Consider the following 144,179-nt stretch of genomic DNA (forward strand, 5'->3'; position numbering starts at 1 on the left):
CACGGGGGCAAGATTTAGTATGCTCTGCAATTTTTAGGTCACAGGAAAGGGAGGGGTAATTCATCCTTATTATTCTCTCACCAGATCCTAATAATGTGGCTAGTGTCCCATGCTCCGGCTGGTATTTTTCTCTCTCTTTTTTTTTTTTTTGTTTTCATCCTGTCAGGAGGGTGGGTGGTGAAGAATTAGCAGGGTTATTGTGCCCGAACTCCTCTTTTAAGTGTCAGATTTCCAAGGCTCTCTCTCTCTCTCTCTCTCCGCGACAAGCTCGGAGCTCATTGAGGATCGGGGTTGGCTGAGGGGAGGGGCGGCGAGTGTTGACACTGGAATCATCACAATATAAGTCGCCCCGGAGCAAATTTGCTCCAAATCAATCCATTCATGGGGGCCGCGGAGGCCCTCGTCCCATTGAGGAAGGAAGGGCGCTGAATGGCTTCTTTGAGAGGTCGCCTTTTGAAGTTTGAGGGGCGTTTGAAAAGCAGTGTGTCCCTTGTGTCACTGGTGTCAGTGATTAAGTTGTGACTGGGTGACTGACTGTCTTTGAGTGGGGGTGAGTAATGCCTACACAATGTATATGCCCTTTGTACTGATTCGAGTGATACAGTGCCAGTGCTTGAGAGTGCTTGGGACTGCTCAGTCGTTTGAAGGCTGAATACAATTTCTAAAATAAAGTTAAATAAATAATAAAGCCGTAATAATTCAAATAGAAGATTCAGTAAAATAAAAAGTAAATAAAAACAGGGTCTGAATGTTGCAAAATCCTTGCATGTCGTTCCCACTGTTTGAAACAAACCTGGCTAGACTAAGAATCTTTGAGTAAATTTGTAAGTAATACATTTAATATTATATAAATGATCTGATTATGATGAATGATAAAATATGCATCCCATCCTCGCCATCCGTTTAGAACTTCCAGCCCCTTTTCTCGCGGTTTTCCCGCGGTGTCCCCACGGTTTCCCCTCCATGTGTTTACTATAAATGCCCCACAAATCTGCTGCTTAGACAAGTTCAGCTTATTAGTTGCCTCACCACAAGTTCATCGCAGAATTAATGTCAGTTTGATGCTTCTTATATGATTTTATAATCTCCGAAACCCGCCAAGTTTTTGACAACACGTAATGCCCCCGAATCACATTTTTATCGACATAAGGAGGAAAGGTTTTCAAGGCAGCCGGGACTTAAGGCTTAGGACACAGCACATTCACTGTGGCCCAGTTCAGACCTTACACTAACATCCGTCCTGACACACACACAAGAAAAAGGGCTGTTCAGACAGCGGTAGGGATCCATTAGAGGCTGCAGCTGTTAAACTATTCGGCTGCGCGCCAAACTATGCCAGTGATTTTTTACATACAAAGCTCAAAAGTGAGATCTGATCTGAAGAGCTGGCTGGGGACGCGTGTGGACAGGCGCATAAAGTTGACCGCTTCAGCAATCAGATTGCCCAAGATGGATGTTAGTGCAAGGTCAGAAGAAGGCCTTTGTTAACAAGTCATAAAAAAACACTGTTTTCTGTAATCCTGGTTCATTCATTCATCTTCTGTAACCGCTTGTCCTGTGACGGGTTGCGGGGAGGCTGGGGCCTATCCCAGCTGTCATCGACCGAGAGGTGGGGTACACCCTGGACAGGTCGTCAGTCCATCGCAGGGCTAACACAGAGAGACAGACAACCTCATTCATTCATTCATTTATTTATTTGTCCTAACTGCTTGTCCTCCAGAGGGTCAGGGGGGTCTGGAGCTTATTCCAGCTGTCATTGGGTGAGAGGCAGGATACAGCCTGGACAGGTCTATCACAGGGCTAACACAAAAGGACAAACAACCAATTACGCTCAAATTAACAACTACGGCCAATTTGGAATCACCCCAGTCGGCCGATGGGTTTCAACCCGGGACCTTCTCTCCAGGAGGCGTCAGTCCTCACCGCTGTGCCCAGACAGTTGCCTAAACCTAAACACATTTGGAACTCCATCCAAATGTCCATCATCTAACTCACTCACCTCCTATGACCCAGTACAACTGATGTAAAGAGTGTCACTTCAGTCCCATGAGAGGTTCAACTTGCTTTTGAAAGCAATACAGACGTTGTGTCTTCTTAGCTTGCGCGCTAACGTTAGCTATAGGCAAACCTACATTCAGAAAGCAGCTGCTGTGCGCAGTCACCAGGGTCAGCATTTTGCTAGCCACTGACGGTCAGTAAACACCCCCAAATGGAAGGCAGTTGGGTTGTTAAAACGCATCTGCTTTTCCTTTTCGACAAGCGGTGTGCGTTTGAGAAGATGCGATGCAGGTGTGGAGAGTCATTGGGTGGTAATTTCATACACTTAGTCTCCTCGTACTAAGAGCTAAGAATAAAGTTGATGGCCTGATGGAATGTGAGACATGTGCAACATCAAACTCTAACAGCTCCAGCAGGGCTGTGTGAGAGTGGGCCATTGCGAAGATTAAATTTTTCATTGCATCGGTTTAAAAAAGCTTTGCGTCTTTCCGTCGCTTCCATGACTTAGGTGTGTCCAAGTTCAGAGTACACACAGAGGTGCGCCGACGCAAACCGACAAGCTGTGTCGTGGTGTGAAATCAATGGCAAATTGATCGCAACAACATTCTCACTGGATTTTATTCTCATGAAGACACACTTCTTCCCTTTCATACGGAAGCATGCCGCCATTCACAATACCCCCCTTGTGACTACCTGAATGATGTGGCCAGCATTGAAACTTTCTGAACCAATTCTATTGTATTGTGATCTCTTCAACAGTTCTTGCAAAGCCCAGGGGGAGAAGGCAGAACAAGGCGTTGGGAGTCTCAAAATAGCAACTTGCCAGAGGGGAGTTGGAGAGAAAAAGGCTCGCTGAGCTCCACCGCCGTCGCGCTGGACTCTCCTCCTCCTCTGCGCTGTTGAGTCACTCCTTGTTGATGTTTCTCTCCGCCGTTCAAAGTGGAGGATGCCGTGACATATTACCTCTCGGGCAACACTACAAAGAGTCGCCTAAGCGTGGCCTGGCTGGCTGCCCGACCGCCATCCTCTCGACTTTTTTACACATTCTTGACGGATGGTTGTATTTCTCTCCCGAGGCCATGCAGTCTGAGAGCGCACTGCGATGAGGGGCTCTGCGCACGCTCGGCTCGGGACAATGACTGACACATCCACACAGCAGCATACAAGGGGAAAACCTACACATATGCAAAGGCAGTGTGAAGCGATGCCTGCACCCACACACGCAAAGACATATGGCACGGAAAGGCGGGCAGGGAGATAAGGACACACACATATGTACATAGATGCTGTGTTAAGGGTTAGGCTTATTCCTCTTACATCAGGGAGTGTCGGCAGAATGTTGATAAGACACTGAGTGGGTGCAAATTCAACACTAAACAAGCTCGGATAGGAGGGACTGTCATTCATCGAGAGGTATTGTCTAAAATCTTCCTAACCGGTTCGCATATTTTCATTTCTGTGTCTCAGCCTCTCTCCACGCTAAAACACACACGCTGGGAACTGGAATTTATGAGTTATGCCCACTGTATAGCTACAGCGCTCGAGTGTTAATCGTCACTAGTAATACAATCAGTCATTACAAACTTTAAATCCAATTTCCTAGTGTTTAATAGGGTCCACTTGTGCCGCCCAAGCACAAGACATGTATCCGGTAATCGGGCATTTGTCATGTTTCTCAAACCGTTCCTGAACAGTTTTTGCGGGTGGCATCAGTTGACGCAAAAGGGCGGATGTAGACTGCAGCAACGTATTCGTTACGAGGCACGCACCGACGTAGGACCTAGGGTTTTGCCTTAGCTCTCTCGCCTTCCTCCCAGTCCATCTCTTTACAGTCTTATTAAATACACAGATGTACGGTATACCATTTGTCACGCATGTACACACAAACCTTTATCTTGTATACAACAGTCCTGTCCACACCATCTGTACGCTGTATCTCCCCATCTTTGTTCCTTGTTATTACTTCTCTACCATCGAACTATACTCTGTTCAAGTACACCGACGGCAACATGTAGCCAGATTTGAATTCCTTGCATGTGTGTGCGTACACGGCCGAAAATAAAGGTGATTCAGATCCTTCTTCCATCTCTTCCTCAAGCTGAATGACATGCGTGTATGTGGCTCTCCACAAATACACGATTCTTCTGACTAGGCCATCTGCTTCCATTGCTCTGTGGTTTAATTCTGATGCTCATGACGCCTTTGACACCTTTCTGCCTGAACCAGCGTTAAGGTTTTCAGAAATTTGTGCTACACCAGATGCTCTGTGGGATTCTGAGGACTAGCCTTTGCTTCACACGGTCATCAATAAACTTTAAGGCTGTTACGTACTCTGCGAGAAGCGAGAAGTTTCTCGTATAGGGCTGCGATAACAAAATGGCGTCATTTTGTTGTCGCAGCCCTCGTTTGGGAGTTCTCTCAGCTTGTTCTCGACACATCAACATGGGAAGAACTTTTTTCTTGTGTGGTGTCTGGCAACTATTCTGTCACTGGTCAGAAATTAGAAGTGGGCGTGGTTAATGCGAAAAAGCAGTAATGCTAGCGGCCTCTCTGTGAGCTCCCAGATGCTAATATCCGCAGTGTGACCACTAATCTTTCCTGGGAAGAAATCAGCATACTTCCGGCGTACACGGTCGTCAAAACAACTGTCCGACATCCAAAAATAATAAGAAAAGTGCCTCTTGTCGTCCATCTCCCGCACGCTAGCATGTGTGACGTACGCTGCAGTAGGAGGGCCCAATGAGGACTTCGCCGGAGTTTGGCACCTGAGTTTCTTGTGAAGTATAAATGACCAGGCCAGAACAAATTTGTTCTCGTTCTTGCAGCCCCAGGAGCAAGAACAAATGTCGCTTTTTATGTAACAAGCTTTATTCACCCCGTCACTGGTTAAACAGTTTACCTTCCTCCGACCTCTTTTGGTCGACACTAGCCATTTTGGAGATGTTCTGACCCGGTCATTTAGCAAATCCTCCCTCCAAAAGAATTCACATGCATTTACTTTACCTACCTGTGGTTTTAATGAGGATGATCTACTGTATAACATGCGCGTTCCAATATTAACCAAATGTGTTTTTAAAAAGAATGCAGCTTTGCTCATTCGGCACTGTGCAATGTCGTAATTAATACAGGGTAAACAGTGGGGAGCTCAGTTCTAACAAAAAGACACCATGATGATCAGCCAAGCTCCCACTGTTAGTGTATTATTAGTGGCCCAACCAACTGCCCCAACAGAGAGAGCGCATAAGATGATATTTTTTTTTTTTTCATGTGTAAGGAATGGAAAGGAAAATAATCCAGCTTTCATGGCATACCATTAACGCCCAGATGACAATTACCGCATATACAAAAAGCTGAAATGTGAAAGCCAATTAAGTAGTTGCCGGCATCCTGAGTCCAATTGTTGTTATGAATCACAAGAAGAAAACGACACAAAGTATGGTTTTAAAATTAACTCTATTAACTTTTGTTTTTGTTTTTTTCACCAAGTCACAGCTCCTCCTGGATAGTGGACCTGTTATAACAGTTATGCTCACATTTTTCTCACATTTCTCGCAACTTACTTTTACACTTTCAAAGCAGTAAACATAGGAAACACAAATCTCTCCCTTCTTACTTTTCAGATATTGGCGGGACCAGGCCTTCTCTCGTGATACAGTGCTTGCAAAAGCGATGCTCCATGATCCGTTTTTAAGTACCTGCCTTTGTGGACTTACATATTTAAGTCCTTGTCCGTTTCAGTACAACAAGCAAAAGCTCTAGTCTAGATCTGGAAATGCTCGAACACAAGTATTTCAAAGCCGCACTCTTTCTAGTGCCACCAGATTTTTATTTATTTTTTTATTTATTTTTTTTTAACAGAGAGCGAACATTGTAGTAACTACATCACGGCGGCTGAATGCCAATTAGCAACATTTTTCGGCAACAGTGCAGGACTAGCATTTGCACAGTTTGAATGTGTGATTGTGGGAGTTGCCAAATCACCTGCATTCAAATATTTAGAGGTCAAGGCCAGCTTGAAAAGGTTGACAATAAATTTATTTAAGATTTTAAGCAAAAATCAACTGACAAAGAACAAACAAAAAAAATTAAGAATATTGTGGATGTGCCTTCAAATGTTGTCTCTTAAAAATGACCACTGACAGGAGAAGTAACTAACATTGACCGTTGTGTGACAACACAATGTTCTGCTGGGAAACGTTTGGACCTGGCATTCATGTGGATGTTACTTAGACATGTAGCACCTACCTAGAACAGACCAGACACCCCCACCCCATAGCAATGACACTCCTTGATGGCAGCAGCCATCCCCAGCAGGATGCAGCCTGACACAGGTACACACACACAAAAACGCTTTAGGAACAACTAAAAAAACAGCACAAGGTGTTGACCTGGCCTCCAAATTCACTAGATCCCAAACTGATCAAGTATCTGTGGGATGATCCACAGAGGCCCCTCCCCTCAACCCATAGGACCCAAAGGCCCCCACTAGCAACATCCTGTTGCCAGACACCACAGGACACCCTCAGAAGGCCCATGTCCATTCTCTGATGAGTCACAACTGTTTTGGGATCACAAGGGAGACCTACACAATATTGGGAAGGTGGTCATAGTGTTATACCTGAACACTACAATGTTATAATAAATTGTTTTATCTTTTTCATTTGAATATTATAATTCATCCTCAATGTTGGTATACATTCATACATACACCTGGTTTCAAGTGGACAGCGTGCATCCCCGACAAAGACGTACCGGGAGAAGATGTCTTCAGTGGAGGACATGGTGTTTGTTTGGGTCACAGTGCACCAATGCTCGGACTAGCCTAAACATATATTAGTCTTGTTTTAGGTAGGCACTGCAAAACAAATCTTGTCCTTGTCTAGCAATGTGCTAACGTATTAACCGCGCGTAAAGCCCTTTAACCTTCTAACGGAAGTGAGATCAGCAATAGGTCTCGGTCGTTCAGTTGCGTTCAGATCACTAAAAAAAACATTTCCTCAAAAAGCCTCCTTTGAAAAACACTTTGTAAATAGTAATCTCTGCGAGGTGCATGCAGTGCAGCTACACAGCGCTTTCTTCCTTCCAGTCTTCTTCATCTGCACTCCTCCATTTACATGCAACGGAGGAGAACCAGCAGATCTTCTGCTGTGAATCCAAATCTAGCTGTTTAGCAACTTGTGGGCAGAGCTTGCGTGATCACTTAGTATGCCCACGTAATTATTTTGAACTGCAACATTTGTCACCGGCGCATATTGAAGTTCTTACATGGCCTGTGATAAATGCAGAGGAACCAGGAGTGAATGTGAAGAAAATAGATATTCAGTACATGCTCCTCTGCCGCATATAAAAGATTAAACCCTACAATGGCTATTATGTGGTTAACAAGGCTTTGGTCGGCTCTTTCTACAAAAGCCTTAGTGGAAGAAAATGTGTCAAATCAATGGGGCAAAACTGTAATAACAAAAGGTGTATTTTTGGACTTGCAGCGATGTACGAGCAGCCATTCCGAATGCGCCGTCCTCACGTCACCGGACAACGGATTTCCCGTTGACAGCCAGCGTGATTGCAACTTTATTGCGCGCAGTGTCAGAGCTCCACAATAAAGCGTTAACCGCTGTAACATGTAAATAAGGACAGGCAGACATCTCGCCTCGTATTATGTTTATGAAATGGAACGCATTAATTCAGCAGACTGTGCAATCATCTCAGTTTTTCATTTTCTCTTCCCACATTTCATTAACGCTCCGAGACTGTCCACGGGGAGCGATCAAAATAAGCGGAAGTAAAGAAAGACGTACATCTTTTAAGATTAGTTTATTTATTTTTTCAAGCTGCAGCCATTCTGGAACTCTGCCATTACTTTATGTTTCTTTTAAATAATTTATATATAAAACATTAAATCAGAAAAGTATTTTATGGAGGGGAAGGATGGGGGTTGGGGGGGGGGGGCATGGAGAGATGTATCCTCTCTGATCAGAACTTGTTTTAATCTGTATCAGTCATAGCGTGGGAGTAGGAGTTTTTTTTTGAACATCTCGTTTGCAAAACACCTCGTTTTTCACTGATGAGGTCTCTGCAGCGGCGCTGAGTGCTTTCCCTCGCATCATTTTAGACCACTCATCCACCTGAGAGCAAGATCAATGTTACGCACAGCCATGATAATGATGCTCCGTGATGATTCGGAGCCTTGATCTTCACGGTTCTGACGGTAAACACTGTAACAGAATCACCTACATGCTCATTTCCACTTGGATATTGCAGCAGCCTTGGGGCAAAGATGTATTATATTTATTTTATGTGAGTTCTTGTTTGTGATTCAGTGGCGTCACACCGGTTACTGAAAAGAGAGATTCGCAAGAAGATGCGAGTTCTACACAAAAAATCAAACTAATTTTGGTCGGTGGCCAGCGCAGGTGTTTGGTTATCTGATGCATCAGTTGTTTGTGATTGGTGAACACTATATTTGTGTTAATTTGCACAATTTGGGAAGAATTTAAAGGGACATTACCGTTTTTTACAACCTTGACCTTATTTCTGGCATAAAATACGATTGTGTACTCACCCATATAACTCTGGTGTCATTTGGAGTTGTTCAGAAGATATTTAGATCCAGCGGAGCACCGCGTATATTCATATAGTGGGAGTGACTGGGGCACCGAAACCCAACCTCCAAATAACGCATTATCTGCCGCAAAACTCGTTCATTTCATCAATATTTTGTTATGATACGCTAGTGCTATTCCCCGTTGAGTCCGGAGTTACCTGTTATCTATTCGCGGACATGTAGGGGTTTGTTGTTCTTTGTCCAGCTGTTCCTCTCTCTGCCTCCGCATCCTCCTTTCAACAAGCTCCTCATCCATATACTCTGGCTCAAAACGGTAAGGACGTCCATCATAAACAGAGTCGTCGTCCACAACCTCAGAATCGGGAAAATATTCAGCTATGTTGCAAAAATCTAGAAGTAGCAAATTACAGGTAAACAAGCCGACCGTCGCAGGTGCATGCAGCGCTCAGAGATGATGTCACCCAGGTCAGAAGTTAATAGGTCAATCTACAGACCCCGGATGATGATAACAGGTAACTCAAGACTCAACGGGGAATAGCACTAGCATATCATAACAAAATATTGGTGAAATGAACGAGTTTCACTGCAGATAATGCGTAATTTAGAGGCTGCGTTTCGGTGCCCCAGTCACTCCCACTATATGGATATACGCGGCGCTCTGCTGGATCTAAATATCTTCCGAACGACTCCAAATGACCCCAAAGTTATATGGGTGAATAAAAAGATTTATGCCAGAAATAAGGTCCAGGTTGTAAGAAAATGGTAATTCCCCTTTAAGGCAAAACTTTAGCTTGTGTCAGACACTGCATCAAAGAAATCACTGGAGTTGGGTAAAGTGGCAATATTGATCTAAACTGGATCCATTTTAGCTATTTCATGTCTTATCTACTTTATGGAGTCATAAATCATGTCACATGATAATATCAGTTAGTACTTACCATATTTTGAGCATAACATATTCACAATTCTCATTCTGACTGACTTTCATATAATAAAAAAAATATACATATTTTAATTCCCTGTGAAATAAACTGACATACACCGATATGGCATTACATTATGACCACCTTCCTAATATTGTGTAGGTCACCCTTGTGCCTCCAAAACTGCTGTGACTCATCAGAGAATGGACATGGGCCTTCTGAGGGTGTCCTCTGGTGTCGGGGAACAGGATGTTGTTAGTGGGGGGCTTTGGGTCCTATAGTTTCAAGGGAGGGGCCTCTGTGGATCATCCCACAAATACTTGATCAGTCTGGGATCTAGTGAATGTGGAGGCCAGGTCAACACCTTGTGCTGTTCTTCATGTTTTTTAGTTGTTCCTAAACTGTTTTTGTGTGTGTGTCTGTGTCAGGCTGCATCCTGCTGGGGATGGCTGCTGCCATCAAGGAGTGTCATCGCTATGGGGTGGGGGTGTCTGGTCTGGTCTAGGTGGAGGGTGCATGTCTAAGTAACATCCACATGAATGCCAGGTCCAAAAGTTTCCCAGCAGAACACTGGATTGTCACAAGATGGTTAATGTTATTTACTTCGTCATAATGTTATGCCTGATCAGTGTATTTAAAACCTTATCTATCTATAGCCTTTAACTATTGTATATGCATTAGAGATATTGTTTCAGAGAAACCCTAGGACGGATTTAAAGCAATTAATTCCTGCGGTATATGTGCAACGTGAGTGATTTTACCCTCTCTGCTGCCCTCCTACTGCTGGAGCAGGTCTGGTTTTAATTTGGCGATAGAGGGCGCTAGTAAGCAAGGATAGCAAGCAAGCCACTGCTGGAATTTAGACAGTAGTCTGAGAAAGATGCAGCTGCTGAGACTGGCTGCTTTTTTTCCCCCCCTCCTCATCCCCTCCTCCTCATCATTCTCCTCCTTATCCCACCGTCCCTCACTCCTTCCTTCGCTCATTACGCGCTGTACAATGTCACATACAAGCACATTGCACGGTCCTTACGTTAAAACAGGAACGTGTTCTCAATTCAAAGTTGAGGTACATGTTAATGCATTAAAACACAAGTATTTGATTTTTTTATTATTTTTTTTGCACTTAACACGGCGGTGCCAATGCGCATATACGTGCAGCAGGAGAGATGGATCCACCTCAAGCGCCTCGAAATGCGCCAGTTTACCTACCCTATATATCGTGCGTCCGCTGGGTAATTTAAGCAAGCGGCTGGGCAGCGCGCCCACCAGCCAGACGCGGACGTCTCTTCAAAAATGTATCCATCACAAGCACTCGGAATAGCAACTGTGGTAGGACACACACGGCGCACACTAATCTTACACAAGAAGTGGGATTGCGCAGTGGCCGAGTAACGAACCCTCAAGATCGCCCGAGTGGCCGCGCAGGAGGGGAGATTTCAGCTTTTATTCATCTTTATGCAAATGCATTCACGGCCACTGTCTCCCGATTCCCTGGATGCTGAGTGGACTGAGCGGCACACGCAGCCGAAAGACACCGAGCCCGCTGCTCCGGAGAGCACAGCCGCCGGCGACCACACGCATTCGTATTAGTAACCACGGGGAGGGAGACCACAGCACTGCGCGCACACACACACACACATACACACACACACACACACACAGCCAGCTACCGTCCCGTCTCGCCCGTCCTGCTGCGGCTGCCGCGCCGCAGCCGGCTTGACGGGCACCCGGGACCGAGCGATCAAAAGCAGATAACTTGTGTCAACCCCGGGCGTGCGTAAAAGTTTGAATTCGAGTGGCCTTGCCGCACGAGGAATCGACTGCGGCGACGAGCACACGCGGCCGCACCGCACAGCCGTGAAAGAAGATCTAACAATGTCATTAATCAATAACAGTGATGCTGTGAAGGACTTGTTTTTAATCTGATATTGTGGCACGTCGCCCACAGATACAATTATTAAGCTTCCGACACGTCCTCATAAAGTGTCGGCGAGTCACGTCTCGAGAAAACACCAGTGAAAACGAGCATATTAATGCATATTCCCTCATTCCTTCTTTTTTTTTTTTGACAAATATAGTCTGCTGGCCTCTGGACCCGGCGATTGAGACCAAGTCCGACCCTGTTTACGTGCGCTGCTGGGGGAGAAGAAACCGGAGGGAGGTGGAGAGAAGGAGCGAGAGGGAGTGTGTGTGAGGGAGAGAGAGCGAGAGAGAGAGAGAGAGAGAGGGAGAGGGGAAGAGAGAGACTGCAATATCATTTGTGAATCCCTCTCACAGTGCTGCAGATAGGGGCTGCCAACACATGCGGCGCGTCTGCAGGTGAGGGAACAGGCTGAATACGCTGGGCAGAGAGAGGAATCCAACCAACGTTTCCTGAAAAAAGAAAAAGAAAAACTGCGTCGGATATATACTACATTTCTTTTTGCCTTTTTTAACACAACCCCTGTTTTTTCCTCTCTCTCTGCGGCGCATCGTGGAGTTTGCTCGCAAACGGGGAGAGAGAGAGAGAGAGAGCGAGAGTGGGAGAGAGAGAGAACTGTGCTGTTCTTGCCAGTTGCAAGTGACTTGGAGGAAGAGAGCAGAATAGGAAGCCGGACAGGTAATTTGCTTCCTACTCGCTTCCTCAAGGCAAGAGAGCAGCCGACGCTTCGCCGTGCGATGAGTTTGGAAACTACGCGGGCATTTAAATGATCCACTGACACCCGTGGACGTATGATTGGACAGAGGAATATTTCAGCCTCACCCCAGCTACAAAAAAAAAAAAAAGGAGATTCCATTCCACACAAACTGTGAGTAAAAACGGAGCGACATGGACTGAATTCACTTTCTGGTGATATGATGCTCGGACTATGAGATTCTGGCTTTTACGCGCATGACATTCAAATATTTGGGGCACCGTCCGGAGCGCACGGAGCCTCTCTGGGGTCTTTTTTTTGTTTTTTTATATATATACTGCTGCGGTTTTTTTATTTTTTTAAATTAAAACAAAGAAAGATCAACTAGCACCAGTGCCGAAGGAGGGAAAACAGGAGATAGAAGAAAGCCCGTGCACTTGCTGCTTTTCACTGCAGCAGGAGGAAAGGAAGTCATCCGGAGGATGAGGTCTTACGCATCCCGAAAGAGAGGGCTCTATTCTTCATGAAATCGATATTCATATTTCACCCTCGGACTTTCTATTAGTGACTCTTTTTTTTAATATAATTTACTTCTTTGAATTTTAAGTGGACGTTTTTTCTCCAGGGCTGAACAATGAGGACTACTGGTGCAGTGGACTATTTGTACTATTGCATGCTCATCCTGCAGTTTGTGCATCAGCCAGCTGCCAAGCAAGTGCTCCGGTACCGTTTGGCCGAGGAGGGACCCGCCGATGTCAGAGTGGGGAACGTAGCCGCCGACCTGGGCATCGTTGCCGGGTCCGGCGAGGTGACGTTCACTCTCGAGTCGGGCTCCGATTTTTTCAAAATAGACAACATCACAGGTGAGCTCACCACCAACGAGAGGCGGATAGACCGCGAAAAATTACAGCAGTGCCAAATGATATTTGATGAGAATGAGTGTTTTATAGATTTTGAAGTGTCCGTGATTGGGCCGGCCCAGAGCTGGGTCGACCTCTTCGAAGGAAAAGTCATCATATTAGACATAAACGATAACACTCCGTCTTTCCCTTCCCCTGTCCTGACTCTGTCTGTGGAGGAAAACAGACCCATTGGAACCCTTTATCTGCTGCCCACAGCCACAGACAGAGACTTCGGCAGGAATGGAATTGAGAGATACGAGCTTATTCAGGACAATGGGGAGAACTCGAGGCGCTTGGGGTCTGCTGGGGATTCATACTCGGGGAAGAGGAGATTTGATGAGGGAGCGAGCAGGAGCAGCGTCTTTGAACTGCAAGTTGCTGACACTACTGATGGAGAGAAGCAGCCTCAACTCATCATTAAAGGGGCCCTTGATAGGGAACAGAGAGACTCCTATGAGCTCACGCTGCGTGTTAGGGATGGAGGAGATCCCCCTCGCTCCTCTCAGGCCATTCTGAGGGTAATGATCACCGACGTGAACGACAACAACCCCCGGTTTGAGAAGAGCGTGTACGAAGCCGACCTCCCCGAAAACAGCTCCCCCGGCTCCCCCATACTGCAGCTCAAAGCGGCTGATGCAGACGTGGGGGTTAACGGTCAAATCGAGTACGTGTTTGGGGCGGCCACAGAGTCGGTGAGGAGGCTGCTGAGGTTGGACGAGAGCACGGGGTGGCTGAGTGTGCTGCACCGTATTGACCGGGAAGAAGTGAGCCAGCTGAGGTTTACAGTAATGGCCCGTGACCGAGGCCAGCCGCCCAAAATGGACAAGGCCACAGTGGTGCTAAACATCAAGGATGAGAACGATAACGTCCCCGCTATAGAGATACGCAAGATTGGACGCATCTTCTTGAAAGACGGGGTCGCGAACGTGGCTGAGGACGTCGTGGTGGACACACCCATTGCCTTAGTTCAGGTGTCCGACCGCGATCAGGGGGAAAACGGCATAGTGACCTGCACGGTTGTGGGAGACGTGCCCTTTCAGCTCAAGCCGGCCAGTGAGATGGAGGGGGAGCAGAATAAAAAGAAGTATTTCCTCCACACATCTGCGCCACTGGACTACGAGGCCACGCAGGAATACAATGTGGTCATAGTGGCCGTGGACTCTGGAAGCCCCAGCCTCGCCAGTAATAACTCTCTTATTGTCAAAGTGGGCGACACTAACGACAACCCTCCGATCTTCAGCCAGAACGTAGTCGAGGTGTCGTTTCCAGAAAACAATGCCCCCGGCGAGAGGGTGACAACAGTGGCAGCCATTGACGCAGATAGTGGCAAGAATGCTGAAATAGCCTATTCCCTAGACTCATCAGTAAATGGGATTTTCTCTATCGATGCAGACAGTGGAGATGTCCGAGTAAACACCATTCTGGATAGGGAGCAAACGGAGCGCTACGAATTCAAAGTGATAGCCAAAGATAAGGGCATAAACACTCTCCAGGGCTCTGCAACAGTGGTCATCCTCGTGTCCGACAAGAATGACAATGAACCAAAGTTCATGCAGGATGTATTCACCTTCTACGTCAAAGAGAACCTTGATCCAAACAGCCCGGTCGGTATGGTCACGGTCATTGACGCGGATAAAGGCCAAAATGCCGAGATGGGTCTCTTCATTGAGGAGGAGGAGGAAATCTTCTCCATCGAGAATGAAACTGGGACAATTTTCTCCACCCTCTCCTTCGACCGAGAGCAGAAAACAACATACACGTTCCGCGTCAAAGCCGTGGACGGCGGCGACCCTCCCAGATCCGCCACTGCCACCGTTTCGCTCTTCGTCATGGACGAGAACGACAACGCTCCGACGGTCACCTTCCCGATAAACAGCTCCTACACCCTCCTCCCCCCGTCCAGCAACACCAAAACGGTGGTCAGAACCGTCATAGCCACCGACACGGACACTGGCATCAACGCAGACCTGAACTACAGCATCATCGGGGGGAACCCCTTCAGGCTGTTTGAGATCGACGGGGGCACCGGGGTCATTTCGCTAGTGGCGAAGCTGGAGCAGAAGCACTACGGCCTCCACCGACTGGTGGTCCAGGTGAACGACAGCGGGCAGCCTTCACAGAGCACCACCACGCTGGTACATGTTTACGTCAACGAGACGCTCTCCAACTCCACGGTCGTGGAGGCCCAGGTGGCGAAGAGCCTGAGCACGTCTCTCAACACCAACATCGCCGGCGACCCCAACTACGACCTCAGCAAACAGCGCCTCAGCATCGTCATCGGAGTGGTGTCGGGCATCATGACAGTAATTCTCATCATTCTTGTCGTCGTCATGGCTCGTTACTGCCGCCCGAAGAACAAGAACGGCTACGAGGCCGGCAAGAAGGACCACGAAGATTTCTTCACGCCGCAGCAGCACGACAAATCAAAGAAGCCCAAGAAAGACAAGAAGAAGCAGAAGTCCAAGCAGCCGCTCTACAGCAGCATCGTCACCGTGGAGGCCTCCAAACCCAACGGGCAGCGCTACGACGGCGTCAACGAGAAGCTGTCGGACAGCCCCGGCATGGGCCGCTACCGTTCGGTCAACGGCGGGCCGGGGAGCCCGGACCTGGCCCGGCACTACAAGTCCAGCTCGCCGCTCCCCACCGTCCAGCTTCACCCGCAGTCGCCGACGGCTGGAAAAAAGCACCAGGCAGTTCAGGACCTGCCCCCTGCCAACACCTTTGTTGGCACCGGAGATAACATTTCCCTTGGATCTGACCACTGCTCTGAATACAGCAGCCAGACTATCAACAAGTACAACAAACAGGTAAGAAGACACACCTCAGTGTTCTTTTTGTCTCCCTCCACTACTCTTAAATGTCTCCTGCTTCTTCCTCTTAGTGTTCTCTCCACCATAATGCTTTCTGACAGGGCTAGTCTCAGTAGTCTTGTTGCCTTTATGGTGCTAATGTGTGTCAAGTTAGCGGTATTGATCTGTTTTGGTTTGGAGTGCCATTCACGTGTGATATTGAAAGGAAAGAGTCGGGTTTAGATTAGCATGGGAAGGGGGTGCTGTTACCACTCGGCCAAAACAACTTTTTCACTTTTATCCCAGCGTGGGCCGAGGCCGCCTTCTCCCGTCAGGGGTGTCGCGGCTGCTAACCTCGCCCGAAAGTGTTGTCTGAGGGTTGCAGACAGCTCACACAAGGGTTTCGGTTTGCAGTTATTCCATCCCAGAGGGGAGCGTGGCGGGGGCCGGCTACACTCCCCTTGGCCGTGTCAAGCCCTGCCCTGCCCTCTGTGTGTGACAAGGCAGCCTTTTCTTCTCCTGAAAGGGAGAACAAAAAAAAAGAAAAAGGGAGAGAAAGGTACACGTAGGTTGACTACAACACCACTGTGGCTTTTTTTGTGTGGTTTGCGAGTCGGTTTTACAGTCTCTGCATGAGTAGGAACATCTGGCCGGGAGGTCACACTAACATTCTTCTGCGCTTCGAGGTCTGCATCAATTCACTGACCTAGCAGTGAAAATGGACATTTTTATATCACCCGCCATGCCGAGCCGCAGTGTCTTCAGCTCCCTTATCTTTTTTTTTTCCCCCCCGTATATAAATGTCTGCCATCTTGTACCTGCTCCTCCTCTCTTTCTACTTCCTTTTTTTTTCCTTCTTCGCCTCGCTAACTCTTTTCAGCATTTATCGGCACGGGGGAGAAGTCGTAGGTGGCGCGGCCTGATATTTAATCTTCGGGAAATGTGTGCGCTCTCATTGATTCCGTCTTATTCGTTAGGTTTTTTTTTTTTTTTTGTTTGGTTGTTTTTGCTTTGTCTGGTGCCGCAACAGCGAGAAACAAAGTTAATACTTAATGAAGCAGGGTGATTTGCGTTTTCAGGAAGAGGGGAAGAAAAAAAAATTGTTGTATTTTTTTTTTTTTCTTTTCTTTTCATGGCAGTCTAATGAATTATTGATCTTTCTTTTTACTTGGTGTCAGCACCGGTACTTTAGAATTCTGGAGTGTTTTCTCTGCTTTCTTCTTCCCTTTTCTGTTTCCCTCCTCGGTTTCCTCTGGATATCTTTGTTTGTCTTTGCTCGCCTGTCGCCCCCCCCCCGCTCCTCATAACTCTCTTTTGGGCCCGTGTGGAGCATCCTTGCATGCCCCCTCTCCGTATTCCGCTGTTTTTGCAGCCTCTGCCACATCACGCCGCTTACAATGGTGCTCTCCGCCTTGCCTTTTTTTTTCTTCTCCTTCTTCTTGCAGCAGTCTCTTTTTTTTTTTTATCTCCGCTCTCATCTCTCTTATATCCCTCTCCTCTCCCTCTCTCCGCCGCTTCTCCTCTCTCTCAAATCATTTCGGCCCCCTTTTTTTTTTTTTTTCTCTTTACTCCTCTGCCTTCTCTTCCTTTGCTCTGTCTCTTAACAGCTTCTAATATGGTGTATTCGCTGAGCTGCTTCCCAGAGTGTGAGGAGTGCTGTTGCTTTCGGATGTCTCCTGCATAATTAAAAGGGCACTCTATTTGCTGCAGCAGCAGCAGCAGCAGCAGCATGTATTGTGTGTCACTATGCTCCACTTATATAATTATTTATTTACTCTCTACATTAAAGGCTGCTGTAACTTTTATGGGCCGTGCATATGTTTCGAGTGGAGCAGGCTCGACCTGACGGAGTGATTCCTCGTGATTCGTGTCTTAAACAGTCGAATTATGATCAGGGGGCAAAGGGCAGTAATCACCCATGTTTATTGAAGCTGTTTTGGGATTTAATATGCAGTAGCGGGGATTCGAATCGCCTTTCATAGACCCTATGGGCTCGGTAAATGCTTAACTGTTGGTGCATTCGCTTGGGGTGAATAGGGCGGAATTTAATAGCCGCTTAAGAGAGCTAACTGAAGGGAAGGTGTGTGCTCATGTGCTCCAATTATGGCATTTAACCGCCACCTTTGTATTAGATTAAGCAGTGAAGCGGTCATGCTCTTGGTTTTAGGGATGCTGCATCTAAAAATATTCCGTGCCGCTGCGGCTAAAGACGCAATAAAACACTCAAGGACACTCGTGTGCCTCGGTTACGGGACTCAGCTCGCGCAAACTTCCGGGTTCCCGACAGAGAACTATGACTTCAAAGAATAGCTTCAACATATTTTTGTATTGCATTGTGTAGTCTTTAAACATGCGCTCGTACTGCAGAGCAGATATTGTTAGATATACGACTTCTCATTGTGTTTGTGTCGCACACACCCTCGCCCACAAGAACCCCTGCTCTCTTACCGCTCTCTCTCTCTTTGTCCATCTGTGGGAAGAGATAGAAGACAGGCGCAAGAAAGACGGCCCTGTTAGCGGCGCGGAGAATGGCCCCTACTGTTTCACAGGGGACTTGGGGTTGGCTGGGAACACGGAGAGAAAGGCAGGCAGGGAGGGAGGGAGGGAGGGAGGGAGGGAGAGGATAGTGCTGACCATTGACTGTAATCTCCGAGGTATCGGGTTCCGTCTTTCTCCCTCCCCGCTCACCTAATCTTACAATGACTGCACAGGCAACCTGCTCGGGCAGGTAACCAGGCAACTGAGGGAGTTTATCAGCGAGGCGAACCTTTCCTTTTAGGCCGTCAGACATTTAAACAGTCATTAAGCTGAGCTAACTGGGAGGGAGAAGCCAGCGTGTCGCCCGGCAGCTGTTGAGGGCTCAAACAGGAGGGGCAACAGGCCTGACATTTCATCTCTCCCTCCACTGATTGCAGCTTGTGTTGTCCAGAATTTTACCTGCTTTTGTCTGTAGAACATAGCACCTGGTCCGTCTGCTCCTTACATGTCCAGTTGCGAGGCCTGCAAGTAGCGTTTTCACTTAACAGAAACGCTTGACTTTATTACTCTTGGCAGTGGCTTCTGCTCCGTCTGCTGCCAGAAAATAACGCAGTCCAGCCGTAGTGCGGCGGGGAACGAAACCGCTCAGCCGCCCGCATTAGCGCCAGCCATCAGCCTTTGTTTTATCATTGCACTTCAAAGCGCCACTCGTGCCCAGGTGGATCACTTTTAATCAGCGGTGAGCAACAGCAGCTTGTGTTCTGCGCTCTCGCGGTGCAGCCCCTCAGGGCAGGCGCGGGCCCCCGGTACCGCGCGCTTATCCCGGGTTATGTCGCCCCGGGGCTGATGCTGCAAACATAACCGGACGTTGCCCTTACGCCGGGCCCCGGCGCACGCCTCCCGCGCTCCGGCCAGCTGTTCCTCCAGACGCCCCCCCCCCGCTTGCGCGAGCATCTGATTTGCACAGGGCAAAGCCTCACCCGGACGTACTCACACAGGACGTCGGCATGCAAATGAAGGCCACGCTGGGTGGTGTTTGTAGACAAAACATAGGATGCGATTGCCCTTCAGGGTTCAAGCAGATCAGGAAACCAATATGGAAATGTAGCACTTTGCCTAAAGCCTCATTTGTGCTTGCCTACAAAATGTAGCTGCCTAAACACCTGCGAGAAGCCGCAACTGTACCAACCGAAGCTCACAAAGCCTCTAAGACCAGTTTTATCTGCTAAACTAGCATCGCAGCAGGCCGCTCATTGAGCTCAATTGAGCTGTAGCAAGTGTGGTCGCCCCTCAACCTCCATTTTCTCACTGATACAGGTCACCTTATTTTTAGAGAGGAAGCAGGAAGTAGCTCCTTTACAATTTAGGACAGCCGGTAGCGAGGTCTCGTGGAGCAATCAGCCGGCTATCGCTTCGGAAAATCCAAACTATCAGGACTCTAAGCGGCGACACGCTTAATAACTAGGAGGGAAAAAAAAAAGATCAGAAAGCAATCTGGAAATCTTGCATCTAGCAAGAAATGAGACGATGTGCGACGGTTTGTTTATTGCCGCATTATTATTAGCGCCCGTCCTCTGTGTCGCCGGTTGCGGCTAACGCTATCTAAACAGTTTTGGATCTATCACGGCTTAATTCAATCTATGGCCGCCTGGGCTTTTGTTGTTTATGTTCCGAAATGGAAAATGGAAAGGGTAAGAGAGCACAGTAATACTCATGAAATTGCAGCGGGCAGCATTTTCTGGTATAATTTGGTTTGGTGATTTGAATGCATTCGCTCTAAGGCAATTACTAATCTAAGGATTAGACTTACCTGATACGCAGGCAGAGACGGCGGAGACTGAGAGGGAAAGTCAGAGAGATTGCCGTGGCTGCTTGCTATATTACTCTGCATAATATTTTAATACTGAGGTTATTTCTTTTCACTCCGTTTACCTATAGGGGGAAAAGCGTGTGTAGATTGCTTTGTCTTCTTCCCTTCCTCCTCTCCTAACCCCCCCTTTCCTGTGCATACAGTAGATGTTCCGTTGAGTGCAGTTGCCTTCATGTGAAAATAAACACTCACGACTGAAGGAGGAGTGGAGGCTTCATCTCATCCGTTCTGTCATGATAAGACAGCGACATACGGAGAAAGGGGGGGGGGTGGCGAAGACGAGAAATTTGAGCCGCATGCCACCTTGATTGCTCTCCACGCTGCTGATTGTAAGTGGCAGCGTCGAGGATGCCACCTTCTTCTCGCCGCTTTTTTTTTTTTTTTTTCAATTTGATGCCATCGAAGACGGAATTTCATTTCATACTCGGCAGAGATCGCATTAGATAGGGCTCACCAGGATAAAGCCGATTCATATTTGCAGATTTGTCTTTCCCGCGGCACTATCAATCACCGCGTGCTCGCCCGTACTGCGGACTCGTTTCTCCGCGGCGATTGTTAGAAGGCGTTTGTACAGTAAATTGACTTTTACAAGGCTCCCAAGGTTTATGATGTGCCATGCTAGCCTCGCGGTTCCCTCCGTAGCTGTCCTCTCGTATCGACTCTCGGAAGCCAGAACCAACTAAATGAGAACATCACTTAACTCTGCCGCTGCACGGCCTCCGGGGAATAGTCCTCTGTCGACGGGCTGGATCACAACACGGATCAAACGCGAGGCATGTTGTTTGTGAGACTAATAGGCGAAACAGTGGCGCGTTGTTTACTGTGACACTGAACCTCATCAAGATCGTCCGGCGTAGTCGGGCCCGCGCTCGTGTGTTTGCGTTGGGCTGTTGTTTTCGCAGATAAGGTCACGGGCCATGTGTTGCCTTTTTTCAGTCACACAGGTGGCTGAGGGATTTCTGATGAGCAAAGTTTCTTGAGCGCGCGTTTAAGGCCCGTTTGTCCCTCGCTCACCGCGAAGGAGGAAACGTAATGAATCAGATGAATCGCTCCCTGTCACCGCCGCTCACTCTGGGTCCAAGGTGTCAAGGAAGCTGCCAGCAGGGTCCCCCCCCCCCAGCCCGTCAAGAGGGGCGGCGATTTAAACCCCTATCCAGCGTCCGGGCCGCGCCGTCACATGTGGCCTTGGTTCGAAAAATGAGAAACACGAGTGGCGAAACATGGGCACGCCGATCCATAATTTACCCCCCCCGACTGCCACCTTTTGCTCGGGCGGGCCAACTGTAACGGTCCTTAGCGCGAAGTGAAGTTGTTCATGAGGCCCGGGCTGACAGGAGAGGAAAAAGACGCCTTAACTGACACGTCGTCCGCCAGACGGCGGGGGACGGGGAAGATGCTGGGCTTAGCTAGACGGTGGGTAGGTGTGTGTGTATACACAAAGGCGTTGACAGGGGAAAAGCCAACAAGTTCAGCGGTGTAATTGGAGCGTATTTAATAGGTACAACCTTCACCCCAGGTTCAGGTTCGCATTGATTATTTTTTTTTTAAGTCTCTGACAGACCTGTCCCACATTCATTCTTGCTCCCTTTTGACCGTGCTCATTTGTATTGAGAAACTACTAAAACATTAAGCTGGACCGAGATCTCCTGACTGCATAAGACAAAGTGTGAATTGTCTGCGATAAATAATGCATGTTAAGCCTTTGTGTTTTTTTTCCCTTTATCCTAAGGATGAGGCTTTTTTTTTAATAATAGCACGCAGTCACACGTACTCGCTAAGCAGCTGAGAGCATAATGGATACGACTTGACTGGAGGAAGGAGAGGAAGAGGACAGCTTGACTGCTTCTATTAGCCCTGTTTTGGTGCGGCTCCCACCATGTGGCCCCCAAATGAGATTATGTGTGTATGAAACAGGAGGTAGAGCACTCACCGACCATCCATCAAAGCCTGGGGGGACCTGTGTGGAAGTTTGCGCGCGTGTACTCGGCGGGGTTCGCTCGGCGCGCGCGCGGAGGCCGCGATGAAAGTGTGTGGGCGTACAGTACGAGCGTGTGTTTGCGGAGAGGAGAGCAAAAGGGGGTTGGGATGTGGTGGGGGGGGGTGGGACTCCGCAGTTCAGTTCAGCCTCTCCATCATCCTGCACACCAGGCACATGCACAGCGACATGCCTGAGAGGGTTTCAATATCCTGCGTGTGTGTGTGTGTGTATTTGTATGGCCGTGCTGTTTACCCAAGGAATGCAAGTTCATTATATTTGTATGTGCGTCTGGTTATTACATATACTCTCTGCACACATGCGTGCAGAGGCAGATGGAGCCTGAGGGCCGGGGCGATGCTTTATCCTCACCTGTTTGAAACTCGCGAGGAGCTCGAGTATCCCAGTCGGATGACGCTCCTCCTCTTGGAGTAATCGCAACCGCCCTTCAGCAAGGGACTCCTTCGACCTGACCGAGCAATTTATCCAGTGCCGCCGTGACTGAGAAGCGTGCGCCCCTCTCCTCCCCTCCCCTCCCCTCCCCCGCTCTCTTCAAACATGCACACATGACCCGCGTTGAACTCTGTAAACGTGCGCGAAAAACCAAAAAAAAAAAAAAAAAAAAGGCAGAAATATTCATTAGCGCAGCACTGGCAGGGGCAGGAGAGGCCTCTGTATCGATGAGGCCTTACCTGGCAGGGAGCAGGCTATTAGCCAGGGCCGATAAATCTTGTCAGAGTCTGGAAGAATCCGCCTGCCCGCCTGAAGAATGAAGGTCACGGGGCAGCTGGAGTTACGACCAGCCTCGCAAGGTAGCTGCTATCAAATCAACTGAAATATAAAGTCCGGCCGGCCTCTTTTTTCTTTTTTTTTTCTTTGTGAAAATGCTAATTTTTCAATTTCTCTCTCTCTCTCTCTCTCTGCATACTTCCCCTCTGCTCACTCTTTCTTTCTTTCTTCTGTAGGAATTAAATAAGTACTTTCTACGTGGCATCGATTTATTGAATTTTCGTTTTTTTTCCCTTCCCGGTATCTCCGCGGATCTCGCGCCGACTCTGCACTTTGTGATTCGATGCCACGCCGAGCGATGATAAAATAAGACACGGGCGGCAGATTCGGGCCGGACGCACCCTTTCGTTCTGCGCCGCGAGGACGGTGTGCGGCTTCATCGTGGCGGCGCGGAGAGCTGAAACGATCGTCCCGTCGGTCTGATTGACGGAGGGGCAATGCTTTCAGTCACTTATCGACACGTAGGAGGGAAACTTTCGGTTTTGGAACTTCCAAATTCCATCATGGGGGCGTCATGTACTTCGTTTTACTAGATTAATTTAATAAAATCATCATTTGTTAGTGCTAACACCACAGGGATGTGTCCAGAGTACTACAAAAAACTTGACTGAACAGAAGTCAAGGAACTTAGGAGATATATATAGCCAAGTCTATGTTGTGCAGCAGGAATGAAGTGCACCGAATACACTGTGAATACACAGCAGCCCTCACATGCTGCACATTCCCATAGGCCTGTCCAGCTGGAAACCGCAACATAAAGTGGAGGCGACCGTAATGCCGGCTTTAGTCGGACAAATTCTGCCGCGGATTGAGGAGCTCCGGACATTTAATATGGCTTCACGTATTGATCTGCGGCACCTTGCCCTATAACCTGTTTATTATCCAGCTTTGGTTTCACCTTTTACACTTTCTCTCGCAGGATCTCAGGAGATGGACTTCCTCCTCCTCCTCCTTAGGTCTCCTTCTTTCTTTCTTCACCGGCAGCGCTGTAACAGCCGCAAACAGCCGCGGCCGCCCGTGAGAGAACTGGTCCTGCTGTTGAGTTTTTTCGCGCGAAGGCGTGGGTTGAACTCAGGGCGGCCGAAATAACACCACCTTCCCCGGGCCGCGGCTTTTTTTTTTTGGCTCCGTTTGCGACAATTACAGAAGGAGACAAAGAAGGGGGTGTGTAATCAAGACCTGAAAGACTGCTCTTTGACGTGGTTCATTTGCTCTCGAGCTGCTCCAGTGCAACACTTGGGACACAATAGCCAATTGTAAATTACAGAGCGGATTCAGGGCTGAGAAGTGCCTCCAGAAGGGGTGTGTGTCGGGGGTGGGGGGGGGGCTAGCGTGCCCCACAGAGGCAGTCGAAATAGAGAACGCTGTTATATTCTTTTGCCTTTTGGTTCTGGGTTGATGAGGTCTGGGATTGCGGGAAAGGCAACGGTATCAATCAAACTGACACGTCCGGGGGCGGTAAAATGATTAGGCTAATGGTAAACAAAGCTGCTTAAACGTGACCACCTTTTTTTTTTTTTTCCCTTCTTCTCTTTTTCATTTTTTCCTACCTCCGCTTTATTCCAGACTTAGCCCTCGCTTTAATAAGCCTCACTTAATGTCAGCTTCATCACTTTTAATCTGCCTGTAATGATACATTAATAACAGTCTTCAGCGGAAGACGGCAAACTGCTGGGAACATGAGTGCACGAAGGGAAGCCTATCACGCGGGCGAGGAGCTCTTATGAGCCGGCGACGCGAGGGGAAGCTCTGAGTGACTTCCGCGCTGCGGCAAAGTGCCGGCGCGGGTGACATTTACGAGCGCGCGCCGCGGAGATCCCCAGCCGGACCTGGGAGGGAAGACAGTTACTTTCTGTTTAATCACCACCAGGATTCTGCGGGTGCTGCAGCAAATGTTTGAGCAGCGCAGATTACTTTCCCCCGTGAAGCCTTTTTTTTTTTTTTTTTTTTTGTGGGGCTATCGTTTGATGTCTACGCAAATGTGCTTAACATGCATAACGGCCCTCGCTTCCCTTCCCCTGCGCATTTGAAAGATTTACGTCTGGGCGCGTGCACGTGTGTGTGTGTGTGCGTACACTTTTTAAAATCTCCCTGAATAAGCTTTCGCTTCGCCCGGGCGGCCTCTCCTCTCGGCGAATTGGAGACACGACGTGACAATTGAAGACCTTGTAATTTATGTTTAAAAAAAACGAGTTATCCGTGCCAGTGTGATTCTGCTTGAACAAGCAGGAACACTGGCTCGGGCCGCCGTTTAAACCGCATGCCCGTGTTTGCTCAGGAATCCTTGGTGGGCTATCAGTTGTCGCTACGGCAATATACCTCCGCCACGATCCCCACCGCCCGCTGCGACTTATCCCGCGGCCATATGCCGGGAGATTTTTTTTTTTATACAAGGTTTCCGCCGCTCTCACATCTCGCTTGTAACCCGGTAATTCTGCACACGCGAGCGCCAGAAGCCGAGCCGAGGGGCGGCGTCCTCCCCGCAAAAAAAGTCACGGTGTTTCAACGGCGTTGGCCCCGGAACTGGGCGAGGCGTGGGAAACGTTTGCGTTTGCGCTCGACCGTTTTTGATAAGGCCATCTGGGCTCGCGGGGAGCTTTTCAAAGAAGGAGGTCCCTGAACGCTGAATTGGCAGCGGTTAGCGTTGCTACAGCGGGCTCGTCTCTTCCCCGTGTCACAGGCTCCTTAGGGAGGCTTAGAAATTTACTGCCCTTCCCACTTTGAGCGCTTGATTCATGAGATCAAATTAGACAGTGAGGGAGCATCAGTGGTTGCACAATGCTTTGCTCTTTAACTCAAGGCCTCTATTTTGGCACTACATCCATTGTGGTTCACCCGCTGCTGGTTAGCCATATCCTCCATCTATTCCTGCGTGGGAACTGCGTGTGTGTATAACATCACTAAACTGGGGCTGGAGTGATTTAAAATACATTGTGCACGCTGCATTTTTTATTTTTTTTTAAGCCGGGAAAGATGAATGAGCTCGATGCGCACTTGAATGGCTCCCGACGCGTTTTGCAACCTTGCGAGAAAAGACATGCTCCGCAAGGTCAAGCCTACTGTTGCCACATTGAAATCTTGTGTTTTCAGACGTTCCGCGCTATCAGGCAGCCGTGAATCTTAGAGACAGATGAAACAAGTTGCCTGTATTTAACTCCGTGTGCGAGGAGGACGACGGCTGAACGGCAATGAATTCATTCAGTCGGATTAACTGGTGTCAAGGATCATAAAAGAGTGTTGAATACATTCAGGAAACGCATCTGGAGGCTTGTGAATGGCCAAGTGTGTGTGTTTGCGCGTGTGCGTGTGTGCAGACTACAGCAATCATATTCGCAGGTATGCAGGCAACCGCATAAGGCCGCAATTTGAAACCAGAGGCAAGAATCAAAGGAATGAACCCCGGTGAGGTGTGTTTTTACGACCGTGCGCACACGTGTGTGTGTGTGTGTGTGTGCAAAACAAACTGAAGAGGGTCTCTTCAGCTGTAATGACTCTCGGAAGGTGCGGGGCCTTAATGAAGTGGGCCCTCGCCTATGCGGCGGCGTGAATGCGCCTGATTGCGGCGTTTTAAGCGCGTTTGCCGCGCAACCCGTTTAAAGAAGTTATCCGACGCCTCGTCTAATGCGGTAAAGTGGGAGCCATGCTTAGGGATGCCACATGTTTTAATCAAACATGAAATTTTAACCTTGCTTATGTGAAGATCATAAGGCACTGCGGTAGAAGCCTAAAGAATAGTCTTTAAATAGAGTATTCCCCACACTGGTCCAAAGACAGGCTGCCTTTAGGAGCACACAGTGGCTCCTGTTTGATTAGTAGCCTTGGCGTCTCTGTAGACTTTTGTGTCAGAGCTCATAATGAGCACTGTGGGCAGTGAATGGTGAGGACCTCGGTGTGTGTGTGTGTGTGTGTGTGTGTGTGATAAAGTGGAGGACAAAAAAAAAAAAAGGCGTCCTTGCATGTGGGTGTCTTTGCATGTTCACTGATTTTTACCTGCCTGCCCGTTGCGTCCTGGTGTGTTTTTTTTTTTTTTCTCTACGACTGAGCGTGTACCTCGCTGCAGACGAGGCCGTGTCAGAGGCTCAGCTGTTTTTATTAACACCCCAGAAGGCGCACAAAGGTTGGGACTGAGGAAGACGGCGGGGAGAAGATGATTACCGATTCAAGCCACAGCAGAACCGACGAGGCCGCAATTCCCGCGTCCTCTCCTCGCGTACCGCTCGAGGCGGCGGCGCTTTTTACACGAGTCGTATTTTCACACGAGCTCAGATTAACCGCTCCGATACTGTGTGTCGTCGGCACGCCACAGAGAGAAAGAAAAACGTCCCTCCCACCGTGATGTTTGACGCTTTACAGTGTGATCTGAGAGTTCGTGTGTGCATGTGTGTGTAGGGGAGGAGGGGGGAGGGGGGGTGGGGTGGACGACACTGCCTCACGTGTTTACCTCGCACAGGCTCACAATGACAACAACAATTGCGACAGCATTAGGAGGAGGCCCTTTTGTGCGGCGCGAGCTGATGCACCGAAAGGGAGTGACAGGTTTGAAAAATTGGCAAACAGCGTTTGCTGGAAGGCTTCCTTGGGGCTCGGATACCTTTGAAATCATGTGCGAATGCAGAGGAGTGTGAATGAAAAATAGCTGTGATCCTGCCATGTTGCTTCTGTCAAGAATGCGTGATTTTTTTCTCTCTTTCTCTCTTTCTCTCCCTCCCTCCCTCCCTCCCACCGTTCCCTGTCATCCTCATCTGCCCCTCAAAGCTTCTCTCTCTCTCTCTCTTTTCTCATCATCTCCGTTTTAACACTCCATTCTCTCACCATCGTACCCTCCTCCTCCTCCTCCTCCTCCATCTCTCTCTCTCTCATTCTCACACTCCTACCCTCCTCCTCCTCCCCCTCTGTTCTTCCAGCTTAGCGGACGTGGTTATTTAAGGCTTAGAATCCATAAAACCCGCCTTAGGTGTGTTTGCTTTTGTTACTTTCCCAAAACGGCGCATTGACAGCCGCATTGTTAGCCGCTGATCCCCGTTCAGCCACTGCCCGTCAGAGGCAGAGTTTTTCGCGCGGTTCAGCCGCGACTTAAGACCCCGGCGGAGCCCCGCGATCCCATCAGCAGGTTTTAAGTAGTGTTGTGCACGTTCTCCGGGCACCTGTTTTTTTTCGTCGCTGCGGGCCTCCGGGCTTAAGCTCTTTACCGCGAAGATACTGATTTATAGAAATACATTCTGCTCTGACACCGACATAAGCGAACAAGTGTTTCTCGCCTCCCTTTGTCTCCTGTCCATTCATCCCAGTTGAAGCGTAAGCTCTCTAACAACACAACAAGACAACGCTCACAACCCCAGGCTCCAGACACTCCCGCACGTGTCTCTGTGTGTGTGCGAGCGCAGGAAGTTGCGTGAAACAATTAGTTAGTTTTGCCTTTCTGGAGCGGCGCGACTTTTATTTTTTCACCGCGACACAAACCGAAAACAGTCACAGCAGGGTACCTCCCGCACAACATCTGTCCCAGATTGCTTTACCCCCTTCCTAATTAAACCCTGTTTACCTCGACGTTCTTAAAGCAGACTACTGACTAATTATTAGGCACAAGCTCCTCAAAGCCTCTTTTTAAATCTCGCAAGCTGATGAGAGCGCCCGAGTCGCGCCTGCCGCGCGGGCATTACAAAAAAAATAAATCAGAGAGGAAACCTAACAAGAGCCCCCCTCCCCCTCCACCTCGGGCAGCCCCTCTCCGTGTCCACGCCTGGCCTCGATGATGCCATGTCTCCGTGTCGGTCTTTCACGCCGAGAAGAAAAAAAAACTTTAATTAATGCTCTGAACAGTGCTTAAACATTGTTTTGGTATATTCAATGGGAAAGGAGAGAGAGAGGGGGAAAAAAGGGAATCCGGAACTTGCGGCAATTTCCAGTCATACATTTTTAATGTTTATTCCGCTGTTTCTTAATTAAATCCATGCATCAGAATGTAGTGGAAAGCTTAGCATCAGAAGTGGGTTTCGGGGGAAGGCGGGGGAGCTGACAAATTTATAATGCATATTTTCTGTGGGAACGTCCGTGAGGGATTTTAAGAGATAACCAGCCCCCGAATTTTTCTTTTTTGTGCGTGTGGAGTTATAAATTTGCCCTCTGGTTTTTTCGCAGAACGGGTCAAAAGGTGAGTTTAACTCCTTCTGTGGATCTGTGTCCAATATTCCCACGTTTTCTTCACACGTGAAAACACGTCACGGTCGCCCGAAGAGCGGGTCAGCTCAGAAAGACGCGTTTGAATGGTTTTAAAACGGCACACACGTCTCCTCGGTCTCTCTCTTTCCTTCACACACACACACACACACAACCGCCCGCCCGCCCACACACACACAGAGTTATCCCGGGCAGCAGCCTGATTCAATTAGCAGGAGGTGAGGAGCGGAGAGATGAGGGTCACACTTGCCATTCCAGTCCAAATGGAGATGCTTCCTGGGAGACCCTGCGCGTCTCTAAATTTGGCTGCTCCTGGGTCATTGTTTCACCGCGGCCCAGAATGGCTGCGGGGCTCGCTGCGACTCCGCCACTCGGTCTCCGCGCGTGTATATACATCCACAGCGCGCGTTTCGCTTCGAAAAGCGCCCCGCCCCTGCACCCGCTCCCTCGCCGGTGTTGTTTTTCCCTCCGATGTCGTCTGCGTCGCTGCAGTCGCGGCCCAGGACCCCCTGCAGCTACGCGGAGACGTGTTTGGTTTGTTTCCACCAAGCACAGTAATGAGATTTAGAACTTGCAGCTGCGTATAGCAAGTTATGCACGCATGTATGCCTGCGCGTCGCGTCGCAGCGCTGGCGTATTTCAGCATCCCCAGATTCCGGGTGTTTTTCTAAAAAGGATAAAAATAAAACCTTTGCAAAATCACCACCTGCCCCTGTGGGTATAATGAGACCCTCTCCTCTGTTATTGAAGTTTTAGAACCGGCATTCATAATAAGAACGGTATTAGGTATGGATTTCCTGTAATGGCGGTTACTGACAACGTCTGGTGCACGGATCGAGGCGTAGCCTAATGGACGGCGGGGGGGATCAATGGCGGGTAAACACCGGGCCCTTTCCGCGCTAGAAAGTTACTCAAACAAGCGCCAGCGCCGATCCCTAATGGGAGTGTTTGCAGAGCGCACCTGGCTCTCCTTCAGCCTGTCTAGACGGCGAGTCCCCGTCAGCCTCGCCTGCACCTCATGGCGACAGCTCCGGGGTCTGGTAGCGCGGAGGGAAAACAATCTTCCCCGCAATGCAAAGCCACAAATCCACAAATCCACAAAACTTACTTCATTAATTTTAGTGTTTCAAAAAGCCCCTATTCTATCTTTAAGGACTTTATCATCTCCGTAGCGTTGTTTCCTTTATGCTCCAGAGAGGACTTAATAAACAGGAACTTAGGACAGAACCATCTCCAGGAGCCTGAGCTGCAGCAGTTTAGCTTCGCTCCTACAGGACGACGAGTGGGAGAGATCATCTGAAGACAGCGGAGACAAAAGGCGAGAAATAGCGCTAGCAGCAGGGTGACGAGGGGGGGGAGGGAAGATAATTGTGATCATTCGTCAAGGGAGTTTTGGAAATGTTCTTCTCGAGGTTTAGCGCGACTAAAAACAGAAGTGGTCCGCCTTGGAAGAGCAGGCTGCAGCGGTCCGGCCCTTGGTTGGCGTCACCTCCGCGCAGGGAGGTGCGCATCAAAGCGGAGACAAAGGCCTCTGAGCGCCTTCAGAAGCCGCCGCCGCCCAGGTCTCCGCTCCGCTCGGGATGAACAAACCCGAGGACATCAGCGACGCCGCCGGGGTTTTGTCATCCCTTCCTCTGCCACGTCTGCCCTTACTGCTTAAAAAAAAAAAAATATTCTCGCAGGTTGATGTTTCGTCACTTGGCTCCTTGTCAAAATCGCGCGCGAGGCGTCTTGGCCTCGGGGGACGAGGGGAGGATGGAAAACAGGAAGGAGCGCAACAAAAAAGAAAAAACAAGTCTTTCTCGTTCCTTTGATTCCTCTCAGTGATCACTAATTACACACTGACGAGGCGAAAGGAGAAAAAAAAAAAAAAGAAAATACATGAAAAAAAGAAACATTAAATACCCGGCGTAATTACATTTATTGTGATAAGTTGGAACAAACACGCTCCTGCCACCCTCCAGGGACGCCTCTCTCTCTCTCTGCGCGTGTGCGTGCATGGGCGGACGTGGACGCAGTTTACGAAACAAACGGGATATCTGCCGGTGACAACGGGCCACTCTGAAGTACCAAATCGCGTCAAAAGTCGCGCGGCGATTCTTCTGCACCCCACGAGAAGATGCGGCTTTTGGGAAATGACGCACTTTTTCAGACACGGCGGGGAACAAACGAGGAAGGTGCCGACGAGGGCAGCCCCTAACTAGGCCGAGCTCGTTGCCAGGGATTGGAAGTGGCTTTTCCGCCCGCGACCGTAAACCTCCTCGCGAGTTCCACTCCCAGAACACACGCCTCAGCATACCTGGCGTTGGCTCTAAAGGGGAAAAAGGATGACTCAGACCTTTGTCACGTGTTCAACTCAGGGGCTCAAGTCAGATCATTCGGGATCTTATTATTATGGAGCAACTCAGGGCTGATGGCGAGCAGTCGGAGTTTAAGGGAGCGGGGAGGTAATTAGACGTCAGGTGTGGCGTGCAAAGCGCTGCCTTCAAAGAGCAGGAAGGGAAAAGCGGAATGACAACATTCACAACTGCTACTGTTTGCTTTGCGTGTGTGCGTGTGTGTGTGAGAGAGAGAGGGCGTGCCCTTGTTGTGCTGTCACGGTGGAATGCGGTGTGTGCGACGGTATGCACACGCTCACCCCCTCCCCCCTCGCGCTTTTCTCCTTAACCTCGAAGCGCACGCGTCGCCTTGGCATCCGCGGCCGTTGCATGCGATCCCGAGAAAGTTCCTTTCACGAGTGCAACAAGGTCGCGGCGCTCCGCAAAGTTATTCCACTTCAGAGCTGCCGCGGTGCTTCTAGTAACTAGGAACAGAAAGGGGTTTGAAAGACGAGGAGATGGAACAGACAGGCTGCTGCTGCTGCTGCCGCCGCCGCCGCCGCTGCTCATATCACAGTGATTTTTCTCTTCTGTTTTTTTGTAAATTCCAGACATTTCCTCAGACTTTGTAAAGGTTGCTTTCAAAGACGGTACAGTCGGGGGAAGGGAAGGGATGAGTCACAGGCAAATTTTTTCCGGCGCGGCACAGTTTCAGGTGCGCGGAGCTCGTGATGAGGTTCTCCTTGGAAAAGTGAGGAGGAGTGACATCCGCCGAATCTCCCACGAATTCATTAACTCCATTCCCGACCCCGCTCCCCTCGATGAAAGACTGCGCCGCGTTTCGCTCCTGGTAGTTTAGAGTGGATGTTCACCGCGACTCCAGACCGCTTCCACTGAACTCACTCTGAACTCCGAGGCCTCCCGTGACACCTGGCCACTCGACTGTTTTTTTTTCCCCCTCCTCACTTGATATATGCGATGCTACGAGGAGCTTCTTTACTCAGCAATAATTCAACTCATGTCTGGAGCTCACTGGAGCACTGTCTGTTGCTCATGTTTCTAACACCCCTCCCCCCCCCCCAAACCTCCACCCCACGTATCATTAAAATGCCTCTGGCAACGCGCTCCTCATGTAAGCTGTTTCTTGTCTTCCACTTACGCTCCAACATCTCATTTTGGCAGAGAGCAGTCGGATCACCTTGGAAAAGTCCAAATATCTGCGCAAACACCTTATTTTTCTCTCCCTCTCTTTCTATCTCTCTCTCCGACGCCGCCGCTCCTCCCGCGGCCCCTCATTTTTCTAAATCAGCACGCTCTATTAAAACAAAGCCAAACAAGGAGCTGTGAGCGAGGAAACAAACTTAGAAAATTCATTAGTCAGGGCGTTGTTTTTCGCAAATTAAACATTAACTTTTCCCTCTTCTTCCCTCCTTCCTCGGCACCTCGCATGAGACGCTCTCTTGCCCGGGTGTTGTTTTGCAGCGGTTTCATTCGCCCGGGATAATGAGAAAAACTCTGCATATCAATATTAGCCAAAGAAATCTCATATCCATACAAGGATGAGGTTGGTTAATTTGAATTTATACCGTGGGGTTTGGAGTCTTTTTTTTCTTCTGTGTTTTTCTGAAAAAGGAAGCCGGTGAATCTCAGAGAATGGGAGGGAGGGAGAGAGAAAAAAGAAAAAAAAAAAGAAAAAAGGTTTGGTTAACAAACTTTATCGACGGGGTCCGCGCGGTTGACGCCCCTTGTCGTGGCTTTTCGCTCCGTGGCCGCCCAAGTGGGCTGGGTAAATAAATGATATTGAGCTTTATGGTGTGCGCCGTTTATCAGGGGCGTGATAAACCAGGCTGAAAGAGAAGAATAGAAAGTCTCAGTCTTTTGCTGCCTTCAAATGGAACGTTGGGATTTCGACATTTCGCCGAGGCTAACAATTTAGCAAGATAATTAGTGCAATTTAAGGTAAACTCTTCCAGACATATTGGAATATAACATTATAACCACCTTCCTAATATTGTGTAGGTCTCTCTTGTGCCTCCAAAACAGTTGTGACTCATCAGAGAATGGACATGGGCTTTCTGAGGGTGTCCTGAGGGGAGGGGCCTCTGTGGATCATCCCGCAGATACGTGATCAGTTTGGGATCTAGTGAATTTGGAGGCCAGGTCAACATCTTGTGCTGTTCTTTTTGTTTTCTGAGTTGTTCCTAAACCATTTTTGTGTGTGTGTCAGGCTGCATCCTGCTGTGGATGGCATTGCTATGGGGTGGGGTCTAGGTGGGTGGCACATATCTAAGTAACACCAGTGGATGTCAGGTCCAAAAGTCTCCCAGCAGAACACTGAATTGTCACAAGACGGTCAATGTTATTTACTTATCCTGGTCATAATGTCGTGGCTGATCGGTTTATTATCTCGGGGCACCACTTTTCCTGAGCAAACACGTCATACTTCTGACATTTTAATCTCATGAATATCACAAGGAGGTGGGCGTTTGCATGGCCTCGCCTACGCGGTAAACGCGACCCCATTTGAGCGCGCCATTCGTCTCCGCCACGGGGTCGGTCCCGGCGGAGGGAAGCAGCCGCCGCCGCTGCTGGCCGCTTTACAGCCGGCCTCGGGTCAGCCAGTGTTGAGGTTAGCGATCCAGATACATACATACATACTTTCCAGCACTTGCCCGGTCGCTGGAGCGGCGCCACCGGTGTAATCGCCAAGCGAGTTCAAATGAAAGTGCGACTCGTGAGGTTTGACGGGTGGAAGGGCCTGCGCCACAGCGAGAGCACACTGAGGGAAAAGACTTCTAAATCAAAAGCGTGGATGAGAAATAAGAGCATGAGAAAATACAGTTAATCATGCAATTGAACTTAAATGCTACTGATTATCAAATGAGCATTATTTGCCGTATACTGGATGGACTGCACTGGAGCAGTGGACAGCCATGAAAGACACCTGGACAGCAGTTTAGACTGTTTTTAGGTTGCTAAGACACCTCAGCCATGTACATAGAGGGAATCGAACCGGTGATCTAAAGCTCTCAAAGCTGCTTCTATCAACTACTCCCTGATAAAGAAAATAAAAACAGGTGTACCGCTGATATCCATGCTGCTGCCATACACCATGGGAATAGTCTGCACTGGCTTTCCTTTGGGACACAGAGAGCGGTGGCAAACATAGCGTAATGTATAGGTCCTATTAATGTTCCATTTAACATTCATATAGATGCGGCTCATAGGTGTAATTGAAAGGCGAACAGCTGCAACGCTGCGTTTAGAAAGCAGCGGCATGAGTGATTTACTTTACCGTATGCACGGATGTACCCACACGTGCAAACGTGCGACCTCGTTATCGCGCCGCAACGCTGTTTACGTGACCCAAAAACCCGCCAGCGCGGCCTTCGCCGACAAACACATACATTTTTTTTGCGGCCATCGGTCAACACTTGCTTCATTACCGGAGGTTAGCGAACGCATTAAGTCACCTCCGCATGCGGAAAATGTGTTCGCCTCAGCATTTTAATCCATAGAAGGGCCTTCTAATGAGGCCCGCTTTATACTACGGCGCGTTATTCAATTAGGAGGATGAGTAAAGAAAGGTTCCCCCCGGCGTGGGACGCTCGCCGAGCGGCCGCGGGATCGCGGCGAGATGATGAGAAGGAGGGGATGACGAGGAAGGACAGGGGTTGGGAAGGAAAAGGCGAGAGACAGAAGGAGAGAGAGAGAGAGAATAAGCGATGCAACACACAGTGTGGGTTGTGTGAATACATTCTGCCTCAGCCAGATTAATAATGTGAGCACAACAAGACACACACGCAACCATAGCCTTGCCAGTGGCGGCGGCACCAGCCCGCATACTAAAAGCAGAATGAGAATATAATATGTTGGCTGGCTCGGTGTGGCATGCATAGCTCTGATGACAGTTGTTGAATTGCAAATATCCTCGATGCAAAGCTCCCGCTTTAGTGGATTGCTGGCCAAGCCATTTAGCATTTTAGCTAAAAAAGCGCCGCAGCGCTGAAAAACTGAAAAAACAAACATGTTTCTACATGTCATGACAAAAAAAAAAAGCTCCAGACCGTCTTTTGCGCCCGGTCGAGCTTGAATCATGAGGTAAATTGAAATATGGAACACCGCGGCATTATGTATAAGTGTGTGCCAAGCCGTATTTGTGTTCCGCTCTGGCAGAAGCACATTTAAAAAAAATTAAAAAAAAGGAAGGCAGGTGCACAAACATACTGTAGCTGCAAAGAACAACACTTGTCAATGGCTCCCTCCCACTCTGTCACTATTTGAGGCAATGAGCTCAGTTTCTCAGGGTCCCTGAACAAATGAGCACTGATTGAGCCTGATGTTTTCAAAATGCTTCGACGCCTTCTCTTTCTTACACACTCTCATGCGGGCCCGCACGGACGCACACATGCGGGACGCGGGCACGGACCTCCGCGTTAGTTGGAAACAGAGCGGTGAGAGACAGCGGAAAATTAGCGAGGTCCGAGCGAAACTCGGCAGCTGCCGTTTCCGGGCGAGATTTCCTGGTGAGATCCCCCTTTCCAAACAACAACCTGGAATCACAGAGGCGAAAGCTGAGACACAATCTCGCTCTGCGGCCAAAGGCGGGATGAGAATACAAATGCCCGTTTTGTATGTGGGAGAGAAAGCGAGGCAGTGCTGGGATTGCACACAAAGTCCTTCAAATCCTCTGAGGCGCTAGGGGCCGTCATGTGCCGAGCGGTAAATTGATCGTGACATAGCGGCGCGGAAAAAAAAGGAGCCAGAACGTACGAGCGTGTCAAAGGCACAAAAGACGAGGCAGTGGATGCGGGGCCAGAGAGAAAGGGAACACACACAGACCGCATCATGCCGACATCTTCGCTGAAAGGCGTCAGCGGGGCTTATGTGTCGGCGTCTTTATATCGGCACACATGTGTACGTTCACATAGGCGCAGATGCCGATACCTTGCACGGGGAGAAGTAAGTCAGGGTTGCCTCCTCTTACAGTCAGAAGTTGAATTTGGGTTCAGAGCCAAACCTTAGGCTGTGCATACAGAATCAGATTTTCAAACACTCACTCTTTCAACCCATCCATTTTTACAGAATTGCTATATTTTCTAGGTTAAACGCAGCCTTCCTTTGAAGTGAAATTCTCTGTCCCAGAGCATGCAAGTATTATGCCCACAACCCTGAAATATTAAAAGCAGAGTGCTGCAAAGATATCGGAGAGAATCCTCTCTTTTCTCTTCGTTGCATTTTTTGGACTGTCACACGCTGGACAGTGACCATCTGGATAAACCTTGCAGGATTTAGTAACGTATCCAAACAGCCAAATAAAGTAAATCCACCCGTGAAGTATTAGGTGGGGCGTCAGGCGAGCGAACTCGCCTTCACCCAAACAATCTGACGTCCTGAGAGCCGAGGCGCCCGCGCCAATGTGACTTTCAGCCAGCCGGCGCGTGACGCTAAAATATTTATCGAGAACTCCCTCGCGCGACAAGATGCTTTCTGTTCCTTGAGCGAGAGCTAAGGACCTGACAAGGCGGCGGCGGCTTTTATGTCAACACTGTTCTCCGCACGTTCGTTTTTAATAGTTAATCGCGGGGTCCGGATTGGAGGAGATCGCTTTGTTTGGACTGGAATGTCAGAGTGACGCTGATGATCACGAAACGTGAAGCGGCTGCGGCCTGGATCACTGGTTTATTCAGCGGAGGAACGGATTGCGGCCTGAACTGGCTGCGTAAATCAAAGCGGCTGAGCTCTTCTCTTAAACCTTCGCTTCTCTGTGGGCTGCACAGATCGTGGCGTGAACCTACTTAAGTGTCCTCATTGCTTAGGCATTGTCTGACCCGCCACCATGGAACCGAGTCGCCCCTTTGAAGTGATGCTTACCCTCAGCATGCCCTTTGATCGCCTCGGCCTCCCTCGAACTCTTAGCTCAGTGAATTCCTACGCGTAACACAGGAATGAATGAACGGGGACAAATAGAACCCATCGCCCTCATTGTTGCTCCTGAATTTTGAGGAGCTCCTGAGCTGTACACATCCTTTAGTTGGTGGATTTGGTTTTTGTCTCGCACAAGAACCTCCTGCTGAGGTTTAGTAGAATTACCCAAACAGGTGCTCTTGAAAATAATCGTGAAGAGTAAGAGCCTCTTTCGCCTGGGTTTTGCTGTTGACCACAGAATTACCCTGAAATATTTCTGTGTACTCCTAAAACATCCAGCCTCTTCCCAGCAGGTGATTTGGTTAACCACTGAGCTGGGCTAGTGGTGAATCTTTAGGACTCACGTCTTCCCCTCCCCCCGCTCGTCGCAGCAGGGGGGGCTAGAACTTTGTCTTTTACACACCCAACAACAATAGGAAGTGTTGAGTTTTATTCCTCTTTGACATCAATACTGCTTTAGAACCGAGGTACGGCTCCTTTACAGCCGAGCTGGCCTCCCTCTGCCCGGGGCTACGGCCGACGCGTGCAGCATACCTCAACAGTATAGCCGAAGAACCTTCGCCTCGGTCCCTTCCTTGCCTCCGGTCCCCTTCTCCCTCACTCTCCCGGCCAATTACCAATTCCCTTTTGAGATACAATGACATTGAGTTTTGACAGCTGAGGTTTTTTTTTTTTTTTTTTGTTGTTGTCAAGGAACTTTTTTCTCCCGCCCCCCCTCCCACCTCCCCGCAACCTCCTCCTCCTCTTTCTTTCTCTCTCTGTCTGTTTTTTTGAAGGTCTTTAATCTCGGCTCAAAGACAGGTGCGGCAGTTGAGCCGAGCCGCTAAATGAAAGCCTGTGGAATTGTAGTTGCCTCTTTGACCTCGGGTTCTCCTTCCTCGAGAGCGGGCCTCGTTACTGGCAGCGGGATGTCACCTCGGCGCGAGACCAGATCAAACGCCGTGTGAAGTGCGCGCACGCGTCTGTGCGCATCAGCCAGAATCCTATTAGAAGACCAGATAATGTCAGAAACTGACGGGGAGAAATATATATATATATTTATATATATATATATAAAAACGGTGGACACATTTTAACTAACTTTTCAGGGTTTAAACTTCCCTGACAGATCCAAAGTTTTAGCCCGGGGATCACATTCCCCTCGCTTGTCATTCCATTTCAGCTTGTCTCCTGATAACCATCTGCAATTTACAACCCAGAGGTCAAAGTCTGCATGTGGAAAAACCGAAGCTAATCCATCTGCTGAGGATAACTCTTTTTTGATGACACTTTGTGATGAGTACGGCGACATCCTGGGTTTGAAGAAGATCCAATATTTGCAACACGCTGTGTTATTGAAAATGAGATTTTCCGTCGCGGAGAGGAAAAGCCTCAGCAGACAATAAAACAGTTTCAAAACTATTTATGATATTCTCTCCCCCTGTAGCTGTCTTGTACTTTTGATGCCCGAAGCGACGTCGTTCCCGCTTCCCTCTCTTTCTTTCTTTCTTTCTTTCTTTCTTTCATTCCGTCTGTCTCTTCTCCTGTTTATTTAGTTTTCTGCCCTCATTCAATCTTTTCTCAATCTGGCGTTTCTGTCTCTGGTGCAGGAACGGGTCAAGGGCGGGAAAATGATAACATTCGCTCATTCTCTGGTCAAATTAGGAGCGCGACAACAGGCGCACACACACAAGCACGCGGCGATGATGGATGAAAGGTCCTACGCCAAGGGTGTAAACATGATTCATGGCTCCTTTGTGGGTATTAGTCCTGCACAGGTACACCACATGAACATCCACACACACACACACACACACACACACACACACCCACACACAAACTCGACTGTACCTGTACTTCTGAAACGCACTCTTTTGTCGACACATTTCTTTATAATGCCAGGTGGATTCCACCTCTGGCACTTCACTCGCAACAAAACCCACTACGCCGTTTGAATGTCAACAACAAGAAAGAAGGAGAGAGCATTCAACACACTGCCTCCAGTCAGTCACGGCAGGTGGAAGAAGGTTCAAGGAAGTGTGTTTGTACCCAGACACAATGCAGCACACTCGCGCCCGCACGCGCACGCGGGCACGTCGAAAAGCCTCTGATAGTATTAGCTTTGTTTATGGGAGCAGGCTGACGCGCGTCGAGTGAAGTGACGAGGCAACTCTTTGTTGATGAATGTTCTCTTTCCATCTCTTAAACAGGCATACATCAGTCTTCATAGAGTCACAAAAGCTGAGTGGGAGGAAAAGAGGGAGAGAGAGAGAGAGAGAGAGAAGCAGGCAGGAGGATGGGGAGACACAAGTGGAAAGCAAGGAGAAAGACGCGGAGGCAAAGAAATAGAGCGGTGGATGAAAGCATACAGATGAGGGAAGGGTGAAGGACCAAAGCATGTACCTTTTGCGCGAATGTTTGCTGCTCCCTGCAATGAAATGTGTCCAAGTGACACTGAATGCAACAGATTAGCGGCGCAACAAGGAAACAGGACTAGTAGCATAGTCGCACTAGCGGCCTTATGAGGCTGACACTGTGATCCTTTTGAGCCGTCTGCTAACCTCACCATGCTAACACACCGACAGTGACAGTGCTAGCATGCATAGAACAATACAGAACAAATACAATCTAAGATTAGCTTAGAATAGCATGCTAGCATTTGCTAATTAGTGAAAGTTTGACGAGGGTTTCGCGAGAATTTTGTCAAAAATAACGAAGCTTTATCAAAAGTCAGGGTTTCGCCAAAACCATTGGGGTTCATCCTGCAGGGACACTGAATATATGTAGTGAATTTCACAACAATCGATCCGACAAGTCTCAAGATATTACGAAAACTAAAAATATCACAGTCGTTGCGGTACTAGACACTAGGTACAAAGTTGTTAGGGTTCATTCAGTCGGGAACATGAATGTCCCCGATTATTTATTTAGTAAACAATAGATGTTAAACTATGTTGCAGATATAGTACAAGTTTGACCCTTAACCTAACAATGCCGTTTGAATAAAAGGTAAAGCCGAGGATTACCAAAGTTTTTAGTCTTCATCCTCTGGGGATTATTAATGTATCTACATAAACCAATGGTAATCTTTTAAATAGTATTTAAATTATGTTGGTCTGAATAAAAAGGCAGGCCGGCATACAGCACAGGCGGACATTGTCCACAAACTTGGGTGTGTCGCCACTCCCTCTGGACACACGCCTCCAAACTACAAGCTCCTTTGTGCTCCTATTCTTCCCCACTTTCTCTTCATCTACTTTCAGTCCCTCTGCCTCATTCATTTCACCTACTTTCATCTCTTCACTGTATCGCTTTTTTTGAGCAGGCACACACAAAAGTATTTATTTTTTCTGCTCTGTGTGACTCTTTTTTTCAGATACTAGCTACAGAAGATGTCCCTGTGCTGGATGCTATAATCTGACCTATTTTTTTTGCGAGAAAGACTTGGAGAGAGCTTTTTCTTATTTTATTATTTTTCACTAAGGCCAGCCTAGCGAAGCTAATTGTATAAAAATCCTCACCGCACCATCTATTTTGAAGAATTGTAGAATTGCTGAAGATGGCCGACCAGGTTGATATGGATAAATGTTCCCATCAGTCACTAAGTGAAACCCATTGCTTGTCTCTGATTTGAGGCGACACTGACACCGCAGAAAGATATTTAATTTAATCCTCATGCGCTTGAAGTTTTTCATCATTTGCCGCCACAGAAAGTGAACTCTCCGCACGCCTGCTCTTGCTATTTTTCTCGAGCGTATTTCGCCCAGTTACTGTGTGACCGCGGGAAGGCTCATAGTTCACCCACTGGGTGCCGTCCAACGGATTTGATCCCCTGCTCTGGCCACGGCCATCTGTGTCTGTTGGCGTCGTAATGAGAGCCCGCTGGTCTCTCCTCCAATCCCCCATCCTCAGTCCGTGTGCATGAGCGCCGGACGACAGTAATTTGGTATCCGCCTTTCAAATGTACTACGACCCCACAGCCCCGTATCTGTTCAAGCTTGCATAACCGTGCGGATGGTGAAAACCGGATAAAGGGATAAATATATATTTGGAAATGGAAAATGAGCCAGGCACAAACAAGTAGTATTTTGCTGTCTTTCTACTCAGTTGGGCTAAAGCGATAGGGAAAACATTCTGCTTATCCCCTCAGCTAATCCCTTTAGACAAACGTCCAATCCCTCAAAGCATGGTGCTCGTTGCAACACTAGCCAACGTACGGCATTGTCGAACGATGACTGTTCACAGTCCTATATTTAAGTGTTTTATTTTTTTCCTTTGATAAGTCCATTTCTCCTGCCGTTGTTTTGTTCACTCTCATTTCCTACAACAGGGCTTTGGACTTTTTTGGGGAGGGGGGTTGGCAAATATCAGATGTTATGTTTGATTTGTACAAAAGGTCACAGCCTGTACGGGCGGAAAGCACTTATGGAGCTACATCCAATCCACTGTGAATCCTAAAATCTTTCAGAGAGTACAAGCAAATCCATTTTCACAAACTGTGAGCAAAGCACAGGGTGTTGGCAAACTAATAACTTTGATTCCGCAAGACCGTTAGCATATTGTTTCGCCCAATCCCTTATGTAGCCAGTGATGTTTAATATAAACATATATACGATATTATATTAGAACACAGTGTTAATGAGAAGATTAGAAAAGAATTGTTAAATATAAGTTGAATTGTTAAATATAAGGTTGCAGCTAGCAGATGGTTAGCCTAGCTTAGCTTATCATAAAGTCTGGAAATGGAGGCAAAATGGCTAGCTCTGTCTGCTTCCAGCAAACAAAAAACTAATATCCTGTTTTTAAGCCAAGAGAAGATTTGCCGGGCCAATCAGATTGTTTGGGGATATGTACAGAAGAGTAACAACGGCTTTGTCGTAGCTACACGCCGCCTTAGTGCCTTTGAATTGATACCGTTTACAACAAAATGGCTGCCGTCTGAGAAGCGGGATGTTTAGATTCCACTATCGCGTCTGTTGCAAAATATATTGACAAAGGACGAAAAGTCAATAGCGATCAAGGCATACGTCACACAATTCATTGCCCCTGATACATTGTTGGACCATCCAAATGCGCGCAGAGGTATTTTTTCTCTTTATCGATTGAAATACGCTCCATAAAAAAATCCAACTTGCGTGTTACCAGACCTGTATTCGGGCACGAACTGAACACGGCTGCTCCAGGCCGGGGGTTATGCTCAAACTGAGCTGCAACTTGTACCTTTCAGACAGAAGAGAGCAAAGCGAATGAGGCTATTTCCCGAAAACTCAGACTGAGCCCCTCAATAATGAATATGAACAGTGTGAACAAGCCTTTAAACTGACTTGTGCGTATGAGTGGTGGTGTGTGTGTGTGTGTGTGTGTGTGTGTGTGTGTGCTTGGCTGTAAATCCCACTGTGGGTGCCTCCCCATAATAATGATGCCATTAAACCCTACGCTTAAGCTGACTTTGCTTTCCTTTTCCCTCGTCCTTTATCCCTCTCCTTCCACTTCCGTCTCTCTCTCTCACTCTCTACGCCCCCTCCCATAGTTTCTGAACGCTCAGTTGACCCCCCCCCCCATACACACACACACACACACCACCACCTCTCCACCTCACATGCCCAATCCCTCCGTTTCTTCCCCCACTGCAGTATTAGTGCGTATAGCTCTCTCCTGGCTCTGCAGAAGCCATTAGCTGAGATTAGCAGCGGAGAAGCCAGCCTTCTCTCACTCTCTCTCTCTCTCTCTCCATCCTTCTCTTTCACTCACTTTATTTCCTTTTTTTTTTTTCTTTCAGCCTGGCCGTAGCCGCCACGCTTGCTGAATGATTACCATCCATTATAGGGGCCTTATTGTGCTGACAGAGGCAACTTCAGACCCTAGCCCTGGTCATAAAGAAAGAGAGAGAGAGAGAGAGAGGGAGAGGCAGACACTCATAATCTTAGACACACTCTCAGTTAGTGTGTGTGTGTGTGTGTGTGTGTCAGGGAAAGAGTAGACGTGCCTGTAAGAAGAAGGAGGGAGGTTGAGAGAAGAAGGAGGTGAGGCAAAAGAGAAGTGGGATGTTAGCGCGAGGGATTCCGAAGCCGGGAAGCGACTGCGGGGCGCGCCGCTACGAAACGCGAAGCGAGGGAGAGAAATTTGGCAGCGATCGGCGCGGTTATTTCTAACTGTTGTTTGCTGAGGTTTGATCAATGCCGCGGGAAGTGCGCGGCGGACGCTGGAGCACGAACGCGCACGCCATAGGGAGCGGCGCTAACCTTTCCCCAGCGAGGCGCGGGGCCCCCGCTATGATCCCTCAGCTCGAGAGGCCTCCGCGCTCTCTTGCACCATTAGCTGCGGGAGTCACGCACAAATACACACTGCTGTACGGTGAAAGGGTGACAAATCAACAACAACACACACACACACACAGATACTGATCAGGCATAACAATATGACCACTGATAGTAGAAGTAAATAACATTGACCATCTTGTGACAATAGAAAGTTCTGCTGGGAAACTTTTGGACCTGGCGTTCGTGTCAGTGTTACTTAGACATGTAGCACCCACCTAGACCAGACCAGGCACCCCCACCCCATAGCAATGCCCCTAATTGATGGCAGCAGACATCTCCAGACCTCGCTGGACTGGCCTCCAACTTCCCTAGATAGCAAAAAGGGATTAAGTATCTGTTTGATGCACTGGAACAAGTCTGATCCACAGAGGCCCCTCTCCTCAACCCATAGGACCCAAAGGCCCCCCACTAACAACATTCTGTTGCCAGACACCACAGGACACCGCCACAAGGCCCATGTCCATTCTCCGATGGTTCAGAACTATTTTGGAAGGCACAAGGGAGACCTTCACAATATTAGGAAGCTGGTTGTAATGTTGCGCCTGATCGGTGAGCGGACATACAAACTTCCAGCAAAACAAAACAAGCTAATTTCCTGGCTGCCAGATTCGGGTTATTGGAGAGTCTGAGATAGACAGAAAAACACTGCGAGAGGACTGGCTGGAACAAGATGAGGACGGAATATCAATCATTTCTCTCATTTTCTACCCCGCTCCCCCCTTTTGTTAGTACTTCCCTCTATGTATAAAAGCGGAGGATGCTCCCCCGTCGACGGCCCACGAGGCCCGCGGCAACTAACACAGAGCCCGGGCCCTTAACGTAAAACATATTTTTGAACCGTTTTCCGGAGAGGTAGCTGTGCTTTTTAAAAAAAAAAAAAAAAAAAAAAAAGGTTGCAGTTGTGGTTTGCGGAAAGGGGGGTTAAACAGTACAAATCTCTGTGATTTTACCCAACACGAACAGGGATTTCTTTCAAGTATTAACAACCCTCAACACCTCCCTCCCCCTCCGCTATCTATCCGCCTGCATCTCTCTCTCTCTCTCTCTATCTTTCTCTCCCTCCATTCCTCTGCTTCTTCTTCTTCAGCCGTTCGCCGAGCTGCATGCCAATGAGCCTGTCCCAAAATGCCCCGTCAATATTCTTGACAGATCTTTAAAGCGCGATACTGTAAAACCGCAGGGGAAAAAAAAAAAAAAATGACAAGCAGCGGTAGAGTTTCACCTGACTTTAAATCTGTGTCAGGATTGTGTGAGTGTTTGTGTGTGTGTGTGTGTGTGTGCGCGCGCGCGTCTAGACAGTTCTGCCATCCATCAGCTCACGGTCATGACTACATCTGTCGACAACCCCGTTCCTCTCCGCAAGGTCTGGATTAGCATACAGTCAAATGATCGCCCCGGCTCCCGCGCCTCAGACAACCGTACCCCTGCTCTAGAGGGGCGCAGCGTCGTTGCTCGCTCGTACTCCGGCAAACGTGTACTTCCCTGCGTTTTGCATTGGCACTTCCTACGATTGCCTCCTCTTCATCTCGGCTCGCCATCGCTCCCTCCAGACGCATCACTCCCGATCCATCTCTTTGGCTCGCTCCTCCCATTCCCCTCCACCCCCAGTTCTCGAGCGCCTTCTTTATTTCTTTATTTGCAATCTATTCTCTCCCTTTTACTCAACCTTCTTTTCTTGCCAATACCCCGCTATCTCTTCCACTTCTCCCTTCTTTACTACTTTCAATTTCTCACCACTCAGCCATGCTATTCTCTTTTTGTTTTCCATCTCGTCTCGCTTACTCTCTCTCTCTCTCTCTCTCTCTCTGTCTCTCTTTCTCTGCCTGTGTTTCTCACCAGTCAATAATGAAAATTGCTTGCTACCTTGAATGGATTATGGGTGTGCGCAGGGGCCCTAGGTAGTTTGTTTGAAGGCGCAGCGGTGTCAAATGAAAAGGCCCGGGCCATTTTCTACCTGCCACGGGCCCTTCTGCCTCCATCACGCGCAAACACACACACACACACACATGCTGGGAAAACAACAGACCGAGACACACGAGTGTGGAGACACATGAATAGCCACATGATGGAAACAACCAGAAATAAACAACTCGCTCACACATCTGATCAATGACAGCGGATCAAGCATTACCACTCCTGCCTCCACACTCCAATGCTCTCCTGTACCTTTTCTTGTCTCTCCCTCTTTCTGTCTCTCCTCCCTTCTCTTCCTCCCGCCGGTCATGTATTATGAATGTTGCCTAATTACGCAGCCCAGAATTCTTCACGCGGGCTGGCACATTTATTTGTTTGCTTTGTATCTCTTTGCCTTTCTCTTGTATGCAAAATCCTTCTGTGATAGACTTGTTTATTCTTTGGCTCCGCCGTGGCGGGATCAAACAGCGAGCAGATTGAACTGGGGCGCCGCGCGACTGATGGTCAATCCTCTGGTTGATGGCGCGCCCAGGGGGTGGGATGAAGTGGGAAAATCGGCTAACGGTGGGGGATGCGCGCCTCCCTTTTTTTCGTTTTCGCGGAATCCAATACGAAGGCGCGCGTGCCCGGGCTGCAGAGCAAATCTAAAAAATCTGTTTTTGTTTTTCCTGTTAGCCTGTCGTCTTAATTATCCTGCCCGGTTTGCTAAAGAACCTGATCTGTGTTTGTACCTCTCAACACACTGCCGCAGTTTGGTCCCATGTGTTAGTTAACGCTCGCCCTCTCGTTTTATTATTCATCTCCGCCGATTCATTTATTCCTCTCTCATAGCAGCTATTTCTTCCAGCGGTGACTCATGACAACTATTGAGCGGACCCACGAGTGGGAGTGTGTTTTGAAATTCGGTCAAGCTCTTGACTGACAGCTGCTCCTCATCGCTATGGGAAACGGTATCACACCGATGCCTTTTCGCATATTGCGTCTCACCGCCGGAAAGTGTAAAGAAGCCGCATCTGTTTGACAAATATGTCGAGACGCCGTTGTTTCAACACTGGTGTGGACGGCGAGAGAGACGGAGAGGAGTTAGTTTTTTTTCCCCGAGTGAGGCTGGCGTGTTTTTAACGTCCGTTTTAAACGACGCATCCATCCGCCGCGAGCGCGCAGATGCGAGTGTTTCACTCGTAGTGTGCTCACGTGGGCTTTTTCTTCTAAAGATGTCAATCCCATCAGGATAAAGGGCGAGTCGCATTGAGAGATGTACCTTGTGGGAGTGAACAATTTCTATTAACTGACTTAAACTGTGAGTTTGAGTGATGGCCTTAGTCTACAAAGCCAATCAACATTCCTTCCATTGTACCAAGTAAAACTGCGTGGGATGAAGAGTAGCCTCCTAATCTCTGGAAACATACGCTATCAGACTACTTCTTTCCTTCCGCTTAAAGTAACAGCTGCTGGGAGATAGCTGCATGTTTACAGCAATAAGGTTTTGGACATAGCGGTGCTTCCTTGCCTCGTCCGTCTTTTGCTGTATAATTTTGTGCCGAAATGTAAAAAAAAAAAAAATCCTCTTAAAGAGAAGGAATAGTGCTTTCTGACTGAAGCCTGTGAATGCGAGAGGAGCTCTGGGGCTAAGATTTCACAGCCGCTAATAAGCATTCAGCCTCATCTCCTCCTCTGCCTTGTGGTGACTTGGCTGCTAATGTGTGACTGACAAGCCTCGGCTTCTGTGTTGATTGGGGCAGTTTTGCAGGTCGGCTAAACGCGCGGCTGATGGACAGATCTGGGCTGCACGTGGGATGGGCGATCCCCCGCGCGCGCCCGCGCACGCGCACGCGCCCGCGACGAAGTCTCGCCTCTCGCCGGTTTCGCCAAAAATAAAAACATTTCGGCGCTGGCTCGCATTATGATGGTTTTGTCGAGACAGCAACTCCGAGAAAGATTCGGTGGATTTTAGCCACATCTCTGCGATGGCCTTGGTTGGCTTGCAGCAGCGGGGAGCATTGGTTTTTATTTTGCCAGATTGCTGGGCTGCCTCTCTTGTTTGCCTGCTTAAATTAGCCCAGCAGGGACCTGTAGTTGCCAGAGTGATTTCTTCTTCTTTTTTTTTTAACATTAATTCTATCCATATCTCTCTTTCTCGCACCTCCCGCGTGCTCCCTTCCCCAACAACCGATCAATACATATTAGCTCCGAGCAAGCTAGCAGGCAGGAAGGCCACGGGGTCATGTGTATTAGAGCACACTGCAGGTCAGGCTCTCAATTGTCAGCGCTAATAATCACTGCTCTCCCAAATCATTACCGACATCAGTATCCATCAGGCGCATTAAACGGACTTAAAATGAGAACTTTATTTTGTTTTTATTTTTATCGTTGAGTGGTTTATAAAAACTCACTGAGCTCTCCTCATTGTGTGCAAACATGACTCCTAAGTAGATGAAAGCCCAACGATCATTCTATTTTTAATCCATTCCAGAGCCACTGCGCTGACTTCATGGTGGAAATAACAACAAATGAATCGATGACCACATCGCTTGTCAGCTCCCACGTTTGAATTTAACAGCACTACATAGTGGTAAAGGTCTCCTTTTGCATTAACTCCCCCATTGAAAGCATACTAGTCTTGTGTTCCATAGGAGCAGGCGTCCCTTTTGTTAAGCCCGTGAGGTATAGGCAGGGTTATTCCAAGGTCTTGGAATGAATGAGGCATTGTTAATCCAGTTCGAATGCCGTATCTAGGGTAAACCCGCAGAATCCAGCGTGCACTTAAGACCCCCACAACGCGCACTTAATGCGCCCACGCCATTCACTTTTAAACAAACACTATATTTAATTTGCTAAATAACACGAGCTGTTACAAATGTTCCCATAATTAGGCAGGGTTTCCACTTTGTTGGGTCTCCAGCACCCATGGTTGATATCCTCAGTCTCCTAAACGAGGGACTTGTCCCAGACCAAAGAGAATCTGTACCCAGCAAATGACTGCGGTCGCTTCTCATTTAGCTGTGCAACACTTTAAATCCCCGAATGTTATTTTATTCATGTGGATCCTGGTGGTCCCTTCGCTATCTCTCTCCATCTCTCTCCCTCTCATCAACCGCCACCCCACTCCTCATCCTCACCCTCCTCCCATCCCTACCCTTCCACCCGGCCCCTCCGCCGGCTCACGGGCCCGCGCTATGAGGGCTCAAATTAATTTCAACTTGTTAATTCCCTTTGAAAAAAAAAAAAAAGGGTGAAAAAGAAGAAGGAGAATTAAAGAAGCAAGCCAGGTCGCTGTTTGAGTTTCTAATTGCCAGGGCCCAGAATGTGACCTACAGATGTGAAATTCCCCACTTGATGAAATATTAACTAGATTGTAGGACAGAGATCAGCTGCACTGTATAGAGAGAGAGAGAGAGAGAGAGAGAGAGAGAGAGAGAGAGAGAGACACTGAAGGAAGCAGGGAGATGTTGGCGTTGCAACTTAACACGGCCGAGGTTGGCAGGGTCGTGTAAAGGAATGTGGGAATGAAATGGAACTCATTAGTGGAGAGGGGGAAGGATGATGACAGGGACCTTTATTCACGTGTGTGTGTGTGTGTGTGTGTGTGTGTGTGTGCGCCTACGCGTGGGAGCGCGAACACCGCTCCCCAGAATAAAGTTCCTCCGGGGGGGGGGGCCCTGCGTGGCAGATAAAAAAAAATATATATATATATAAAAATAATAAAAAATCGTAATCGCTCACCTTATCTGTGAATTTACGACCCAGCACCCCATTCGTCTTTCTCTACCTTGTTAGCATCACGCCACGGCTCCAAAGTAGGCTACCGAGATAAGCGGAGCGCGAGACGCGAGAATTAGGGAGTGGATTGAGTGTGATGGATGACTTGGTGGGTAATATTCTTGACAGATGGGTGAGAAATGAAAAGTTGTTGGTGCTGAAAAAAACAAACCCACTAATGGCGATGATCACATCTGGATGGGCTGATACCTGGCAGACATGAGCTAAATTAAAAAAAAAAAGAAAAAAAAAAAGCGACTGCTCTTCGTCTACAGCTTGACAGCTTGTGCAAAATAAATAAATAAATAAATAAAATAAAAATACAATCAGCATTGTTGCGCTGGGCATTTGCCGTGTTTGTCTTTCAGTTATGACAACTGTCTCCGGCACTGATGTAGCGACAAGATTCAGCAGATGCTTCTTGGACAGAAAATTTTTTAAAAATTTAAAAAAGGGACAGCCACCTCACACCATACTCTCTTCAGAAGCACTCCCTTGGGATTCCATGTTAGCGGTTAGGTAATTACTACCGAGGCGGCGTGTGCGGATTTCCAACACCTGCAACAATATTTTTTCTTTTACTTTTTAATTTTTCTCGTCTTTTTTGTTTTTTTTTTTCACTCGTGCTGGTGTTTTGTTACGTATTGAGTTGTCATTTACGCCTGACCTGCCTTTCAATCTGGCCGAAGAAGGGGGGCCGGGGCGCAGGGATGGGAGGAGGGAGGGGTTGGTTTGGCGGAGGGGTGCGCGGGAGGGCAAAGTAGACACGGAATAAGAGAAACTCTACCATTGCCTCAAATTCACAATAATACAGACACATAAAACACAATTCCCTTGTTGGCATGGAAATGTGGGCCAGTCTGTTTTGGTGTTTTCCTCCCTTCTTTTAGAGATCTGATTATTGTTTTAAGTAGGAGCTGAATTGACCTCTACCTCTCAATTTACACAGGGGGTTAAATTAGCCAGCCTGACAAGGGCCATCATTAGTGCGGCGGGGTGCTGCGCTTACGCTTCTGGCGCCCGGCTTGTCTTTCCGTTCGCTTTGAGGATGCTGCGGAACGGGAGAAAACCTGTTCTGCAGAAACTAGGTAGAGCGCGGCGGAGCAGAGAAAGGGTTTTGGAAGCGGCCCAGTCCGAGGCAAATCCCGAGCATTGTTCTTAGATCAAAGAGAAGGGAAAATGGCAACGTAACACGAGCTCAAATTAAATGGATGTTTTGTCTTCTTGTGTGACAGCCTCGATTCTGGCCTTGAGTTTTGATGTTGTTGTTTTTTTTTTTTTTTCAGTTCATTTGTGGCTGGGTGACAGAGGGAGACAGAAAGTGAAAGAAAGCGGGGTGGGGGGTGGATATGAGAGAAGGGACACCGAGGAGCACATCCGTCTTCTGTTCTAACTCAAAATCCACAAGGACGCGGAAAACGGCCCGTTTGTGGCAATCACAAACGCACATATCGCCAACCCGTATTGATCCGCGGATCCTTGATGGTGCTGCGCGTGGTGCCCCGGCGGCGTTCTGTTCCTGGCGCACGTCGGCGTCATCCGTCACGCCGAGTTGTCGCTTTGAATCGATAACCGCCTTTGTGCCGTTGACCTCCACCGCCAAACGCACGCTCTCCACCACCATCACCAGCAGCAGCAGCTCCGTCCCGGAGTCTAGGATGTCCACACGGCATCCACCTTTCCCCCCCGTTATCTTAGGTTACTTCAATAGCAGCCATTGTTCCTCTGCCCCTCGCCAAAGTTCTCTGCCCTTCACTTGATTAGAAGTAAAAGGATTAGGGAGAGGGAGGGGCCCTGAATACAGTAAGGTGCTTTCACCTGCACCACGCGGAGGGGAGGGTAAGGGAGCAAAACGGGGGGTTCGTATTTCAACTCAAACACGGGATCTGTTCCATCTGCTGGCCCCCCCTCCTCGCGAACCGCTCCGACCTCTTCCCCACCCACCGTACTCCTTCATCCACTGCTGGCTGCCGCACTGAGGAATCTTTTATTCCTGGGATGCCAGCTGCCGGTAAGGTGATAGGTGAAGCGCGCACACACACACACACGCACACACACATTAGTAGGCGGGGAAGGATGGCACAAGGGGCATTAGCAAACTGGCGCAGAGCTCGCCGGAGAGCAGATACAGGTGTCCGGTAATCATGCCTGTTTGACCTCTCGGCGCCCTCTGGTTGGTAAAAAAGAAAAGAAAAAGAAAGATAATATTTTCCGCATTCAGCCTGTTTACTTAATGCCTCGACAAAGGGGAGTGTTTGTCGGCGATCTCCTATGTAACCCGACCACTTTTTTTTTTTTTCTTCTTCTTTGCTCTTCCTTATTCAATACAAGGGAACGGCTTGCAGCTCGGAGAGGACAGAAAAACACGGGCGTGTGCTCGCCTCCGGTGCTGTATTTTACTTATTTGGTAGAAAAATACCAGAGGGAACAAACAAGCTGCGCTGTTAATTGTGTTTTTCCGACACTCCTGTTCCCTTAACAAACCGCCACTGCCGGCTGGAGTGCTGGAAAGCCGCGACGGCGGGGACCAAAACAACCTGACGCCATTATCGAATTTCCCCATTAGCCGCCCCCCTGCCTCAAAAAAAAAATGGACGCCCGGTCAACAGCTGAGTAATGAGATATAATGGAGCTGGAGCCGAAAACGAGACCTTAAGAGCATGTTGTGTGGATCTCCTTAGCTTCTTTCTTTTTTTTTTTTTTCCTCCATTCACTGGGAATAGTGTCAAAGAGAAGGCAAGCACAAGAGGGAAGGCTCGGAAAGCGGCGGAGAGACTGTTAGCTAAGTGCACTCGAAGAAGCGCCTTGAGAAAGGACTATTTTACATGCGGATTAGTGTGCATATCGCCGTCATCAGACAGCGATACGGGGCCTTGATAGACTGCCTCTTTGATGCCTTCTGCCGCGCAGGGGCCCTTATCCCTTTCGCCTATCTTCTGTAACACGCTCGTCGTACGCACGCACACGCGCGCTGATCCGGGCCTTCGGAGCTGGCGGAGATGGTGCAGATTGCATTGTGAGGTGCTCGCGTGCTTTTTGCTTTTTTTTTTTGCTGAGCAGATCACGCGCCTTTCAAAAGTGAACGCAAACATCCGCTCAGGGCACGTGTCAGTAACACAGTTTTAATCAAACACCTGAGCTGGGCCAAGGCGATCGCTTACTTCTAAACCGCGCAAGGTGAATTAAAGATGTTTAATCCGTGGATTTCACTCACAAAGTCCAAAACAAATGTGCCAGGTTACCGTTTCCAGCTCCTCTGCTACTGAACAGCTGCATTGGTCGCCACCTAATTTCGCAATCCTCTGTTAGAGACAATGAACACTATCTGCTGAACTCCCCGCCTTCACCCCCACCGCCGCCACCTCTTCCCCGACTCTAACGCTATTAAGATTTTTTTGTTATGTTTTCCACTTTAACCCCCCGGTGAACGCAACACACGGGGATTGTCTGGGCACGAGCCAAAACACCCATAAATTTCAATATTAATTTGGTCAGCACCTCGGCGGCCTCCGCCAGCCTCCTAATCTCCCGCCGCATATCTTCATTATCTGAAAGTGTGCTTTCATCTTAATTCCATTTTCATCCATCAAACGTCGGGGAGGTTTGACCTTGCGTGATCTCGGCGAAGATAGCGAGCCGGGGGAGGGGAGGGGGGGGAGTGAGAGACACGGAGACGGAGGGGAGGAAAGTCGGGAGATAAGGCACCGACTCCAGTTGATGAACGAGGACGGAGGGATGGGGAGGATGACAGGAAGGAACGCAAGGGTATTTACCCCGCCGTGCTAAGAGGTCCTTTAAGTGTTCCTCACAATTGCGCCGCTGCACCAGCCAGCTCACGTCTTTTGAATTCCTCCTCGATTTCCTGCCTCCCCCCTTCGTTTCTCATTCCTTCCCTCGCTCGCCTTAGGCTTTCTCCGTCCTCCTCTCCCTTCCCGCCGTCAGTTTATTTATCCTGACGTTGGGGTTTAATTACTCATTTGTAGTAATTGTTTTCATAATGGTTCGAATCGTAATTGCCCTACGCTCGCGTTGTCAGGAACAGGTGGCGGGTGGGACCTGTACGGGAAGCGCATGTGTGCGTGTGCGCGTCGGCGATTTGAGCATGCGGTTGGGTTTCATCAAGGCGAACGAAAATCCGAAAGTGAAGAACTGACGAAAGCGGGAGGGTTGCTAAAGACAAACTGTAAAAGACGCACGCTACATATCCCACTTGAATGACACACGCTCGTATGATCATACCCAAACAGAACGCCTCATTAACGGATAAGCTGGCTATGCTCTCCAACCTCCCCCGATCTATCTCCCTCCTCTCTTTTGCCTGTTTGGATGGCAGGCCCCGATCCCCTAAACGCAGGTTATCTGTCATCAGTGACTCAGGACGGTAAATAAAGAATCATTTATCAGCCTTATTAAAGCCGCTGCGCCGTCTCCCTCCCCTCTTCCTTATCTGAGCCTTTTTGTTTTCTTCCTTTATCCCTCCCTCCTCTGGCTGTCTATCCCTTTCGATCGTATCACATCACGAGCTCGTTCCGAAGGCTTTCCGAACCGTCCGTCTGTGCTTTTGGGCGGCGGAGCGAGCGAGCGAGCCGCTCCCGGATGCTCGGCTCCGGCATTTGGCCGGGCTCCGTTGACGCCGTGTCGTGCGTTCTGCTGACACCCAGGCCCCGTGTCACAACAAGCTAGCGTTAGCGCCGGGGCCGGGGCTCGTCACGAGCTGACAGTAGTGGGCCGCTGGTCAGATGCAGCGCTGCCAGTGTTGTGATGGATCCCCCACAGCATGCGACACCTAGTCAACCCCTCCCCCCCACCCCCCCACCCCTTCCAACCTTCCAATGCCAGAACTGGGAAGCTCAGCTGATGGCAGGCTGACATGAAAATTGACATGACAATGCCGCAGACATGACACACACACACACACGAGCGTTGACTTACATTCAGACAGACAAGAGGCACTTGCACACCTGAACGCACAGGGGGGGGAGATCTCACTCGACACGCGCGCGCGCTCGGCGAATAGCGTGCCACTCATCTGTCAGTGTGTACAAACTAAGGCCTTAAGGAGCAAGGAAGAGAGCAGGAAATGCGATCTCTGGCTCTGCAGGCAGATTCTACCGTATGTAAGCAACACCAGGGTCAGGGTTTGCTCGACACTCGCTCCTAGCGTCCGGACGCACCAACGGGGGCGACACGGGAGAAGGTCCCATCCATTCCTAATGAGAGGATGTAACGTAATTCGCGGCCGACAGACAGCCGCGAAAATCCGCGGCATGAATGGAAACACATTAGCGATTTGGTTGACAACGACAAGCCTTCCTTTATGAATTATGAAGCTTTAATTTAACCTCTCTCCTCTCGTCCTTTTAAGCCTCGCGCTATCGGTTGCACGGCGCCGGCCTCGCCATCACAGCGTTCCTGCAGCCCGGCCGGGGAAAAAAAAGCAGCAGAATCCCACAAAGGGTGTTATTTGTCAGCTTGAAGCTAATCCACTGCCACTCAGAAGTGACACCCCCCCCACTCCCCACCCCCCACCCCCCACATCCAATCCATTTTGGCCTCTATCATGTGATTTTGAAAAAAAACACAATAAAAGTACTTCTCCTTTGGCATTCAGAGCAGGTCATGGGTTGGGCTAAGCTTCTGAAGATGTTCAAACGCATCCCCCCAGAATAGTATCTCTGTTACACCAGTGGCCTAATCCGCCACTTGAAGAGCAATTAAAAGTTTAGCCCAGACTTTAAGAAAGTAACCATGTGTGATCTTTTTTTTTTTTCCTGTCTTTTTTCTTTTCCCCTTCCTTTCGTCCTGCGGGCCTGCCTCTCCGGCTGCGCGCATGGGGTGCATGCTAATGGGAAAGAGCTAGCTGTGGCGCTCTTCCAGAGGCATCCCGAACACACTGGGAAAAGAAAAGACTAACAAGGGGGAAGTGGATGAAGGGAGAAAAATGGAGCTTAAGATGGAAGGACCCCCATTTTTTTTATTTTTTCCATTTGCTTATTATCTAATTCCTCCCTTTGCCTTTCTTTCCTCCCTGCTCTCTGTTTTTTTTCTGTACCGTTTCCAAATCTTGCATCTTTTTTTCTCCCCCCGCCGCTTTGGTTCTCACTTTGTTTTTCCGATCCAAAATGGTTCCCAATGCACGAGCTCTGAGAATTGATCCCAGCAGAGTTCCTTGGGAGGACATTTTGTGCCTAGCAACAACTTTTCATGGCGCGGCCCCAGCCATACAACAGTGAGCCGCTTTAGGGACTTGGTGTTTTGGGTTTCCTGCTGTCTTTTTGAACGTGCTAAATAGCTCGGCCTGACTGGGGCACGTATATTTATACAGCTCTTCCCTCTGCCAAACGAGTGCAATAAAGGGTCAGCGAGGCTCGAGAGAACGCCGGCGGACAAGCACTGAAGGGCGTTCAATTGATCCGCGTTCTGTCGGACCATAAAACGGCCACATGGTAAAACGGAGGGATAAAAACTACTCTCACGGTCTCAAAGATCGACAGGAGAGCACTAATGGCGTCATCAACCCTTAACGAGACTGCGCGCCACGTCTCCCAGGGCGTCCGCACCTCCCGCAATAAAACTATTTTTAAAGGTGTTTAAATAATGTTATTATCAAGCTTTGCGCCGCTGTGCGGATTGTACGACCTCACGGCTCGCTGACATAATTTCAAACGCGAGATTCAAATCCACTTTTGTGTGCACAGTTAAGATGAGGAACTGGCAGCTGGATGCCCTTGTAAGCCTGGCTGCCTGTAAGGATTCGAAAAATCGTTCTTTTTTTGTTTTTCTTCCAAACTCTTCAGACTTGGAAAAAAAGAAGAAAGAAACACTCTTTGCATGTTTGTTGACTCTGAAGATAACATTGGAAAAAATCAGACGCTGTACTCGCAGGAGCCTCTTTTATCTCGCCTTTTGTTTTTCTTTCCTTTCCTCCCGAAGTCTTGGGTGTTCTTTGGCAACGTTACCCCGGTTTCTCCTCCGTCCTGCCTTTTTTTTTTTTGTTTTTTCGGGTGACCTGGGAGGAATGTGAGCGGAGAACTCTGAAGGAGACGTAAAGAGGAGCGCTGGAGCTTGACAGGGCCAAAGCTATCAGTCAGGCCAGAACATGATACCTGAGCCTCTGCAGGCGGCGGGCCTAACAAAGCTGCAGCTTCGCCGACATTCCCGCAACTTGCTCAGCCCTAACCGAGACTCCTATTGTGAAACTCCCTCGGCCTCTCGCAGGGGGGGGGGGTCCAATGCACCTGAGAGGTGGTCTGCATTCAGCGAACTCGCATGCTTCCGTCTGCTGAGGCTGCAGCGCTTCGACGTTCTGTTCTGTAACATTGTAATTAAGTACAACCGAGCGGCACCCAAATAGAACCTGAATCCGCCTTGATCGGATTCCAATTGATTCCCTGTCAGTTCACCTTGAGGGCGTTTGTCTCATTTATCACTTCGGCATCAGTGTATCTCATGATCTCCGCTCGCATTTGAGCTAAGCAGATGCAATTGGGTTAAGGCGATTTGGGATCCGTGCAAGCATGTTGTTCGGCGTGCCGTGGCCGCTTGGCACTTTCCGCGTGTCTCAGGTGGCGTATTAAAGGTCACTGTCTGTTTGCCCATTAAATATGAAACATGGGTTCTTAATTACCGACAGGCGCTTTTGGCAATCAAGGCTGCACTCGTGTGTCATAGCCCTTTCTCGTTCTCTCCAGCTCTCTTTGTCTCAACCCCTTTTTTTTTTTTTAGCCGGCCTCTTTATCTCCCTTTCCATCCGTCTCACTCAAACTTCCTTCTCTGTATCCCTCCATTTTCTCTGGTTGACTGCAATAAGACACTGGTCCTGCAGTTTATGTTTGCTCCCAATGCCCCCAAGTCCAACCCAGCCACAATTACTTCCTGTGGTTCACGGTAGTGGGTCACTGCCATCCGCCAAAGGTATTTACGGCTGAAATTACACACACTGCGTTTTTTTTTTTTTTCGACCAAGCCTCACTTGCATCGTTCCATTATCCTTCACTCCGTCCAGAGGCTCTAGGAAAAGGTGGGCTTAATTACAAAGCCAGACGAAATGGGCACGTAAGTCTCCCCGGATGAGGAGCGGCAGTAGAGCATAAACACAGTGACCATTGTGCGTTCCGTGCATGCGCTCTATCCCAAAACCAGGAGGTCCGGTGAGATCGTTCTAGAAAAATGTTGGCGCTGCTTCAGACCGTGCGTTGAACTGGATGTCATTGTTCTCAGGTTTTTTTTACGAAAAAGGCGGGGTGCACCAGCCGAGCGAAGGTTCGCCCGGGAGTGTTGCCGACGGCGGCGCGTTTTGTTGGGGGGGAGGCGGGGGCGGGCAGAGGAAATGAAAATCAAATCCGAGAGGTCGCACATTACTGACACAAGTGGCACGATCCTGTTTTTATTGGCTCCAGGTTGGCTTGAGCCAGGCATGTGTTTTCCCTTTAGCGTCCAGGAAATGGAACAGGCCGAGCTTCAGGCCGGGGCTCCCAGTGAACCTGTGGCGTGTTCGCGCTGTCGTTGTTTTTTTGCGGGGATGACGAATTTGCTCAATCACCCGTGGCTGTCACAGCTGGATTTCAAACACAGGCACACCCAAACAGGGGCCCCCTTCGCTGCTGGGACCCTAAAAGAGGTCCGAGCATCTGGCAGAAATAAAGCGAACTGGTGCTAACTTGTAATGAAAGCCATACATTAAAAGGCAAAGGCACAGCATGGGCTGTAGTCTTAAAGTTACACTAGTGTAAACCCAAATAGTGTAATCACAAACTGAATTGGCTCTTTAGTTTTTTAAGTGTTTTTTTTTTTTTTGGAAATAACACGTCTGTCTTTTAAAATGAAATCGTAATAGAGGCATGACATTTAATTTCGTTGGGAACTGATTGGCGGCTGAGTGGACGAGGTGGGCAGGAGGTCACTGTAGGAGGCAGGGGTACCAACATCGAAGGCCATGTGCTAAGTCAAGCCTAACCAATGCGCCGGGCCTGGAAATGGCCAGCATCTTGGCGAGAGGGGTCAACTGTATGCCACATGACAGCGTGGACAGACAGTCTGTTTTCATTTCTCCATGTAAAATCACTCTCTTCGCGGGCAGCTAAACACCAGTCGTCGGGCCTGATCCTGCATGCGCGCGCGCGCGTGCGGCAGATAATTGTTAATTTCTCCCCGCGGTTTTGGGACGCGCAACCGAAAACGGTGTTCCCTACGAATGCTCGAGAGGGAGAAACAAGATTGGCCGCGACAACCCCAAAAAAAGCCATATGTGATTCCACATGGCGTGTTGGGCGGTTTGTTTTTCTTCCCTGGCTACGACTGAAAAGCACACACACACCGAAGCGCGCACACACACACACACACGATACAAAGAGAAAAAAAAAATGACGGAACGACAGCGAAAGATCTGCTTTTTATTTTATTCGTTTATTTAAAAGACACAGAATGAAGGGAGCGAAGGTTGCTGCGCAGACGGTGGCTGCTGCAGATTCTAATCCAAGGCCTCCGGGCGATCTCTGCATGAACTCCATTTCTGGTCTGCAAACAAATTAGCTTTTCTTTTTTTTTTTTCTCTTCATCCTCCGCCACTCTCTTCTATCTTGCTCTCCCTCCAGTGAAAATAAGGGTGGAAAAATTCAGGTGAATAAAATCTATTTGTTCATTTAATGTTTTTTTTTTTTCTCGTCTTTTCTCTCTCCCAAACTCAATTTTCCCTCGGTGTGCGCCATAGCTCGAGCGTTTCTTTTCTTCGCTACGGTCTAGCCGGCAATTCATTAGGCAACAGTGGTTTAATTTGTATCATTAGAAAACCGTGTTTCCCAAGGAGTATGGTACGCCACTAAATCTGATCCAGACAAAGTGCTTTTATTTATTTTTTTCTAGCCCCAAGCTGTGGGACTTGTTAACGCACACCTCACACTAAACAGGGTAAAACCAAACAAACAAACACGCGCGCGCACACACAAACACACACACACGAAAGCATAGTTTCATATCTTAACATCTCTTCAAGTGTTATTACACTTATAGAGAGCAGTTCTCCTTCTGGGCCCCGGGTTTTAATTATGCAACAAATGTTTGACTATCCAAGTGAAATTTGCATGAATATTTATACCAATTCATTTGTTGAGTGTTGATTGTAATTACATGGAAACATGATTTATTGCCAAGATTGCTGTGTTAGCCAGCCAGCCAGAGAAAGAGAACCGGGAGGAAATATATAAATAAATGCAAATTTACACACACACACACACACACTAAGAGCAAAAAAGAAGCCTTTTTTTTTCTTCCCCCAGTGGCTTGTGGGAAATTTCATTACCAAAAAGCAAATCTCCCACAGTGTGTGTGTGCCTGGCAGAGTTTCACAGAGGTGGCTACAAGCGAGTGTCTCGGGAGGGCAAAACAACAAAGAGGTCCACCTTGCTTAAGCTTCATTTGTAACTCTTCTCCTAAAAGACGTAGACGCCGTTTCCTGCGTATCAAGTACAATATAGCCTGAATGTTAGGTAAGAGGTTGACGTGATTTTTCACATCTGAGGGTTAGAAGCACGGCAGGGCAGGTTTACCAGATTCTAGCTCACGAGGGGAGACAATTTGGGAAGAAATGGAGACAGGAAGTGGACAGGAAGAGGAAGAAAACATTTTTTTGATTAATGATCCTGCGCAGTATTCTCATGATGGAAGAAGAGACACAGAAGGACAGAGGGAGGCAATGACGATCCGAGGTTCTGGGAGGCCCGAGGCAGAGACATAAAAGTGCTTTCCCCTCTAGCCGAAACTACCAAAATCTGTCATCGATAGAAGGGGGCCTCTAGGGGGGGATGTGGAATATTGTTGTTGCATTGTCATTGTTGGGTCGTCATAGGTTTAAGGGGGTTTAAAGCCAAAAGTTGGAGGCAAGTTGCGGAGGCGAAAGCAGAAAGAGAAAGACGACATTAAAGAGAGTGATGAGGCCCAGCAAGGTGCAAGAGGAGAGGACGCGCCGCAACAGAGGCGAGCCCTGACAGTGTTTGTACCTAATTAATGAATGGCATTAGCCATTTGTTATGCCATTTATTCTGGTAATGACCAAGCCTGATCTTTCATTCCTCGCCTCACGCTCATTCCCCCTCTTTCATTCCTCCTCTCTGCCATTACCTCGGCACAAGGCTCGGGCAGGGATTGAGACCGCCTCGGCTTTAATGACATGCTCCGTTACTGCTTAACACGGGACGCTGTTCAATAACGCGTCAGAGCAGGCTGCGCGTATCGACGGCGCGGGCCGGCCGGCTCGTCTAAACAAAGCCTTTTGTGTGTGTGTGTGTGCGTCTGTTCCCTGGTGTCGAATCAGACCTCCTGCCGAGCTGAATGCCCGTTCACCTTGTCCTCTGTTGAGTGGGCGCACAAAGAAGTGAGCGAGTCCGGCGCATTCTTCCCTCTTTAGTTCTGTTTACCACGCAGGTTTAGCTAGCTACCGTGTCTCCTTGGTCCCCTGAGCTCCAAGCAAGCCTGTGAAAGACTTCCTTTGCACAGCCTCATCCTTGTCCTTATTACAAGGTCTTCCTATTGAAATCTGTCTGGGCGAGAGAAAGTCAGTAACAAGGGGTCTTTGTTGGCTATTGTGAAAGAAAAAATTAGATTTATTTTGATGTTAGGGGTCAAGGAAGTGACATTACTCCTAGCTTGGATGTTTAAGTTAGCCATTGAAGTCTACCTAGTGCTCTTCCACGACTCCTAGCCTGCTTACCTTTGCCCCCTTTTTTTCCTACCCCCCTACCACCCTGACCCGAATCCCATCTCTAATTTCCAGAGGACGCAACTCCCTAGCTGCCATCTATCAAATAAAAAGACAGTCCCTTTTATAGTGACCCCCGGCCATTTGGTTTCTCTTGTAGCCGTTTCGCCGAGTGACCTTCTCGGTGGTGAGCCAGCCCCAGGACCCTCACCAGCAGGGATCGCTGCAGAGCTGCTACGACAGCGGCCTGGATGAGTCGGAGACACCCAGCAGCAAGAGTTCATCGGGCCCCCGGCTGGGCGCCCTCCCCCTGCCCGAGGACAGCTACGAGAGGACAACGCCGGATGGCAGTGTCGGTGAGGCAGAGCACATGGAAAATGGTAGGGGCAAACACTGAAAAGGAGATTAAAAGAAATCGCTAAGACACAGGAAGCACACACGCACATACTGTCTATTTCAGGCGAGGCGTCCGAGGGTAGGGAGTCTCACAAGCAGAGTGCAGAAACACATACAGTCTCCCCTCTTCAACAGGCTAGTTCGGGTGTGGTGTGGTCATTGTGACGTAGCCGCTGCAGTCTTTCTGTCGAACCTGAAGGCCATTCACAAATGTACATCATGCGAAGATGAGGTCTGGGATTTATTCTGGGTCTGTCTCAGGAACGGCAGGCTTATTTGATCAAAGGAGCTACACTGGTGAATTTAAGCAAGAGACGTATTCTTTTAGATCAACACCTTCCAGGCCGCCTTTATCCTTTTTCGTTTGCTGCCGTTTTGGACTGTTTTACAATTCTCGCCCAATCCCATTCGCCGCCTAGGTTCGAGCTTGACAGAGGATAGATTTTGTATGAGATCTCTTTATCTCGCCGTGTATTCTTTGAGATGAAGTCGGAGATGTGTAACAATGGGGGGCTAATACCCAACCTGAATTGTTTGGGAGCTGTATGGACGGCCGCAGCGCCCGATTTAGGATGTGCGTTTGGCTCAAGGCCCTTATGGAGGAGTTCATTTGCTCCGGTTGGGAGATGGAACTGTTGTTCTGTAGGTTGCTTTGTTAAAAGACTGTAGCCTTGGTAGAATGAATGGCTTCAGTGGAAAAAAAAAAAGAAAAAAAAGAGGCTTTTGTTAAGGCAGTCTCCTGGTAAAGCATTGTAGCTCCTCTTGCGGAACCTTCTCATAGCTAGTTTCCTACCACTGCCCAAATATGCATGAGTGTGAGTTTGCGCGTGTGTATCTGGGCGTGCAGCGGGAGATGGGGGTAATGGTCCCGTTCATAGTCTAGGAGTCTGAGGCGATGCTTAACAAGGAGTAGCTGTCTTGAGAGTGCTAAGCCTAAGTGCAGAGGCTTCCCCGCTGCAGCTTAAGGATAAGGATATTCAAATGACTTGCAGATTCACATCCTCCCCTTTTAGATGGAGATGTTTGGTGGATGACGCCTCAACTTAGGCCGGATCGATGCAAGTCGATGCGGCGTTCCATTATGCCCGCAAGGTTACCTTGAGGGAATGCGCAAGTGCGTTAATGTCCGGTGATGGGCTTGTAGCCGGCCCGAGACTTCGCGTAGAAAGTCGGGGCCGAGCCAGACAGATGGGCGCATCAAAGGAGCTGTTAGACAGGTGTCCACGGTGAGCTTTTCTCAAATTTTGGTCTTAATGCAGATTGTAAGGGATTTGGAACGCTTTAATGTGAGCCAAAATGGCCACCTTGTGGATATTAAAAAAAATATCCAAGGAATAGATACCCATTTAGACTAACAATTAAATTGAGACAGTCAATTTCAAACCAGTCGGTCAGATCCCCTGAAAACAGCATGAACAGTCAAACCGATTAGAACAAAAATGGAATATTAAATACCCAGAACGCCCTACTTGCAGTTTCTTTAGCTCTGTGTGCATTTGTTGCAGCTTCTGATGGTCGTACGCCGCGGCTTTTGACAAGAGTTGTTGGAGAACACAGTCAAGGTCAATTCCTGAATCTGTCTCCATCTAAGAGAAACAACATGCTGCTGCTGCTGCTGCTGCTTGTTATCTCTAGCGGAATCAGTTGAAATGGTGTGTGTGCGCGAGCGAGGTCGGAAGCAAGCGATCGCACGCGAATATCAACCAATCTCAAATTTCTCCGCCGCCCGTTTCTGCGAACCCGAGCCCTTGCAGATCGCGCACCGAGCCTGCGAGGTGATACGATCTGAGCGTCCGCAGGCCGCGCGGTGCCCTCGCGCTTCGAGAGGCCGCAATTGGTCCACATCTTCCGATTCAAATCCAAGGGGGGAAAAAAAAAAAAGAAGAAACCATCTCTGTGTTTCCATTCCAAGCGTCCTTGAAGAAGATGCTGAGTCCCCGCTCGCTCATATATGCTAGGTCACAGAGGATAAGGGCGTCAGCTAAATACCTAAGTGTAACGTGAATGCAATCATCTAAGGTTAGGGCAAATATTGGCAAACCGCTTGAGCCTCTTGAGGGAAGCTAACTATAGTCATTAGCACTCCCCCTTGTGTTGTAGCCAGAGCTCAAACACACACACACACACACACACCACAGGCGCGGCATTTGCTCGGCTTCTTTGCTCGGAAATTAGGGAATTTACGAGGATAGAGGGAGAACAAAAGTTAGCAGATGGCTGGCTGGCGCTCAGTGCTGACACGGGCATCATTAGCAACGTGTAACTGCGGACATTCGTGTGCAGCAATTTGAGGTCTGTTTTAGATCTCGACCTGCAGCGAAGAAGCGAGGAAGGTGTGTTTTGGCCCGATCCGGGATGAAAGGAAATGAGGGTAAGGGGGAGGGTCGATTCCAGACTATTAAAACCCAATCCTCGGACCCGGGAAGCGTGTGTATCAGTTTGAAAACTCTGAGGCCGAGGATTGGATTTTTTTTTTTGTTTCCCTCGTTATTGATTCATCATGTTTGATTGCCGCTGCTTTGTGTCAGGGTGAAACGCAGACAAAGGCGAATGTCCCTTTTTTTTTTTTTTTTTTTTTTGATTCTTCACCTTTTCTAGCGCCGACTGGCTTGTTGTCAATCGATGCTCAGACAATGCGCGCGGACAATCGGCCTCCGCTGCAGCTGGTCGCTCGCTCGCACGCATGAATGAATGAATGAGTGAGTGTGAGGACGCAGGCCACCCCACCAACCGACTTCCACCCACCCACCCCGGGGACAAACCCGCACACACCGGCTTCACTCTGCCTCCCGCCTTTCTTTCCGCCCGGCACCGACGTGCTGAGGGACCGTGTTTTCTTTTCCTCGTCCCCTCCATCAAGGTCAGGTTTCAAACTTTATCATTTTCTGTTGGGTGACTCCTTTCCGCGGGGAGCGACGGAGATAAAGAAATAAATAACAACACCACCTCTCCACCCGAGACGGATTCCTCCAGAACCGGCTCAGAACGCGGAGTGCTGGGGTCACCGCGGGAATACCAGCACATTCTTGACCTATTCCTCGCTGCATAGCTGAATCACAGACTTTGTTTCAACAGAGTGGAAGACAGGCGAAAGCTGCGTTTCAGGGACCCGGGAGGATTCCCGATGTGTCTGTGCAAATGCTGTCGAATTTGTTCAGCTAAACGGTGCATTAGGGTTTTTATAGTTTTCATATACAAAACGCTAAACACATGCACCGATCAGCCACAACATTAAAACCACTGACAGGAGAAGTTGAGAACATTGAGCATCTTGTGACAAGCCAGTGTTCTGCTGAGTTTGGACCTGGCATTCTGGTGTGTACCACCCACCTAGACCAGACCAGACACCCCCAACTTATAGCAATGACACGTCAAGATGCAGACTGACACACACAAAAACAGTTTAGGAACAACTCAAAAGAACATGAAAAAGAGAACAAGGAGTTGACCTGGCCTCCAAATTCACTAGATCCCTCCTGATCCACAGAGGCCCCTCCCCTCAACCCATAGGACCCAAAGACCCCCACTAACAACATCCTGTTGCCAGACACCACGAGACACCCTCAGAAAACCCATGTCCATTCTCTGATGAGTCCTAACTCTGCTGAACGCACAAGGGAGACCTACACAATATTAGGTTATAATGTTATGCCTGATCGGTGTTTAATTTAGCGTTATGCTCGGACAGCGCTCGGCTCCATATACTGCTCGGCTGTGACGATCGCCGCGTTTCATGAGGTCTTGAGCTTTTTGATGCACAGCTGGGCCCCTCACTTATTCATAAGCTTACCCCGGCGCTCATAGGATATTCATAAACGCTGAGTGTTTGGAGTCAAACACCCGATTAGGCCGTTACGGATGTCAAAGAGCCCTTCCAGATGCGCGGTGTTATCGGCGGGTCAAAGACTCCTGCTCCATTATTGATCTCCCAACACCGCCCGGAGGAGGAGGAGGGAGGGGCGGCGGCGGCGGTGGATTTTTTCAATTTCTTTGCCGTGTTAGTTCAAGCGCGCCTCAAAATAACACGCTTTCACTTTGCCCCTTCGCGACGGGAAAGGTGTCTGAGGCGCACAAAGGGTTCTTCATGTGAAACCCCTGCATGCATCCGAACGAACGGCTCCCGGCGCTGAAGATGCAGTATCATTTTCTCAGCGCATCAGTGCAGCTAGACGTGGCATGTGGCATGTTTCTTTCTTTAGGTCACGCTGCCGAGGGCCTATCCTATTTGATCCATAGCATGAGTCATTGCGCGTGAGTCACTGCAGTGTTTTCTCTTTCTTTTTCTTTTTTTTTTCCCCCTGCAGAAAAACCGCCTTAAGCTTCGCCTTCTTGTATTCAGATCTGAACCGGTGCGACGATATGTTGCCTGGCTGCCGGGGGCACCAATGCAGGGGCACGCAAGGTTGATGCATCCTGCGTGGACGAGTCAGAGTTTGCACACTTTCTTGTTGTATTCTCAGGTTGAAAACTTTCCTGAAAGATGGCATTTTCCTCCACATCGCAAGGGGGTGATTTGTGCAGCGTGATGATCTCCGGCAGACAGCAGGGTAAACATTAGTTTACTCTACGTTGTATTTACCGCTACATCACAGAGAGCGTCTCGCGGTGGCCGCTTGCCAGATTTCGTTTATGCCGGCTGCAGAGACAGGTGAATAGTGCAAATTTATTGCGGCCTCTGAGAGAGTAATGGCGCGCCCCACCGGATGCTAACGTTAGCATGCCTCCCACGTCTCTTTTCTGCTTTGGATGCCAGCCTACCACCAACCCCCCTCTACCTCTCTCCTGTCTTCCCCGCTGAGAAATCTTGGGGTACCACCGCTGGATTGCAGACATCATCCTTTAGCGTCGGCTAGCTTGTTCAGTGGAGTAGGACGGACGAGCGGCGCGTCACAGCAGTTATCAATCGGGTAGCCGCTGAGCAGAGACACTGTCTGAGTCGTTGCTAACAAACTCACAGAGAAAACAAGTGGACAGCCCGGGAGGCACACACAAAAAACATGTCAAGCAAGTACACACAACAACTCCTTCCACCTCTCACACACTCTTCATCCGGCGCAATGAGGTACTGAATCATTTTCCAGCTCCGTGAAGCACCTCACTAGATCACGTCGCTGTTGTTGTTGTTGTTTCTCCATTTCCCGGGCGCCTCTGCCCGTTGGAATGCTGCTTAGCTTGGTTAATAATGCGCATGTGTATGCGTGTTTGTGTGTACGTCTGTTCATTAGGCGAGCCCGATTGTAGGGCCAGATGGCAAAGCGAGTTTGTTTAATTAAAACCATTCATATTTCAAGAGCCGAGCGGCGGCGCGCGCTGGTCTTAGGTCTGATTTCCCTCAACTGCGTGTGGAGGGATGAGATTGTGTCTGTGCCTGTGTGTGTGTGTGTGTGTGTGTTTTCGTGCGCCCCGCGTGCCCATCACGGCGCCGGCTCAGAGCGGTGCAGGGAAAAGTCACCCAGCGGAAGACGCTCGCGCTATCAATCAGCGCGTTGTGCGCGGTTTTCACCCCCTTTTTTGGCCTTCCCCAAGGTCACAGAGCACGTACGCACGTGAGTTAAAAACAATAAAACATTAATTGGAAAATTAAAATCGCAGAGGAAATGAAAGAAAGCGTAATCAGTTACATCGGAAAAAAATAAAAATTAAAGCCGAGCTTGTTTCGTCTGGGCCTGCAGCCGTGCCGCGCGCCTCCCCTTTCATTTCCATCTGTCCCTTACCCCCTCGCCCCGTCTTCCTTTTTCGCGTTATCCTCAGGCAAGGAGACAGCGTGGGAGACGGAGAAGAACAAGGGAACCTGGCGAGTTGATGTGAGGGAAAAAGAGCACTGAGGGGAACGTTAAAAAAAAAAAAAAAAAAAAAAGCAGTAAATGATTAACGCACTGCACGGGAGCCCAGAAATGGACCGGAGGATGGGAGGTTGGGAAGAGACCGGGAGATGGAGAGAAAATTAATAGAAAACAGGCGAGGGAAACAGAAGGGAGAGAGAAAAAAAAAGTGAGGGATGGAGGTTACATGCGTGGAGAAGTTGCCAGCAGGGAGTGGCGGCTGACAGAGAGATGATTGATCATTGCTCAGCCGGAGCAGGCAGGTATTCAAATCACACCCTGGTGTCACATCCACGGTCCCGTCTTCCTCTCCGTCTCCTCACATGAGCACATGAGGCCTGTAAAGCCTCCCCCCCCCGCCTTCGGTGTGTTCTTAACTCCAGAGCAGCACACGCCGCGCCGACTGAATAAAGCTCGAGGGTTATCTGGTCTTAAAATGAAGAAGGGAGAGCTGAAGGAATTTGTAGGGAAAGCATGGAGCCAGCAGGCCTGTCGGAGCCAGACTCTATTCTTATCAGAATGTGAGCCTTGTGAGATTTCAGCGTGGGGTGTGTTTTAACTAATAGAGGGAAAATAAAAATGCACGCAAGTGGATTATTCTACAACCAGTCAGTCAGGTATAATCAATGGTCCCGACCCCTGTGGAGCAACTCCAGACCAAAAAACGTTGGGGCTGGCTTCCAGGCTAATCAAGCGCTTATTTATTTGTTCTTTTACAGAGCCAGCTCAGCCACAGGGCTATGTACACCGATCAGGCGTAACATTATGACCACTGACAGGAGAAGCAGATGTCATTGACCGTCTTGTGACAATACAATGTTCTGCTGGGAAACTATTGGGCCTGGCATTTCTGTGTTTGTACCACCCACCCAGACCAGACCAGGTACCCCCCACCCCATAGCAATGACACTCCTCGATGGCAGCAGCCATCCCCAGCAGGATGCAAACACAAAAAAACGGTTTAGGAACAACTCAAAAAACACGGAGAACAGCACAAGGTGTTGACCTGGCCTCCAAATTTCCTAGATTCCAAACTGGAACAAGCCTGATTATTTCCTTCTTTTGCCGTCTAGTATTCACATGCGATTCTGGAATTTGAATTGGGTTCCTTTGAACTGATTAAAAGTAATGATGGAGAATCAAGAGAGGACATGGATATTTTGAGACTAAAACAGAAAAGAACAGTTTCCAATATCACTCCCTGTACTGTGGGCTACAGAGGCGTAAGACGTGTTGTGCAAACGTGCATGGCGTGGACGTTCGAGTGTGGATAATGGAATTGTCGGCGTGGTGTTTTTGCGACGCCGGGGGCGGACTGACACCCACCCCTGGCGGAGATTACAAAAACCACTCAGCTGGCTTACAGGCAGACCTTGTACGTACAGAACGTGTGACGCGGAGAACGTCGGCATTCACTCAACTCTGGCGGCCATGTTGTCTCGGAGGCCTTCGTAGACGGTCCTCGGCGACCTGGATGCACGCTTGATAAGGCGCAGAGCCGGCACTTGTAGCGGGGATCGAGGGAGCGAGAAGAGAAGGGGAGGCAGAATGGGTTTTTTTTTTCCGCGGCGCTGCAGGGACATGACCGCACTTTCAATGAGGGCCCGCCGGGGTCTGCCGCGCCTCCGTCTGTGCGCGTTCCGAGCCCCTTTTTAGGTGCAGCGAAGCGGCGACCGGCAATTTGGCTCGCCCCCAAATGGCGCGGGGCATTCGTTATGTAAAAACACAAAATCACTTTCTTCGACAGCTGTTGATTCGGAACACCTAAGCTTGTTTTTTCCCCGCTAACTCTCACGGTATCATCGCTCCTCGGGTGGCTTGTGAGGTGCGGCGTTTTTGGGGGGAACTGGCGGGGCAGTCCAAAATAAAGACAATCAAATAACCTCCACGGCACTGAGCCAAATCCTCCCGCCCTCTCCCCCATTTCCCTCCCGCGACACTCCATCTTCTGCTTATTTTCCCTCCTTTCTCTTTCTCTCTCTCTCTCTGCTTCCCACCTCCTGCCCACAGATATTCTTCTCCCAGGTCATCCTTCTCTTCTCTCTCTCTCTCTCTCTCTCTCTCTCCTTTTTTTTTTTTTAAATCTTTTATCGCAGCATCTGTTTAGGATTCTGCGCATGGTCGCGATGAGGTGAATAAGTTGTGAGGATCACATTTGCCGGAGCACGCCGGAACATCAGGTGTGCAGCGCTGGGACACAGTGGGCGGCGTGTATTTCCCAGTGTGAGGTCTGTAGCATGGGAGCGGCTAGCTGCAAGGCATGCCAATAATCCTGCTCCCCCGCGCACTCGTGCTCCTGCGAGCGCTTATTTATTTATTCGTGCCTTTTTCTGGTTTTTGAATGTGGGCAGAACATCCAAAGAAGACCACTCTAAGGGACAAGAGTATGTGTATATATGTGTGTGTGTGTGTATATATATATATATGCATATGTTGGAGCGTGCCACTTCACACCAGAACCATATCCGAGATGAACACTGAGAAAGAAACTGAGAAAGAAAAAGAATGGAGGCCGTCCTTTTTGTTTTTCTTTCTTTCTTTCTTTCTTTCTGTTTTTCTCACCTCGGGGAATTTGCTGAAAAAAAGCTCACAAACAAACAGAATCCAGAAAAACACACTCACGTGTTCGCACATTCTGCGCTGCCGACACCTAGCCGGGGCCGCTCATGCATTCATTCATGCGTCCGCCAAACATACGATACTTTATGTGCAGGCGCCGTCCACTCGCCGCCCCCCCTCACCCCCCCCCCCCCCCCCCGAAACACCCTCACATCTCGCAGGTAAGGCGCGGACGTGAACCCGCGCATAATAACCCCGCCGGAGCCCCTCTCTCCCCCGTCTCTCCCCCCCTCAGCGCGCTCTTTCCACACATCTGAAAAGTTTCAATTTCGCTGGCGCGCGAGAAATGCTACGCCGCGATTACGGAACTTTGGGAAAGAGGGGGAAAACGCAAAAAAGGTGCACGGGGAGCCAGATGTAACATGCTCGCAGCCAATGTACATAAATCTAAATTCATTTTAGAGGCGATCCGCCAAATAGGTGCGAGATATCCTTGTGACTGTGTGTTTGAGAGCGAAAGTGTCGTCTGGAGTATGAGCAGTGACACTCTTTTTGACCTTTAAGGTTGGAATTGCAAATTGCGTACACGTCTCTGGCTGCGCATGAGCCTCTGTTTCTTCACGTGTGTGGCATGTAGGCTGCCAGCGGTTTAACCTTTGCCGTCCCGCGCTGCGCATTCCGACCACCCGCAAGTTTGATACCGACTGTTTTACTCTTCATTTCTTTCGTGGGTTTCTGCTGCCACCTCGTCCCGGGTTTACCCACAAGCGAACAGCTTGCTGAGCCACATCTCCGGCAGGAATTGGCTGCAGACTTGCATTCCTTCTGGGAGAGGATTTTTATTTATTTATTTATTTATTTTTTTTACAGAGGAGCTCCTCACTCTGCCTGCGTTGTCGGCTGCTGCTGCTGCTAATTGACAGCAATTAGGTAGCATTATTTAGGGAATCTGACACCGTGTTCCTCTTTAATCGGGCCGGTTTGATGAGTCAGAGACGCGAGCTGAATGCCGTAAAAGTGTCAAAACACGGGCAAACAAGTGCCAGTTTGCTGCTGGCATTATGTAAAAAGCTAACAGAGTGGTAGTCAGAGTGGTGTGTTCTATGTGAGAGGATGTGGTTTATGTAGGGGCTAAAGCAACTCAAGCTATAGAGATGTACAGCTATGTGCACCAGCCAGGCATTACATTATGACCACCTTCCTACGATTGTGTAGGTCTACCTTGTGTAGGTCTTCCTTGTGCCTCCAAAACAGTTCTGACTCATTAGAGAATGGCCTTCTGAGGGTGTCCTGTGGGGGCTTATGGGTCCTATAGGTTGAGGGAAGGGACCTCTGTGAGTCAGTTTGGGATCTAGTGAATTTGGAGGCCAGGTCAACACCTTCTGCTGCTCTTCTTGTCCTAAACCGTTTTTGTGTGTGTGTCTGTGTCAGGCTGCATCCTGCTGGGGATGGCTGCCGCCATCAAGGAGTGTCATTGCTATGGGGTGGGGGTGCCTGGTCTGGTCTAGGTGGGTGGTACATGTCTAAGCAACATCCACATGAGTGACAGGTCCAAAAGTTTCCCAACCGAACAGTGAATTGTCACAAGATGGTCGATGTTATTTACTCCACCTGTCAGTGGTTTTAATGTTGTGGCTGATCAATGTATATTTGTATATTTGTTATTTAGCCTGGAAACTGAATAAAGCACACCAAAAATAGTTTGATTTAATTAAAAAAAAATAAAACACCCGTTACTACTTCTTCCCAGGAAGAGATATTGTTGACAAATTAATCGCCCATGTTAACTTGTTATAAACTGTTAATTAACCGCTCATAAATAATAAAATGCTAATCATAGCAGTTTCACAGAGAGAGGGCTGTGGATCAATACTCAATGTGTGCATTTAAGCAGGCATGTACGGCGTACTCTCGCGCGTCGAATCCGAGCGGAGATGCGTCATACTCTCGGCGGTGCAACAAGACAACCGCAGCCCACCAGAACTTATTTTTACTTCCTCTTCTCCTCTGCCCCCTCCGCCACCCCCCCCCCCTCCTCCCCCCGATCCCCCAACCTCCTCTCCCCGATCCTCGCCTTATAAAAATAGATGAAAGCGTGTAACAATGGAAGAAGGGGGATTATCCTCCCGCTTTCTCCCTCACTCCCTCTCTCTCTCTCGCCTTCTCTTCTTTGAGGACACAGTTAATGTGTCTCATATGGCGGGGGGGGTTAGGGGAGCAAAGCAGGGGAAAAGAGAGAGAGAGAGAGAGAGAGAGAGAGAGGGAGGATTGAAATGAAAAGCTAACACGCGGCTTATGAAATGAGGATCCGCGGGGCCGCTGGTGGCGGAGTCGCGTCAGGGGCTTCCATGCGGCGCATGGCGCGACCTTCGACCCCGGCGGCGCTGGAGGGTTTCATAACACCCCACCCACCCGGGGCTCTGACACATGCACGCCAAAAAAAAAAGCGCTCAGCAAATACCTCTGCATACAGCTGCGTCGCTCGCCGCATTCACCTGCAGGGGCAATATCCTCTTGAGCTCTCCGAGCCGAGGAATTTCATTATTTTCTCCTTTCTTATTTCCTTTCAGCAGGAATTTTTCAGGGGGCCGTGTTCATGGACACTATTACTCAGGGTCATATATGCATTAGTGTGCAGGAGAAAAAAAAAGAAAAAGAAAAACGTGACACAGGTTTTTTTTTTCAGGTGGAAGAAGGATGATTTTCTTTTTTCTTTTTTTTTTTTTTTTTTTTAAACCCTGAACAATCCAGAGAGAGTTGAAAGTGACTTAATGTGTTTTTTTCCGATTTTTTTTCCTTTACAAAGGCCTGTCCATTTAGTCCACCATCGAACCGGTTTCCCTGGCGACTGCGAGACAAGAAATTCACATAATGGTCAGCATTAGCGTCATGCATGTTTTATGAGGGCCGAGAGCTCACCCTGCTACTTAAGACAAAACGCTCGCTGAACCTTTCGTGCGGTGGTGGGGGGCGCGTATGTGCGCGTTTAACAATGTGCGGCTAATATTTGCACTCCGGCTGCTCCTCTCCTGTGAGCAGAGAGCTGCTTGCTTATGCGATGTTGACCCATTTAAGGGTCTGGGCATTTTACGCCGCTGTGTGGTCTCGCTTGGCTCGCAACATGTCGCACCCGCGTAAAGCCTCAAGAAGAAAAATAATAATTATTTTCTTTCTTTTCCCCCCCTTCCAAGGAATTACTTTTATTTGTTTGTTTGCCATTTTCATCCTCATCTCGTCCCCCCCTTATCTTGGAATGCTAGGGTTTGAAGTTGAATGGGAACCTGGGCGCCGCTGACTGCTCTTGAATGATTTCCTGGCACCGTGCACCGTTTCCCCGCCCCGGCCTCACGCTGGGATGAATATGTATTGGCGCCCGGTAATTGAAGTGCCGCGTCAACTTGAGCCCGCGACTTAGACAAATTTCACCCAAAGCCTGTTTCCGTTGCACCGGCACCGGCGCGTTGTCTGCGATTTCCACGCACCTGGCCGCGAAGGGCGGGGAAGCGTTCAGCCGGAGCGTGCAGCCGAACCTACGGCGTGCGCTCGCGTCCCGCATCCCACCCTTCCTCCAGGTGTGGATTCTTGTTTTCTCCCCTCGAGGTCACAAAACAACGAACAAAAATGAATCCCCACCCCTCCTCTCCTTTGTGTGCCGCTCGCCGTGGCAGCTGCACTTTCAAGCCCGTAAATGCCTCCAATCACCTCGCAAAAAAAAGCAGCGTCCCGTCCGTGCACGTCTTAGGCAACAACTCCCAGTGAGGGATGACGGAAAAAAGAGCTTAAAAGAAAAAAAAAAATCTATTTAAACCACAATAGAAAGGCACCCGAGAGCCAAAACACATCAGCGGACACAATCAAAGCCAGGTAACGTGACACTGAGACCAAACAATGGAGGTAAATGCGGTGCAGATTTGATGAGGGAAAGCCAGGTGAGTTGTTTTTTCTCTCCCCCTGGGAGGGGGTTGACAAAAAGATTAACCCTTTGAACAAATGCAGCAGTGGCACACCTGTTTCTGTGGCAAAGCGTGTGATTCTTTGTCTCATTCCTGCCCTTTTGTTTGCAGTCCCGCCCCGCAGACTAATGGCTACCTTGAAGGCTAAAAACAATAGCATTTATCTTTGTCTGTGGCTCAAACTAGCCCTCGGGCAGCCACTTTAGCGGAGGTTTGCGAGACTAGTCGGAAGTGCCTCTTCCACGGGGGAGGGGGCACACAGGATTACATTTAAGTGGAGGAAAACTAACTGTTGAGCAACGGTCAACAAAGAACCGGAGTTGCTTAGCTGCTCCACAAGGCACGCCGTTCCCCGTTATTGTGTTTTCTGTCTGATTTCTGTTGCCACTTTCTCTTCTCCTTTTTTTATTTTTCTCACATCGTCTCAGCTTCAAACGTCTCCTTCGACTCTTATCAGGCGCGAGGAGAGAAGAGAAGCAAGGGGGGGGGGACGCGATGACAAAAGACGCCCCCTCAACGCACGCGCCCCCGCCGCAGATGAACTGACAAAACAGAGCATCCTAATCCAGATGACGAGCCTGCAAATCCACTCGCCTTGCCGGGCAAACATAACGCGCCGAGACATGCGCGCGCTCGCCGGCGCGCGAATACATACGCGCAGGGCCAGATTTAAACACATGTAAAAAATCTCTCTCCATCTCTTTGAGTGAAAGCCCTGAGATCAGCTTTTGGCAGCCTCTGCTAACGTCGCATCGCCCGTAACTCACTGCGAGGGGTTTGTGTAGTTTGTTGGAGGGGTGCTACAGGGCAGAGGGTTACCTCTGGCAAATCGAGCAGCTGTGTACAGTAAAATAGACGTTTGAGAAATTCAGAAAGACTATGAGCAGAGTGTGCTCCATTGGGATGTTTTTTTTTTTTTTTTAAATGACACCAGGCTACTGTAGTATGTGCGCAGAGGCTGTAGGATGTGGAGTAGCGCTGCCTCCCACACACGACGTGCGGCTCGGGTTTGAAAATCTGCTGGAAGTGACAGATTGGGTTCATACACTGCGCAGGGAAACAAGTTACAGTCATTATCCAGTTATTGCTGTTGCGATGAACTCAAAACTACTCTTTGGGTAGTTGTCTCGTTTCAAAACCGCCACACACGAGTCTCTCTCCCCTTTTCTTGGCGTAATTTAGCCAGAAAAAGAAAAAAAAAAAAACCACGACTCATATTTGCCTTCGATTATTTGGAGTGTTATGCACATCATACATGCATTTGTAAAGACCTTTGCGTCTCCAGCGGGAGCTGAATGAAATCTGATTCAAGTGGTGCGTGCTGGAGGCTTAAAGTCTGAAAATGAAAACATTTGGAGACCTTTGGTCCGATCCAGATCCCTGCTTGAAAACCAACGGTGGTTAAATTGCACGGTGGGTAACGCAGATGTCAGGTTTTGACAAGAAGAAAAAATATTTTTAAAAAAAAAAGGTTTTCACTTTAAACTGGCCATTGCGAGTCTGACGGCAGCTAGAGTTAAATGAACACTACCAGTTTGCCAAAAATTTGTTTAATGGCCTGATCAGATTAAAAATGTAACCACCTCAATCAGCACAGGCTGGTCCCGATTAGAAGGAATTTTCTATTGGATCTAGTGACATAGTGTTTGATTTAGCGCCTAACAAACAAGTAAAAGCTTGATCCGATGCTTTATCTCTGGTTGGAATAGTTGCATTCCTTCTGTGCGTGATTGCCCCATACGTGACAAACATCTGCTGACATGTTGAGGTTCTGGTAGATCCAAAAAAACAAAAACAAGGCTGAAACGAACGCAAAAAGTGGACTTGTTGGGTTTCTTGAACATGTTTCGCCGCTCACCCAAGTGGCTTCGTCGGTTCTAAATGACTGGTGGGGAGTTTAGGTTTTCATGAGGAACATCTGAAACTCACACAAGCGACTGCTTGAATGACTGGCAAAACGTCTTCAAGGAACGTCCAGTTGCCTTTGTTTCATCTTTGCTCATTGGATATAAACCGATCATCTACAACATGAAAGGTCTCCCTTGTGCCTCCAAAGCAGTTGTGACTCATCGGAGAGTGGACATGGGCCTTCTGAGGGTGTCCTGTGGTGTCTGGTAACAGAATGTTGTTAGTGGGGGCCTTTGGGTCCTATAGGGGCCTCTCGGATCATCCCATAGATACTTAATCAGTCTGGGATCTATGGAATTTGGAGGCCAGGCCAGCCAGGTCAGGACATGGCTGCTGCCATCAAGGAGTGTCATTGCTATGGGGTGGGGGTGTCTGGTCTGGTCTAGGTGGGTGGTGCATGTCAAAGTAACATCCACATGAATGTCAGGGCCAAGAGTTTCCCAGCAGAACATTGAATTGTCACAAGATGGCCAATGTTATTTACCAAACAGGCCCTTTACAGGCGGTTTCTGGTGCAAAAAAAACACTTTGTTCAAACGTGTGTTTCAAAAGACGAGGCCAGTGTAGGCAGAAAGCAACATGGCTCCCACTTGTCCGTCTCTTTCTGCTGAATGACTCAGATCCACTTTGCGCAAGTCAACACAGTTCTTCTGTGACTGATGTTTCGGGGCACTTAAACACTCAAGTTCGAATCTCTGATCAGAATTATTTCAGTCAGTTTAGAGAATTATTCTTCATGTAAATGTAGACGGTGTCATAGAAGTCAAGTACTCTTTTAAGTCACAAAGGTGCTAATGGCCTTGTTCGTGGTGAACGCTGAGGACCAGACATGGCAAGAATTTTAACAAGAATCCAAACTTGGAGACGGCGCACTTTAAGTCGAATCGAGTGCAATAGCTTGATTTATACCGACGCTGAAAAAGACAAAGAGGGAGAGATGAGGGATGGTCCCGCGGCCCCACACGTTGTGAATCTGAAGTCACGCCGGGGCAGCATAAATCATCTTAATCCCTGAGTGATTGCGGACGGAACAAGGACACACAAACACCCAAACACGGGCCTCACCTTGCCGAGCGGCCCAAATCGCTGCTCAAATCACTCATCTTTATTTTATCTTGTTTTAAAAAAAATATAATAAATAAATAAATAGATGAAGATGCCGTGCTCCTCTAAAAGCCTGCGGGGCTGGGGCAAGGTTTAATCTTAATCAAAAGCAGACGCAGATTACAGGCAGCAGGAACAGATGGTTTTGGAGGGAAAATTGCACTTTTCCAGACATTTCTTGATTGTTTGCGCTTTTCTCGCCCCCTCCTTGGCGTTATTATTGTTATTATTATTATTACTGCCCCTGCTTTTTGGCGATTTCATTTTGCTCTTACGCGCATTATCTGGGCTTAAGACGAGCTGACCGATTCGGGAAACAAACGCTCCTGCCAGGACCTTTCATTAGCGCCGCGGTCTTAATCCACCTCAGTACATACATGCGGTAATCCCCTCCTCTCCTCTTGAAAAGACCATGGCTGTCAACACTCATGTTCTCTGGCTGAACTCTCGGCGAGGACAAAGCAATTTGTCTCTGAAGCATCGGAGGAGGAGCAAGGGGGCTTTGAGGAGGCGAGCGTAAGGAGGTGGCCGCAGAAGGGGTGAAAGTGGACGCAGAGTACGAGCCGATTTTTTTTCGCGAGAATAAAGATGGCGAGCTCCTTTTCGGCGGCCTTTGATAGAAGCCTGCAGGCCGGGAGAGTTTATCCTCCGGCAAAGGTGCTGATGGAACAGAGGAAGGAGCGGGGAGCGCGCCGACGCCACCGCATTCTCCTCTAGGTGTTACGCAACCCGAGGAGCAGTCTCTCCTCGTGATTAATTGCGTGCGCGTGCGTGCGTGCGCCCTCGCTCGCGCCCGCGCAGGAGATTGTATCAGTTTAATCTGAAGCGCTCATTGTGCGAATAGGGCAAAAAAATAATGAGAAACAAAGAATGTGCAGTTAAGATCCCGGAGAGCACTCCTCCTAATGAAATGCATTTTCATACGCGCGCGCACACACACACACACACACACTTTCCAAATGAATCCTCATTCTCGGGAGCCGCCGCAGAAAAAAGAAAATCCGAAAGAAATCAATTGCATTATGCTGCTAAACTAATATAAAGAGCGGGGGCAAAAAAATAAAAAAGGAAAGAGAAAGAGAAAAACTGTATAAACTCAGCGGACCGATCCGTACGCGGTGAAAACAGGATGCTGTTTGCGCCGCGCTCGGTGCCAAAATAGGGCAGAAAATGCAAAAGTTCCCACCGTTTCTAACACGAAATCGCTTGTTTGTGTTGGAGTGAAAATGAGGCCACAGACTAATGTGCTCCAACGGAAAAAAAACAAGAAGAAGAAGGAGGAAAAAAAAAAAAACAAGCAACAGGAATGCAAGAATAATCCACAACGAGCTGCTTCAAATCAGGCAAAAAAAAAAAAAAAAAAAAAAAAAGGCAACCCACTCAGTGACACCGGGGTTTTTGATTTTGCAGCGTGATACGTGCGTGTTTGTGTGTGTGTGTGTGTTTACGTGTGTGTGTGGACTGTAAAGGTCCACTGGACAGGGCTCTCTTTACTCACCCTGACAGGCAGAGAGCTGTAAAAAAAAAATTGCACCATATTTCCTCTCAAGTCTCTTCTGATTCCGAGAAGCAATGTTTTCACAGCTGCCTCGCACTCTCTTTTCCGCAGTTTCCCACTGCGTGTGTGTGTGTGTACACACGTATACACGGCGTATGTATACATGAGCTCCTCTTTGTGTGTGTGCGCGTTTGTGTGTGTGTGTTTGCATACTGTTTTTTTTTTTTTTTTTCTCCGTCGCCTTTTTCCCCCCGATGCGAGCAGAAATGAAAAACGAGAACTAGGTGCCGACAGTCTGAAGCAGCACAGAGACGAGGAAGAGCCGAGAGGCTTCCGCAAACCCCCCACCCCAACCACCCACCCTCCCACCCATCCCACCCATGTTTGCCTCACACACACACACCACCCAAACCCCCGTCGCCGCCACCTCTCCTCAGACATCTTGTTGCAATCATCTGTTTATGCAAGCGCTCCGGTATGATTCACGAGGTAATCAGCTTGCCACCTTCCCAAATGAATGTTATTTCTGGCGTTTTTTTTTTATTTTTATTTTTTTTTGGGCCCTTACTTAATTGAAAATTTGATTCTGGGGCGCTCGGCGGCCGATCGCAGCGTGCGACAAACACGGATCTCGGCCTCCCCTGCATCCAATTAGAGTCCGGCCGTCTGTGATGACAGCGCTGTGTCGGCAGGAGAGTAGGGGAAGGGGCGGGGGGGGACGGGGAGGGGGCTGCCGCCGCCGCCGCTAATAATAGACTAATAACTCTGACGACGCCCGTGAGCTGCGGCGCGGCGTTGTGTTGCCATGAGATGCTCGGCAACGCGGGAAAGTTTTCGGGGGTATTACCGCAAAAGCACGTCTGAGCGCCTAAGTCAGAGCGAGGGATCTCAGTGAGTCACCAGCAGGCGACAGCAAGATAGATTAACTGCACATTTAACCAATAACTTCTTCTTCTCCTTCTTCTTCTTCTTCTTCTGGCAACATCACTGACGCGCAAGCCAGCGCTGATTATTATTCTGCCAATCAAGCGCTTTGCTGGTGATGGAATTCCATCCAGCTTCACATTCGCGCTAGAAAGACGATAAATCCGACAGCAAAACAAACAAGCGGCGAAAAGTTCTCACTTTTTACTTCCAGAGTTTAAAATTCAGATTGTGTATGAATCCCATGTCTCCCACCGTCCTTGACTGTACGCTTCTTTTTTTTCCTGCTGCGAGCAGGTAGAATGCAGGTAGAGTGTTATTGCTTATTGCTTGGTAGCCAGCGCACTCCATGTTCCAGGAGCTACTACTAGGAGAAATATTGATCTAGTCTTTGCAGACAACCTTGGCTGCGGAAGGACAGACATGTGTGCCACGCCGTGTGTGTTGCTCAACCTAAAGGTAGCCTCCGTGAGGCTGAATAACAGAAAAGGTTGAGTGTTTTCTCATGGCGACGTAAACGGGTGTGAACGTTTGCGAGCCGTTTAATTGCGTGTGTCCTTGTGAGAGGGTTCCGCGGGCCGGGCCGTCGCGCCTGCGTCGCAGGGGCCGCCGAGAACGAGAATCAAAAGGGAGGTAGCTGTGGAGCCCTTCTCTAATAATAGAAGTTAAGGTCTGGGAGCAAGGTGGAGTGCGAGAGGAGGTGTTTGCACAATGGGGAAGAGGAGTGTGTGTGTGTGTGTGTGTTGCTGCTGTTTGCGAGAGCTCTTTGTCTCACTGTATTTCTCTCGGTGCCACAACCTCAGCACCCACATACTGTACGCCGCCTCGGCTTAACTGTCACCCATATGCCACGGCGAGAGGAGCGGGACACAAAGCCGCTGACTGACTGCCGGGAGGCCAAAGGCTTAGGAACACCGTAATGTGTGTAAATGTCAACCTTTCTTAAAGAAGTCTCTAACCTCGGCTGCCATTCTGCCAAAGCCGTGCCCTTCTTCACCTTGCATAAGGCCAGTGGGCTGACACTGAAGTGTCAGGGCTATGGACATACACAAAAAAAAAAAAGCAGGGACTGCTCTATTTCTCTACATCCAAAGTTGCAGGTGTCATATAGGGAACAGTCACCTTTATGAACATTGGAAAATTAAGGATGGAACGCTGACTTTCGTACACTTTATGCCCACTTTTCTTGCTGTAGGTGTTAAAAGAAGACCTGGTTTACTCTCAACTGCTGTGTTCAGGGTCCTTTCACTGACCAAAACATACATTTTCAAGTGCTGAGACATTAAATCCAGGTTTAAAGTGGTATATTCCAAGAGAAAGAGTCTTGTAATTACAGCCGATTAGAAGGTAGAGGCCTGGAGGTGATGGCGCTCCTAGCAGCTGCAGCGATTTCAGGAAGGGAGTGTTGTGTGCGTCGCTGACAGGGAGATGATATACCGGCTGTGGCAAGTGCCGCCTGACAGTGAATGTCTTCCCCCTCCTGTGTGTTTACAGTCTTAAATGGATTATGGTCCACGGGCAGCTCCACATCAACCTGCGCACGCGTCTGCTCCCGGGTTCACTCGAGCCCCGTAACTTAGCACCTTCACGAGCTGCCGGGCGCGGCCTCCGGTTGAACGCCGGCATGTCGCTAATCACGTTAGCATCGATCACGTTGGGCGCCCCGGCTCTGACCTCGCCGGATTGCGTTCCCTCTGAACCTCTTTGCAGAGCGTTTAGGCTATCAGTGTCGGCGCTAATATGCGGGAACCGCGCGGAAGCCGTCACTCAGCAGGGGGGGGGGGGGGGGTCACATGTTTTGGCCCCCCACAAATCTTGTAATGCGCTAATGTGCATTAGAATTAAGCCGATGCCTTATGAAATGAAAACACCGGAATTAGCCGTCAAATCGAGAGCCGCGCTGAAGAGAGTTGGAAAGAATGCGAGGGTCGCGGTGAGGGGGGGGTTTGGTAATATCATGAATGTAATGTTTCTTTTCATGAAGTCGGGGATGAGGTCGCCACAAATGATTCCCCTCGACGTAAGTCCGGGAAATGAAGCTTGCTCTTTTCAACGGGGATAATTAGCTGGGCTGACAGTCGATCCCCCCCATTTGTGACACAATTTTTTTTTTTTCCTCCACCAACTCCGGTGTCGGGACTATAATCCCTCGTCTGAGGATGCGCAAGTGACAGAAGTATTTTTGTCCTTCTGGAATATTCCCGGCAATTAGAGAGGGTGCAATAATACCCGTCAAGCTCCTTGTAATTAGCGAGCATTCGAGATGACGCGGGGGAAACTGAGAGCCCCTTTGACCTCGGCGGGGGCCGAGCGGCGATGCGTCTCGCGTCTCTCCTCGCCGCGCATTCGCGTGTCTCCGGGTCTCGGGCGCACGCGAGGGAATCAGGTTAGGATGAGTAAGCAGTTGCGTCCTTCCGCGGAAAAGCACACGGTGTACCCACGGGCACCCTTCGGCGAAAGCGACGATTCAGCGTTTAGCGGCGGTACGTTCAAAGAGTGGCGTTGGAACCGAAACCCCCGGCCTGTTTGTGTGTGTGTGCCTTTGAAAAGTTCCCCCCGCGTCTGTTGTTGTTTTCAGCTGCCAACTTGTTGTTGACTGTCTCTGTCCGGCGATGGTTATCACAGCTGATGATGCCCTTCCCTGTCAGGCCGCGACCCTTTACTCCCACTGAATTATCATCTGTCAGAGACGGAGTGGGGATGAGGGAGGGAGGGAGGGAGGAGGAGGAGGGAGGGGAGGGGAGGGGAGGGGAGGAAGGGCGCAGAGAAACAAGGGACAGAGGGAAAGATTTGGCCGAGTGCCTCCAAGGTGTTTAATTGTCTTCATTGATGACCGCCCCACCTGCTCGCTTGACACACATTTCCCAGCCAAGACCTGTCATGCATAAACAAATAACTCACGCACCAAACTACACAGGTGAGATTTATGGGAACCAGCCAAGCCTCAGTCTCACAAAAAAAAACAAAAAAAACATTGACTTTGTTTTAGGATATCTCCTAAAAAAATTGGCATCTCTAATCACGGGTCAAGTTTACCCTATCATCCTCATTCTTTCTCCTGCCCCCATGCCTCCTTTTTCGGGATCATTGGATTAACAAGCGGAGTCTGGAGGTGATTAAATCACGTAACACGAGGACAAATGTGACGTCCCGGGCCTCCGACCTTGGCCCCCGCGCCCCGCTCTATTTAAGCAAGCGAAAAAGCTACCTTACTTCAAACGGTTCACACAAGCGCTCGTGTCATTAAATTTAACCGCACGGCGCAGGGGGAACTGAGCTCCAAATAACACCTCAGCTCTCGCAGCAACCTAGATTTAAACATAAACATATTACAAAAATTGGAAGCGGGGTGGTGGGGGAGGGGTGGGGGTTGGAGAACAAGTCAAAAGAGAACCTCTTTTCATTTCCCCTCCCTGGAGTTTCTCTCGACTGCGGAAAAAAAAAAAAAAAAGACTCGAAAAGTTTCAATTAGGAGTTTCGAGCCGGGGCGGGCCGCCGCGCTCCCGCTCTCCTCGTCGCAGACGGTAGTTTGTAAAGGTCAGCGCTGTCTGTCGGCTTTGTTTGAGGGCGTCTGAAGACCCATTTAAGACTGACTTCGGCTCCGAATGTGCTGACCTAGACGCCCGCTGATCTGCTCCAGTCCGGGGCGGCACGCTGTGATTTCCCTCGCTCTCCCCAGCCATCTCTCTGCATTAGTCTCTGGCCCCGCTTCACTCATTTAGATTGCTTTCTGAGAGAACTCCGAAAGCCCTTGTAAAATGCTTAAGCAGGCTAAATACCACGTATAAAATTTAAATAGGTCTTTAGTTGAGATGTGGGGATTTATTTTTTATTTTTCGGACGTTACACTGAACCGGGACGCTCATTAAATGCAGCTGTAACGGCTTTACACGTGTTTCTGAGGGCGCATCAGGCAAATTTGTTGACTTGCTGCTTTTAACAGCGTGTAAATCCATATTCCCGGCCACCCCATGTTCTTACTCATATGAAGCCATCTCGCGAAAAGACAGATTACAGTGTGTTTATATAAAAGTTATCGCAGGGCAGCGAAACGTCCACCTCCGCCATGCTTCATCCCCGCAGCCAGGTATGACACTAATCGCTCCGGACGGGAATGAAGGCGCAGAGGGAGGGGGGAGAAAAAAGAAAAGGCACGCGGGGGTGGGTCCGGTGGTGGCGGCGGGTAGGAGGGGTGTAACGGAATGAAAAGAGACGCAGAGAAAGAGAGAGAGAGAGAGAGAGAGAGAGAGAGAGAGAGAGAGAGAGAGAGTAGTAAAATGGCCGGAGGTGATGCTGTTGGCCAAAGTGGGCCATTTGTGTGCGTGTGTGTGTGTGTTTGCTACGGTAAATAGATGTCAGGCCCCATCATCCTCGCCAGCTTAACAAGCCATGGTGCTCTCACTAGGTGAGGCCACGAGGGCGCACAGGTTAGTGGTTGTTACAGTGGCACTCACACGTGCTCGCGATACAACCTTTCTTGTTCCAGCCCACACACACACTTCCTCGCCCATGTAGACATCCTTGTCATGTCAGGATAAAGGCAAAAAAATTGTAGTCAAGTTCAAGAGGTAGCATGTCCTCATGAAGCAAGGATGCAAATTTATTTATTTTTATTCATAACCTCGGGTTATAACCCGCCGGGTGTGATTAAGCGTCCGGTTCGTTCTCCCCAAACGCAAAAAACACCTCAAAAAGAAAGGTACTCGCGAACGTTTGGACGTGGAGGACGCCGAGAACGTCCTGCCCCACTTCTCCCTCGCGCTCTCTTTCTCTCCGCTCGCCGCTCCTTGGTGAGAGTGGAGATGGAGACTGCTGTCTGTCCCTTTCTTTAAATAGCCCTTCCCCCGGGGGCGCCGCTGGACACATGCAAAGTCAACCCTGCCCAGCCCACCCACATTCTCCCGCCCATTTACCCTTCACGACGCGGGATGCACTTAAACGCCGGTCGGATCAATGCTAAATCAGTGCCCGTGATCCTTTCCCACAAAGCAGCCCCACACTATACGTCTCTCTCTTTCTCGCACATCCACTCACTTGTCTCTGAACCCTGCTACTTGTCCATCAAATCCTTCCACCACTCGCTCAGTATCTCTCACCCCCCCCCCCCCCCCCCCCCCCCCACACACTATTGTTACTCTCTCTCTACCTTCACTGGCTCCCTCCGCTCTCTCGTTAAAGCACATCCAATTTGCAAAAAAGTGAGTTAGACGGAGGTGATATGAATCTTATCTCGCTTGCTGCTTTAATTATTCCATCTTCAAGGTGCGTTCCTTTCGGAAGGGGCCGGGGTTATTAAATAGTGTCCATTTTAATCAAGGCGCGCTATAGCCCCAAATTGGGCGAGTAATTAAAGGTGGAATAATGAAATTGAATTGGAGAGTCGACTACATTTTTCTCCGGGAACTGGATTTGGTTCATTTTAGCGGCCCCCCAATTGGTCCTCGCTGACAGGCGGTCGTCCCGCGGGACCGGCCGAAGTGGATTCATTTCTGAAGGGTTTCTCTCTCATACGTCGAGCCATCTTGTGCAGCTCGCTTCTCCTTCTCAAGCTCTCCTCTCCCCTCCCTTTCGCTTCTGAGACGAATTACACGTCTTCATTGCCTCTTTTCTTTTCTTTTTTTTTTTTCCTCTCACCCTTCCCGGTGTCTTCTCTTCGTCTCAGTTTTTCCGTGTACTTTGTAATGAAGCATTACTGTCTCCCAGGCAGACAGCGATAATTACCGGCAAAGTGAAGCGGACCGCTGTGCAGTGGCTTCATATACCACAAAGACACCTTTTATGGGATTAGAGTGTCCCTTTTATTGTGTTCCTGTCATGTGGAAGAAGTGCACATATGTGTGTACGTGCTTGGGTTCCCTTAGCAACGAGACAAATCACAGCGTCCAAGAGGTTTTGGTTATTGTTTACCACTTACCAGTATAGTTGCACCTGCCAACGCTTCCTTCCTCTATCCAGCCTTTTAAATAACTGTGGCCAAATTCACTAGATCCCCACTAGATCTCTACTGATCAAGTGGGATGATCCACAAAGGCCCCGCGCCTCAACCCGTAGGACCCATAGACCCCCAATAACAACATTCTGTTGTCAGACACCACAGGACACCCTCAGAAGGCCCATGTCCATTCTCTGAGGAGTCCCAATTGTTTTGGAGGCACAAGGGAGACCTACACAGTATTGGGCAGGTGGCCATAACGTTATGCCTGATCGGTGTATTCCTTAAGTTTGGGCAATATAACTGCGTATCTGGTGATGATATGGTTGGTTTTATTCTGCTGAAAGTAGCACATCAATTCGTCATTTTGCATCTGTGTGATAAAGTTTTTTGATTTGTCCGGTATTTTAGTTTGGTCCAGTTCCAGGAAAACAAGCGATGAAAGATTTAAACCGTGTCCCTCCCTGCCACTGCACTCTGACTGATAAAACTTGTACCTGTTTTCAGTAGAGGTATCCAGCAGGTCACAACAAGTGTAGGGTTTGGGAAGTTTCTTTTGTATAGCTCCAGGGTAGAACCTGGCAAAAAGCTAGGGATCAAGGTATCTAGCTGCGCCGTTGTCACCCAAACTTTTGGGGGGTAAAAATAAAAAAAGTCACCCCCTATTGGTGGCGTACGCCTCTTCCCCCCAAGTGTGCGCACAACCGCAGGGCAACAGAACCCTTCTCACCCGCCTTCCCCTTTTACCTCACACGCCTCCTCCCGTCTCCCTTCTTTGTGCCTCAAGGTACCCAAGCGTCCTATCAACTGCACTCCAAACAAACAGCCGCCGGATCAGTCTCCCCGGGATATGCCTCGGGGGGAGAGAGAGAGAGAGAGAGAGAGGTAGAGGAAAGGGAAGTGGGGATGAGAGAAGAAAACAGGAACGAGGAGAGAAGAAGGAGATGCACGAGCAACGAGGAAACGCGAAAAGGGGTGGTTGAGATGAGGGGAGAAAATGGGCATGTGTGAGCTTATGATATACCTCGGGGAACGGGCTGCACAGGGATTGAGCTCATTAGTCCTTAGTGTACAGTATATGTCTACCTTCCAGATAAATAAACTCAACACTAGGGTACCTCACACCACTTGGACTGATGAGTAATACCGGTGTGTTTTAATGCTACTGTACGCATTTGCATATTCAGACGTACAGCCGCATGCATATGAGGTTGCTTCTTAGCCGCATCGCTCGCGTATCCGTCTGGCTGTTTGTGCGCGTCTGGGTCGGCAAGACATTCCTCACAAGCCCGAAGAACACGAGCGACTCTCTCTCTCTGGTGCTCTCGCGCTCTATTTCTGTTGGTGTCTTGGCAGGCCTAATGCAGAGGCTCTGTAAGCAGGTAATTAATGGGAGTGAACACTGCAGCCACGGATGGAGAGCGCTAGCGGGAGGGGCCCGTTTAGAGGAAAGATGAAAAAAAAAAAAAGAAGGAGAAATTCTGAGCAGTGTGGAGGCTTTCGCTCTGTCGAAGTGGGAGAAGAACGCCAGAACTTGACGCCGCGGTTGTGAAATCAAAATGGCTGCCGTGGAGAAGGCTTTTATCCTCGGTGAATGGACTGTTTGCTGAGTCACAGCTTAGCTCTTTAGCGACGCTTTATTACTCATTTCACACATCCGAGTTTTCCATATGTGCGGCGGCGAAGAAAGGGACCCAGTCCGCCGCGTGGGGGCGGGAGGGAGAGAACCAGACGACATTGATTGACGCTTGACGCCGCGATGAGCAATTCCCGGCTGAACGCCGGCATCCCCCTTTCGCGCCGATGCAGGTAGCCGCTCGTTCGACCCGGGGCACAAACACAAGCGCGCGTACGCCTCGCCGGAAAGGACAAGTCATTTAAGCTTAATGATGCGACCGCATGCGGCACCTGCACCGAGTCCAAGTTGGAAACCCGGGGCTCACTTCTGTCCACACGCTGGCATCATTAGCCGGCTTGTGTCCACTTCCCGAGTCAAGGGTCACGATGACAATTCGCCAGTACCGTATTTAGGAACATTACCACCATCACTCACAGCAGTAATGAGGGAGCAGCAGATGGATGCCATTCTAGAAACTGCTTTTAATGACCGAACAGGGGATTGGGCTCCGGTCTCCAATTGGACCCTGCAGACGCTCACTCTTAAAGGGCAACTGCCAGATATCCAAGCCAAATGGAGGCAGGAGGGCCCATTCCTACCCTTTTCCCTTCTTTTCTTTTTTCCGCTCTAGCTCTGTCTTGCTCTGACGATTATTCTGTCCCTTGCGCGAGTGCGAACAGTAGATGAGAGGGGGAGCTTTATCCTTGGTTTTTGGGTTTTCTTTCTGCGCAGGCTCGGGGAAGCTGGCTTCGGTTTTATCCAGTGTCGGCCATTTGGGAGCGCCTTGTGTTCCTTTTGTCCACCCCTCCCACCCCGCCGAATCCCCGATTCCCCCGCAATCCCCTGTTTTGTAAATGGATGCTTGTGATGGCCAATCAATACTGGCAGATTTAGAATGGGATTTAGCATTACAAAGGTGGTCCCACAACATTGTAATCCCCCCCGCCTCCCCCGTCCCTCCCTCACACAAAACAGAAAATACTGTAGCTTTTATCAACACAGACAAGCCTCAGAGCCCTTTTATGCCTCTTTATTTTTTGTGCTTTTGCCGTTCCGCAGCCGCGGCGCTGATCGTTAATGCGGCCATTTTGCAAACTAATATTTTAAGTTTTAATTGCTGCACAGACAGTCAGGGAGCGAGAGAGAATAACAACACGTATATTCCCTTCCTACTCGCGCACCCTTGTGTGCTGTTAGCTTAACCTCACAACAGCTAGAAGACTAGAAAATAACTGTTTAGAAACTTCACTGAGACCTCCAGGGAGGAAGGGGGCAAAAGGTTGTACCAGTGAGAGGACGGCATCGGGGTGCGCATCCCAACCCCAAGAGGCGCTCTTGCTCTTACCTCATTTCCCCTGTTTGTAATTAGTGGCGCGTATTAGCAGTTAGCCAGTGTAGTTGCGGGCCTTTCAGGACAAGAGGAGGCCACAGGGGACGCCCTGCAACAGGATGTCGGGCCATCTTTCTCCCGTCCCAGAGGGTAAAGCAGGAAAACAGCTTAAGCAAACAGCCTCCCAGGTAGCGTCCTCATTAGTGCTATCATCGCTATTAACAGCATTAGTGCCAATGTTGTGATTGCTGTCATTATCATTAGCAGCTTGAGAGGCGCCGCTACCTACCAGGAAGGGGTTAGCAGTGGGGTATGGCAGGTGTTTTAACTCAGCCTTACTTGACAGTCCAAATCAAATCGAACAGGTTGCTGCTGGGAGGCAAACACGCCGGCTCGTTCTTTATCGTAACAGAAATACGTAAGATCTGGGACCATTTTCACATCCTCTTTCCGCTCACAAGCTCTCCGACCTTTGCAAGGGCTGTAATAAAGTTTCCCACCAAAAGCTGTCGTTTAAACAATGAGGCAGCACAGAAGGATATTAACCCGTGGGTTGAGATACCACGATGTGTCATGTGTTATTTATTTATTTATTTATATATATATTTTTTTCTTTTTGCAACAGAGCAGCATTAAGTGAAATCTCCAGGCAGCTTGCACTGCTCTCTTAACTGCTCCCGCCTTGTCCATATTGGCTTGATTCATGAGGCCATCGAGCTTTGCCGCAGCAAATTGCTTTTTCTCCCATAATGCCCCGCTGGTAACTGCGTGGCATTATGGTCAGCGAAAACCCATGCAGCCCTGATGCTCAAATACATCTAATGAGATTCAGGCTGCACATGTCAGTGGCTTGTCTCGCCCGCCCCGGCGTTTTAAATCTTAACTAAAACGCCAATGTGTCTTCTAAACAATTATCTGCTGGCAACCAATAAAGTAGGTACATAAAGATACAAGCACCCTCTTGTGTAAAAAGAGGGATTACACAGCGTTCCGAGGGGAGGATGAACAAGAAGAGGCAAAGGTGGAGAGGACGGAGGGGAGCGGAGGGAGCTAGGGAGGGGAGCGGAGGGAGGAGGAGACAGTGGAGGGAGGGGATGCCTGCAGCCGCATGGAGGATTTGTATTTTTTTCCAGCTTGTTGCTGCACTGAAGCAGACATTTCTCAGGCCTTCGTGATTGACAGCCTTGGTATCAGCGAGGGGGTGCGTGCACGGGGGAGCAGCGGTGCGTGCACGCATGTGCGAGTGTGCATTCCCCTGTTTACGTCGTCCGTGTTCTTGCCGGACAGGGGCCGACACCTCGGAAGCGGGGGGGGAAAAAAATAGGAAATGAGAGAAGAGAGAAAGTCAAAGTGAGTGGTGTCTTACAGCAGAAAAGGAAGTCCAGGTACCGCGGTGGAGGGGTGAAACTGCTTCGGCAAAACCGACTGTCTCCCCTCTCCTCATCGTGGCACGGTCCTGAATAATCATAACAATGGAGGGCATGGAAACGAGCGAGATAAAAAGAGCGAATCAAAGATGGCAGCACCCTTCCTCCGGCTCGTCTCTCGTCGTTCACTCTCATTTCAAACGGCCCCCACTTTTGTAGGCGCCGTGGCACCTCCCGCTCCGGGGGCCTATGATCAGGTGGTGGCACTAACAGGCGTTCGACAGGGAGGGGAGATTAAACGCGCGACTGTCAAGACGCGGCGCCCGACGCGTTAAATTACAGCCGCGCACATGTGACATTAAGAAACCTGCCAGCGCCAGACACATCGACAAAAGAGATGCGGATGGTGAAAGGAGAGGGGAGGGAGATGGGCGCTGGATGTGATGGCAGAAGAAATTAAAGCCTTTCAGCTACTTATTGACTATTATGCAAGACTTAGAGAGGAAAGTAATAGCAGAAAAATGCCATCGACCTCTTCGCTGAAAGTAACCTCCTGTCTTGGTTGCTACCAGTTTTTTATAGTGTTTCCTGTCAAGCATGATACAAAAGTAACTTATTTTTAGGGAAGAAGGTCCTTTGCATATGTACAACCACCCTCCAATACTCACATGCAGTATTTGACACCATACCAATGCCACAGCGCGCTAAAGCCCAAGCATTTGCGGGGTTTAATGCGACCGCCAACGTGAGTCATCTCACCTTTTCCATAGCGCACATGTTGACATTTGTACACTGTACACTAGGGGAGTGGATTTGAAAATAACTATTGGCATCAGCCCAGGATACCACCATCTTTACAGTCTAATCCTTCATTGAGGCCATTGTCAAAGCCACGGGGGTGATATTGATTGTAATCTGAAAAGAGAAATCTATGGTTTTTACACGCTCAGTGGCTGCCTCCCCCCGGTGCCTAACATTGGAGATGAATCACGCTCCCCTTAAGGCCCATTATTCACCCATTATTGGCAAGTGCTTGTGCTCACTTAATTGGACAACTTGTCTGCAACTGCCAACCCCCTGGGCCGGCCAAGACAGAGCCTAGGCCAATCAGCCTAATTGATCCCAGCAAATGGTATTAGTCACCGCTCACGGTGGCTAAGAGTGGAAGCATTTTCTGGTGAGTCCCCAGTAGTGGCTCTGGAAATGCTGGAGAATTCCGAAATCATGTTTTGCTACCAACAATTGCCTATTTACTTATTTATTTGCCAACTATTTCGCAAGGAGCATTGCCAGTGCTTGCCTCTTCTCGTGCCAAGATCCGCTCACTAGGAACAAATCCTCTAATTTATCTGTAAAATATTGGATAAACTTCAGCGAGTCGCAGGCGAAAAGAGAACGCCGCTCCGGAAAGGCAGTCGGGGAGGCAATCTTTAATCCCAAAGGGCAATGTTGGCCACCCAGGCAGAGGTGTCCTTTTCTTGGCAAGGAGGAAGACAAAAGAAGGGCTCCTCCTAAGTGATTTAGCGTGGTCTCTGTCAGCAAACATCATTCCATGTCAGTAGCTTCCAAAGCTAATATGTCTCGATTGTTCGCATGCACTGCCAAAGACAGAGCTGTTATTTCCAACTCGTTTCATTTGTGTGGCGCAAAAAGGAGGTGAGAGTCCGGGGGGTACATGGGTGGAGGGCAGGGAACAGTGGAAGAGACATGCCCCGGAGTCAAACTTTGACTTCCAAGGCTCCTCGTGTTTCTTCTCAAAGTGCTCACCGCCAAAGCACGATGAACTATTCATGGGTCCTGAAGGAGAAGAAAGGCCTTGGCCCAAATAAAAATAAATAGCGCGAAGAACGAAATGCATTAAGAGCGCAGTATTCAGATCAAATGAGATCATCCTCTTTGTATGAGAGCGGTACAAGCGGACTGTCGTGCGAAAGGTATTGTCAAACGGGTGGGTAGAAGAAAGGGGCTGCAGCAAATGGGTTTAATCAGCTGAACGGGAGTCCCGGTGTTGTGTCTCCGGCACATACATCGGGCAACAAAGTCAAAAGATAGAGAGGGTGGGGGGGGGGTGGATGGGCACTCGGCAGGCATTTTAAACACTCTTGCGCGAAGCAGACGCAAACTGATCCTGGTCCCGTCACTCCAGCTGGAGTCAAAGACACATTTCCATTCAGCCGCTGATTAGGAACATAAAGAGGGCTGTCGGGAAAATCTGTGCAGCTTGAGATTTCCAATCACACACTTCACTTTTTTTTTCTTTTCCGTGAGCGTACCTCTTCAAGTGGAGAAGTTTGTGATAGAGCAAAGGGGTATCTTTGAATTTTGTGCGGTTTTGATCCAGGCTGAGCAGTGGCTTTGTCCTTGCCACCGTGGTTGTGCAGTACTCCATGAACATTAGCGTGATTAGTTGCTTAGAAGATACCCTGCGTCCTTTTGCAACCTCTGTTAAGCGTGTTGCTTTTGAAGCGATCTTTGTTGGTCGACCCAGAACGGTCGTCTTAAATCTCCTCCATTTGTTCACCTGTCTAGCTGTGGATTTGTAGATCGTAAACTCTTTAGACATGGTTTCGTAACATTCTCCAGCCTGTTGAGCAACAGCAAATCTTTTTACGAGGTCCTCGGAAAGCTCCTTTTTTCCGTACCGCCGTACACGTCCACCGCGCCCAACATGGAGCACTGAGCAACACCTGAGTCTCATTACGTCGTTTGGAAAGACTGGAAAGAACAGATGGACTCTAATTTGATCTTGAAATGAACCCGTAATCGGCCTTACTTTTCCGTTTGTCTGCTTCCACGGCTTGTGTGGAGACACCCTGATGTTTTGTTTTTCCATTTCTGAAGCAGCAACGTAGAACACTCCGAAGGGTGCAAATGCTTTTCGGCGGCGAGTGTACGGGGGGGCAGAGAGAAAGACACGGAAATATATAAATAAAAGGGAGAAGAGAGGAGTCGGGCTCGTGCGTGGACGCCTGCTGTCAGGTCCTTCTGTCAGTGTGAAATATTGCTGATCCCACCACACTTCCAGTGGGGAGGTGGTTGTAATGATTCAGTCCTAGCGGGGGTTCAAAATGTCATCTGTCTCACCTACCTCGTGAGTGTACTGGTGTCCTCTAAGTGCAGGCTTCTACAGGCTAGGGATGGGTTGTTTAAAGGGAAAAGGGTACAGGAATTCATCTAAGGACATATTTAAAGGTAATGTTATTAATAGCACTGCTCACAAAGCAGTAGGGTAGCGCAACAATTGCTATATACTCTCTGTAAAGGTTGTCTGGCATTGAAACAGTGAGTGTGACCATACCTGACTTTGCAGGGCAGCGCGCTAGCTTGACTCCTGCGGCGCACGTTCATTTTTTAAGTGCTCATGGAAGTGAGACCCTTCCCTTATACAAGCAAAACGTTGACTTTGCAGCAGCTCCCTCCCGTCCGAAGAGAAATTGACTGCGTTTCCCGCACATTAATTACCTGTGTCAGGGATCGCGGCTATGCTTCGCCATTTTTTTTTCGAACGGGCCGCATTCCAGCCCTTTTCGCTTTTCACGCTTGACCCTTTAAGCACCCCCCGCTGCCGCTCGCCGCTCGCCGCTCGCCGCTCGCCGCCCCCTCCCCCTCCCCCTCCGCGGCTAATCGATAACCTGCCCCTGATGAGTGGAGACTCCCCGTCACCAGCTCCTCAGCCGATGGCGATCAATAAAAAACAATACCCATCTACATCCATGAGCTCGGAGACCATTTGTTTTCCTGTTTACCAGTGGCGGGTGCTATTCCATCAAAAAAAATAAATAAATAAATAAAAAAAAGCCTTCAAACGGCGAAGAGAAAAAGTATGAAGAGAAATGTCATTACTTCAGCGCCTGTCGGAGAGGGTTCGGTGCACAGATTAGAAACGCCATCAGCACCGTTCGACTAGTCAAGAAACTCTCAGCCAGTTTATATACCTCAGCGGTCTCAATCTTCATATGCATGAGCCTTAATCTCAAAATTTACCAAATCTGGTGATCTGTAACAGTCACAGCATTGTTCATTCCTCCCTCCTCGCAACAAATGTCACAACCGCAGCCATTCTGCGCCACCATATAGTCTGATTTCACATGCTGGCACGGAGCAATGCGCATCTCAGCAATATGCTCCCTGGCTTGTTTGTGTCAGTAAATACGCGCTCACTTTCAGGAAGACGGCCCTAATCCGCGCTCAGCTGTTCGCGGCTGATACGTTTGTCGCGTATTAAATATTTGGTGGGCTCTTCCCCTGCCTCGTCGCCGATATCCACAGCTCCAATCGATTGGCGGGAGATTTAGCGCGCCGGGAATGCGCATTGTGTTTGAATTCCAGAATCTTTGCATAGTGTTGGAGATTGGTCGCGGTGTTTGTATTGTGCGCCGCCGAGCTCCCACACATGCAAACGGGAAAAAAAAAAGAAGAAAAAAAAAAAGAAGAAAGGCTTTGTTTCAGGCAATTTGAAGGGTGACACAATATGCTCTATATAATTCTCCAGCGAAAATAAAGAAACTGATAAACGAGCCTGTGTTGCGCGCATTGTATTTCGGCTTCTTCTGAGCTTAAAAAGCTTGCTCCGTCGCTCTCCTTTCTTCATTCCCCACTTTTATTTTTACCGCGGACACCGAGGCATTTCGCGTGACACAAAGCCATTTGAGCAGCACACACAGCGTATTTATTTATGCTTTGCTGTAACTCCCAAAAATATAGGACAAGCGGAATCCGAGAATAGATGGCGTTTCATAGCCTAAGCTCGTCCCTTTGATTCTTGCCGAGGCTCTCTGGCTGCTGGATTCAGTGAAAAAGTGCTTTATTCTCCTCCTTCCCTTTTGCTAATTTACTTCACAGGCGTCTTGGACCTTGGTCATCTTTTAGGCTGGAAATCAAGTTGAATATTTAGCGATGAGAGATGGATAAATAGCACCGGCTCGTCAGAGACTGCACCTCTCCGTTCCCGAAATCTCCCGAGACCGGAGTCTGCTTTTTTTTATTTTACCTCCCTCTCCTCTTAGACTGTGTCGGCTTCCCATCAATTTAACACGCCACCAGCGGCGCTCGCGTAGCGTCCCCGTTTTCCGACTAATCTCATACCGTAGGCCTAATACAATTAAACCGTATTGAACCGCCGCGCCGTTCCATACATCAGTTCCCGCGCGGTGAGCAATGGAGCCCGCCGTTAGCCGCGGGCCTCGGGGAGACATATGCGCCGGGGTGAAAAGGTTACGACTGTGGCTCCGGAGAGGATCGAGAAATGAATCCGGCGGCGCTCCGACGCAAGGAACCCGAGGAACGTATATAATTCATTCATCCGGCGATAACAATCCCGTATTTCCACGTCTGCTCGTGCAATTCAAACAGGACTGATCTCGCAGATTAATCTCGGGGAAAACCATATAAAGCTCAAAGTGCCTCGTGGAGCAAAATTGAATAAATGAGCTGCATGCTGTGGCTCAACGGAGATCCATCAGCGCCCCGACTCGTGTAGCTGTGTTTAAAAGCCGAAGAGCACACATGGCACGTCAGCGTTTAAGGAGAAATGGATGGTGGGCTAAAAAGATGCGCAGAAGAAAGGCTTCAGGACTGATAAACGAGCGACGACTAGCTAAATTCCGCGTTAATTCGGCGAGACAATTGAAGATAATCATCGACGTGAGTAGTTTATAGCTGATAAAATGAGCTAAACTTATCCAGAGGGTTACAGGAAGACTTTGATGTTGCTTTTAATAATTTCTTCAAAGGTGGAAGGTTTTTTCTGTCCTTCCAACGCTGCTAATTAGAAGGATGTGGCCTTGTGTTGCAAAGCTCTGCACCAGAGTAACTATTCATACATGAGTGTTCGCAGCTGTTTGAAGGATTCAAAATGCGACTTGCAGACCGCAAAAAGTGGTCTTAGCCCGTTTTCAAGGTCCGGCCACGGGTCCGGCAGGTGATTTTCAGCCGTTGGCAACGCCGGGCGCGAGGCCCTCCATCATTTTGTGCTTGCTGTCAGTGAGAGGCTGCAAACTGTGCCCTGACAAGACAGAGAACATTCATAAAGTTCCTGCAACGTCTCAGCAACCTTGACAGGATGCTGTGTGCTTTCTTTCTCTCTTTTTTTTTTTTTTTTCCCCCCTCTACCTCCCCTTCCGAACTTATCTCCAGAGGCAGGAGCTGAGGGGAATTCCGCCGTTCACAAGTAGCCTAAGAGCGCCTGCCACATTCGCGGCGCCAACACGTCAATAAATCCGGCCGCTAATGTACCGCAGAACCCTTTTTTTTTTCTTTTTTTTTAACTTTCACTTTCACCCCTGCTCTTGCTCGCTCCGGCCTCTAATATTAATGAATGCCGGCTGAATGCTGCCACGGGCAAAGATAGAAACACGTTCCCTCCTCCACTATGCTAACGCGAACAAGGTTATAGCTCCTTCCACGGGTCTGAAAAGAACTGGAAGAGAAGCACACTCGGCCAGCCGTTGAGTGTTATTGCAGAGCCACGGGTGAGTATTAGCCGAGTGATAGGCAGGAATTAATGACTTTATCCATTCGGGGGTGTGGTTCAAGCTGAGCCAATGAACTTCCCAGCACCTGGCAAATCATTCTCGGTGATTAAAAGTTGTAATGAGGAGAAACTGTCCTGCAGTGAATGAATAATAAAGATAGTAATAATAATAAGGTGTAAAAAAAAAAAAAAAAAATAGTAGTATAAAAACATGCTTTGCACCAATTCTACACAGTGTGAAAGCATAAAAAATAAAAAAAAAGCCTTACAGCACATAAAACCTTGGGGCTATTTTGAGAGGACGCCTTTGAGTGCAACTCGGCAGCGAGAAAAAAAAAAAAAAAAAGAAACTATTCTGCAATGCTCTCCTAAAAGAAATTGTGATAATGAGGCTTCACCAGCGGCCTTTAATATTTGATGCTCCCCACACCCAGCTTCTTAGAATACTATATGAACGTATACAATCAAGGCGAATCTGCATCGGGCTCTTCAACGTCCCTCCTCGGCGCTCTCGCGTTTCTCTTTAAGACGGAACGCCGAGCCGTCCGGGGGAGAGCGCGGGTGCGCCTTCAACGCGCTTGGCCTACATCCTGTTGTGACAGTCACATGGCTTCCCCGAGACAGCAGTCATTTGTTACTGTCCTTTTAATCATGCTAATGCAACCACTCTCCCTCTTCTTCTTCTTCCTGCTCGCGGAGGGCCGTCCGCGTATATATCTGCTGAACACACACTCGCGCAGACATTAAAGGAAAGAGGGAGAAAAGAATGGAGTGCCCGGCGTCCCCTAAGGCGCATGAATATCTTAAGTGGGGGCTTCTGTAACTCGGTGTCTTCGCGTGCCCGCGGGGCGCGCTTTACACGCGGCCGTGTCCGCGTAAAAACCCGGCGCACGCGAAAGCACAAGAGAAGAATAGAAAGGCTACAGTAGTGAATCTAATTAAACCGTAATTTTTGTAGCGCCAGAACGCCGCCACTGTCTTTTCCCTACTCCCTTTTTTTTTTTTTTTTACTCAAGTGCTCCACTTTATTAGTATTCCGAACAGAAGCTACTCCGCTTTCTTTCTTCTTCTTCTCCCCTGCTCTCCCACAGTCCTCCTCTCTCTCTCTCTCTCTCTCTCTCTCTCTCTCCTCCTGGGAGTTGAGCCCAGCGCATGTTAAGTGATATGGCTTCAGAGGCTTACCGGCAGGACTGTGGGTGCCACATAGCGCGCCGCGTATGAGCCGCGTAAGGGAGGAGAGGGGCCCTTTTAGCAAATCCGCCCACCCGTGTAAAAAATGATCAATCTCATGAATTTGCCAATAGGGAGTCGTTGGCCGATCAGCGGAGACGGAGGCAGATAATGAGAGGAACAGAGGGGGGGGGGGGGGGTAAGGGGACAGAGTGACTACAGGGACAAGGTGGAGGAGGAGGAGGAGGAGGAAATATCCAAAGTTATCGAAGGGAGGAAGGGGAAAAAGGGAGGATTACAGGAGACAAAAGAGCAGGTGAGCCTTGATGGACAGAGTTGCCACGAAAGAGAGAATGTGAACACTGGTGTCTGCTCAGGTGCTCACAGGAAAGGAGGAGGAGGGGGAGGAGGAGGTGGTGGTGAGGGGAGGGAGAGAGGAGAAGGGAGAAATGGGCCATGTTTTTTCTCCCCTTTCACGCTTTGCGTCCCCCGTCTGAAAGCCAGCAGGCCGTTCGGGGGCGGCAGTGGAGCAAGGCACATGTTTGGGGTTCTTTTTGTCAAGCGTGAGCAGGTCCCGGCGAGGTAGTGACAAGAGAGGGGATGGTGGTGTTTAGAGGAGGAGGAGGAGGAGGAGGAGGTGGGGGTGACGGAATATGTGCCCGTCCTAAATTCAAGGCCTGGTATAGCCTGAGGGGGATTCCTGCACCACCATGCTGTGTGGTATGTAAATGTCATAGGACTCAACAGAGCGAGAGGCTGTCTTTCTCTGTTCGTTTGACACGACATGACAGCTCGGGGATGAAGGGGTGAGGGGGCGGGAGGGTGCGCTTCTCGGTCGTGTTGGTGTCAACATGAACACATTTGAGTTTGACATACCTGGGTAGAGTCGCGCTCGAATGCAACAACCCCAAAAGTGGGGAAAAGTAATGAAATACACAGATATGCAAAAAAAAAAACGTACGTTTTTTTTTTTTTTTTTTTTAAGCTTCATTATTGTTTGGCTCCAACGATTTTCAATACTTCGTAAGCAGACTTCAGCATACTGTGGTTAGTACTGGAATACATCACAAGGAAACTGCAGGATAAGAAAACAAAATGATTAAAGGCATCAACTGGCCCCTAATTATGCAAAAATATATTTTAAACTTTGTTTGTTGCAGGCTTCTGGCGTTCCTTTTATCTTATATAGCATTAATTAGCAAGAGTAATGTGTATTTAAACGGCTCATGCTCATCAGATTGATGTTGGAAATTAGCTAAGGCTATAGCATCTATGAATACACACACAAAAAAACACATAAAAACAAATCACGTGGACACACCTGTTAACATACAGCGACCAGCCACAACATTAAAACCACTGACAGGGGAAGTAAATAACATCTTGTGACAATCCAGTGTCTTGCTGGGAAACTTTTGAACCTGGCATTCGTGTGGATGTTACTTAGACGTGTACCACCCACCTAGACCAGACCAGGCACCCCCACCTCATAGCAACGACACTCCTTGATGGCAGCAACCTCAACACATAGGACCCAAAGGCCCCCCACTAACAATGTTCTGTTGCCAGACACCACAGGACACCCTCAGAAGGCCCACGTACATTCCCTGATGAGTCCCAACTGTTTTGGAGACCTACACAATCACTTCTTGATCATACCTGGAAGTCAGTTAGCATCAGAAGGTTAGCTCACAGGCCTTGAGAATGTGAAAAAAAAAATAATGCTGGAATGCATCCAACACCTTTATTGTTGAATTGGAACATCAGCAGTATCACCCGACGTTGGCAGCCAGTTTGAACCTGATCTTGTGGAAAGTCTTTGCAGACAGACTGGAGGCCCTTTTGCTAGCATCCACACCCGTGTGCATTGTTAAGTATTAAGTAATATTCGTAATATGTGCATATACTCAATGATAAATCTGCGTCTGCATGACTCAACCCAGCTGCAACAGCAAACACCCAAAACAGGAAGTCTCTCAAAACCCCACTGCCCGCTAACGGTTGTGTGCATAAAGCTGCCATTATTCAGCCGAGGCCTGCTTGTAAGCCCGCGCCGTTGCGTGACCTTAGAGAGGGGGGAACGTCGGGAGAATCGCAGCATAAGGAAGAAGAAAGCGAATAATACTTTAAAGTGTAGCCCGGGGCGCATTAGCGTGTGCGCTAGCTACGGCGGCGACACGTGGCTGTTTTTTTCTTCTTCTTCTTCTCTTTCTGCAGTTTTTTTTTTTTTCTTTTCCTCTACACCGCTTTTAGCACACCCCGTTTGTCAGAGGGAGGCATCATCCTTTATCGGCACATTTCATGTTTCCCAGAGGACTCTGTGAAGCGGCTGATATTATTGAGGAGCGCTGAGCCTTATTAAATTCCCAAGCATATTACCAGTCTCTCTCTCTCTCCCCCTCTCCTTTTCTCTCTCTCTCTCTCTCTCTCTCTCGCACACACTTGTGCATCTCTCACTCTTTCCCCTACCACTCGCTGATTATGTTTCTCTCTCTCTTAATTTGGTTGCACACTCCACTGTAGCTCAACAAGCCACCCTCCTATTTGGCTCTCGAGAGGGAAACAAAGGAAGTAAATACATATTATTACTTTTATTTTCAAAGGACACTCATCAGGTATTAACACAGCATGCCCTTCCATAGCGCCGGGGCCTCGCATGACTCACACGCTTCCTCGATGTAGAACCTACTATAGTGTATCCGTTCGGTCCAAATTCCTTTCCACCGAAGAAACAGAGACAAAGCTAATCATTCAACAAGTGAACTGGGTAGAAATTGATTTCTCTTTGCAGGAATTAAGCTTTTTTAATTCAATATCATTTCACAACCACTACAAGTTCTTTCCCAGGAATCTTTTCCCCTTGGTAACCGCTTTAATGGGGCCCAAAAATGCAGACTTGATTTCCCGGCCTCGAGACAAGAGAGCATATGCGCTGTAAGGGTGATAATGAGGGTGAAGTGAGTGCACGACTCCATTGCCCCTGCGCAAACCTGAAACTTCCCTCCATTTCCTGCTCGGTCCGAGGTCCGTGTTGTATTTGTCAGGCTCTCTTTTTTTTTTTTTTTATTCTTTTCTTTTTTTACGACGACGACACAGACGATGATGCCTTGCTGCGAGGGAAAAACCTATTTACATACGACCTTGCGCGCGGCAATTGCCGGGACGGGGATCGGCGGAGTTTTATTTGACTGGAATGATGTGCTTTTACCTCGGATGTGACAGCGGAATATGAATATGGAAATAGGGGAGCTAAAAAAAAAAAAAAGAAGAGCAGTTGAGTCAGCACGGGTCGTGATATTCACGAGGATTAGACATAATGTGTTTACTAGCCTGGCTGCTGACTCCACTGTATGTTATGTCAGTGGTCCGCTGACTATTTAAACATGTACCGGGTTTACATATAGAGTGTGTACGGCCCTGCGCGTTTAGACGACAGCCTGCCACCAGATACAAGGTTGGAAATGAAATGAAATGAGAAATATCTGCCTCACTGGGAGCGATTCCGGTTTCCATAGGGTTTTGTGTACATACATACAGGAGAGATTGTAATCATGTAACTCAGCACTGAAAGTGTGTTTCTATGGAAGCAGAGAGAAGCAAAGGTCCTCGAGGAACGCCGCCGTCTGCGCACCGATACTCAGTCTGCATCCCTCATTTGAAATCCATACTGCGTTCATTCAGATAGTAAGAACTTCAGCACTGTTACGTGAGAGTGTGCGTGTTAGACGGAGCTGTTGATGCAGCTATGAAAATTTGATGCCGAAAATATCCTCTTGGCGCTGCATTTTTAATGGGGACCAAGCAGATGCAGGAGCTATCATCAGAGTGCTCAACCTCCCGGGCCGCTGTGCACCGCATCTCGCACCCAAACAACTCCCCACACCTTCGGGGCAGACTTGTCTGGATCTGCTCCGGGTATTTCGATCAATCGCAGAAGAGTTCCATTTGTCCTTTTAAAACACTGTCAGCTCACGGGAGTCATCGCAGAATCCACAAACACTCCATCACCGGTCAGGTTGTCGGCATCTGCCGTTTTTTCAGTTTTTTTTGTTTTGTTTTTGTGTTTTTGCTGTTCTCCATTCAGTTGCAGGAAAATGAGTCTGGCCTTTAGGGCTTTATTGCCTTAATCTGCAGTCCGGCCCCGCGCCTCTCCCGGCGGTGATTGATATTTGGAGACATCGGTGGGACAAAAACAGTTTGAGTTCTGACGCTCATGAAAGACCCATCTGCTCTGTCGTCGATCAATGTGAATAAATATTTCCCACAACCCAGAAGCATTAGAATCAAGGACGGGGGAAAAAGAAAAAAGAAAAAAAAGACAGACAGAGGAAAGCGGAAAAATCAATTGGTCCAGAGCTTTGCTAAAAAGGGGGTGAGGTGGTGATGGTGGAGGTGGAAGAGGGGGTAGAAAGGGGGTAAAATAGGCCTGTCAAGATGGGTGAATAATGAAGCGTGCTTTCTGCGCTTCAAAGGCAGAGCAGAGAAGTTATTCTACATCCTCTGTGTCATCTAATGTCACATTAATTAGCCAGAAATACAGTATGGGATGCTGAGGTGAACTCTGTGGGTATTAATTTGCAATTCTCAAGTGTCTCTTTAAGGTGCAGAAAATACCAGCAGGAGTTTTCAAGAACTGTTGATCAATGTCAGATTAAAACTCTTTGAGCTCATGACCAAATGAACCAGCCACTCATCCGTGGATGTCTGAAAGAGGTGTTTCAAACTCAATCTGCTATGTCGAACTGACCTCAAAACCCTAGCAAGTAAGCAGCTAATTTAAGCCCCTTAATCTGTTTTCAAAAGCTATGCTAACCACACGAGCTAACCGCTAATGCTTGTTGTTGTCGCAGCATTACAAAACAAGCCAATATTTAGCCAACGTTTGATGGTCTTCATCAGTTTGAGCCTGCTCACGTTGCCAGGACGTCACACACTGCTGTTTTTTGGCGCCAAAGTCGTCCTTTGGCGTTGGTGCACAGGGTTTACGTCTTACTCATGTTAAGCTACCAATGACGATATCAGACGCCGTGACACCATACAAGAAGTTTTCCCTCGAGCATGTGACGTGTTTAAACCCCACATCACAATATTTTACTAAGCCTAACCAAGTAGTTGTGGTGCCTAAACCTAACCCAGTGTCAGGAGCGCCTCGCCAAAAAGTTTATTGGGAGAAAGTCCTTTGTGCGTTCGATCGTGGCACCTAGCATTGCCGCATCTAAATCAAGACCCAAGCTAACAAACACCCTGTGCGTCTCTCAAAGACACCCTCTTTGACAAAATAGCGGTATTTGTCGGTTTCTGAAGTCTGAGACGCTAACTTTAGCTTTTACCTCTAGCTTTTACCTCTAGCCGAGTGCCGTAGGAGCCTTGAAATTGAAGTAGTGCATTGGTTGTTGCTTTGAAATCCTTGAGAATCGGCTCTTCAAAGTAGAAAACATCCTTTTTAACATTCCACTGAATGTCTCTAAAGAGTTCCATTTGAATGAAATTCACTTTTAAGGTGTTAAGGCCTAACCAGAACTGAGTGAACCTACATTTTGCCAAAACGGACGTACAATTACTTTAACATCTAGGTCAGGCTAGATGTAAACTTATCAGGCAGAGGCTAACTGTCAGGGCCTTGACCACATATGTAACAGCTGTGAATGTAACTATTTCTATCAAACTTTTTATTTTTTAAGGTGCTAAATCGGACCATCTGCTCCATCTCGCTACAATCTGACTTCGACTCTATTACAGTGATTGCATTTCTGTCCCATATCCAACAATTTTCAGTCTTCGTAGAAGAGGCCGAGTGTCCATATTCCTTAGTTACTGCCCACCTGTCCAATCTTCACCGACCCACAATATGAATCTCTTTCACCCTGTCTATCTAGCCTCACTCGTTATTTTGATAGGGGATCCATTTGGTTCAAATTGACTCATTTTGTCGGTGGGAATCGGAGCAGGGGAAACTGAAGAGGGAGAAACGGGCAAGCGGCTGCTGCTGCTTTGATCCCCCCGACAGGCAGCGTGAAAAGTGCATTTCATAAAGGATGTTCGCCTGTGATGAGCCCGCCAGAGTGACAAATTGGGCTCCTGGTGCTTTAAATAATACACCGTGTATGGCTCCAGCCTTGGCGCTGTAGTTCTACACTGCCAACCTGGCCCGTTAAGGAAGGGAGTGTGTGGTGGGTCGAGAGAGGGGCACGGTTTGTGAATCCGGAGCCTTCCATTCGCATCCCTTTCTTGTCCATCTGCGCGATGCAAATGCAAATGCAAATGCTGAACACGGGCTTCGCTTTCAAGTGTCCACTCGCATTCAGGCCCGGATTCGGCGCTTCAAGGATGGGAAGCGACTTTTGAGTGATGACCGAGGGTGGCCTTGTTGTCCCCCCGTGGCGTTTGTTGCTCGCGAATCGTGTGATGATGAAAGTTTGAGATGTGGCGTGCCGCTGTTGCCGACGCCCCCTTTGCCGGCGAAGCAAAGCGAGGAGGATAGCGGAAATGCTGCGCTGCTTCACTTTGAATATGAATTACACGGGTAGTGCACACACATTGAAGGTGATGTGTGTATGTTGGGTTTTTAAATGAAAATATCACAATGAAAGACAATATTTAGTCATACGGCGTATGAGTGGGACGTCTAGGACGACAGGTGTCACTACGTCTCATTCATGAGCAACCCTCTTTGCACGCCTCTCCGGCTTACAAACGTGCAGATGGTCACTCTAGCACGAAGCGGCAGATCTCGCACCCGCCCCACCAACGTATACACCTCCTCCTCTCCCTGACAGATGCATTCCATAATGGAGGAATCATCAGAGAGAATCTGGAGGTGGCGTGACCCACAGTGGAGTCTCCAGTCAGATATAGAGAGTGAATAAGGACGGTGACAGTACGGTGCCTCTCTGCTGCGGCAAATCCAATATACTGCACCAGAAGGGAACACACTGTGGCCTATCTGCGAGATAGTCTATAATCCAGGACACCTTGGCGTTATCAGGCTGTATCGCTCTGAGCTTCTGCCTGAGCAAGAGTGGCTGGAAAGTGTTTAAGGCACTCCACAAATCAAAGATCTCGATTCGTGCCGAGCTCCCGAGCCTCTCGGACTGGAACAAACCCAAAGTATACACTGTGTATTGTGACAGTTCTTTATTACGTGCTATATCTGGGCATGTTTTGTTCCGGAATGGAAATGTCAGCTGATTAATCCCTCACCACATGCGTGCCACGGCGTAGGAAGAGGCCTCAGCGCTGTCACCGAAGCCCTTGCTTTTCATTCTTGAACACTCAAAACGCCGCGGGAGGTTTTTACACAGCACAGGCTCCCTGGTCAGACTCAAGGATACATTAAAGGGGAGCTGGAGAACCTATTTGCTGACTGGCACATCCTTTTAGCACTTTCATCAGGGGCTGCACTGCGCGAAGCCATTTGATGCGGTTTGTTTTTAACCTTCCCGGTAGGTGCTCTATGTGTCCTGAGGGGAAAATTCTCTGAAATCTGTCTGATCACTTGTTTGGTTTCCCAGGTCATTACAGTGCAAAGCGGTGTCTGTGAATGTGTGTGGCGCTGGCACACGCTAAACTTGTGAGTTAATGACCATCATGACAAACAGTCCAAAAATAAATCCTAAGTGAAGCATTACAGACACCTTTTTATCAGGTTTTTTGTAAAAGATGGGATTTCACTGCGACAGATTAAAGCCCATAGAGTTCAGAACCCCAAAAGATTAATGGAAACATAGAACTTCCAAAGAGAGGAAACTCTTAATCTCCCTAAATCACCAGGACTTGGTCAGATCAGTTTTCCCTGAGAGTTTTGAGGTAGAACACAAGAGGAGTCCGTCTTTTCTTTCCGAAACCTGCTGAAACACAGAAAATGTATTCCTCCGGGAGAAACTTAAGCCCCAGATAATTTGCCTCACGTGCCCCGGAGCGAGGCTCACTTTGCGCCTGTTTATGAGCCTACACGCTGAAAAACTGAAAGCCTGTCCCTTCAGGTCAGCTTAATTACCCCCACCAGCTTTCCATTAAGGGTCGTGACTCACCGCCGTGCCCTGCTCGCTCCGGCCTAGGACTCGCTAGCAGCCGAGCGCTAATTGCCACACTCAGGATGACGAGAGTTGTAGATAGCGGGTGCTGTTTTGGCTGACTCACAATTAGCCAGCTAGCTAGCCAACGGTTGCAAACATCACAAGTGGAGCCTTTTGTTTTTAGACGCTCAGTGTTTTCCTCGGGAGCCGGCTGAATCTTTTACTTTGAAACGAGAATTACGCAACTGGCAGTATGTAGGTCACACTAAATCTTTCTGGTAAGCAGGACGCATAATGGAGTTCTGATGCAAATTAGCCGCTAATATGCGAGCGGCGAGCGGTATAACGCTGTACTCGCTCTTAAAGAATGTGCTGCTTAGGGCTGAACATGTGCTGAACATGACGTATGTTCCGTGCGTCTCCCATTTGTTTCAGCCGCGTCTGAGAAAACCCCCTCTTTCCAAAAGCTGGGGCATTTTTCAAAACGACCCCGTCTTTCGGAGACCGCACGCCTTTGACGATTCCCCGCGCTGACCTCCGATATTCCAACTCAAGCCAATGATTTAGATGCGTTCTCTTATTAGTACAATCGGTAAGAAAGGATTTTCTATCCCCCCGTTTTTATTTTAGGATGGATTTAATTGAAATTGTATTTTGACAAATAACCATTTAATGGCGTAAAACAGGTTATTGTGCGAGTGTGCCTGGGAGTGTGCGATAAGAGCAACAGTGGAGGGGAAGCAATGACACTTCTTTTTCTAAAGGGCTGGTGAGAGAACGGGAGTGTGCGCGCGTGCGTGTGTGTGAGAGAATTTAGAGAACTAGTAAACAATAAAGGGGAAAAAAAACAACACATTTAAACTGACTTAACCCCTCGCTCACACTCTCACGGTAGCTCAGTAAGCCCTACCATTTTCTTCACACACAACCTGTTATTCCTGTGTTCGCCTTATCAAATTAACGCTTGTTTTCTTGTCTGTGGCATCGATGCAGGAAAAAATCAAAAAAAAAATCAAATGCTTCACAGATGTCGCATGGGTTGATGTAAAGCCGTGTTGTTTTTATCGGCCGCTAGCAGCGTTGCATGTGTGCGCCGCGGCAGAGCAGCCGAATCTAATCCTCGCGGTGCTTCCGGAGTGCTCTGCATAAGCTCGCAGCGGAGCAAACACACAAACGGGGAGGTACTTTCGGGGTAAGGGGGAAAGGTGGGGTTTGACAGAGTACTTTATTTTAAACTGTAATTGGGTGTTTTTCAAGCGTGACTCCATTGCATACACAAAGATGCGAGTCGCAGGTTGTAAAGGTGATTAGAAGTGTTACGCTCCGACGGCGATACGGAAGTCTGACGAGAAAATCCCTTTTTTTTAAGATCCTGCGGTTTTCGCCGAGCGTACCGCAGCTCGAGGAAGTGTTTTTTTTTTTTTGGAGCGAGGTGTCTGCTGTCGGCTGCGTGGCAGGGAGCCAGCGGCATCATTCTTATCGGCAGAGCGGATGAGTCACTTCTCCGCTTCTCCACTCTCATCCCGCTGTCGTTCCCCTTATAGACGAGGTCAGGGGTCGGAGGCGCTCTGAGGACACGGCTTCGCTGGGTCAGCAAGGGGGTGCGGCGCAAGATGAAGGAGGGGACGCTTTGTTTATCGGCGGCGTTACTGCTTCCGGGAGGGACCCGGAGAGCGGGGGCCGCGTGCAGAGGGTGGAGAGGGTGCGGGCCACATTTGATAATTGTCCGGGAGATCGTCACCAGAATGAAATTATGCCAGTTAATCTCTCCTCAATTAATTACCTCAGGAGCAGGCCGCGAGTACATTCATTATTCCAGAAAGAGTATTGACTCTGCTGGAAGAGAAAAGCGGCCGTATCATGCCCATAATGCCTACTCACTGCGTTGGTGTAATACTTGTTAGTGTATAGGCGGCGGCGGCAGGGGAGGGGGGTGGCTAAAAACGGAAGGCATTATATACCTGCATGCGGCCGAGAGCATTTTCTCCCAGAAGTGCTGGATGCTGCAGTTCTCGCACTCTTTGTTCCACACAGACGTCGGGCGTCTGAGGCCGAAAAGGAGCCGACAGCTCATTACAAAACTCGATCAGGGCCCTGCACCTCTCCCCTCACTCACTCCGTTCCTCCTCCTTTCTCCGCTTTTGTGTTTTTCCACGTCTCGAGGCAGGGCGGCGGCGGCGGCGGCGGCGGCGGCGAAGTGGGGTGGGGGGGAGTTCAGATTATTCCCTTAGTTGCCCCTCGCCAGGTAGTAAATACTTCAAGCTTCGAGACAGCGGAGAGCAGATCACCCGCTGCCGCGCTCAACAGCATTCCTCCGGCTGGATTGCAAGCAGCTCCCCGCGGATGAAAATGAAGAAGAAGAAGAAGAAGAAGCTACGTGGAAAGATTACGAAAAAAGGTCGGGGAGGGTCAAGCGGCCTCATGCGCAGACTCTTACCGAAACGTCACGGCAATCACGAGGGGCAGACAAATGTGCCATTTTGCGCTCCGTCGACGCAACCGGCCTCCTCCTTGCTCGACGCTAACTGGGTGGAAGCGGGGGTTAGGCGTTCGAGGTTGGGATTTAACCTCCCGTGCTACCACGAGGAAAACAAAACAAACAAAAATAACTCCACCGCTGACGTTAATGCCGTCAATTAATGCGGCTGCTGGCGGTGCGCGGCGTGACTCGCGTTTTCAAAGGTCACGGCTCCCCAGGACTCCCCTCTTTGTCCTCGTTTCCCCCCGCGCCGCACCGCTGCGTGTCTTCCATCCCTCCCTAATTGTCTGGCAAACATCTCAGCGAGGGAAAGACAAATATCGCTTTTTCCTGTGGATATTGTTCTGTCTGAACCCGCCGTCACCGCGTTAATAATTCAGCACCTATTCTTTTTTTCTCTTTCTCTCTCTCTCTCTCTCAAGAGCACTTCCTCCCCTCACCTTACTCTCTCCTCTCGGGCCGTTCTCCTCGCTTTCTTCTTTTCCCTTTATCTCTCCGTTTCCTTCCTCTCATCCCCCCACGGCCACCTTTGTTTTTTTTTTTTATGCGCGCGCGCGCGTTAGCCGGCGTCTCGCGTGCCCGCCCGGCTTTGATGCCGAGGACCTCTCGGCGGCGAGGCAGTGCCACGGGGGCGCCGCGGAGCAGAGCGAGGCAGCCGGGTAGGCCCGCTCTCGCGCCGTAATTAGTCGGCAAGTTTCACCTAATTAAACGGGACCCTATTAGAGGCGAGAACGAGTCGGGAAAAAAAAAAAAAAGGAGGAAGCAAGAAAGATGACTCCGGGAGCTGGAGCTAGCTTGTTTTTTCCAGCTTTGGTCTCTGCGCCCGCCCCCCTCGCACGCCTCTTTTTCGCTCGTCTCCTTCCTCTCTCATTCTCTCCTCTCTTTTCCGAAGCAGTGTGTCCAACAGCGGGAGAAATGTTTCGCGTCCCCTCCTCGAGTCGCACGGAGTAATCAGCCTGCACGCCCAGCGACGAGTACTGTCATCTCCGCGGTGATTGCTCCGCTGTGCAAAATAGATCTGATCCGTACAGGGAGGCCTTTGATGAGGGGTGCGAGGCAATCACAAGCCCATTTTCCCCCGGCTAGACTCACCGTTCTGCCACAGATGCCTCTTTGCCCGGGCCCTGAAAACTTTCTTTTCTCTTCTTCTTTTTTCTCCCCCCCCCCCCCCCTTCCTCGCCTATGATTGAGGAGAAGACGTTTCATTTTGGTTCCAAATTGAAATCACGCGGGCGGGTGTAAATGGCATTTGGAGGTTCTTAATATAGCGAATGAGATGGAGGCATGTTAGATTGAGTTAGCTGGGAAGGCGAGGGGTGCGTCTGGCTGCACACTGGGCCTCATTGTCTGGGAGGTAATTTTTATTTTTTAAACAGGCTAAATCAAGGTCTTTGGATTGATGAGTTAATGCGCTTTAAAGCGACCTGGGAGCGCGGTTTATTTACAGCACAGTGCATCGCCTGTTATCAAAGTTGCGTTCATCATCCCCCGCGCTCGTGTTCCGTCCTTTCCCCTCCCCTCCTTCCTGTCTTCGCTAATGTCCTCAATTCTTTCTCCTCTCCTCCTGCCTTGTCTTTCCTCCTCTCCTCTCCTCTCCTCTCCGCTGCTCTCTTTGGCAGTGTGTCTGGCCTGTGACGGCCCAGAGGCAGCCATGCTGTCTTCTCCACTCAGTCTGCCGTTTCCCTTCTCCCATGCCCTGACCCTGCTCCGCTCCGCTCAGCACACACACACTCTCTCACAGGATCTCCTTCCATATCTCTCTCTCTCCTTTATTTTCTGTCCGTCTACCCCTCCCTACATCATTCCTGTCTTCATCCTCTCCCTCGTGCCCTCCTCCTCCTCCTCCTCCTCCTCCTCTTTCTGCTCTGACCCCTATCTGCTATCCAGCCAAGTGCAATGTCTGTCAAAGACGCGGCAGAGAGGCGTACACAAAAACGCATCCAGACACATCATCTCCGTTTTGTTTTGCCTTCCCTCTCCGTCTTTGTCATCTCTTCCTCCTGTTTTTTATTTATTTTTTTTTTTGGGGGGGGGGGGTGAGCCGGAAATGAGAATGCTCACAAAGCTCGGGTCTTTTCAGCGCTGCTGACACGCTGTAGTCAAATTGCACAGTTCCAAACTATACAACGCGCGCGGTAAATTTTTAATCGGACAGAAATGCCCACGCCGCAGACATCGGCGTGCACATGCCCAAAGCGACGACGGCCCTAACCCTCCCTTCTCTTCACCCCCGCCCCCCCACCGCTGCAACATCTTAGCGAGCGTTAAAGACACCGCGTCAAATTGCCACTGTACCCCGGCGGTTGAGGTTCTTTGAAATACCCAAAACTAGTCAGCTGATAGGCAGGCGGACTAAAGCCAGCTAAGAAAAGCCACAGCTCAAGCCGTGCAGCCACTGCCCCAATTTCAGCTCGCTTCCTTGCACAAAATAAAGTCCTCTCTTTAGACCGCTTCAAATCTCCAAATGCACACAGTACGAGGCGCTAATATCTCAGAGCGCCGCCGTACAGCGGAGTCCCGTGGGTAATTATCGCTCCGGCAGCGGGCGACTTTTGTCCGTATGGAATTACGTCTCGGCGAAAGCTGCTCCTCTTCCGTTCCGCCCATTGCCCCTCTAACTTATATGTCAGTCACTTCCTAATTCAACACCGCCACCCCTTTCCCTTTATCTCTCTATCTATCTCTCTGTCTATCTATCAGAAGCGTCTTTTGAGTAAAAGACTCCTAATGGCTCGGGCCGTTGTGAGCACACCAGCCTGTGCTTGGCTGAGAGCCCTCCAGCAACGGAGAGAGAAGGCCTCGTCATTGTTCCTCGGCTCAGGGCTCCAAAAATAACAAGGCCCCGCGCCCCCGGGGACGTAACCTGGGACGGACGGGCCGCCCCTTGTTTGGCTCTCGTTGTCGCAGCGAGGCCTTTTACCGCGACGCGAGTGACCCACTTGTATTGTGCGACGTCGCGCTCGGCGGCGAGGGCTCGCGGGACGTTTGCGAATACGCTCCGAGGGCGTTTTCTTTGAAGACATGTTCTACATCCTGATTTCTGAACCGGGTCTTGAAAGGGCCCGTGATTGCGGGTGTTTTTTTAAGCTGCATTGTGGTGTTTGTTTTCATTGTTCCCACTTCCTACATCCTTAGAGTTTGACACTATATACAAGCCAGCAGGTAAACGTATGAGTTCGAAGCTCCAGGATGTTTGTCCTGAGTTAAAGGACGGACGGATTTAAGCGGTTTCAGACGATTCATATTGATCGCTCAGCCTCGGGGGTTGGTGACACTTTTAGAGAGAGAGAGAGAGAGAAAAAAAAAAGCATTCTTGCTTTGATATCACAGCCCAATTCATTAGCTCAGTGGGAAATGTCTTCATTTTAGCAGGCCTGCAGAGTCAGTGGACCGTGGTCAGAAAATCAGCCTCCTTTCAGCGCGCACAACACACAGAGCGCCGGCTAACAGCCCCAGCACCTCACAGCGCGGGGCGGTAGAAATGTGGCGCTTAAGGTTGCTGCTTACCCGTGAGAGCTGGAGGAAGCAAGACGTCCTCCCTGCTTCCCTTTTTGTGTTTTTTTTTTTGACAACTTTCTCTGGATGCGACCAGGGCGAGGCAGCCGACTGGATGAGCATTCAAGAGCAGGAGGCCCCCGGGAGAGCCGCCGCTGCCGCCGCGCGTTGCGGGCAGCCCGACGGCTCAATCGGTGGTGTAAATGAAAAAGACAATCAGTGCCTAGGTATCCGCTTGTCTCTTTGATGGCTGTGTTTTTTTTTTGTTTTTTTTCGGGCTGAGGCGAGGAAGTGGGGAGGGCGGAGGGAGAGACGTGCCGCGATCCAAAGCCACAGTTATCATTTTCATCACATCGGCTGGCGTGTTAACTGTGACTGCATTCACATCTCTCCATCTCGGCTCATTTTCCCGACTTCCCTCTCATTTATTTAGCTATTTACAAGTCATTAAACAGAAATGCTCAGTTGTTTGGGCTCACTAATGGCAAAAAGTTATTTGATTTTTTTTTTCTTTTTCTTTTCTATAGAGTGGCTCGCTGAGGTCTTTGGCTATGTGTTGGCTGGCAATCAATAGCTGATTCCTTACAAAGATAGTCATTTTTGACGTGATAATAGATTGAAATGTGCGTTTAGCGGGAAATTTACAGCAGAATAGGAATGGCACTCTTGAGGTAACGATGAATGTTTCGCCAAGAGGTATTCATAGCACTTCTACTGTCGATTAAAAACCGAATTAGCAGGACTTTAGAGGACTCTCATTCTGTTTTTTGTTTTTTGTTTTTCTTCTTCCCCTGTCTCCTCTTTCTTTCTTTGCTGTCCTCGTCTCGGCTGCATCGTGTCCCCAGTCATCTGTCTGCTCTGCATAACACTTTTTTTGGTGCTTGTTGTGTCTTTTGGTTCCAGTTCCGGCGCCGCTCAAAGTTCCTCGTGCAGCACATATACTACTGAATAAGTGAATAAGACATAAAGAGTGATTTGTGTTCTATTTTTTTTCTTTTACAGGAGAAAAAGAGCATTAAAAGTAAGCCATGGTCCAAACTAATTTTTTCGTTTTTTTTTGTTTTTTTGTTTTTTTTTTGTAACTATGGGCAAAAAAAAAAAAAAAAAAAAGGCATGCTTGGCTTGGTTTTGCACTCACCCTCGCTTCCGCTTGACTTTTTGGTTTCCCATACTTTGCATCAGGTCATGAATAAATTACATCTAACATGGCATAACACGGGCACTTGTATTAACTGGCACTGCGTGACGTCTAAGCATTCGGGCTGTGGAGCCGACTCCTCCTTTCCTTCCCCTCCTACAGTTTTTTTTTTAGTATCAACCAATGCATCAGCTTTGGCTTGATTATCTTTCACATATCGCACCGTCTGACAGTAGTCAATGACAAGGGCGTCTATCTTGTTGTCCCGATGTGGCATTGTAAGCACATAATTTGCTTTCTACAACAGTACAGTAGACGCAGTTAATCCGAAGCCAGCGCCCAGCTAGGTAATTGCTTAAGACCCCCTATTAGTAGATTTAAGAGGATATGAGGGCGCTTGAGCCGCGCAAAGCTATTAAGCTACTTAGATCAGAATGTGATTGCCGTCTGTCAATCACCAAAACAAGAAAACAGGGTGTTGTTGGTGCTCCCAATCTCGCAAAAAACAAAAGAAAACACTCTTGCCTACACGCATCGCAACCTCTCACACGCGAAGCACGACCTGATTGTGCGTCTTAAATTTTAGATGAGCTCAGACCGCAAAACATAAACTGACCGCTTCCCCTCTCTCATCACCGCCCCTCCCCCCCCTCCTTTCCCTTCCCCCCCCACCCCTCAGCACAAGCGCGTTTTTTGAAGCATGACATTATTTCAACTCCGATTCACGCCACTGTATTTCAGTTTGGGGCTGTTGTCGTAGCCAGTGGAGTCTTCTCTTCATTGTTTTTTTTTTTGTTTTTTTTTGTTACCGTTTCTGTCATGTGGTATGGGTTCTGCATGAAATCAAATTTTATCAGTAAAAGCTTTATTGAATTCACTAGTGATAAGAATCTGAACTTGTGTTAGCAGTGGAAATATGTGCCTGGTAACCATCGTGACCAGTTTTTATTGCTTTCTACCTTCTCCATTAACTTTTAGATGCGGTGACGACCTCATTAGGGAGAAAATTCAGCTTCACGCATCTAATAAGGAATTCATGTTAGCCAAATCATAATGTGACACATAAAACAACACGTAGCGGCAGGAAATTCTCTTATGATCAATGTTAGTTTATCATTAAATATCCCAAATCAGTGGAACATTCAGTAGTATTTACTTTGCCTTTCTCTTTTCTGTTTCCTCCAGACTCCCGGCCTTTGCCTGACGTAGCCATGACTGGCAAATGCACCCGGGAATGCGACGAGTACGGCCACTCGGACTCCTGCTGGATGCCTGTGCGCACGTCGCCCGAGCGACGGCCATCCAAGTCAACCACCATCCCCCAACAACCAAAGCTTTCCACTTTCATGAGCGGCAACGGCAGCGGCAGCAGCAGTGCAGAGCAGCCCGGCAGCCAAGAGACCCTCGCCATGGCCGCCATGGCCAACGGAGACCCCACCGCTGCTCACATGATGGGCGACCGCAATCGCAACCTGCTCAACAAGAAGATGGCCTCCTCCTCTTCCTCCTACGAGGCCTTTGGCTCGCCCTCCTACGGCCCACCAGGAGGCGGGGATGAGGCACTGGGCCACCCCACCGAGGAGATCCCCCTTGCACCGACTGGGGAGTACAAGCCCACATCCTGCGGTACTCTGACACGACGGGAGGTGTACCTGTGAGCCGAAGGGTTACACACTACTGCTGTGCCGCAACATGTGGCATTCAAGTATAACACTAAGCATAGCTGCTTACCGACCAACGTTACAGCTCTACAAGCTTTTAGCCGCCCTTGTTCTGCGCAAGGTAGGACTAAACATTCTCCAAAGACTTGTACAAGAACTCCTTGGATATTATAAACATAGTACCATTTTTCAAGTGCTAATTCCGGCCATGACCTGGAAGAAAGGAGGAGGAGGAGGAGGAAGAACTGTTGAGGATGCTGATTGGACTTTCAGTGAGGCTGTTCTACTGGCGAGTCGGGCTCTTGGGACACAGTCTGCTGCCTGACAGTCAATCTGTACAGTAACCAACTCATTTTACATATACAGTACATGCATGCATTACCCCACATTCCCAGTGAAGGCTCGGCTCTCTGAAGATGACACTGTACAAAAGAGACCATTTGTTTTTCAGTTTTTCTAGGAACAAAAATGTACATGTAGACTATTTTGACTTTAAGGTGTGTCTGGATATGCCTTTTTTTTTATTTCGGAACAGTCTGGCCACGGTGTTCTGAGGCTGGAGTAATGCATTGGACAAAAAAACAAAACAAAAACAGTCTTACGGAATCACGCAGACCATGGATTCTGGCAACTTTACTGTTTGCGCTAACAATTGCAGACCAAACATTTGACCGTATTCAAATCTTAAAAGGACGACAAAGACTCAGCTTTAAATACTTGGCCCTCTGTCCATGTGGACATTCTTGGACGGAACTGGGCGCCAATGGAATTTGCTGCAACAACCCCTCGGTTTGACTACAACCCCCCCACTGGTAGACTACGATGAACTTATGATGACTGATTCAAATCTACCAGTTTGCTCTGCACACTCTTCACAGGCGTCACTCATTGTACATAAACACCGGACCATAGCAACAGTGCTAACTGCTCTCATTCCCTTTTGTCTCACTACCTTTCTTCAGTCTCTCGTTCTTTGTCTTTGATTGCCGAGATTGAGACCAAAACCCTCCCAAGAAACGCAAGATCTTAGAACCATGACCTACAATCGCATTGGCTGGAAACAAGCATGTCCACGGTTGTACACTTTTTGGATCACCTTAATGGCTACAGTTTATACCAAGTTATAACACTTGCCCTGTGTTTCTCAAACACACACACACACACAGAAGCAGAAATGCAGATTCATTTAATGGAGGCCAATGGCACTGCTATACAGACTGAAAATCCTGGGTAAGCACAGTGTGTGGCATGAGATTAAAATTACTGAGGTGCAACTGAAATTATATGTGTGTATGGGCCAGATATGCAGTATATAGTGTGTTTGTGTAGGCCACTGTAGATGTACACCAGTAATAGGCTTAGGAGGGCATAAACATGGCCAAGTTGGTCCTAAAACAGCTGCAAGGACAGCTTTTTACTGTTGTTTCCTTTTTCTTTCCCTTGTGTGATAGGACTGAGCAATAAATATCATAATGTACATGTGACCAACAAGCATCAACTTCTTTTTCCACTTCTTCTCAAGCCTTCAAGGCGACATTAACCCGCACATGGCTGTCTTTTAGCACTAGTACACACTGCTTTCCAATGGCGGTGCACAGTGACGGCATCTTCGAGCATGAATGTAAGAATCAGCTCAATGGAGAACAATCTGAAGGCAACGTCTGAATGAGCAGATACCGGGAAGTTTTCGGATTACATGGCTGAGAAAATTGGTGTCAAAGTGAAACCAAAGCTTCGCAAACAGAATGAAGCACCCCACCCCTCCCCCCCATCACACACAAAAGAAAAAATAGCTTTCTAGGAGAACTCCACTATGTGCACTCCTTCCATGAAGAATTTTTCCTTTTTTTTTTATTTTTTAAATGAAGGATTGAGCTTGAACGATAAGAATGTGATGTCTCAACAAAACGTCCGTTACATCCTCAGAGCCGATGCTTTACGACCACTTACACGCAGACACATAACAATGTTGAGATGTTGTGCCTCCCAGTCTACGGTGATTTTTCTTTTTTTCTTTCCTTTCTTTTTTTTCAACTACAGAGGCGCAAAATCTCATGACTGTAACAAAGCTAAAGAATATCAGATGCAACAGAACTTTTTTTCTATGTTAGCAAAACCCCTTTGGTTCGACCGGAGCGGCTTTTTCCGCATTCCGGCAATCTATAGTCTGTAAGTACTACTCGTTGTTTGAAAGGAAAGTGCTCCTATACTTATCAACTGTATACATAAATATTTACTTTTTACTGCACGTTTAATGGGAACTTACTTCACTTACTGAGAAGGAAGAAGAAAAAAAAACTGTAAAACAAAATGTACAAAAAAATGTTATCCCTGTAAACATGGAAGTCCATCATGTTGCTTGCTTTTGTTGTACCTAAAAAGACATGTAGTACAACTTAGTACATCAACTACAACCATACTTTTTTTTGCCCCCATACGGTTTTTAATACATTTCATTGTTATGTCTTATACCAGAGTCCCAAATCATACGTTTCTTTTATATCCACTTGATAATTTTTTATCTTTTCTTTTTTTTAACCTCGCACATGACATAGTTACACAGCAACAGTCAAATCCGTGGAAATGATCATGACAATGTACCTTTTTTTTTTCCTTTATCTGGTGCCACTTTGTATATTTAGAGTGCTTCAGAAAAAAAGAAAAACAACAAAAAAAATTAACAAAAAAAAAAAAAAAAAAAATACTAGAGTGAATGCAAATATGCAATTGTGCCTTTTTATACCTATTGGTATGATTAAATGTTGGTTTGGAATGGTGCATAAAACAGTTATGTTGAAATGCTTACTACAGTAGATGGGGGTGGCATTTAAGGACTGAAATACATTTGCATATCTTAAGTGAAATACCGTGACGTCAGAAGGCTTTTTTCTCGGAGGACGACCAGTCAAATGTCGGCGAGCCTGTAGGTCGGCTACTCAAACTGTTCGCCGGGTTCAATTATCTTGTCGAAATATCCATTCCTAGCTTAGTGCATTACCGAATGAGTACAGGTACATTCAAAAGTTGCTTGTTGGTAGAAATAATAACGATATAATGGATTTTTTTGTCGTGTTCCACTCATGTACATGTGTGACATCAGAGGTCAAGTAACCTTTTTTGTGCATGAAACAAGCTCTAGGACTGAATATAGAAGCTTAGAAAGAGGGGAAGGGAGAAAAAATAAATGAAATGGACGAAAAAAAAATATGCTTGGAGACATTTGACTGCTCAGAGTTGAGGGAGCCTAGAGATAAAAAAAAAAAAAAAAAAAAAAAAGGTAATGCGACGGTTTACTAGGAGGAGTGGAAGTGAGGAGGTGTGGGAAGAAGGAAAAAAAAAAAGCTGCAAGGGAGAGGAGCAGACGGAACACACACCTCGCGGTGTGCCGTGTAACGCAACACTCGTACACACAGATTTACAGTATATGCATATCAGTAGATGATGAAATCCTGTCCTACAAGTAAACAGTGTGTGCAATGATGTTGTGAGGTGACGCTTTGAATTTCTAGACCAGGTAAAGATGGAATGAAAAAGGTGAAATGAAAGAAAATTGGCAACTACACTGAGTGCCGCCTGTACTACATCATATTTGAGCGGTGGCAGTCACTGAGGTAAAGGTGGTGGAAATCTGGACCGGAGCAGGTGTTGTTAAGGTTCTCGTCTCGACACGGAAAAACCGTAACAGTAGCAGCACCATCAAAATGTCTGTACGCTGCCTGAGGTGCGTGTTCAGTCCGCGCTCTCCGCTATCCGTAAAGCATTCACAGTGTGTAATGAGATTTGTAATATTAACCATTACTATTTGTCCTGCGACTTGGATGTTGATATAGAAATTGAGGAACAAAAATCTATCATCGTTTAATATGAGTCACTATGCACGCAGCTTAGCTGAACATGGCAAAGTGTATTGAACGCAAGTCCACTTCTATTTATGAGATATTTTACATAATTTAATTTGCTTTTGTACAGGTTTGTGTAAATAAATTGCTTGTCATTTTTGTCTCTGCAGAAATTAAAATATAACATGGTAAAACAACATCTGTCTCCGCCGTGTGTTTGGTTCATTAATGTTTGTGTGTATGTTTTTTTTTTTTTCCTCCTGTATATAAAAAATTAAGACCATTTAATTGCTCGAAGAGTGGCACCATAATTCCGCAGTGCTCTTGTTAAAACATCAATGTAAACAACTAATTATTTGCCTTTTTGAAGTCACAGGCAGTAATGGCCACTCGTCTTATTGAACTGCAACATTAACTGGACAGTTCTCATAATAAAGTGCTCATTATGTGTACTAATGTAAGCACTCTATTCCAGCTACTTACATGCCGCATTAATCTCATTATGTTAACCAAACCATTAAATATCCAAGATTACGCACTCTAATCATATTCTAGCATGTGTATCTACACTATACTATTCAGAATATTATTTAGAGTTTTGTCAACTGGCTACTTTTGGCTACAGAAACACAGATTAAAACCTTGTGTGCTAGTAATGCTAATGCATTAGCCTATTTGAAGGGAGCAGTGAAGCTTTTTTTTTTTTTTTTTTTTTTTACTCCTGTTGAATGTTAATTCAATACTCACTCAATTTTAAACTCTGTTTTGGTCTCCACACTCTCACAATTTGATTTTTTATTTTTTTAAAAAAGGCAAACATTCGTCATGAGTTGTTAGCTTCCAAATGCTTCATTATGCTCTTAAAACAACAGCTAGAACTTCGAAAAGGCTACACTATGTTATTTTAAAGATTGAACAATCTATGTATTGTAACAATTACAATACATACACTATAAAATTATGCCTACAAAAGTGCTTGTTGTAGCCAATGTGTTTTACCCTCTTTACCCTTAGGAGACATGGAGCAAAGTTGATTTTGAGTTATAGTCCTGTTCACCCGTTGAATGTACATTTAGTAGTAAGTTTATTTTAAACTCTGCTTTGGTTTCCACATTCTCACATTTAAAAACTGAGCAAAAAACGATTTCTAACCTTTGAAATTATTAAATACGTTCACAAGAGACAGGTGATGTATAGTAAATATAGTGAATAGCTCATTTTGCTAGCTACCTGCTAGCAGATTACATCTGCTTTAATCTGCCTGCTAGCAGATTACATTTTACGAAGTTATTATAAACTTAAATCCCTGCATAACATTAAATTATGTGGAACAATCATCTCCAAAATTTATTCAGATTGTAATACTTTTAAAGTTGGTGGCAATAATGACCACTCATCTTATTGAACTGTTATTTATGGGCTACGCATTAGCCTATTCACACTTAGCAGATACGGAGATAAATACTGAGCTTTGGTCTCGACACTTTTTTTTTTTAACAATTTGTAAAAAAAATATATATATATTTCTAACAAATAGCTTGCTACTGTATAGTCACGAGGTGACAGCGAGGCAGGCGATGTATGCTAAATATAGTGAATAGCTTTTTTGCTAGCTGCTGCAGCTGTGGCTAAAAACATGGGTGAAAACCAAAACATTGGGCTGAAAACACTCGTTGTTCAAGGTTCAAAAATCTAAAGAGAAGAGCGGAATGGGGCAATACTTTTATGTGAATTTGACCACGCAAGCAACATGTTTTAATTACACATGGTAATTGGATTCAAATGTAATGAAAATGAATTATTGTAGCTTTAAGGTCATTTTAAAAGGTTTAACTACAAGGTGTTTAAGAAGGCTGAATGATGCAAGTGTTGTTATAATTACCACACATATAATTTTACATCATACAAGGACAAATTATATGAATTCAGAAGATTTATTTATGTGTGGTTATTATAGACTTGAATCTCTGCATGATATTAATTAAAGTGGAACAATGATGTCCGAAACTCATTCAGAAAGTGATACTGTTTCCTTCTCTTATTTTAGCAGCATGTTCATGCATACTTTGTTTCTGTGCACATGTATGTATGTATGTATGCATATTCATGCAGTAAGAATTTTAGCATGAGTTTCATATCTTCTTTGTGCGCCTGGGTTGATGTATGAGATGATTATTACAGTTGAGGTAATTAGAGATCCATTCTAATCCATTCCCTACACTCTGATTAACAGCCTCTCCTACAACCTCAAGCCACTAATGGAGTCTTAAAATTAAACTATAATGCACAGTAAAATCCTGCCTCCAAAGTTCAACAATTTGGAGAAAGTTTTTTTCTCCCTGCTGTCACAGGAATATTAGAGGACACACAGTACAGTAAGAACAAGACACCTACCACAGAGCTGTGTCACATCAGTGCCCAAATTAATAACTGGAGACAAACATTGTTTTCCCACAAAGCCGGGAACTTTTGTTTATTTCGACTGGAAATTCAAAAGTGTGACAATGGTTTTCTTATTGCATGTTTGTCTTCAGAAGATGCCACTTCGAAGAAATACTGGGATCGAATCGCGTTGATATGCAAATTGTCTCGCTCATTTTCTTGTTCTCTCTGAAGCATTTTGAATTGCCTGGCATGGAATAATCAGCGGGTAGTATTAATTTTTCTGGGGAGAGAGGGGGAAATTAAGACAAATTAGAATGAATCTGAATGTAATTAATGTTTAGGCAATGCATACCAATGAACTGTTGTGAGATTTTTTATTTTTTTTTTATGAATAAAGCAGTGACTGAATACTATGAATACCATAAATAAGAATAAGAGGTTGCGTGCCAAAATCAGTAGTTACATTGATATCACTGCATAGTGGGAGTTACCAGCAAGAGCCAATTAAGAAATAAATGGGACATATATCCTTTTTGACATTTCTTACTGTTGCTATTAATTGTAAAGGATGCAATTTCCACTTCCACACTTTGCAAAATCCTAATCAAAGTCCGTCTCACTTTCATTAGTTTCACTCATCTGCTCATCGAAGTTCCCTGCAGGAATTAAGGCACACATGCTCACAGCTCTGAAGCTGTACAAGGAGTCACTTGCAGACTTTTCTACAATGGATTTAGCCCTATACGCTTAGTATAGAACTTTTTTTTTGGTCAAGTTAGTTGGAGGTCAATGCAGCATGAAAGCAACGACTGCTGTCACTAATCAGGGCCGACAAAAGTCCAACTAACCCTATATAATCTAGCACATTTCAACTAATTAAATGATGGGCGATTTTTGAATAAAATATCATAATTTAATATTTGATAGACACTATAAAAACATTTCTACTACTTATACAGATGTGAGTCAAGACAAGTCACAACTAAATGTATTTTGATGTATGGCACCAAAAATTGCATGTATCACCAGCGGTATACACTGATCAGCCACAACATTAAAACCACTGACAGGAGAAGTAATTAACATTGACCATCTTGTTACAATTCAATGTTCTGCTGGGAAACTTTTGGACCTGACATTCGTGTGGATGTTACTTAGTCACGTACCACCCACCTAGACCAGACCGTGCACCCCGACCCCATAGCAATGACACTCCTTGATGGCAGCAGCCATCCCCAGCAGGATGCAGCCTGACACAGACACACAGAAAAAGGATTAGGAAGAACTCAAAAAAACATGAAGAACAGCACAAGGTGTTGACCTGGCCTCCAAATTCACTAGATACCAAACTGATCAAGTATCTTTGGGATGATCCACAGAGGCCCCTCCCCTCAACCCATAGGACCCAAAGGCCCCCCACTAACAACAGTATGTTGCCAGACACTGCAGAACATCCTCAGATGGGCCATGTCCATTCTCTGAGGAATCCCAACTGTTTTGAAGGCGCAAGGGAGCCCTACACAATATTAGGGAGGGGGTCATAATGTTATGCCTGATTGGTGTACATCATCAACAGAAACAAAGAGATGAAGCCTCTCCCCTTCTGGTGGATCACCCAGAGGTCCAGAGGAAAGGCAGGTAACTGATTAGGGCCCCGGGCAGCAGGGCAAAAATAGACTCTGGTCCTGCTTCTTGGTCGGGCAAAGCGGGGACCTCCCGCACAGAACTGGGGCCTAAGCCACCTCCACGAGGCCCCGATAGAAATCAGTCTTTCTCCTGAATCCAAGGTCCACTCTGTAGCAGTGTCGCGCTCAACCAGCCAGGCAAGATACCGCGGGGCCGACAGGCAGATAAAAAAACTGCAGGGGCGGGAGGATGAGAAAGGGAATGGCCTTAGACGTACACTAAAGGGGAAGAGAAGGCTGGAGAGAATATCAAAAGGCGTAAAAGCTATTCCCCGGGCTCAGATATGTAAAGCTAATTAATGAAATCATTGATCACTTCTCCAACATCAAACATGAGGTATGCCATTTTAATATAAATTCCAATCCCATTTATGCTCACTGGTGCAAAATAACGACTTAAAATCACATCAGCGAAGGGAATTCAACCATAAACCTTAGAGGAAGCTATTTGATATCCACAATTTATGACTTTTTTATTGTCTTTAAATTTTATTTTTCTAGCGCAAGCGAGGGAAATGGCACCAGAGGAATAGCAGTTAGGGCTTTGTTAAATTGATTTCTATTTCATATTTATTTTATGGATACGAAGGAGGGGTGTTGTGGGCGGGGGAGGGGGATGGGGGGTTAACTTTTTTTATGTGTTGTGGATGGAGCAAATAAACAAGTTCATAAGGAAAACTCCTGCAATAACTTTGATTTAATTGTGATCACAAATTCTATCAGCGTCTATTCCGCGGGGCGATCGCACCCGTGAGGATGATGTCATTACGGTTAATTTTATTGCTTCCACGGCGGAGATGGACACGAATGCTGTGAGCGGCTCACCCCGTGATCACACTTATTCTGCTGAAGCTGATGTTTCCTGATGGAAATTCTTTCATTTGATTGAGTCTGTGGCAGATCATATTCATTGCTGCAATGTGAGGAATATGAGGAGTGTGATTTTATTCCCTGGGCTGTTTTTTTTTTTTTTCTCTTGCTCAGCCATAGATAAATGTCCCTTCCTGCACCTTTCTACATCATTTATTTTGCATCTGTTTTTATTTTTATTTCGCAGTATCTTAAGTCGGCCTTAACGCTAAATTCACGAAAACATCATTTAACATCAGTATTTCGCTCATGCTGAAGAGGAAGGGATGCTGTCCAGTCGTTTCCAAAGCCTCCCATTACAGCTGTTCCACACTGTCACTCTTTTCCACATTAAAATACAGAAAATATCTCATATATTGTAGAAAACTGTCAGAGGAAACCTGTGATGCGGGTTATGTTTTCATAAAGCAGATTGATTCTAATTAAGTACTTTATATAACTGTTTTGAGTCAAATGGATATAAATCAAAAGATGGTTAATATTAAAGGGCAATGCAATAACTCTGGAATGACTCATTCCATCTGTAGTCAATTAATTAAACTCTGTTTATCACTTAAAATGTCTGAGAAAAGCTTGAGAGTTGCGTGAAACTACCGTGTCCAGCAGTCCAAACCACTTCTATATACATCTCATTTGCAAATTAAATTTTTTATTTATTTTTTTTTTAAGAATGCATTGCATTTTCTGTGAACATTGTGAGCACGGTCTCATGAGTTTGTGAATAAGTCAGGAAAGAACCGAAGCAGCGAGCTCTGGCAAAGAAATCTGAAGCCATCGCAGAAGTGCCACAAGTTCCAGTTCGTGGAATGGCCACTTGAGGCTGGCTCCGACAACACGTCAGTCCCCTTAGACTTCCCTGTGAAAATGTCCAACTCTGCATCATGAATAAACATTTTTGCAAGAAACTGTTTTGGTCTCTAGAGCTAATTTTCCCATTCTGTAAAGTGGGTGCATTTATATATACACTGATCAGGCATAACATTATGACCACCTTCCTAATATTGTGTAGGTCTCCCTTGTGCCTCCAAAATAGCTGGGATTCCTCAGAGAATGGACATGGGCCTTCTGAGGGTGTCCTGTGGTGTCTGGTAACAGAATGTTGTAAGTGGGGGTCTTTGGGTCCTATGGGTTGAGGGGAGGGGCCTCTGTGGATCATCCCGCAGACACTTGATCAGTTTGGGATCTAGTGAATTTGGAGGCTAGGTCAACACCTTGTGCTATTCTTCATGTTTTTTTGAGTTGTTCCTAAAGCGTTTTTGTGTGTGTGTGTGTGTGTGTGTTTGTGTCAGGCTGCATCCTGCTGGGGATGGCTGCTGCCATCAAGGAGTGTCATTGCTATGGGGTGGGGGGTGTCTGGTCTGGTCTAGGTGGGTGGCACATGTCCGAAAGTTTCCCAGCAGAACATGGAATTGTCACGATGATGGTCAGTGTTATTTACTTCACCTGACAGTGGTTATAATGTTATGCCTGAACGGCGTAACTTGCCTGTTTGAGTTATATCAAGGTTTAAAGTTATGCATACTTAAGGGAATGGCTGCTTTGATTGGCAGGCGGGTGCTGCCACAGGTTCCGAGCTGTCCATCTTTGTCTCTGCCAGTCCTGCGCCTTCATACCAGCTGTAGTTACTGTCAGGGCAATTTATGTCCATGAACATGAATTAATTAGTACAGTTTTTTTTTTTCATCTATTTCATTAACTTTCAGTAAATTTATCATTATCAATGATCTGTGTCTCCTACACACAAAAACAAAGAATAATTTAAATTGCATTTCTAATATTTTTGTTAGCTCAGATTCTGCAATTAATGTGAATACCAAGTTGACATTTCTGTGCCAAAATATCAGATCTTGCACGACAGTATTTTTATCATCCTCTATCATGTACAATGTATATTTAAGCCCTTAGCTGCTGCATTTTTAAACTTAACTCAAAAGCTTCAACCAAATGTTTCGTACATTTATTAATATCAGACCGAAAACCACTATGTTACACTAACATTTGAAGTGCTTTTACTGCCTAAACATGACCAAGGATGGGACTTGTTTTGTAAATCACCGACCTCAAACACTTTAAGTTTTCCATGTGGTACCAATGTACAGAGGTTAATTCTCTCAAAAAATGTTGTGTTTGAATACAATTCAAGCACACAGAGAAAAGCAGGAAGCAGACTGTCAAAAAAGGGAGGTGTGAATGATACCTTTCCAGTTTGTGGAGGTCTACCGTAATTATCCAGAAGACTCCCCATGACCCCTGCTGTCACATGACAGATTTCCTGTGATGAGCAACAGCCGCGGAAGAGCCGTTCGCGCGGTGCCCTTCCAAAGATGAGGTATGAACGTTGCTTGTTGTGAGGCCCGAAAAACTGCAGTGGAACAGGCAAATGCACTCGCTTCCATTAATCACACATCAGTTGTGAGTTGAATGCACACAAATTTATATGTGCTAGATTTATGTGGCAGAAGCAATTTGACAAAAATCCATACAGGTCTTAGTAGTTGGAGCCGAGCCGTGATTAATGAGAACTACTTACATAAGAGAAAGTGAGCGGCTGAGAAAGAAAAGGGGAGACAGAGCTGGAGGAGGCAGAGAAATGACAAATAGATGGCAGCAGACTGTGGGGGAAAGGGATTGAGAAAAAGGTGACTACTTGATTGACTATCCAACACCCAACGCCCCCCCCCCCACCCTCGACGCCTTACACCCAGACTTTATGTTCTAAAAAATAAGCCTTGACAAATAATAAATACATTTATTTACTGCAGCCACCGTCTCACTTTAAATCTGCTTAATTCTGGAAGTTTTGGAAAGGAAAACTCATCAAAGTCTGAATTCTCCAAGTTGCACGTAACGTTTTGTGTCCCAGCAATCTGAGCTGACGGTCTTTTATCAGGGCACCTTTGCAGCAGTAGTCAAAAAAAAAAAAAAAAAAAGCCTTCTGAGACTGCTGGTCCTTGTGGAAAGTTCTAGGCATCTTTGTAAAACAGAAGTTAATTAATAATCAAATCTAAAGAGTCAAATCTGAAAAGAATGGTGTTTAAGTTGAAAAAAAATAAATAAAGTGAAGTCTGACTGGACCTTATCAACAAAAGACTTCCCAAATAGCTTCATTTTTAATTTCATGTTTACTTTAGAACGCAACTTTTTAATTAACGGCCCCTTTGAATTACATTATGTGTACTGTACTTTAATTTAAGGAAGGTTCTGGGCAATTTACAGCCCACTCTGCTTAACCTTGAACATATTAAATGTTGGTACCCCGTGGAGTTTTCTTGTAAACAGAAACATTCCAAAGACGTACTGAGTGCATCCTTTAGGCCTAAATGGAAATGTGCTATCCCCTGTCATTGGGTTGATAGAAGATAAGGGCTGATACGCTGTAAGGAATTTCATAGGTTTAAGGAGGTTCATGGTTGTCATCGCAAAATACGCCAAAAGGTAGCCATCGGGGGGGACCCCTTTCTCATTTTTCTTTCACAGAACCGTAAACCATAACTTGGTTAGCCTGTCACTTTTTTCCTCCCCAAATTTAAGCTAATCGTAAAAGACCTAGCTGCTAGCGCCACCAACCAAGATGCCTATACATCCAAACAGTTATGGCTTCAGCTGACACCATAGAATTTATGTAAAGATGGAAACACCCCCCAAGACGGCAACAAAGCACCGGCTTACATTGAAAATGTATCGTAGCTTGTCAGTCTCTCACTGTTAATGTGAACATAGCACAACGCAGAAAGCTAGCAACCGGTGAGCGACGTGTAACTTTAAGCCATGATATAGTTTAAACGGCTGAGCTACATAAAAAATTTCACATGCGTAGAGTTGTGGCAGCTCAGAATCGTTTTTAGTTAATTTCTGCTGAAAATTTGTTAGAAATTTTAAGCTAGAGTTCAATGGTGATTGACTCGCATTTGGAGCTAACCTCAGGTGGCCATTACAGGAGTTCTGTGTTTGCTTTCCTTTTCAGCGCAGGAAGGTAAATCAGGTAAAACTGAAGGACTAAATAACAGAAATATATCTCCCTTATCTATTTAATGCAGGGTTAGTTTTAGCTAGGCATTTAATAACTACTTGTATTTCTTCCTACACAAGCAAGACGTATGTGAATTTCCACAAAGTCAATTGTTATAATGATTCCCATCAATATAAAAATTTACAGAAGCTTCACATGGGCAGAAAAGTATTTTTTAGGGCCAAGAATGTCAGGAATTTGGCCAAATCCTCTTGAAATCATTATTGATCTGCGCCTCTGCAGCCTTCTATAGGCATATGAGGGTTGTAAATTACTGCAGCATTTCCAGGAGGCACCACCGGAGCTACAGTTTGCTATGGCTCGAACAGCAAATGAACTAATAAATGTTTGGATAACCTCCTGACATTTGGAGAGAAATTAAATGTTTTTTTTGTTTTTTTTAACCCCTCTAAACTCCACCATTGTGAAGAAACCTCACTTATTCTTCATCTGTGTGAACAATAAGGACGCGAATAAGCCCTTTACTCGGAGAGGATTAATAATACATCCATAGAATACTCACAACTGGTGGCTGCTAGCTTGGGGAAATGCCACCACGTAGAAATCCTCCCTTATGGCAGACTTTGTGATGAGGATCATCGCTGACATATGAATCACGGGGTGATATCATGCCAAAGTAGCCCGGGTGGTAATGTTTCACTGCTTACACTTTGGCAGCGGGAGTCATATCGCATCCTCGCCCTTTTTCCACATGCTCGGCTCTGGATTCGTGTTTTGAATTCACAACACGTCACCGTTGTGTACAGTACAGCGCCTACTCTCCAATGGAAATGTTTCACTTTCACCACCAGGGTAACAAGTGTGTCACCTGGGCTTGTCAAGCTGGTGGCACTGCATTCACATCTGGTGTTGCTCTTTAAACCTTAGTTTTCCCTTCCAGCTTTCCCCTCTAGTGCCCATCTCAGGGCTTCTCGCGCATTCTAAACACATGCTCTAATTTTTGCATTAACAAAAGCCAAGGGGAAAAAGAGCGAGCAAACAGAAATATAGAAATAGGAAGACAGGGGCGGGTGGTTTTAACCTGCACAGGGCAAGAATGAACCCTTTCTCTGGTTGTATCTGTGTCGACGCCTGTCTCTCTCTCTCTCTCTCTCTCTCTCTCTCTGTCCGTCTGTATCTCTCATTTTCTCTCCCCGAGACACTCGTCCTCACACCCCGATGCCAGCTCACGAATATAGGGGTTGACTCAGCGGTGATTGTATTGACCTTACGGTGTAAGTGTAGGTGTGTGTCTCTGCGTGTGTGCATGTGTGAATCCCTGACTCACCCCGTGGCTCGAGGCCAGAGTGCAGCACAGCTATATTCCATTTTGACACTTTGATAGACACCGAGCCATTTCCACCCCACTGTGCCCTGCTAGCTCCGCCACTCTGCTGCACTTCTCATTACCGCTAAACCAAAAGAAATCACCAAGTAGGCACGAGGATGGCGGAAACGAGAGGCGTAGAAAGAGTGCTGTTCCCAAAAGCCACGCAGCGCACTGTATCTCTTTTATTATTACTATTAGTTAGCTGTATGTCAAACATCAATAACACGCCAAGTGATCTTCTAGTGAAATAAATCAATCTGTCTCCCTGTGAAGCCCACTTTGCCGTTTTCTGAAGCTTTCAACTTAATTATATAATCTCCCTCTTTAGTCCAATTATTAGAAGTGCCCAGAAAAAGACGTCTGACTACTAGAATTTCACGGCAGCTGGGTAAATCAAGTGAAAAATTAAGTCAACGTGGAAGCTGCAAAAAACGCAGTTCCTCAATTGGCCACTTGAGGCTGGCTACGAGAAGTGGGCGCGATCTGGTTGCTAGTCCTCAGACCAGGCGCCGCCCGATTTCCTCAGCCCCACTCAAGCTCCAACTCTTTGACTATTTTTTTTTTACTTAGCTGGGAGTCAAGAGGAGTCAGACGCTGTCAAAATGGCGACATCTGGTTCTTCAGGAATCCCGTGGGTGAAGTTACAGAGGTTTTGTGGGGCAATCTATATCTGCAGAGGAAGGTTGTGTAATATGACTAAAAGCTATAGAGCTATTGTGGCGGGATAGTTTTGTTGGGTTCAGTCTCAGCATGAGTCACGGCAATAAACGCAAACTCAAGTTCAACGCGTAGTAGGGGTGCAGCGGTACACACAAGTCACGATTCGGTACGTACCTCGGTGTGGGGGTCACGGTTCGGTACGGTTCAACACAATGGGGAAAAAAAGCAACAAAAACTCACACATGTAAAAGACTAGCTTTTTTCATTTATTTTGAACAGACAGCAATTGACTGAAAAAAAAAATAAAAACCACCATGTTATAAAAGTAAAACAGACATATCGGGGTGATGTCGTCGTTGTGCCTTAGCATGTTTGATGTGTTTCCAGCGATGTACCACACCTCCCATACTCCACCAGTACTCCACACTCTCCATTACTTTTCTTCTTCTGTGGGCTAATGACGTTAGCTGTCAGCTTTCAAGCTCATACTCGCTCAGACGTATTTGCCGTATGGCTGCGTGCACCGAACTGTGACGCCCGTACCGTGACACCGTGGGGCGAATACAAATACCGCTACACCCCTAACGCGCAGTGTTTTAAGTGAGTAGCAAATGAATAAGAATAACCTTTTATAGTAGGATAATATGTAAAATAATATACATGGATAAATGAAGTAGTGAATGCAAAATGGAATAGCTGAATTTTTAGAAAATTAGCAGAATACATACAAAATTATTTGTGTTTTTCAAATAATATATACAATTTTAAAGATTCATAAAGTAAGAGATCAAATAAATAGAAGATTTTTAAGTTAATAGCATAAATAAATAAATTTGTGCTTTTTTTGGCATCTTCTACGCATTCTGGAATAAATGACTCTTCAGTAATGGCATCATTCGTCACAGGACGTGCATAGATGCGTTCTCTGCTCCATTTCCTGAATCCATGCCAACATACACAACATCTGACATGGACACGTGTACATACATTAGCCGATGAGTCCTCCACACAAACCCCTCAACTATTGATCTCTTAGAACCTACCTCCGGTCCAACCTGCTGCTGTACATTTACATATCTCTTTTGCATACCAAAGTAGCACTGCCCCCGACACTCGCTCATGAATACTTCATTAGAGGTATATTTACATCAGCCACTGAATCCGAGATCTCCGCTGGTATGGGCGCGACATTATGATAGGTGTTTGTTTTTGTGGACGGCTTCGCCATTCAGCGCTCCCTCCGCTCAACCCCGTTGCGCTAATTAATTAGCTAATTTCTGCCGAGATCAATGGATTAGGCTAATACAATTCACCCAATGAGGGTCGGGAAGAAGGAACGGAGATCTGTAGGCCGGTCCTCCTGGGAGAGTGGCCTCCCGCCTGCTTCTCATTTCTGTGCATCCCTGCCATGCGGCCGACAGCAGTAAACAAAATACCCTCCTGATGTATATAAAATAAGTATTTACGCATGTATTATTCTGACAAGGACGGCGCTTTGTCTTTGATGTTTTGCGGTAGACGGGGCTTGCTTGTATGCACGTTGTGCACGCATGTTTTCGCATAATTATCCCACGTATCTGATCGCGGGGAAGACACTGCAAAGTTTGCGGGGGGAGGGAAAAAAAATGCAATCAGTCAGGCGTGTGTGCATGTTCTATTTGCCCATTTGCATAAACGCGGCGGCTCTATGAGCGGGGTGGCTTGTTTGCTGAAGTATTTAGGTTAGGAGACGGATGACAGTTTTTGGCGGGAGCTACATCAAAAGCCGTTAGCATGTGGCGACTGTTGTTTTGATTGATGCATTGGGGTTGCAAGACTTGCTAAGCGCTGGAAATATGTGCATCCTACTTGTGTGCACGGTGAACTTAAATTCACCCTTAAATAATCTGGGAAAAAAAAAAAAAAGAAGAAAGAGAGGTATGATTCAGTTTTTCAACAAAGCATCAGCTTCCCAACTCCCAGATCTGACTTTGCATCCTCTCTCTTACTTGCTCTCTGTTTCTCAAAGACACGCTGAGCCCAAGTGTGTACTGCGGGGTCCCTACGGCCACTATGTTTACTTCCTGCATCTTCTCTTGCTGCCCCCAATGGGGATGAGAGATCAGCGAGGGGGGGGCGGGGGCTTGGGTGTTATAGTGTGCATCTCAAAAGGGGCCGTGTGTGCCTGGACCCTTCGTTCAACCTCTGCCGGCTGCTCTCCTCCCTCAAGGAGAAAATATGTGTGCGTGTCATGTGGAGGAGCCACAGCCCATTGCACATGCACAAGAGCCCACGACGTGCACACAAATGCAGCATGCAAATAATTGCGCGCGCACACGCGACAAATCCACACGGATTTGATGACTCTGCGCCGCAGGAGCCCCAGGGAGCCGGCTGCCTTGACAAAACAAAACAGATGTTTACGTGCACAATGTCACCCCGATGTCAGTGCGGCCGCGCTCCTGTCCTCCCTGTCACGTGGTTCTACTGTACGGTCTTGATTTAGGGTTCCTATCTCTGTGCTGTTGGGTCATGTGTGATAAAACGTGTGATAAAACCACCTGTGTCACCGCCGGGATGTTCGGGATTTATGCTGTCAGGTTTCATCATCTATTTCAAACGCTCGCTCATACAGCGGGTGGAGCGGGGGGGGTATTACTACTCCATCGACAAGCGCTGGAAGTTTGCCCTTGAGCGAGACCTTTAACCCTCCTTCCTTGGTTGCGGGAGAAAAAGACGGTTCGAGTTTGAGTGAATATGCCGCTGACTCAATCTGACAACAGCTGCGCTAAATAAAAGGAATATGTAATTCTGTTAGATTTGCCGTATGAATACCGAGAGACTTAGAGCGCCGCGTAAATGATTCAGGACGGGGTGGAGGGTACGCACGGCCGGGGTGAGCGCGACTGCGCTGACTTTAAAAACGGTGGCTGTTAATACCAAAGTGCTTTGAAAGGAGCTGAGGAACATTACATACCATATTTAATTCATGTGTCAATTTTGCAACACAGAAAATCACCAGACTACTTCTTGTATATAAGGCGTGACTGCCATATTGCAGTGCGACTGAGACTAAGACAGACTTTATTGATCCAAAAGGAAAATCGCTTGGACCCAGTTGCACATAAAAAATAACAAAATAAAAAAAGTATAATAATACAAAATAAAATAGTAAGATTTGCATATGTACAAGAAGAGCACTGACATGAATAAGATGGAGTTTACAGAGTGGTGAGTTGTTGTACAGCTGGATTGAGTATGGTATAAGCACACACTGCGTTTCCCTATAGCAGGGAGGAGTTGTAACCCTGGAGCTGTCCTGGCCTATGCAAGAACTTGTGACCACAGTTAGATTTGCAGATCACACGAGCCACCGAGTATCACAAACTATCTACAGTGATGCTCTGCACGAGGTGTGAGCCAAAAGGCTATACACAGTAAAAGACCCTAGTGCTTGTGCTCAGAGTCATGTGTCAGATAAGATCACTCACCAAGAGATGTCGGTGTGTTTTCTGTTTCCACAACTTTAGCACCGGTAAGGTAAAATAAGGTAGGAGAAGGGAAAGGAAAGGTAAGGTAAGGTAATCCTTTATTGATCTCACGGTGGAGAAATCTAAAGCTTTGTAGCAGCAAACGGATTTAGGACAAAACAATATAAAGAAGAAGAATTTTCAAAAAAATGGAGCTATATTTCTAATATTGTTAATTTTGATATTGCACCCATTATTGCACACTTGCATGCTATTACTACTATACATGTAATTGCACTGTATTATATCTTGGTTAAAAAAACAAAAAAAAAAAAACATTGCACATGACAGTCATGTTTCCATATAATAAAAATCAGCAAATGTTTTGAAATTTTATAAAATTTTCGTCAAAACGACAACGCAGCGTTGTCAGAAGGTGGCGGTTTACGCGGCGTTGCACATGGCTGTGATAAAAAGAGTAGAAGAAGAAGAAGAGGAGGAGGCTGCGAGCTGAAAGCAAAACAAAACCTTGAAGGAGAAGAAGAAGAAACCAAATCACTTGCTTCGACCATTATTAGGAGACTTTTTTAAATGTCAAACCAAAAAAAAACCCAATCGTTCTTACACATGGATCAAGAAAGTGCAATAACTTTTTACATAAAAAGCCAAAAACCACCTCTGCAACGCGTCAAAACTTTTTAGTCCAACTGCCGTTTTTTCCCCAATCTTGCTTTTCCCCATAAACTTTTTTTTTTTTTTCCAATGCGATACTTTAAAATGCACATAAAATATTTTACGGAAGCATGGCTACTGAGAATATCTGCAGAGAGCATATTCAGCCCACAGTGTCTCTGATTTTTCTGTCCACACCAGGGCCAGAGAAACAAACTGAACAATTAAATCCAAATTGCGAACTTGTTTCCTACTTAAACATTTATAGGGCAACACGTCCCTGACCGATTGATGAGTCCAGCGTCCTGTCTCTGAGGCTGTATCCACAACTTAAAAGGCACATTATTTCCTGAACGCCACTGGATGTACGTTATGCGACTCAGGAACGTTCAATAACACTCGATACATGCTCCACAGGCAAATGTCCTCTTCGCTTTCACTTTAACCCGTGACCCTCCCTGTCAGACCGCTGCCTCCTCGGCGTAAAGGAAGCACACGGAGCCCTCAGTCTCTCCGGGTGTATGTCATTTATTGAGCCCACCGACGTACCGTGGCAGCGTTGCCTGTGCAACAGCAACTTGTTTATCTGCGGAAGTGATAGCAGCCAACGCCATGCCTCCGACCTGGCACATGAGATTAGTGTCTGCTCCCTCCGCTGCCACGCCAATCAGTCCAACAGAGACGGAGGGGTGGCAGCCCACCCACAGACACGCATGCAAACACCACACGCAGACACACACAGAGGCACCACCGACTCCCCCCCTCTCCGCCCTCCTCCTCCTGCTCCTCCAACGAGGAGAGGAGCCAGATGATGGCACAGGACTGGAGCGCTGGTGACAGTTTTTCTTGCGAGTCAACATGAGGAATACAATGGAGCGTGTTTAGCCGGAGGGTTGAGGGGGACAGACGCGGGGGGAGGTGGGGAGAGGAGAGGGAGGAAGTTCGGAGAGCTGTATCGTACACACAAGTGCACACTGCAGATGTCTCCTCTATCCATCTGCTGCGCTGTAAGAAAAGCAGAACTTAGATTTTTTTTTTTCTTTTTTCGTCCTTTCTGCTTTTACACATCGTCAGTCAGGATGTGTGTGGAGGAGCATTTAGATGAGTGATTCAGAGCACTGTTGGCGCATAGGAAAGGCACACACAGGCTGCGGTAAATACACTTTACTTGCAACAGTCATTCTAATTTTAATCAAATTTCTTAGCAATCTGTTCATTAACAGAACATTTCTATCATTTCTTTTAGTTTTCCAGATTGGAAATTTACTCGTAAAATAACCTGATGCCATAAATGTTGCCACTGTAACTCAGTATAACGGCCACACCGGTTCTACAACCAATACGTTTTTTGTTCCATTTAAGATTAGAATCCGCGGAGTCTATACACAGTCCCATAATTCCAGAAGAAAACAAAGACGCCAATTTTGGCTACTAGCAATGCACCAGTTTGTTTTGTGGTTTGCATAAACATGGACGACCTCATTGTATATGCTAGCAGGTGCGTTTTTATCATGCAGTTTCCGTCTGCTGTGTCTCTTATTTCATTATGTACGATCATGTCATGTGCGCTTTTACGAGTGTTAGTCTGGACTGTAATTTTGTAATATGGTACAAAAATGGTCATCTGGACGGCAAGAACTGACATTGAATTGCAATATTATGAATCTAATCTAAGCTGATCATAGGCTGATATACTTCAAAGAAGTAAGAACATTTTTAAAGGAGCTATCACATGCCCTCCAACATCATCATTACTTTATACTAAAACTTCCTGCTTCACTTTCATGGAAGTGGCGACTGAAACTTTCACCGAAGACGAGTCATACAAATGTTTGCATCTCCGAACCTCCCCGGTTAACCTTTCCATCTTTATTGATCGAAAACAATCAATTCGAAAATTGCGTAGATGGAGGAGATGCCCGGATATAGTAAAGCGGAAACACGCTGCTATCGAGCCGACCAATCACAGCTCTGGCGGTCGCTGTCGCTGTGACGCGTAGTTACATTTCTGGGGAGGTGCACGTCAGGCTACGGCAGTAGGTTCTGCTTAGGGTGTGGGCTGATGCCACCAAGGTATATACCGTGCATTGTTGTGGACAAAATATGTACAGCAGTTTGTTGTAAAGATAGAGGTCGTAGAGAGGAGAAGGAATAAAGACACTCAACACTCAGTTTTCTATATGGATCGCCAAACTAACATCAAATAACTACCAGCAACAGAGGTTGATGGTGTCACATCATGTCACCTGTGCTCATACCAGGAAGTTGCACTTGAACGCATTGCACAGGCTAAGTTGTGTAAATAATATAGATAACATAAGACGGTTTAGTTTCTTTGAACTTCAAGGGTGGGGGTGGAGGTGTCGTTGAGGGACGCCCCGCCCCCTTAACATGATGGCAGGGGAAACAGTGCTCCGTTTGTCTACAGGCCAACCTACTGGATAGGCTGAAAAGCTGCCAACAGGGCCAACAGGGCCACCCCCCCTCGCCCATGGCTCATCACCAGCCAAACACTGCCATCTGGGTATGTTATGCTACTTACAGTACAAGTGAAACTTTTGGGACCATTTTAGTAAACAAAGAATAGCAGATGGTGTACTGACTCTGAAGTTCTCCGGAGTTAGTTGTCGTTCTGTAAGAACCTGAAATGTATGCATCTTCGTCCGCCATGTGCTTGGACTGAACTTCTTTTAATATGCTTGCGAGTGATTGAGGAAAGAGTGGAAAGCCCGGGGCTCCTGTATTGCTCACCATCAGCGCTCTCGTCCGACTTAACGGTTTATTTGTCATCCCATTGACACCTCTGATCAAAGAGAAAGGTCGGCAGTCTATCATATCGCATTATATCGCTCCCCTCCCCGTATTGACACAAGCGGTTTGGAGACGGGAGGTGGGGGGGGGGGGGGGGGGGGGCTGCCGGCGTCTTGTTTGCGATGCATCTCATAGCGCGGAGTGCCGTCGGAATATTTGCATTTCTCACTCCGCGCCGGCCGAGAAGACAGTTAGTCACTGGAGATGAGAACTAATGACAAAACAACACAGGGAGATGTGATGATGTGCCGAAACAATGGAGAGAGGGAGGGCGTGGGTGTAGAGGTCTGCAGCAGTCGGTTCTGGTGGCTAAAACGGCCCTTTCCCTTTTCCTTTGCCATGTGCGCACACACTGACGCGCAGAAAAGCGGCTTCACGGAAACATACCGCGACTATTGCGCCAAGCTGTGATTGGTCCACTTGGTAACGGCGTAGTTCCACTTTGGTAATTCCGGCTCCTTCTCCATCTCCACAATTGTTTGTTTTGGATCGATAAAGATGGACCGCACCGAGGAAAGGGTAACTGAAGGAGGTTTGGAGATACAAATATTTGTACTCGGTCTCGGACTCGGTGAAAGTTTCGGTCGCCATTGTTGAAAGTGAAGCAGGAAGTGGAAACAAAACCCAACTGTCAAAAAAGACACAGCAGCGACTTACGCCGTCTATGTCTTTGCGTCCACCTGTCAACCACGCTTTGCTTCTTGTTTGCCGCGCTCCTTCCAACAATGTTTTCATTCCCTTCGGTCTCCCCATTTGACTTCTCCCTTCTGCGCGCCATCCCTTCCTCCTCCCTCCCTCGTCCCACTCCCCCCCTCAGGTCCTTTTCCACTTCGCCCGGCCCCAAAACAGTAGAACATAGTGATGATAATGAGCGCTCCTCGGTATTCCCAGGTCGCCTTCTCCTCCACCATCCTACGGCGCTCTGCCTCGCTTCCTCCCTGACATTTATGTTTTCAATTAGGCGCTCCTCCGACGAGCCCCGTGCCCCTTCTCCACCTTAACCCCTACATCCAAAAAATGTGGAAAATAAAGTGCATTAACTAGAACGCCTTCTGGGAATTTTTCCCAAAAAAAGTGCCAGGTGACGCTGGCAGTGGATACATTTAAAGCAGTGCGGATCCCTCCCGCGGAAACACATTTTAAATGACACATCTTCTGCAAAATGACTCCGACATTCGCACCAATTGGGGTAAATGCAGTCCGCAAGCTCCCTGTCGATTTTCCATTTGGCAGAAAGCAATATATTTTTTATTTTTTTCCTTTTCTGCAGTTCAGGCTTCATGCGCTCTGCGCCTCCATCTCTTTACATAATGTTGTGTGTTGCGGGGAGGAGTGTAAATGTTTGTTTTGGGGCTTGGCACTGGTCAATCCTCTTTCACTGTCAGTTTGAGTGCTAAGAAATATTTCCTCAGGAGTTCTGTAATCTACTCCGAGCCCCGCCGCGTGTGTGACGGACTCCCCCCCGTTTTTCACTCGCTTATCCAGCGGCCTGCATGTGCGCGAGTGTGCTTTCCACTCCGCCACACGTACGCCTCCCCCTCTCCCGCTCTCCCCCTCCCCGCTTGCACGCTGCGCAGAGGCGAAGCGATGGCGACCGAAGAGAAAAATAAGGAGGAGAGGGGCCCGGCTCGCTGTTTGACTTTCCCGTCTTGTCTTGCTCCCATGTCTTCGATGGGGTGGCGGGGGTGGGGGTGTAGGGTTGAGCCTGCAATTAAGATTCTGCTCAGCCGGCCTACTCTGATGGCTCAATGGGGCGAGAATAAGCAAGCCCAGTGGTGATAAATGGCCCACATCGCTGTCCATGTCCTTCCAATATAACCTGAGCATTAATTACACCAATTGGTATTGCACTGTCATCAATATCCATCTGTGCCGTAGCCCATATGCGCCGCAGTGTATATGTGTATGTGGATTTGTCGGATGCTTCAGTCTCGCCCAGCAGATAGCGGAGTGCTTGCTCTGCACAGTAGAATGATTTCATCTTTAAAGCAAAGTTTCGCCAATAAAACGCACTTAGCTTGTTCAAAAAGGGCGAGCGCGTTCAATACTGATATGTGGAGAGAATGTTCTCACTGCCCTCCCATTTATTGCATCTTGAGCACGGCGCCAACGTGATTATGGGTTTTCGCAACTTGTCCAGGCCGTCCCTCCCCTGCAGTTTCACGTGCAAGCGGCTCTGCGTCTCGGTTTCTCAGCTGTCAGGAAATAAAGACGAACAAAAGCTACGGGAACTTCAACAAGTTTAGTTTCAGAAAGTGTTTGATGGTTTTTGCGAGAGTCACTGTTCACAACAGTATCCTAGGCTGTCAATCAGACGACATCAGAAGAGAGAAACAACTGTAATTGATCTGCAAGATAATGTCCCTGGAAGTCAGGATGCTGTTAAAAAAAATGTTCCTAGCGACCGGAATTTGTAATCAGTGGCTTCGCCGCTGGCTAAATCTGCGGGGGGTTCAGGGTTTGGTGATTACCTTAATGTTTCTGTCTAAAGCTTGGGAAATCAACTTAATGTTAATAAATTGAACAGGCATGCCGGAGCATAGCTTAGACTCATGTAAAACAGGCATGCTCTACCTTTATTAAGCTTGTCATTTGAGACACTGCAATAATGAAATAAGCTCTGAGAGACAGCTATTTTCATGTAAAAGGACCGGCTGAGCAGTGCTGAAGTGTAACTAAAGTAGCTGAGTGCGGTTTTGAGGTACTTGTACTTTACTGGAGTATTTCCGAAAGAAAACTAGAGGCACTCGACCGATTTAAAAAGCTTCAAATTTAAAGCCCGGAGGCTTATACGCAAATGTGTGCAGCAGAGCCTGGGTTTTTGCTCTCTCCGACTCCCTACGTTAATCATCTCAGAGAAACAGACAGAGGTGGCAAAAGTATTCACATTCTGTACTTAAGTAAAAGTACGGATACTTGTGTAAAAAAATACTCTGGCAAAAGTAAAAGTACTGATTCAACTCCTTTACTCAAGTAAAAGTAAGAAAGTACAGGCTCTGAAACGTACTTAAGTAAAAAGTAAAAATGATTTTGCCATTAATGAAACAATTCAACCGCTGATAATTTTGCAAAATGAAAAAGGTTGTAGCAGAAAAATGTAGACTGACCTGACCAGAGGTCCTGCATGAGCATCTGGATAATTTTTAATAATAAATTATTAAGATGTTTTTAAACTGAAAGCTAGCTAGCGTTAGCTATAAACTATCAAAATGATGTGTTCCCATAGCATTGCTAACGTTGTCAAGTGGCTTCCATAAAATCCTCAAAAAGCTAATGATAGCAACAGAAACCACACCATACATGAATTTCTTTTTACAGATTAGACCAATACTTCTCAAATAGCGGGGTCATGGGGGGGGGGGGGGGGTCAACGCGGCATCGTTGACTTTCAGTATTAGTGTCTTTATTCATACTTGAACAATAAACAAGCCTCCAGTCACTAGGTGGCAGCAGAGCTCAAACTAATCAACAGGCTGCCTGTTCAACCCAGCAGAAGAAGTACAAAGGAACACCTGTTTTTCCAATGTAAGGAGTAGAAAGTCAGAAAAATAAATACTCAAGTAAAGTACAGACACCTGAAAAATCTACTTAAGTACAGTAACGAAGTATTTGTACTTCGAAGTATTTGTACTTCGTTACTTCCCACCTCTGGAAACAGATGTCACTTGGATCCAAACAGGAATCGCGAAGGACATTGGCGTCATGAGGGCATGTACCTGGCCCAATGAAAAAGGTGTGTTACCTGGTTGTCTGAAGAAACTCATGTCAATATCTGCTAAATTTCAACAGGAGTAAATTCTAAAATTCTGGTCACTGCTCCCATTCTCACTGAAATACCACTACTAACATCTTATCCAATAGTCTTCAGGGGCATTTTTGGCTCAAAGAGTATTGTCATACATCAAGTACATGCCACTAGGTGTGTGTTCATTAAAGTATAGTTATGTATGTAGTTTACTTTAGTATTTCTACATCATTATACTGGTAGGTCTGCTTGAGCAGAGAATCTGTCTTCAGCTACTGCAAATGTAGCTCAATAATGAGAGACGCCCTAATAAAAGACTGCATTTTGATACTGCTAAATTCAACTTTTTCAGATCAATGGAACATCCCCAATCTAACCAAAACTGACCCTGTAAATTAGATTAGTGTACAGCCTTCTATTTGCCAATCATAAGTTGCTGTGTTCGCTATTTTCAGCAACCGCAGTACAGTACGGGCGCAGCAAGGTGAAAGGAGTGGAACTAGCTGAAGTGACTTTGGTTCGAAACTCAGACCATCTGGCTTGTCAGTTAACCTGCACCTTTACGTTTCGTCCCTCGAACCTTTACTGTACCAGCTCTGTCGTTCTTTCTTAATTAGCGGAAGTACTTTTCAAGATGGAGCTATTATTGACGTCTGAGCTGTCGGGCCAAGTACGACTGACGGGTACCTTTGGAGAAGCATATGGCGGGCAAGGCCGGTGTCATTCTAAAGTCTTTGGGGTTGCTGACTTATACGGGGCAAGCGGAACCGACGCCTTTCGCATTCTGATTTGGAGGCTAGAGTTAAATAGATTAGACTAATAAATAAAGCAAAATATGTTTTATTTAACCACCATGAACCTTCATTAACCTTCTTTATTTATTTTTTTCAGTTAATGTTTATCCCTTTGGTATTTTCATAAGCAAATGTAGATTTGATTTCAAAATCCGTCTGCAAAAGAAATATTTCCCACTGGACAAATTAAGTTGGGGGTGTGAAATTAAATTGAAATGTCAGCCGCATGTCGTGACTTTTGCACCGTTTGTATCGCAGTGATTTGGGAGTAGGGTTAGTGAGGTATTTATAACTAAGTGGTTTTGATGATTGAATTCTGCAAACAAAGAGGCCAGCTTGGATGCATGAATTTGAGGACACTTTATGTGTTAGGAAGTAGGGTTCACTTGTTTTTCAGCGGCTAATGAGCAACTGCTTCGTGTGTGTTAAGCACTTGAGCAAAGCTTCCGCTTATTGACTGATTTTTTGAGCTCGTCAGTCAACATTTGAGTTTTCCCAAAGTCAAGACCCGGCAAGCTCCGAGTCCACAGAGCTGTAAAATATGCGTGGGCCACTTCATGCACGTTGCGGTGAGCCAAGAGTCCATTTGTCAAGATTTATGCATGACAGAAATGCACACAAAAGCACGGGCTCGACAAACTGCTAATCAACCTTAATAAGGAGCTATGAGTCGTCAAGATCAAGGAAAACGTAGTCCACTGACATCATCAAATTTCACTGGCTAAAAGAAACTCTGGCAGCAGTCATTAAACACAGAAAGTCATCAAGAAGGGCATATGTCTCGCAGTCAGATATATTAACACTGCCGGTGAAATTTGTGAATCTGATTACTGGGAATTCGGTGAAGAATGACAAACTGCTACAAACAAGCTCAAATGACATTGCTAGTTCCAAATTAGTTGCTAAATTGGCAATATTTTATGAAGTCTGTCAAGATGTCAAAATGTGTTCCCGGAGTGTTTAGACATGGGATTTCCAATTTACGTCCGGGCAGATCTCTGACGTTAAGTGTGAAGAATCTGTGTCATTATTATATCAGGTCTTTGGTTTGGTACAAGCAGACAGACGTGCACTCAGTAGCCGAGAGACTGAAATTCTAGTCTGGATTTCACAAGTCCACGAACGGCAATGGAAGTACACCACGGCCTGTCAAGGAATTTTGTACATACGTTCATGAACTTCAGAAGATCAAGGATTGGTCATCCAGTGACTTCAATCTAGTACCACAAATAGATCCATATTTTAACTTACTCAATAGATACGTGGAACATTCTTTGACTTTTCCTCTAACACCTCCTCGATGTGAGCCAGATAGTTTTCAGTAGTTTCACAACTCTAACCCTAACCCTAGCCTGGAAACCAGATGAATCTGAGAGCCCTTTGTTGAAACTTATTTCTACCCAGCCTTGCCTGTGTTGGTCCAATCACTGCCAATCACTGATAGATAGATATGTGGAACATTCGGTGAGGTTTCCAGAGCTAAATTGCCAAATTTGTCATAACATTGCGTGCCTCAGGTGCCTCTTCCAACAACTTAGATGATTCTTTGACTTTTCCTCAAACACCTCTGCGATGTGAGACAGATGTCTTGTACAGTTTTCACAATTAGAACCCTAACCCTAGCCTGGAAACCAGGTGAATCTGAGAGCCCCTTGTTGAAACTTACTTCTACCCAGCCTTGCCCATGCTGGGCCAGTCATTGCCTTTCATCCAGTATGGATCAGGTTTGATACAATAGCTGAAGCTATGGAACCCGGAGGTTCCAGATTCATTCAGTTTTGCAAATTTGTCGGGCGAGACATTGATGACGTGGAGCCTTAACTTCCACCATTGGGTTTTTGCACCTACTGGACTGCAAGACAAGCAGTTCTGACAGAGTCCAACATCGTCTCGGATCAGAAAACACTGGACTGTGAGCTCACCTCGTCTTTCCTGCATCTCTTTGGCTGTGCTCGAAGTAACCGCGTCACCGTGCTCCTCATTTTGACCTTCCCAAACGGGAAAGAAAAAAAAAGCTGATCCACTTTTGTCTTTCATGGGCCCATCCTCATGCCCTCCCCACCCCCCTTTCTCCAGCTACCACACCTCAGAGGTCACTGAAATCAGGCCCGGTGGACAGAAATATCTCCTTTTTGTCTGAGCAGCAGCGAAAGGTTTGTCTCCCGAACTATATTTATGAGATCTCATTATTTTCATTTCCTCTCCTGTCACTTAGTATTAGGTTTCTTCCGTTCAGTGCACACAGGAATAGTTCCAGTCTTGATACGAAGCCAGGGTCTTCTGAAAGAGATGCATTTCAATAACAAAAGGATATATCGCTGAGGATTGGCGGTTTAGTACCGTAAAATATCATTGATTTTGCTCAAATGCTTCGTTCTTTTTACCGCGGCTGGGATGTACTCAGCCGAACTGGGATGGAAATCAACATAAAATGGGCCACTTATTACAAGCGGAAAGGTTCTCTATCTTAGTCCCTCCCTCATAATTTCGCAAATGAAATTACAAACCGTTGTGTTCCCCAGCACCATGTAGAAATGGAAATGCACCACAGTTAATTCATGCATGAAAGCATAGTTGGTGCCGTTGAAAAAAAAAAATTCCACTGATTCCAGACGCTGGAATTCACCGTGGTATTATTCATTAAGACAAGTGAAATGTTGGGAGTGTGCAAGTGTATCTCAAAACAGGGCCGACCATATGTTTAGTGTCAATATGACTTCACGGTTGCCCATGTGGAAAATAGCTCCGGGCCACAGAATGCACACTCGCGCAGCGCCGTGTTTAGATAAATAATCTTGAACTGTGAAATGCGAAATAGGAAACGAGAGCCACGTCTAAAAATAATTCCCATCTAGTGCTTCTTAATTGCGACAGAGAGGGAAATAAATGGTTGATTATGAAGAACTCAGGTCTGTTTTTGGGGAGAGGGAAGAGTCGTCTGATTGTTTCCAATGCCCTTGGTGATTCTCCAAGGACTGGCCTGGCATGAAATTGGCAGAAGCATGGACCGGAGCGGGGAGAGAAGAAGAAAGCAAGAAAATAATGTGCAAGCGAGAACAGATATAACTGTGGGTAAAATGTCCAAGAGTAAAGGAATGGTGTGCAAGAGAGCTGAAATGATGAAAAGAGCCAGAAAAAGGAGGAGGATAATTTGAGGTCTGCTGGGTTTCCTCCGGGCCATATACACTCCAGAAACTTTGCGGTTAAAAAAAAAAAGAAAAAAAACAACTCAGAGTTCAATATGAATGACCAGGAGCTTTGAGCAAGAGTTGGACACGGTAAAGCTTCTCATTAATCGGGGAGTTTGAGCCAAATACATACCACATGCACTTAAGATTACAAAAGCATTACATTTTTATCCCTAGTTCTTCCACAGAGCTCATAATAATTAAAATAAAATCCAAGTTTATTACCAGAACTGGGTCTCATTTTTTTTTTATTTTTTTTTTTAGTTTGATCACCATTTCTAACAGTAATAAAAGACTGAGGCCACAAAAATGAAAGGAGAAGGAGTCGTGCATCAAGTCTGATGTGAGTTTAATTGTAGAAAAAAGTCTGATCTCTGTGAAGTGCGAAGATCTTGCTTGACAAACGGAGGCTGTACATTTTAAAAGGCAGGACGGTTCCAGCTTGGAAAGGGATAACAAAAGGTGCCATTTGTTTATTTTAATTCCTCCAAGTCCTCCAGCATTAAGTGAGTAGGGAGATCCATCTTAGCAAGTTCATTTGGCTCACTTGGAAATCATCTTTCTCCTGTAGACGGTCAATGGGAACTGACAATTGGCATTTGTTTTGCTCCCGTTTGAATCGGACAAGAACTACACACACTGATCAGGCATAGAATTGAAACCACTGACAGGAGAAGTGAATAACATTGACCATCTTGAGACAATTCAATGTTCTTCTGGCAAACGTTTGGTCCTGGCATTCGTGTGGACGTTACTTAGACATGCTGCATCCACCTAGACCAGACCAGACACCCCCATCCCATAGCAATGACGCACACAGGATGCAGCCTGACACAGGCGCACACACAAGAACGGTTTAGGAACAACTCAAAAAAACATGAAGAACAGCACAAGGTGTTGACCTGGCCTC

General features: G+C 47.5%; 1 protein-coding gene across 1 annotated transcript; it reads left to right on the plus strand.

Annotated features, from left to right (window-relative positions):
- Positions 1 to 12,735: 12,735 nt before the first annotated feature.
- Positions 12,736 to 113,954, plus strand: pcdh7b (protocadherin 7b; the record flags this gene model as incomplete). The annotated part of the gene is given in 5 exon segments (XM_084546499.1): positions 12,736 to 15,810; positions 61,152 to 61,280; positions 61,282 to 61,371; positions 112,036 to 112,054; positions 113,357 to 113,954. Coding segments are annotated over 5 exon segments (3,786 nt in total). The 3' UTR covers positions 113,830 to 113,954.
- Positions 113,955 to 144,179: the final 30,225 nt, after the last annotated feature.

Source organism: Chelon labrosus, assembly GCF_963514085.1.
Source record: "Chelon labrosus genome assembly, chromosome: 1".
Taxonomy (NCBI): domain Eukaryota; kingdom Metazoa; phylum Chordata; class Actinopteri; order Mugiliformes; family Mugilidae; genus Chelon; species Chelon labrosus.